Genomic DNA, 144,179 nt, shown 5'->3' with positions numbered 1-144,179 from the left:
ATTTGAAAGCGTATTTTTTTTATCATCCAGATGCATATTGTAACAGCTATAAAAAGAAAATGTTGATTGTCCTTTATAGTTACGTTTCTTATTCTCTGAACCAAAGACTACTCCATAAGAAGTTACAGGTAGTCTACCTCTTTCAATATCAATACTAAACAATTGATTGGCTTGCATGATGATCAGCTTGCACTATGCAAGTGTAAAATTTGTGGGATCCTTTTGAAAATCTGTTAATTAATTTTTTTTCATTAAACATGAAATTAAAAAAATATAAAATTTACAGTTTTTAATTAAATTAAGAGTATCTACTTCTAACTTGATATCAAGTTGGCAGGAGCACTTTAAATAAAGTTAGAAAACAGTTATTAGTGAAACGTAACTTCTGCAAGAATATCCAATAGAGGCTTTTCTTCAAAAACAGTTGCAGAGGTAAAACAAATTACAAGTTTCATTTACAGTAAAAAAATTGCTAATTCTGATAAAAATCTGATTTCAATATTGAAAAAGTTCATCTAGTTGTATTAAGCATCTGCTTACTTTTTCTTTTTCCTGTTTAGCCTCTGGGAATTACCGTTCAGGTATTACTTCAGAGGATGGTATGTATGAGTGTAAATGAAGTGTAGTCTTTTACATTCTCAGTTCGACCATTCCTGAGATGTGTGGTTAATTGAAACCCAACCACCAAAGAACACCTATATATATAGGTATATTGATATCTGTTTATTAGTTTATAATATGTTATACATACATGCAATGCCACTGTCTACTGATATGTAAAGATAGTTCTTTAATAAGTTTATGTTAAGAGCTATTTTGAGTACAACTGCTGTATTATTGAATTAAAAAGTTTCAGTCGATGCACAACATGTATATACACTAGTATGTATTATACACAGTTGTATATACATTTATCACTTATTTTGTACATTTCCAGTCATTTTTATAGAAAAGATAGTAAATATTGGTACTGAATAAAAAATAATCCTGGATAAATAAACTTGCACAGAAAAAAGAAATTCATCAAGTGTTCCCTTTTTTGAAATTGGTTAAAAATACTTATTGCTACAGATAACACGTATTGGAAAAGAAATACACAAAAAAATTACTAAAATGATTTTTATGTTATACAAAATAAGGTGACAGATTTTAAAGCACTGTTTTTCAGTTTTATTTGCTCTGGAAGCTTTTCACAGAGAAATGAGTTTTTATGATACACCTGAATTCATTGGTTTTTACTCAAAAAACCACTGACAACACATAAAAAAGAATCTATACAAAATTAATAGACTACAAACCTACCTTTATTTACATTTCATTTACTTTATTTCTAAGTAACAAAGAAAAAACTGATCAAAAATTTCTCATTGTGTTTCACATAGCAGGTGAAATTTATTTTTAGAAAGTAATTATTTTATTATCATGCTTACATAATCTAGGAAATCGAGCTCTGTCTTTGGAAATGTTAAAATTAGAACTGAATCATTGAAAGGATAAGTATATGTAAATTTATTTTTAAGGACAATAATTAATCGTAATTTAAGATATGTACAGCAATCTACACATTTTGATGTAAACTACAGAAGCATCTGGCTCATAAATATAGAATAACTGGCCATAATTAAAGATTGTCTGCAAAAGCTTGATCACAAAATATTTATGGTGACTAATAATGAATACTATACATTAAAAGTTTGAAAAAACTCACTTTCACAACAGAATTGATAGTGCTTCCAGAAACTTTTTTTTCAAGCTTAAATAACTTCATCAGTAGAGTTGCAGGTGTTACTGATCCAGTACCAACACAGTGTAGTGATGGCTGTATTAAAATAGGAGGCTCCTTAGTACATGATTAGATAGTATATGTATTCAGTTTTTTTATTTGTTAACTCAGTTTTTATCACATGTAATGTATTTCTAAATATCATATTGTTAAAGAATGTTGAAATTATGACTTGTAACATGTACAGAATTAGCATGTTGTGATTAATTTCTTTGTATGTATATTATGTTTTACTTTCCTGGCATCATAGCTCTAGAACTATAGATCAATAAGGTAATTACTCAAAAAATAGATATGGGTTTTTTTGCAATGTTTCATGACCTAGGGACCCAAAAAACAAAAAAAAGTGGGGGTAATGTTGGTACATGTGACCAGATAACTAGATAAACTGATTTTTATGAAATCTTGTAGACTTATATACAGGGCAACTTATTGGTGAAATCTTGGGGTCAATATATCTTGGAGGGTGAGGTTTTTTTTTGGAGGGGTCAATTTTTGCAAACATAACTCCACTTCATATAAGCTCAGTACATCTCTCTCTTTTTGTCTGTTCAGCCTCCAGAACCACCATAAGGTATTACTTTAGAGGATGATATGTATGAATATAAATGAAGTGTGGTCTTAGGTTGTTGTGTATAGTCTGTGCACTACCTGATTCTGTGTAGTGTACAGTCTCAGGTTGACCATTCCTGAGATGTGTGGTTAATTGAAACCCAACCATCAAAGAACACTGGTATCCACGATCTGGGCTGACACAACACCAATACTGATCTAAGCTCAGTACATCTATGCATGTTTATCTTACCATTTAAAAAAAAAGTTTGCTCTAAAATTCCTCTTCCCCAAAAAGCCATCGTTTACTTATTGCATACGTTTTAACTGATTTTGTTGTGTCTTCTCAGGCATATAGTTGTAAAAGTGATCTGTAATAATTCGATATAATATAAAATTACATACATTATGGTAAATACATAAAAAACGAGTTTAACTGTTTTTAAAATTTCGGTACGGAAAGAATTTGTACGTTTAACGGTAGCTATTGGTTCATTCTTTATGTTAGAATAACGAACACATATAAGAACTTACATATTTCAAATCATTATTATTTTTACAAAAGCTAGAATAGTATAAGAAATTTGCACATAATCATAAATTTAATTTACTATAAATTAGTATACTAGTATTTGTTTACGATGTCAGGTAGAGGTTGTCTGAGGAGATAGGTTATGTTACTGTAAACAACGAATTGGTATTTGTTTTTGGTGTCCGTTACACACGTATTGTTAAAGGAACGTTTCCATCGATTTGTTTAGTTCAATTTTGATACTGTATTAGCTGGAAGGCAACGAATTAAACTGTTTTCTTGTTTTTCTCTGAAACGTTTTAGGAGTGAATACAAAATCTCTTAAAATTGTGAATTATATAACTGAATTGTGAATTATAAAACTGAAATGGTTATTTCTATTGGTTTTGAAGGTAGTGCCAACAAACTCGGAATTGGTATAGTAAATGATGGAAATGTGTTGTCAAATTGTAGAAGAACTTACATAACTCCTCCCGGAGAAGGTTAGTTTACTCAGACTATTCTTAAGTATGATTGAAAGTAATTCACAATATTAATGTATTAATTTTACTGTGCATATATACGATCTGACTAAATGATGATTATGGTTAAGTAACCATTACCTGCTAACCGGTAATAAACTACCTCTACTTAGTATTCATCTACAGCATGTAAGCTTTCCACAACTGTTGATGGATTAGTATTAAACCTCTTTTTAGTCTGATAAATTGTTCATAAATGGAATTATTCAATTGTTTCGTCGTAAACTGCATTCATGCATTTATTTATTTGTTTTTGAACATTTTTATATATAAAAGTTTAATTGAAAAAAGTTTCTTACCTGATCAATTTTTGTGCATTTTTATTTTTTTTTATTTCTATTTTTAGGATTTTTACCGAGAGAAACAGCACAACATCATAGGGATAAGATCTTGGATTTACTTCAGGAAGCCTTAGATAAAGCCAAAGTATCACCAAAACAGATTGATGTTGTTTGTTACACAAAAGGTCCAGGAATGGGTGGCCCTTTAGTATCTGTTGCAGTAGTTGCACGCACTGTTGCTCAACTCTGGAATAAACCTATTGTTGCTGTTAATCATTGCATTGGACGTATCCTTTTAATAAACTGTCAAATAATCTTGTTTTACAGTTAATATAATTCATTTAAAATAATAATAACATTGTACAAATGAGTATTTTGATCCATTCAGTTGTGTTGCATTGTTTTTGTTTTGTAGATATTTGTTATATGTCGGCCAGTATGTGGCTTCATAAAATAGCATTGCCAAAGCTTTATAAATGCATTTTTAAATTATTAAAAATAAATTTACACTTTTATGTAACATTTTTGGTTATTGATGGGGACTAATTAAAATCTATTTTTACTGTAACAAACAAACTTATAACTTATGTTACGTTTCTTTTGTATAATTCTGTTATTAACAGATATGTAAAAATTAAAATACAAGACTCGGTGATTAATTTTGTGATAGTTTTGTTTTGCTTCCAGTTTCATCTTCTTTACATATGATTTTTAACTACTAAAAAATATATCATAATTATTTTTGTATAAATTTTATATACAAAAAAATTTATTAAAATATTTGTATTTATAAAAATAAAAATATTTATTAAAATTCGTTATATAAATTTTTATACTTGTACATAACAAAATCTGGATTGTGCTACTGGTTATAATAAGAATTGTGATACTATTAATTAGGTGTCTCATTCATATAAATATATGACATTGTAAACAGTCATGAATCTTACAGACCTTCTTACCATTGAAAAGATCAGTTATCACTACATTAATGGTTGAACCTATAAAATTTTACTTAACTTTTGAAATTAGTTTCTAGTTAGAGATTGCTGGTACTAATTAAACAATTTCTCATGTGTACTCTAGAAGTTGCGTAGGTGTACATATTTTAAGATTTTCATGTACATAATAATTTGGCCCACAAAAATGATTCAAGTCAGTAACTACTATTATAAGTTATCAAAACTGGGTAGTTTAACTTATTTATTTTATGTATTCATTAATGAGACCTTGCCGTTGGTGAGGGGGCTTGAGTGCTCAGGGATACAGAGTAGCTGGACCGAAGGTGCAACCATATCGGAGAGGTATCTGTTTGAGAGCCAGACTAAGGAATGATTCCTGAAAGAGGGCAGCAGCTCTTTCAGTAGTTGTTAGGGGCGTGAATCACAATGACTTAAACGGCCATATCAACATCACTCAGTCCTCTGAGTACTGCGCAGCTGAAAGCAATGGAAAACTACAGCTGTTTTTTTTCCAAGAAAATGTGGCTCTCTGCATTTTCAAAAGCAATAATGGAGGCGCCTTCCTTGGTAAAATATTCCGGAGGTAAAATAGTCCCCCATTCGGATCTCCGGGTGGGGACTACTAAGGAAGGAGTCACCAGAAAAGTAAAAAATAACATTCTACGAGTCGGAGCGTGGAATGTTAGAAGCTTAAAAAGGGTTGGTAGGATAGAAAATTTAAAAAGGGAAATGGATAGGGTAAACGTGGATATAGTAGGAATTAGTGAGGTTCGGTGGGAAGAGGAAGGCGACTTTTGGACAGGTGACTTTAGAGTAATTAACTCAGCGTCAAATAATGGGCAGGCAGGAGTAGGTTTCATGATGAACAAGAAGATAGGTAGGAGTGGAGTATTTCAAGACGCATAGCGATAGAGTCATTGTAATAAGGATAAAATCAAAACCTAAACCGACAACGATTGTTAACGTCTATATGCCTACAAGCGCCCATGATGATGATGAGGTAGAATGTGTATACGAAGAGATTGATGAAGCAATTAAACACGTAAAAGGAGATAAAAATTTAATAATAGTTGGAGATTGGAATGCAAGCATTAGAAAAGGCAAGGAAGGAAATATAGTGGGTGAATACAGGCTGGGCAAAAGGAATGAAAGAGGGGACCGACTTATAGAGTTTTGCACGAAGTATAATTTAGTAATTGCCAACACCTAATTTAAAAATCATAATGGAAGAATATACACTTGGAAAAAGCCAGGCGATACTGCAAGGTATCAGATAGATTATATCATGGTTAAGCAAAGATTTAGAAATCAACTCGTTGACTGCAAAACTTACCTTAGAGCAGACATTGATAGCGACCATAATTTGGTGATAATGAAATGTAGATTGGGGTTTAAAAACCTGAAGTAAAGGTGTCAGATGAATCTGTGGAATTTAGAGAACTGGTAGAAAACCTTGGGTTTCAGACGCTATATTGCATCTGATGGATGAACGTAGAAAATATAAGAATGATAGTGATGAAGAAAGTAAAAGGAACTATCGACAATTAAGAAATGCTATAAACAGGAAGTGCAAACTAGCGAAAGAAGAGTGGATTAATGAAAAGTGTTCAGAAGTGGAAAGAGAAAAGAACATTGGTAAAATAGACTGAGCATACAGGAAAGTTAAGGAAAATTTTGGGGTACATAAATTAAAATCTAATAATGTGTTAAACAAAGATGGTACACCAATATATAATACGAAAGGTAAAGTCGATAGATGGGTGGAATATATTGAAGAGTTATATGGAGGAAATGAATTAGAAAATGGTGTTATAGAGTAAGAAGAGGAGGATGAAATGGGAGAAACAATATTGAGATCTGAATTTAAGAGAGCATTAAAAGATTTGAATGGCAGAAAGGCTTCTGGAATAGACAGAATACCTGTAGAATTACTGCGCAGTGCAGGTGAGGAAGCGATTGATAGATTATACAAACTGGTGTGTAATATTTATGAAAAAGGGGAATTTCCGTCAGACTTAAAAAAAAGTGTTATAGTAATGATACCAAAGAAAGCAGGGGCAGATAAATGTGAAGAATACAGAACAATTAGTTTAACTAGTCATGCATAAAAAATCTTAACTAGAATTCTATACAGAAGAATTGAGAGGAGAGTGGAGGAAGTGTTAGGAGAAGACCAATTTGGTTTCAGGAAAAGTATAGGGACAAGGGAAGCAATTTTAGGCCTCAGATTAATAGTAGAAGGAAGATTAAAGAAAAACAAACCAACATACTTGGCGTTTATAGACCTAGAAAAGGCATTCGATAATGTAGACTGGAATAAAATGTTCAGCATTTAAAAAGAATTAGGGTTCAAATACAGAGATAGAAGAACAATTGCTAACATGTACAGGAACCAAACAGCAACAATAACAATTGAAGAACATAAGAAAGAAGCCCTAATAAGAAAGGGAGTCCGACAAGGATGTTCCCTATCTCCGTTACTTTTTAATCTTTACATGGAACTAGCAGTTAATGATTTTAAAGAACAATTTAGATTCGGAGTAACAGTACAAGGTGAAAAGATAAAGATGCTACGATTTGCTGATGATATAATAATTCTAGCCGAGAGTAAAAAGGATTTAGAAGAAACAATGAACGGCATAGATGAAGTCCTACGCAAGAACTATCGCATGGAAATAAACAAGAACAAAACAAAAGTAATGAAATGTAGTAGAAATAACAAAGATGGACCACTGAATGTGAAAATAGGAGGAGAAAAGATTATGGAGGTAGAAGAATTTTGTTATTTGGGAAGTAAAATTACTAAAGATGGACGAAGCAGGAGCGATATAAAATGCCGAATAGCACAAGCTAAACGAGCCTTCAGTAAGAAATATAATTTGTTTACATCAAAAATTAATTTAAATGTCAGGAAAAGATTTTTGAAAGTGTATGTTTGGAGTGTCGCTTTATATGGAAGTGAAACTTGGACAATCGGAGTATCTGAAAAGAAAAGATTAGAAGCTTTTGAAATGTGGTGCTATAGGAGATTGTTAAAAATCAGATGGGTGGATAAAGTGACAAATGAAGAGGTATTGCGGCAAATAGATGAAGAAAGAAGCATTTGGAAAAATATAGTTAAAAGAAGAGACAGACTTATAGGCCAGATACTAAGGCATCCTGGAATAGTCGCTTTAATATTGGAAGGACAGGTAGAAGGGAAAAATTGTGTAGGCAGGCCACGTTTGGAATATGTAAAACAAATTGTTAGGGATGTAGGATGTAGATGTTATTCATGTGATGTATAAATAGAATTTACCTTTGCAAATTATCTCATATAAGTAGAAGACATAAAAGTCATTAAACAAACATTTAAACATAACAAGCAAATAACATAAAAATCAAGATTTTAACTTAACTAAACAGCTTTCATAAAAAAAATTCAAACAAACTAGATTTGTCAAAAACAGCATATTAAATGGACAAAAACATCATAGATTGAGTATACTTAAGAAGTTTCCTAACCTTTTTAAGGTAGGTCCCGTTAACAGAAGAGCTAATGGTAATGGGGCCACATTATTAATTTGAAAAAGCAAGCCAGTTATAATTTTAAAATTATGTTGTATTGATTAATAGATGCATTTGGTTATTTTTCTAATCTACTCTTGACAGATATTGAAATGGGAAGAGTTGTTACAAATAGTGACAACCCAACTGTTTTATATGTAAGTGGTTGTAATACCCAAGTTATAGCATATGCAAGAAATCGTTATCGTATATTTGGAGAAACTATTGATATTGCAGTCGGTAATTGCCTTGATAGATTTGCTCGTGTCTTAAAGTTATCCAATGACCCTAGTCCAGGTTATAATATTGAACAAATGGCAAAAGAGTAAGTAGTCATGATAGTTGTGATTTAGATGTAGAAGTATCTACAATTTATTGTTTTATAGTTATTTATTTTATAATTACATAGTAAATTACCATGTATTGAAAACATGTTTAAGTTATTAAACCAAAATAAAACAAGTTGGAAACAGATATTTAAATATATGGAAACATGCCAATAATTTGGCCAGATTATTAAATGTAGAACCATACATCGCACACTCCTAAGAAAACAGTTGTTTAAATCAAAGAATTTTAATTTTAAGAGCAAAAGCAAAATTGTAAAGTTGAATGTAGTCATTTTTAAGCTATTATTCATCTTTATTCTTACATTATTATATGAGTTAATAATGTTTGGTTACTCTTTTAAGTATAAAGGTATAGTAATTGAGTCATTGTAATTTTAAAATATTGGATAAACAAACCCTTTTTTTACACTTACTTTTCTACAGAAAGTTTTATAGATGTTTTTACATGCTATTGTGTATATAAATATACTATTTGGCCCAGCTAGCCAGAACCTGGACTCTAGAGGCTCAGGTCAGCCCAGGTGAATCCCAGAGCCAACTTAGGGGTTCCCTGGAACCCCTAAGATATTCCTAATTTGTCAAGGAAACTGGTGCCTGGACACCCGCACAACTTGGTTCAGTCACCATTCTCATCTATCCAGAGGGCTCACCCCCTGGACCACTGTACATTATGTTATGGTTGTGAGAATAATACTGATAAATAATAATTATAGTATTCATGTTTTATAGAAACCTGAAAAAGACACTAAATTACAAAAGATATAATGTAGTTATGGTACTAAAGTACACATACAATTGACGACAAAAAATTCATAACTTATTTCTTTGCCATGGTGGCAGAAATATAATAATGAAGTAAAAGGATTAATCTTTTTTTCCTTAATGAATAATTCACAACTTCACTCCTAACTATTTTTAATATCTTAACCTTCAAGGGAGCTAGGGCCTTGGTCGATGACTTAAAATGTTCCCTGGGATAACACAAATGTATCCTGAAAATTTGAAAGTAATGGTTCAGTTGGTTCTCATATGATGCTATAACAAACAGACAGACAAACTTTTTATATATATATATATATATACATTTCCAAATAACTGTGATCTTTTAGATCGAGATTGTACCTGATGCATGCAAAAGTTAGCCTTCAATCTATTAACAAATACCGTGTTTGAATTTTGAAAATCAGACAATTGTTTACAGAGATATTATAAGAGCACCCTTTTGCACCTCTCAGAACAACACCCTAGGGGCACCTCGTTTGTTACTAGTTGATGGATTGGTTTAGCCTGCCATGAGGTGCTCGCACACTTCATCACTACCAAGAGGTAGGTAACTGCCTCACAGTTGTCCTCAAGGGAAAGCCCATTATTGTTAACAGAAATTTTTTAAATTTATTTAATATTATTTTATTTAATGTAAACTTAATTCTGTTATTTTTATAATAGAGTAGAACCCCCATTAACTGGGCTTCGATTTCGCAGGGATCCAGTTGTTCAGGGTTCATAACCATAGATATAAAAAAAAAGAAATAATGTGGGATGCTGTATTAGGCCAAAAAATACAGTACTGTGTTATTCTTTGTAAATGTTACCCTAAACGGCACTCTACTACAGTAGGGTACTTCGATTGCATTATATAGTACATACCACTGTACTAACGTACATTAAACCAGTAATACAGTCTAATTCCGTAAATATGAGTAAACACATGTTATGTTGAGTAGACGTTACAGAACATGAAATTTTGAGAATTCTTTTTCACCTTTTCAGAAAAGTTATACCCACTACCAATATAGTCTAATGACTTGGGTAAAACACAATGCACAGGCCTACTGCACATACAATGTACAGTCACTTCGAATGGCTGTCCACTTTGTGTCTGTTTTACCTAGTGCTTCAGTCACGCCATTTTATGTTTGTTTGCTGTCTAGTGTATATAACACTGTAATTTGAATGTGTGTTTTGGTACTGTACTGAACATAGTTTTTTTTGCTATTTTAATGATACAGTAACTGTATTCAACTACTGTACCATATTTACTGTCTCAGAATGGCATTTGAAGTTGTAAATATGGCTTCAAAGAGGAAGCATGGTGTATTTTCCATGGACCAAAAAATGGCAATTATAAATCATGTGGTGGACAAAGGCGAAAGCATAAAGAAACTTTTAATAGAATTTGGAATCCATGAACAAACTGTTCAAGATCTTATTAAAAGGAAAAAGGACATTTTCATTTCAACTGCTGACTCTACATCTGCTCTTTCATTGAGAAAACTATGAAAAAGTTTATGTTATCAGATCTATATGCCGCTGTTTTTGATTGGTTTAAACAAAAACATGCTGAAGGAGTCACTATATCCAGACCGACGGTGAGTGAGAAAGCTTTATTTTTTCATAAAAGTTTAAATATAAATGAACCATTTTCTGCTTCATCTACACAAATTTAAAAAACGTCATGCATCAGACATTTAGATATTCAAGGGGAAAGCCTTTCTGCAGATGTAGCAGCTGCAACTTTATTTAATGAAGAATTTGCTTCCTTAAAAAAAAGTCTTACCCCAGAACAAATATATACTGCAGCAGAGTCAAGTCAATTCTGGAAAGTCTCCCCAAAATCTATTTGGGGTCTGTCTGGGGTTCCCTCTCTCAAGTCTGTTTGGGATTTTTCAGTTTTCAACATTTCAGTACCCTCCCTTAGTCCAAAAACTACAATAACAAAAAAATTTTTTAATTTCTGAAAGATATATATATTATACGTATGTATTTGTGTTGGCCTATACTTTTATTAATATCTCCAAACTGGCTCAACATGTACTCTTGAAAGTGATTCAAAAAATGTTCTATATATGAAGCACTGATGGCATCAAATTTAGAACAAAATTAAAAAATCTGAAGTGGACACTACATGACTTCCTTGTACGCCTATTAAATTATATATACACTTTTTTTTTTTTTTAAATGAAAAGTACATAAAATTTTATTTCTTTAATAACTTCTGATATTTTTTTTTATTGCTGTTATTGAATTATTATTTATCGTAAAAAAAATGTTTACAATCGCAGATTAATAATTATTAAAAAATCATTATATTTAAATTAAAAAAAAGATTACAAAAAAGGAAATGTAGTTGGATTTGAACCAGTGTGCCTTCCCCTTGTAAGATGCAAATATTTCATTAATTAAAATTTTGTTTGTCTATAACTCTGGGATCAATGAAAATAAGTACCACTTATGACATATCATTGAAAAGCTCTCAATGAGGGTTTATTACTGCAGTGAAGAAAAAAGTCCGAAATCAAAATTGTTTTGTATTTTTGGTCCATTAAATTGTAATCAAAAAGGGAGGTGCACTACTAGATGTTACAAGAGTCCTAAATCCAAAATTTCAACATCCTATATAAGTATGTACATTGAGATACATAAGTATATACAGATGTCATGCCGAAACTAGACAAAATGGATTCAGGGATGGTCAAAATGGATATTTCCATTGAAATCTGAAAACCAAAACTTTTTGCAATCACGATACTTCCTTTGCTTTGTGCAACGAAGTAAAAAAGAAAAAAAAGAATAGTTTTGTATTTTTTAATTTTTTGTATATGAATTTAACTTTAGTACAATGAAAGTACTTAAGTTATTGAAAATTCCAAAGTTTTAAGTCAATTGAAATTAGGGGCAGAAAGAAATTCAGCATTAGTTTTAATGAGTCTGTCTCATATCTTGAAAAGTTGACCATGAAAGTTTAAAAAACTGACATTTTAAGCACAGGTCTCTTTCAGTCTCTTTGTTTTTCAGAGCCCTTAAAATTTATGTATTGGAGTATTATTTATTCCAATAAATAAGATGGCCCGATTTGGTATACTATTCAACAAAGCTAAAAAATATTATAGTTTAGTAAAGAAAAAACATGTGAATAAGGCGATGATGCCCTCTTGTTCATTGGAATTGAAAACCAGATCAAAGCTAGGAAGCCAAACCAGGCCAAATATTTGTACTGAATTTCAGCCTGGTTTGACTTCAGTCTTTCAAATATTTGTCAGTCATTGAAAAAAATAAATAAAGTATGCATTTTTTATTTATACAAATGATTTCCTACACCCAGCTACAAAAAGATAGGGGAAAAACAATGCCACCTAAGTAATATAAGGATTGTATATTGCCCTTATATTACTTATAATGCAACCTTACTATTTTTTGGTCCAATAATTAGTTTTAACTTGGGTGAGCCCATTCACTCATTTTCCTGTCTTTTAGATGTAACATGAATTTACTTGTGCTATAATTTTAAAACATTGCACTTAACACTTAAATATAACTGGTAGATTTAAAAAATAATGAGTACTTTGTATTGTAATGGACAAATAAAATAAAATTGTCCTTACTACAAGTTAAATGCATATATTTATAGCAAATGTAATAGAATTTTAAAATTCATTACATAAAGAGCATTTTGGTTATTTACTTGAACCCAAAATGATCTTCAAATGCTGGTTAACTCTATTTTAATTTAATATAAATTAAATTTTTTTTGTTAAATTTTATTAGTAGATTAATGATTAAATTAACACAGTGGATCTTACACTGTTACAAACCTACCAAAATAATAAAAATTTATTTTTGTAATTAAACTTTATTCCATGTTGCTATATGTTTGTTCCATGTTGTTATTATATTATTATTAAATTATATTAATTTTTTTTTTTTAATTTAGTGGTAAAAGATTTCTTCCATTGCCTTATGTAGTTAAAGGTATGGATGTTTCTTTTTCTGGAATTCTGTCATATATTGAGGAGCAAGCAAATAAATTACTTGATTCTAAAGACTACACTCCAGAAGATTTGTGTTTTTCTTTACAAGAGACTGTATTTGCTATGTTAGTTGAAACCACTGGTGAGTTGAATGATTTAGCTGTAGTATGACATTCAAAACAGTCAGATTAGTAAAATTATGAAAATGTCAAATATATTACCAATATAATTTAAAATTTAAAATAATAATTACTGGTTGTTGACTGAGGGTATTTATGGGTTATCTTTTTCATGATATATGAATTACTAAATGCACGTTTTATACATACATACAAAACAGATGTTCATAGATATAATATATAACTATAAATTTTTTATTAACTAAGAGTTATATCATAATTTAGTTTTCTTTACACAGAAATTATTGTGCATACATCCTGACCCCCAAAGGGAAGACACCCTCTGCTACCCCCTCTGTTCCCAGGCCTTATGGGCTTTACCAGAGGTCATTTTTGAAACCTCGGCATTTGATATAATCCAGTCCACCTTGTCTAGGATTTCTACACCCAACTGCAAAAAGATAGCAGAAAAATAATGCCACCTAATGAAGAAAAACACTATTTTTGAAAAATAATCCTTTACTTTTTAAAGGAATCCCTTTTAAAAAAAAAGTAAGCCATTATCAAAATCATATTTAGTTCAATGTCTGTAGATTCATGAATATATTTTTCTAAATAAAGCTTGTTCTTGTTATAAGAATTTTATAATTCATCTGTAAGATTGATTACAGTTTACTAAAAATAGAATCTACCATACATTATAGTACTACAACTCTTCTTGTGTATTAGTATGTTTGTTTATACATTCCATGTGATTAAATGCTGTAACGAATGAGGTTGTAAGATATTTGATACAAATCACCCTTAAAACTGGGCATAGATATTCTCATGACAGCAAAATCTTTCTAAGAAAAATGAGTAAAATGAATTCCTTTCTTTTTCCTGTTTAGCCTCCGGTAACTACCGTTTAGATAATACTTCAGAGGATGATATGTATGAGTGTGAATGAAGTGTAGTCTTGTACATTCTCAGTTCGACCATTCCTGAGATGTGTGGTTAATTGAAATCCAACCATCAAAGAACACCGGTATCCACGATCTAGTATTCAAATCCGTGTAAAAATAACTGGCTGGAACTCTCGACTTCCAAATCAGCTGATTTGGGAAGATGTGTTCACCACTAGACCAATCCGGTGGTCCAAAATGAATTCCTGCCATCTTCTTTAGTAAGCCAAATGTACTATTAAACATTTGTATGCCAAGAACAGTAAGATGCAGGAGATATTCATCTGCACTAGCGATATGTTCATTCTGTTCACCAAAAGCACTGGCTGTATAGTGAATATTTACTCTCAGAGAAAGTAAACTCTGACTTGTGGCTCTCTTAATTTTACATATGCTTGTGCTTGATATATTTCACAGCAGTAAGAAAAACTGGGAATATACTTTAAAGTAACAAATTAATTTTTATCCTCTGTCAGGTGACAATGCATTATAACTATTGTTTATAATTAATGGGTGAAAAAGTTAGAATAAACTTGCATTATCTAGAAAATCAGTTTTTTCTTCAAAAAATCACTTTTACTACTACAAGGAATTAGCTTTCATGAAGTATATAAGAGCTGTTCGGAAGGTACCCTTTTTCCAAAAAGTTTTTGAATATAAAGTAATAAAATTATAATGTGTATGAATGTTTTCTTATATCATCATAGAACGCTTCAGTTGTTATTGGAGAAGCAGGGTTTTTTACCTGTGGTATTAATGGACATTGTGGGCATACAAAAATTAAATTTGCACCAAGTTGCTTTTGATTGAACAATAAGAAATTCGTTTTGACTTTGCATATGATGTGCTGGAGTGCACCAATGGTTATCCCAACTTAAACTTTAAGGGTGGTAACTGGTGAGGAATCATGGATGTATGGATACAACCCAGAAACTAGAGCTCATTTATCACAATGGAAGTCATCATCCAAAAAGCCAAAGAAAGGAAGTAAGAAGCAAGTGAAAGTAAGCTGACAATTTTTTTTTCTACTGCCAAGGAGTTAGAATTTATGAACGAACATGCACTATAAGGCCAAATTATCAACAAACAGTATTATATGAAGGAGGCTCTGCATTGCCTTCATGATGCAATTTGGTGCAAGAGACCAGTTTTGTGGAGATACATGCATGTGCCAGTTGATTAAATAATAAATGTGGATTAATAATGTGGAATGGGTGGATTAATAAATCCACCCATTCATCACATCTGATCCAGTATATATATATATATATATATATATATATATACTCACATCTGATCATGTATATATATATATATACACATGATTCTGAACTTTATGATTTTATGTTATGATGTAATTTTTAAACAGTTCAGGTTGCAAAGATGTTAAATAAAAGAAGTATACAGATGTTTCAAATAAAATATGTTAAATGTTCAGAATACAGTTGAAGGGGTTGGGTAACTTTTTTACTGTTTTGAATAAGTTTTTTATCCACCATAATCTTCATTTCTGTATATTGATCAAATTTTACAGAAAGAGCAATGGCACATTGTGGCTCACAAGAAGTTCTTCTAGTTGGTGGTGTAGCTTGTAACGAGCGTTTACAGGAAATGATGGGTGAAATGTGCGCTGAACGTGATGCTAAGTTATATGCAACTGATGAAAGGTATTGTATTGATAATGGAGCAATGATTGCACATGCAGGAGCTCTACTTTATTTGTCTGCGAATGCTACTCAATGGGAAGATACTACATGTACACAGAGGTAACTGAAATGTGCAATTACACTGTTTTAGTTTTTAATTAACTGATCTTAATTAGATCAGTATAAAGCAGACCTTAATTTTTTGATTTTAACCCCACTCTTTGGGTTCTCCTATCAATATTTTCAGACTTATAACTTTGAAAAACAGGACTCATTGTTTTAGGTATACTGCATTAACATTAAAATTATTTTCTTGTAAAACTATTCTCTTGTAAAGGTTTTATGATCATTCAAAAATTAATCACTGCCCTGAAAGACGAGGCATAATTAATTACACTTTCAATTCATAAATATAACAATAAGCAATATAAAAAAATTATTTGTACTTTTGGTAAACCACAATCCACTTTTTTTTTATGAGATGAGTGTTCCAGTGTATGAAAAATGTCAAGACCAGGGATCAAATCTAGAACTTTCCACATGAGAAGTAGGGATGCTACCAATCTGTCTGAGAGTTCTATTTATTAATTAACACAACATAAATAAAAATAATTACACAACATAAACATAAAGTGTGCAATTAAATGCAGTTGCAAACTGCATTTAACTTTTTTAAAGTGTTTATTAGCTGTAAACAAATGCAATACTAACATTTAATGAAGTCACATGGTTAAGAGTTTTGACTAATTTAGGATTTTATTCACTAAATACATGATTTATAAAATATTCAACTGGAAGAAGAAACAAAATAAATTGCTAGATATTCATAAGATGATAATATTTTAACTGGACCAAGGTAATGATGGATTTCTTCCAATTAAGAAAAACAAAGAGAATTAATAATGAAAAGAAGAAACTAAAACAGATCTTTTTCTTAACGAAACAATTCCGTTTAACAATTTTTTCTTTGTAATACAGACAATGTCACCTCCAAAGGTGTTGTTTGACCAGACGGGTTACTGGTCCGGAATAAGAATTTATAGAAAAACATAAAGACAAAGGCAGTGAAAATCAATACACTTCAACAATTAAAGGGATGAGGGAGGTACTGGTTCTGCAGCCCAGGAGATATAAATACTGACACTGACCAGCAGAAACGGTCAGTAGTTCGGCGCAGTCGTAATAACAAACGATAACTGTCAGAAGTTTAGTGAGGCCTTGTTTGGCACAGTCGTAACAACAAGCTATAACAATGTGTAGTTTCACAAGTCCGAGTTTGACATCATCGTGATGGCAGCGATATCAGTAAGCATTTGGTATGAGTGAATAGTAGTAAGTCACCAATATTCCTTTGTGGACAGTGGGTGAATATGAGAAATTGTTCAGTGAGTTATTGGTAAACAGTATTGGAAGTGACACTATTATATTCAGTTATAAAGTATAGGTTAGTTCTTTTATAAACCTTAAAGTAATAATATTTACAAAAATTGAATTGTATGAACTTTAAACCTTATTTTGTTATTAATGTAATATTAGTGTCTAATGGTTATTGTAATATTTTTAGTATCTGTCTACCAAGTTTGAAGAAAATTAGGAGGTTCAGAGGTATAAGACCAAATGCAGGTCACAATACATATGCACAAACCTCCATTTGATAAAAATAGATTTTTTGGAGTTGGGATCATTGTAATAAAAAGTTTTTTCATATTTACAATTTATTTAATAAATTTTTTTTAACTCTTAAGAAACTTAAAAATATTTTTCAGAACTTAAAAAGACAATTTAAAACAATTTTTTTGACAGAGCTGTATACTTTCTCGTTATTGCTATTGCAGCATATATCACTATAGCTGGGAATGTAAAAATCTAGTAAGGTAACTCATTTACACCAACTCTGTGATATAACATTTTTAATTGTGTAATAAATTTTGATGATGTATTTTCAATACCTTCTGTGTTCATAGATAACACAAGATAATATGAACAACTATTAAGAGACATAAACAAAATATTCTATCAGTTAAACTTACAACTGAATATGAACCCAAAAAATGAATAAGAAATTTACTGCCTTAGAGGTTCCTATGTCGAAATATTCACTAATCCCTAAAAAAAGTAGTGTTTTTAAATGATATCAAATTTATAGCTTTCTTAGAATGAATTGCAAACAAGTCTAATGATGTCAGTGTACTAATGTTGTAAAACTGAAGATGTTAGGTTATACATTGTCAATTCATCTTTGGTTTGTTTTGAAGGGAATCTATTGAAGTCCATATTTTATGTTTCAGATATCGAACTGATGATGTTGAAGTTACTTGGAGATAATATGAATGTTAACTTCTAAAACATTAATCTGACAACTGTCAGTGAATAAGCATGTAATTGATTATTAGTGGACAAAAATAGAATGGAGGTTTAATAATAATAATAATATTATTGTAATGACCTCATTATTTTGATTTCAAAGAAAAGAAAGCCTATTAATTTTAATTTGTGATTTTGATTGATAATATTGTTTATGTACTTATTTTTTTAAAATTAAATTTTAAATAACATGAGTGGAATAAATTTGACTGACAAATTATTTAGTTTTATTTTGCTTTGATTCTTTTATCATGTTAATTGGTTTATATCAGCTCAGAAAACATTTCTAATGAAAATCTGTTTTCAATCCTTCAGTTCAGCTCTGTAAAATATCATTAATCTTTACAGTTTATTTCCTCATTTAGGCTCTTTGACTTCTGTTTGCCTTCTTGTCATGAGGGGGGTTAAAAAATACCCAGAAATTAATGGCTCTAATTTATTTACTGTCTCAAAGAAGTGACATACCCACTATAGTCTCCTTATACTTGCAGCTGTTGATCTCCTGCTACTAATAAAGTTACTTAATTCCAAAAGAGAAAAAGTTTTGGTTGCATTTACACCTATTCTTGCAAAGTATTATTGAACAAATTATTCCTAAATATTTTTCAGATTGGTTAAACTGATAGTCTGATGGTGCTAAATATGGTCTGTATGTCAGATGGGATACAAGAACAATGGGATGTCAGAACAAGAAAAGTGACCTGAAGGGAAGAAACTAGACATTGGTTGACCCCTCTTCGACATTATCATTCTTAAATTGTAGTGTAGTGATTATTCTTGTTTTGTCAGAAAGTAAAGTTAGAATTCCCTTTGCGTTCCAGGAGAAGTTTACCATTATTTTCTCAGTTAAGGTCATGGGGACATGGTTTTTGTTGTAATAGTTGAGTATGAATATAACCACTGAACCTCCTCCCTTCTTTTTGGGTAAAATAGTGCAACTGTGGTTTCAACACAGGTTATTACAGAGTCTAAAAATTTGTCTTCGTTTTTCATATTCCTGCAGTTATTTGTGGTAACAATCAAGTTTCTTTGTGTTCAAGATGCATAAAGCAGCAATACCTATTTTTCTACAATTGAGATATGGGGGTTGGGTGTAAAGTTCTGTGACTGGATAAGAAAACAACATTTTTCTGCGTACATTTTGATTTATTTTTCAACATAGTCACAATGAAGGTCTAAACATTTAGCCCAGCATTCCACAAGAGCACTTATGCCAGTTCAGTAAATTGATTTATTCAACTCCTTAAAATAACTTCATTACTGGTTGAAGATCTCTTCCCTCGAAGCCATTTTTTTTAGGTTAGGAAACAAGTGAGTCATTGGGAGCCAGATCAGTCTCATTAACAATCACAAATCAATGTAAAAGTTCCTCTGGATTGCACCAAAAGAGCTCAAAACAATTATTTGAAATGTTTTTTCGCCACTGTTTTTGGTTGGGCATGAGCAAATGCAGCACCCACCTAGCGCACAGCTTGTGCTGTGCCGACTGTGTTGCTGTCGAGAAATTAAGTATTCTAACACTATCTCTGTGCGAGGCTTGGAATTTTTAAATAGAAAATTTTTCTTACTATTTTCTAGGCTCTCAGCATAGACCCACGTTGGTCTAGTGGTGAATGCGTCTTCGCAAAGCAGATGATTTTGAACTTCAAAGTTCAAACATTCAAACCATAGTAAAGTGTAAATACAAGTTTTGTGCTTGTATAACTGTGTTAGAATTCATAACACCAAATAATGTCTTTATTTAAACCATAAATAGTGCAATCACCAAAAACAGTATTGAATTCTGTGATTATATTTTGAGCTGTTAAGCCTTCCTAAGGATATATTATGATTGTAAGTGAAGTGAGTAGTCTTGTACAGTCTCAGGTCGACCAATTCTGAAATGTGTGGTTAACTGAAACCCAACCCCCAAAGAACATCTGTATCTATGATCTAGTATTCAAATCCGTATAAAAGTAACCTTTACTAGGACTTGAATGCTGGAACTTTCGACTTCTAAATCAGCTGATTTGTAAAGACGCATTCACCACTAGACCAGCCCAGCGGGTTTAAAGTGGTTGTTAAGCCTAGCTGTTTCAAAAATTATTATTTCAGTTTCTATTCAATAATTTTTGTTTTTAAAAAAAAAAATAATAAAAATTTTGTTACTTCAAATAGCCATAACAAACAAAGTAATTGATAGAATCCTACAATATTTTGACAGGAATTATTTAAAGGTTGGTACTTGTCAGATAAAGTATTACTGATTAAAGCTACAGTCTGTTGTATTTAACATCTCTCTTAAGTCTTTTATAAATTTAATATGGAATGATTTCTTCATTTGTAAAAAATGTAATAATAATTAATTCATTGCGTAACATAGTTATAAAGGTGAACCTGAAGTACTGTATGTGGTCACACAGTGACCTGGTAAAAGATGGTCACACAGTGAAATGGTAAAAGATACCTTTGGTATCTTTTATATTTACCAAATTAAATGGTAATTTATATTTACCAACACAATTTAATTTTTGATAAACACTTGCTACACTTACAATTAAATTTTATTATATACAAAGCAAAAGCAATGAAAATTACCAACACAGGTACTCAGATTTATACAATTTATACAGTTTTGAAGTCTACCTTTCATGTTTTGACAAAAACTTTGAACAGATATCTTTGTGTATTAATTATCTCTTGAAATGCATCTTTGATATAATTTTTCATATCACTGACACTGCATTTTTTGACTATAAGCTGTGTCCTTATTACTCCCCAAAAGAAAAAAATTGGGGCCGATCAATAGGCCCTCTTGAGTCAATCCTTTTCTCAGAAATGTTTCATTGAAGTACTCCCGGACTACTCTTGAATAATGTGGAGGGGAAATAATAATCTTTTTGGAAATATAGGTCTTGTGAATTAAGCTGATGTAACTCTAGAACAACTTGATTCATTAGTATTTTGAGATACTTATCACCTGTGATTGTGCCATAAAAAAAGTTGGTCCTAAAACACCAGAACTTGAAATACTACCCCAAACCTGGCATCAGGCTGGTTTAGTTGTTGCTCTATTAAATGCATCGTCTCACTATTATCAATACATACCATAATGTGTATTAATATGAATGGATAATTTGAAAGAAGCTTCATTGGTTCAAACAATGTTATGTAACGTTATTGGATCTTCTGTAATTTTGTTCAGTATGATCTCACTAAATTGCATCTGCCTATCTGGGTCATCCTTCAATATGCCATAAATTAGCCATGAATTTTTTTTCTCTGTTTATCCTCTGGAACCTAAGATGAATGAGGAAAGGAAGAATGAGGATGATATGTGTGAATGTAAATGAAGTTTAGTCTTGCACAGTCTCAAATAGACTGTTCCTGAGATGTGTGGTTAATTGAAACCCAACCACCAAAGAATGCCAGTATCCATGATCTAGTATTCAAATCCACACAAAAGTACCTGCTTTTAGTAGGATTTGAGCCTCACAACTCTCAACTTTGAAATCAACTGATTTACAATGATGAGTTCACCACTATACCAACCCGGTGGGTTACATTTTGGAACTGAACAAAAGCTTTGGCAACAAATTGCTTATGATCCTCTGTGCAAACTGTTTTTTTCAACCAGTTTTTTGGGCATTAAAAACTGAGCCAGTGTTATCAAATTTGTCACGAATGTGGTAAATGGTTTGTATGGTTTTTAACACCCATTTTCTTTCAGCAATATGTAAATTATTTGCCAGTATGGGTTCTCTCAACTATCTGAAAAGAAAAAAAGATTAAATTTAATATAACACCATAGTTGTAATGAACACCATCATTTTAGTGTAATTTAACACAAACCCTATTCCACCTACTCTTGGTTCACCCACTAATGCTCAGATATGTTGAATGCAGCTCAATGGGAGAAAAGAAAAAATATCATTTAGACAAGGATTTTTTCCACTTATCTACTCTGAATGTCAGTAAGTTTACTACCACACAAACTATACTTCAGATAACCACTATTTTGGAATTACATTTAGTGAATAAAAACTTGTGGAATGAATGCTTTTAATTCAAATGTTTTTTTAAAAATATTTCTTTCAAAAGTAGTTTTGTTTATATTTTTAATGATATATTTAAATTTATTTTTACAGATTACTATAAATAATTACGGTTATTTGACTGTGGCTGTAGACTATAGTTATTTTCACTTGGTAATATTTTTTATGTTTACCCATAGTTTTTTATTTCAATAACCATTTTGCATAGATAGATTTTTTTGATGGTATCATTGTAGTAAAATATTTATTATTTATCTAGATAAATGTAGTATTGGTTAGCATGCTGGCTTAGTCAGTTGCTCAGGTTTAATTTCTGGCAAGGAAATAGTTTTTTTAACCTATCACATCTTAAAATACCTTGATCATTATTAAATGTATGTTATAAAAATACACAACAATTTAAATCACACACACTTTTACCACATTAATTTAAAAACACAATCAGCTGTTGCAAGTGTGAAAATGCAACACCAATCACAGAGGAAGGCCATAAAAATGAATGAAAATATTTTGAAGTTTTAAAAAATATACAATTTGTTCATTGTATAATTTTACAAAATCTAAAATTTAAATTAGCAAGCATATGTTTTTATTACATCTTTATTGTCCTAAAATATCTTATGACTAGTCTGGTTTTCCTACTCTTTCTTGGTTTACTTAAACCTCTTCTTTTAGGTTATATTTATGCAACAGCTGAGGTGTTCTTTTACTCATTCTTTCCATATGATTTCACTGTAACTCTTAATTCTATCATAAGTTAATTTCTGTATTTTTCTTTTCTTCTTATAACCTGCAACATGTAGTAAACTGCACTTCTTCTCGCTGAATCTTTTTTTGGTTTGCTTAGTTAAACTATCCATAGTAAAAAGTTGATCTTGTTTTATAAAACTGAATTTTTGTTTCTTTTTTTACTTTATATCTTGGAAGTTTTTTTGATGGTATCATTGTAGTAAAAATTTTCAGTTTTCCCTGTTCATGATTCAACGCAGACTGAAATTTCACAGTTTAGATAATGTCCTCACTTTATTTTCAGTTACAATTTCTGATATGTAAAATTCTTTCCACAAATGTGTTGTTTCTGGGATTTGTAAAAATGAAACGTAGATAAAACAAAATTCCTAGTGTCAATGTTAAATGTGTAGTAGAGTAGGGCATTTTCTTGATTAATCTCTAGAAATTGTCTATATATAAATTAAATAATATTTGTGACATACTGAAGTTTATGATAATCCTATTATTTAAATGTGTTTATCAAACTTGTTGCTTTTGTTATGTGCTTCAATACAAATATATTGTCTGCCCAATTTCTAACCATTCTGGAAACTAATTTGCTCCTCCTTCAGATAATTTTTAATATATTCTTCAGCATTTGCATTATTATAATTCATGAAAATATTCTATATCCAGTACAGTGAAAAACAAGCTGATTCTTCTTGTAATTCTCACATTTACTTTTCTTTTTTTGTAGAAGGCCTCAATTATTAGAAGAGTAATAATTATAAAAAAAAATATTATTGTATCTACAAAGTTCCATTAATTTATGTTTGATATTCAGTGATTGATCTTATTTAAGTTTAATGGTGTGGGTATGTTATAGTAAGCAGAAAAGCTAAATAGTTTTAAAAAAAAGCTGTCAACTAATAAGTTTTTAAGGAAATTTTATCAAAATCTGCTGTGAAATACTGATTATACATCAAACAAGACATTATCTTATTTCCCAGTCATCTCATTGTTTTCATTCTCAACATTAAACATTAAAATATGTATATATGTACATGCATGCTTGAGACTGTAGTAAATAAAAGATTCTAGTTGCCATATATTTTTAAAATTTGTATTCCTCTTTATTCTTTGATGTAGAATAAGAATGAAATAAAACTATTATTTATAGTTTTATTTCTCCTCTATGAATCATGAGACCTTGACGTTGATGAGGGGGCTTGAGTGCTCAGTGATACAGAGTAGCTGGACCGAAGGTGCAACCGTATCGGAGAGGAATCTGTTGAGAGCCAGATTAAGGAATGATTCCTGAAAGAGGGCAGCAGCTCTTTCAGTAGTTGTTAGGGGCGTGAGTCAGGACAACTTAAATGGCCATATCAACATCACTCAGTCCTCTGAGTACTGCGCAGCTGAAAGCAATGGAAAACTACAGCTGCTTTTTTTTCCCAATAAAATGTGGCTCTCTGCATTTTCATATAGCAATGATGGAGGCACCTTCCTTGGTAAAATATTACAGAGGTAAACTAGTCCCCTGTTCGGATCTCCTGGTGGGGACTACTAACGAAGGGGTCACCAGAAAATTAAAAAATAACATTCTACGAGTCGGAGTGTGGAATGTTAGAAGTTTAAAAAAGGTTGTTAGGCTAAAAAATGTAAAAAAGGAAATGGATAGGATAAATGTGGATGTAGTAGGGTTTAGTGAGGTTCGGTGGGAAGAAGGCGACTTTTGGTCAGGTGATTTTAGAATAATTAACTCAGCTTCAAATAATGGGCAGGCAGGAGTAGGTTTCATAATGAACAAGTAGATAGGGAAGAGAGTAGAGTATTTCAAAACGCATAGCGATAGAATCATTGTAGTAAGGATAAAATCAAAACCTAAACCGACAAGGATTGTTAGCATCTATATGCCTACAAGCGCCCATGATGATGATGAGGTAGAGTGTGTATACGAAGAGATTGATGAAGCAATTAAACACGTAAAAGAAAATGAAAATTTAATAATAGTCGGAGATTGGAATGCAAGCATTGGAAAAGGCAAGCAAGGAAATATAGTGGGTGAATACGGGCTGGGCAAAAGGAATGAAAGAGGGGACAGACTTATAGAGTTTTGCATGAAGTATAATTTAGTAATTGCCAACACCCAATTTAAAAATCATAATAGAAGAAGATACACTTGGAAAAAGCCAGGCGATACTGGAAGGTATCAGATAGATTACATCATGGTTAAGCAAAGATTTAGAAATCAACTCGTTGACTGCAAAACTTACCCTGGAGCAGACATTGATAGCGACCATAATTTGGTGATAATGAAATGTAGATTGGGGTTTAAAAACCTGAAGAAAAGGTGTCAGATGAATCAGTGGAATTTAGAGAAGCTTGAGGAAGATGAGGTAAAGAAGATTTTTGAGGAGGACATCGGAAGAGGTCTGAGTAAAAAAGATAAAGTAGACAATGTAGAAGAAGAATGGGAGAATGTTAAAAAGGAAATTCTTAAATCAGCAGAAGCAAACTTAGGCAGAATAAAGAGAACTGATAGAAAACCTTGGGTTTCAGACGATATATTGCAGCTGATGGATGAACATAGAAAATATAAGAATGATAGTGATGAAGAAAGTAAAAGGAACTATCGACAATTAAGAAATGCTATAAACAGGAAGTGCAAACTAGCGAAAGAAGAGTGGATTAAAGAAAAGTGTTCAGAAGTGGAAAGAGAAATGAACATTGGTAAAATAGACTGAGCATACAGGAAAGTTAAGGAAAATTTTGGGGTACATAAATTAAAATGTAATAATGTGTTAAACAAAGATGGTACACCAATATATAATACGAAAGGTAAAGTCGATAGATGGGTGGAATATATTGAAGAGTTATACGGAGGAAATGAATTAGAAAATGGTGTTATAGAGGAAGAAGAGGAAGTTGAGGAGGATGAAATGGGAGAAACAATATTGAGATCTGAATTTAAGAGAGCATTAAAAGATTTGAATGGCAGAAAGGCTCCTGGAATAAATGGAATACCTGTAGAATTACTGCGCAGTGCAGGTGAGGAAGCGATTGATAGATTATACAAACTGGTGTGTAATATTTATGAAAAAGGGGAAGTTCCATCAGACTTCAAAAAAAGTGTTATAGTCATGATACCAAAGAAAGCAGGAGCAGATAAATGTGAAGAATACAGAACAATTAGTTGAACTAGTCATGCATAAAAAATCTTAACTAGAATTCTATACAGAAGAATTGAGAGGAGAGTGGAAGAAGTGTTAGGAGAAGACCAATTTGGTTTCAGGAAAAGTATAGGGACAAGGGAAGCAATTTTAGGCCTCAGATTAATAGTAGAAGGAAGATTAAAGAAAAACAAACAAACATACTTGGCGTTTATAGACCTAGAAAAGGCATTCTATAACTTAGACTGGAATAAAATGTTCAGCATTTAAAAAAAATTAGGGTTCAAATACAGAGATAGAAGAACAATTGCTAACATGTACAGGAACCAAACAGCAACAGCAATAATTGAAGAACATAAGAAAGAAGCCGTAATAAGAAAGGGAGTCCAACAAGGATGTTCCCTATCCCTGTTACTTTTTAATCTTTACATGGAACTAGCAGTTAATGATGTTAGAGAACAATTTAGATTCGGAGTAACAGCACAAGGTGAAAAGATAAAGATGCTACGATTTGCTGACGATATAGTAATTCTAGCCAAGAGTAAAAAGGATTTAGAAGAAACAACGAATGGCATAGATAAAGTCCTATGCAAGAACTATAGCATGAAAATAAACAAGACAAAACAAAAGTATGAAATGTATTAGAAATAACAAAGATGGACCACTGAATGTGAAAATAGGAGGAGAAAAGATTATGGAGGTAGAAGAATTTTGTTATTTGGGAAGTAGAATTACTAAAGATGGATGAAGCAGGAGCGATATAAAATGCCAAATAGCACAAGTGAAACGAGCCTTCAGTCAGAAATATAATTTGTTTACATCAAAAATTAATTTTAATGTCAGGAAAAATTTTTTGAAAGTGTATGTTTGGAGTGTCGCTTTATATGGAAGTGAAGCTTGGACGATCGGAGTATCTGAGAAGAAATGATTAGAAGCTTTTGAAATCCGGTGCTATAGGAGAATGTTAAAAATCAGATGGGTGCATAAAGTGACAAATGAAGAGGTATTATGGCAAATAGATGAAGAAAGAAGCATTTGGAAAAATATAGTTAAATGAAGAGACAGACTTATAGGCCACATACTAAGGCATCCTGGAATAGTCGCTTTAATATTGGAAGGACAGGTAGAAGGAAACAATTGTGTAGGCAGGCCACGTTTGGAATATGTAAAACAAGTTGTTAGGGATGTAAGATGTAGAGGGTATACTGAAATGAAACGGCTAGCACTACATAGGGAATCTTGGAGAGCTGCATCAAACCAGTCAAATGACTGAAGAAAAAAATACAAAAAACTATTATTGATTCACTTAATCTAATGAATGCCATAAAAAACTTGTTTGTTTAGTCACATTTGAAATAACTGCCCTTTATGTCAGGCCACAGACCATCTTTCATTGTTACCCCAATTTTGTTATTGCATTACAAATGTGTGATGAATCCTTTATAAATATTCAGGCCACCATTTAGACTATGCTATCATGTCAGGCAGTTTCATTACTGATAAAATACTTGGAAAGACGATATCAACGGACGTTATCTCTCGTCTATGCAATTCATTAAAAACTTTCAGTATGAAATACAAACCACAATAATATAAAAACGTAATTGATAAATATTGTTTTCTACAGTAAAATCGTACTTGAACGTCATCACTAAATGTTGTTACACGTGTAGAATCAGTCACTGAAGAAGACTACCATTCTCTAGTCGTTTTTAATATAATTCAATAAACATCTATTAATAACGAATACATGATTTATATTATGAATAATATAACAATTTAAATTAAAATGAGTTGAGATTATGTACTTAAAACAATATTTTTTGGAACGGTACGTTATCCGTTAGTGTAAACTAACAATTTTTTCTAACTTCGCAACTTTTATCACATGTATGTTTTACGATAGAAGCAGTATGCCATTCATCATTGGATTTTAAGTACATCTGATTAATTGAATAAGTTTCAGTGTTTAATTACTAATAAAAATATATATTGAATTTTTATTTGCTAATAAATATCTTCTGCGGCATAAACAATATAGAAAACGTCAAGAAGTATTTTTCAGTTCAGTTACTTGGAGTAGAGACTTTCCAAAGGATTAATTTATTTATTTTGAAATATTGGTAAGTTCACCACGTTTTTTTTTTAAATTGCAGTTACTAATCTGATTATTAATCATATATATATATATATGTGACTAATAAATGAATGTTTTATCACGAAGGCATGTTACAGCTGTGCATTCACAGACTGTTTATTTTTAAGTAGTGGATCATGGCGTCAATGTCTCCGTCAGAGGTAATCATTTTGCTTTATTTTTTGTTGTAATCCGTTGTATTGCATTATCAAATGTATAAATTTTTCTATATGTTGATAGCAGGATGTTGACTTGGGGTATCGGGTACATTATGTTCAGGGATTTCTAGATTTCAAGAATATTTTTAGTAGCGAGAACGGCCGACTGTCATTCAAGTATTGTGTAATAAAAAAATTCACCCCATTTATGTTACTTTTTTATTTGACTGTTGGTATTTTGGTTGATTTTTAGCAGAGATTATTGTAACATTGTGACCTTTGGATAAGAAAGTTTTTTGACGTTTCATTGCAGATGAAATTATTTATTACGTTTGAAGTTCTCAGGTAATACGTTTTTGAGGGGATATTAAAGTTTATAAAATTTTTGATGAAAACCTGAAATTCGTGGCTGGAAATTTAGAAGTGTTTTTTGTTCATTTTTCAAATCTTAACTATTTATGAATTTTTAAAATTAAATTTTTTATACAAGTTTTTCGTTTAGACACACAATTATCTCAATGATCTTTCCATTATAATTTATATATAGGCAGATATTTAAGTGGTTTATTTATTAATAATTGACCACCTTTTTTTTTCTTCAAATAATTGTTATTTCAGGCTGAGATAATCTGTTAAGATTATGAGCGAAATAAAAAGTTGCTTTCATTCATGCAAAGTTCTGTTTAATAATTGTTAAATTTGGGTATTATAATTTATCAAGTCGTAACTGATTATGTAATCTGGCCTGAAGAATTATGTATATTGAAAATAAATGAATTAACTTAACTGAATTTTATATGGTAGATGGCTGTGTCAGTTGTATTTGTTTCTTCTTTTATACTGCAATCATTACATTACACTTAGGTTAAGTTGGAAAGTTAATAGTTTATTAGAATTGAATTATTTTACTATGAGTTTCTTTATGACAGTTACATTCCCTAAAATATGAAAATGAAATTTTTGATGAGTTGATTTTTTATCAACTCAAGAAAGGTTTTATGATTTTTTTTTTGAAGTGTAATACTTTATAAGCTGATAATAAAATATTATTGTTAATTACTGTATGATAAAAATGTTTAATTGAAGATTAAGAAATTAATGAATATAACCTTTTACTAAAAAATTTGTTTTAAAAGGCAGTTCAATTTAAAGTAAATATTTGTTTTATAGCTAATTATTTTACCATATAAAGCTTGAAGTTTGTGTATGGAAATTTCTTGGAATATGAAAAATATGTACTGTAATCAGATTTGAACATTTTCTTTAAATTTCTTTTTGTGATTCAGTTAATGACCGTCTTGTAAACTTGTTTCTTAAGCTTATTTGATGATACTTCTCAATTATTTGGAAAATTCTGCTTATGCATTGTTTAATATCAACATTTTTTCCCTTAAATGAAATAATTTTTTTTGTGATAATTTTCTGTGTTTTTAATTATGATTGTATCTATAATCCATATTTTTAATTAATAATTTTCATACATGGTGTAATATTATTTATACTCATCTGCTAAGTATAATACAAGTCTTATTAACAGACTTTCAGTTGAAGTTTCAATGTTATTTTTCATTAACCCTGTTTAGATAAAATGTTATGTGTAAAAATTCAGAAGTAATTTAAAGTGTAATGCTGTTTAGTGGTGATTGAAAAAAAAAATGCTGCGTGTAAACAAAATGTGATAAGTAAATTATAATTGATATTTCATGGTTTAAACTATTTAATCTATATTCTACTTCAACAAAGTTATTCAATAGATTGATTGAATTTCAAGATTGTCCACTAGAGTAGGTTTATAAAATTTGCAGCTATGAGCCATGTATATCCCCAATTCTGTGTTCTCATTCATAGAATTTGTGACTGGTTAGTACGGATCTGATATATAGTGTGTATGTAATATGTTTCAAGAATTTACTGGTTTATTCATAATATTGAAAATAATTATTGATGATAACATAGAAAATTTTTTAAGGTTCATTTATTTATTACAACTTTTTTAATGTTGACAAACCATATTTTGAAAATATTTGAAAACTTTAACAGCAGTTAATGTGACAGATTTATGTTTGAAATTTCTAACCTAATTTCTTTTAAGCAATGAAAATGTGTGGTTTTCCTAGGATTTGTTTTAGTACAATTTGATCGAGCATTGTATGTAATATATCTAAGCAATTTGTATAACCGGCTGATATTTAATTTTAATTTGGCTTTGTTATGTATTTTTCTCATTTTTATAAAATGATTTTTTTATATATTGGTTTTTTGTATGGGTACTGGTTGGTTAGAGCTAAAATTGCATAAGATAACTTGGATATGTTAGTGACATACCAAAGTCACATATTTTTATTACATAAAAGAGATGGATGTATTTTATTAATGTTAAGTCAGAAGTTTCAAATTAAATTTGTCAAATTGCCATTAATTAGGTGACAGCAATAAAGAGAGAGCTACTACATTTGAATACATACATACAATGTAAATTGTATATTAAGAATATGAAAAGGAGCTTTAAGAAAACAGATACAAAAACAGACTTTAAACTAAAATAATTAAAATTATTCCAGTAATTATATAGTATTCCAGTAAAATCAATGGTTTTAACATTTTGAAGATTGTCAACAATTGTGTATAACCAAATTTAGTAGACATCATTGTACCATCAGTGTTAACAGAATTTTAAAGATATGGTTTTCTTCACATTAAAAAGTTTAATTTTCTTCATTAATAAACACTGTTTATTAATATCAATAATTACTGTTTTAATGATTTTTGTAATTTAATAATTAATTAATAGTGTTAATTTAGTAATTTTAATAATTACTGTTTTAATGATTTTTGTGGTGAGGGAGGGATATTTTGTCATTATATAAGGGAACTTGATTTGTTGATTAATGTGCTTATACTTAAGCAAAAAAGTTTTCTTTTGCTTCATGCTTGGTATCAGATATTTACCTGAACTATGTCAGATAAACTTCAAACAATATTAAGTTACATTGGTACAGTATTTTAATAAACATTTTGTGATTTTTATTTAGTTTCCTAAAAATGAGTTTACAGTTGCTAATATTGTAGATAGCTCTTTTTTTTAAAGGATAAATATATGTGTTACATTGCTACAATAAATAACAATTCTTATGGCATGTTAATTATATTAATAGTAATAATAATCGTAAAATTAATATCATAACTTCCTGAATAGAAAACAAAAAAATAGTGTACTTACAGATCATAAAGGAAAACTTTACTCACAAAGTTTTATTTTTTTAAATATGTCCCTTCAGTCATTCTAAGAAGTGATAAGTAACTTGTGAAAGTTGTTTACTAGTGCATCACTTTGATTCTGCAAAGTCTATATCTGAAAGTTCACAGAGAAAGTTTTTCTCGGAAATGATGTTGAATTTAGTTACTGTTAATTAACATCAAACTTTTTGTGACATTGGTGACAGCTAATGCTAAATAAAAATATATTGGGCTGTTATTGAATAAAAGGTTAAAATGAGAATGTAAATCTTTTATAACAGTTATAGCTTTCCTATCTTTTTTATCTTGTAAATCAAGTGATGACCATTCTTAGATTAACTTTTAACACAACTTTTGTATGGGGACAATCTATTTGAAGTTTTACAAAAAAAACATAAGCAGGTTGCAAACATGTAAGAAACAAGTGGGTAAGTTTCAATTTTTTTTGAATTGGTCATACAACCAGCTTATGTTTTTTGGGACACTTCAAATGGGTTGATGCTATGGCAGGCATGTAATTTTGTATCTAATGAATTGCTATTCTTTATTTCAAGAAATGAAGGAGGTTCTCACTTCAACCCCTTACACCTTTTTTTTTTTAACCTCTGGGATCACCGTTAGGTATTGCTTCAAAGGATGAGATAAATGACAAGTAGTGTGTGAAAATAGCATGCCTGAACAGGATTCAAACCAGGACCTCTGGATGAAAGGCCAAGACACTACCACTCACGCCACAGAGGTTGGCTTTCAATTCAACCCATCCTTTTTTTTACCTTCACCTGTTGGGTAGATTTCGATCATCTGTTTTTATTTTTATTTTGTTGCGGAAATTCCTTTGTTGGTCCTGGTAATAATTCTTTTCTTCCAATAAATTAAAAATTGCATTACTTAAACTGTTTTAAACAAAAATGTAGTTTTATTTTCTTTGTCATTTCTTACATTGGATTATAGCATATAATGAAATCATGGATATGGCATATGTGTGGTATTGTCATAATATTCAGAATATTTTGATATGAAAATTTAGCACAATTAGTTGAAAAAACTTTGGTTAATTTATGTTCATTGATAAATTTAATAAAACATTACTGCATTCCACAGGCTCATGCTTGGTATTCATGTGTTATTTTTATCACGCTTTTCTTATTGTTATCAAGATAAGATGGAGGATTTTACCTTTGTGTTTCTTGATAACATCATTCTTTTCATTTATACATATTTTAAAATACCGTCCTACATTGTAAAATACCATGTACATATAAAAAAATACCATCCTTAAATTTTGATCTTTGAAGTTGGCATAAACTAATGTAATATTTGTGAATATTACATAAAATATGTCAGTTTTATTTATATTTTGAAAATTCACATATTTTAATAAGTGCATTTTTATTTTATTTAATTATTAATTTATTGTAAATTATTTCAGTTTTATGTGCATGATTAAAAAAAAATGCACACTACATTAAATATCTAATTTTTAGAAAAATAACTAAAATTTCTGTGGTATGTTACTCGAATTGGTTTATGTAAGTGGTTAAAAGGTTAACTATGTATGTAGGTAGTCTATACATAATGTCATAGACATTACTTCTAGACAAAAATGCAAATTATATTGCAAGACATATCCAACTTTTTGTATGAAAATGTATTTAAATAAGTTGGACCAGGAGTAGGTGTAAAAGTTAACAAAATATGAACGTACAGTTATTAAATATGAATGTTTATTTTACTTTCAACCACATTAAGATTCTATTTTACAATAATAAAACTATAAAAAGATTTTAACTTAACTGTTTAAGAAAAAAAAAATTAAATCAGTACAATTAAATTAATTTTGATATTTTTCAATAATCTATCGTTTTTAAGAGATCAATTTTGGTTTTTAAATACTTGAATTTCAGACAATTCATGTTAAATTAGATTTTGTAATTGAAAGTGATTTCGATCTTCAGTTGTATTTTTTCAGTTGTCCAAGTATTTTTTAATACATAAAAAACCTTAATGAGGTATGTTAGACACTGGTAAGCACGTGAACTCAACTATTTTCAGAATATGCAATGAGGAAATCTTTTTGTTATCAATATTTGTAAATTTTTGTACCAATTTTCATTTGGCTGTATGGTTATTGTCCACCCATATTTTATTAGTATATACATAACTTTTAATGCAAGAAAATTCATCAAGCAACTCTGCATCAGCTAGTTTAAGGCAACTCTCTTTTCCAAAACAAAATTAATACTAGCTTTTACCTTTGCCATGAAGGAACTTCACAAAGAAGTTCCCATTCCTACCTCAATTTCATTGAATGCAGTGTTCCACTAGTTTATGTAACCAATACACGCTTTGTAAAAATTAGCTAAGACAGATTTAAATTTGCTGATATTAATTTACTTAGATTTATCCATTTCGCTTATCATTTTTTCCTCTGTTTTCATATTTAATTTAAATTTTAGATTCTTGATAATCAGAGATCCTTCTGGCATGGATATTTTGTGGGCAATATCACTGTGAAAAATAGAAGTCTAACTTTGTGAGAATAAAAGCCAGACTTTTGAACATGGATCATTAAAAAATTGTTTTAATATTGTGAGCCATTCATTTATGAAATATGCCTTTAAAGGTTTAAATAGCTTTTAAAATTCTTTCTATGGCTGGCATAAGAGTTAACCATGGTCTTATTGTGTCCCAGTAATATTCATAATATTACAGTGTCATCATTATTTCCTTGAAATTTTCAATTCACATGTATAAAAAGAGAATAAATCTTTACAGCTATATTTTCATCAATAGAAAGGCATTCTACTGCTATTTGAATGTAACTATTTAAAATATGTGTGGCATAATTTACACCAGTATATTTTCATTAGATGCCTGAATCTTACTAAAAACATTGTTTTTACAATGTCTAGCTGCACCACCAATGTTGCAATTGGTGTTAATCAGGACAAAGGACAAGTAATTTATCTTTAATATTGTATACATCCATGGTTTCTTGAATATATTTTGAAATTATATCAGAAGTTTACACTAGCAGATGCTTATTTTCTAACATTTTTACATGAACTCTTCTTCATTATCTCGCTAATATTAGTCATAATTTAATGTTTCCTCAAACAACCAGAATGCAAACCTTAATTTCATTAATTGAATTTAGTACCAACACACTGCATACTGTTGCCTCTCATTTCATAAGTGCACAAGAATATTTTTCAAATAAACATTTTTTTTTTTTAATTTTGAGGTGCAGTCATTGGAACAAAATGAGTGGTTATGTTGAATTGTGTGGTAATCCCATGCATCTTCAGTATCTGCCTTTTTGTATTTTGCTGTAAGTAAATGTTGTTGATTAACAGTTCTTCCAAGATTTGCAATAGAAAATATTCCCATGCATTTTTCACTTATCATGTCACTGTTGTTTTTAATTTTTTTATAAATTTAAATTCTTTTTGTAATGCATCATTAAAGTGTGCATTTTCACCTTTTAGCCATGACTGCGACTAATACAAAATAAGATAATATTTATCCAAATACCAAAATTAATTATTTTCCAAATACTTACTTTTTAAAAATACTTACGATGTGTTACATAAAAGAAACAAAATTTAATCAAACAGAATGAAAACTTTTGAGACAACAAATAATGAAACAAGTATCAAGTATTTACTGTATTGAGGTATATGACAGCACTGTCTAATGGAAAAATAGATTGTATTTATTTGTACTAAGTAAAGTTTACAATTTCATTTACTTTCCCAACTTTTGGGATTTATATTAAGTCCAATTTTCATTTCATTTAAAATACACTAAAAAAACAAAGTACAGTACATTTAAAAAAAAATTAATTATACAGTACAATCCCGTAAAATGCATTATGAATGGTTACCGTATTAATATATTAACAAAAAAGACTACTTCTTATAACTTGTGTGAGCATTATGAAACTAGGTATACAAAAAATTGTGTTCTTATTATACATTTGAAACCATACTATACTATCTATTGTCCGTTGAATGTTATATTTAATATAAAATAATAAATAATAATAATATAAAATATAATTATATCAAATGTAAATATAATTTTTGACCATATTTTAAAAATGCCAATTTGCGTCTTCATCTATATCTTCATGCAATTGAAAGCAGAAACAGCACTAGTGTTGCTGCAGATAATTTCAATAACAGTTAAAAATTTTGATGTAAATAAAAAAATAAAATGAAAAAAAAAATGTTAACTGTAAATTTGGTTGGGTCATTATAAAAAAAAAAAAACTAATTGTATATAAATGAAACTTTGTTGAGCTAAGATTTAAGATACCTTATTTACAAAATTTGTTTATGATTGTATGCACCCATTAGGAACAAATTATATTAAAAGTAAAAGTTGAAAAATAAATTGATTATCTTTTTTAAAGTTTATTTTGTAGGATCAGTTGTTAAATATCTTAGATTAAATGGTTTGTTTTCATTTAATCAAGAGAACATTTCTTCATGTTTCTATATGTTGTTTTTATCTAAGAATTTTCTTTGACAATTGCTTACTTATGTAATTTTAAATAAATAATTAATTTAATTTTATTTATATCTAGACCTTTATTGTAACTGACATAATTAATATTATATTTTTCACATTCAGTGTGCTTAAATGATTTACTTTTAATTAATATAAATGAATTAAATAGATCTAATCATTTAAGTATTCTGTACTGTTGGTATATTTGTTACATTTATATTTTTGTTAGATTATTTTGGGTGCTCTTTATTGATTACATTTTGTGAAGTGTTTATTGACATAAAGTCATTTACACACTACACACTTATTTGTCTCTTGTGTTGTAGTTTAACGAGGCATTAATAGTGAGTGATAATAAAAATTAATACTTGTTTTTTTGAGCACCACTCCAACATTTATTCGTTATTTCTACTTGAAAATAATGAATTATGTGCATTTATAAATAATATTTAAAATGAACAATATTATTTTGATGTCCTATTTGTTTTCTATCAGAAATAAACTGTTGTATTTTTCTCATCTCAGAAGGATTTTTTTTTAAATTTGTATTATTTCATGTACATGAGTAAAATTTTCATAAGTAAAATCTGCTCATATCTGATTTGTACAGAAAACTAATAAAATAGACACCCTCATAAAATACAAGATACCATACCAAATTTCATGATAGTTGGTTAAACCATTCATGAGGTTTAAAGCAAAAATATATGTCAACATAGATACAGAATTTTGTAACCTAGTAGTTTGGGACTCAGTAGATCTCAGAATGTTGAAAAATTAAAATAGTGCAGAAAGGTAATTTTTCATCTCAGTGAAACATCATTTCTGTTTAACTCTGTCTTATAACAGTTAAAAAAAGAACAAATTCTACTTGTTAAATCGTATGTCCATTAATTAAAAATAACAGAAAAGAGGCTTGAAACAAAGCTTGTGTTGACTAGGATTGTAATTAATATTATTAAGATGATCTTTTGCCTTAGTGCTTATGGCTCTAGGCCATAAAAAAAAAAAAAAAAAAAAAAAATAATTGATTATTTTTTAAAAATGTGTAGCTTGTGAGTTTTCCCACCCAAATGTAGTTAACTGTTATATGGCACTAACATTCTGAAAAGTTTAACCAAAGGTATTTGAACTGTTCTGAAGAAAACAGTTTTTCAATTTTCTTGGTTTAGATTGAATATATCTTACAAGTATGTAATCTTTGGAAGTTCATGTAAAATCAATTTTACAGTTTAGTATTTTAATAAGTGATAAAAAAACTATTGACAAAATGAACAATCGTAACAGTTTATTCAAATAGGCACATGAACCAATTTCAAAATCATTTTTTTTGTACTAAATTACATCTTTTTTATCGATAAAGTATCATCAAAATGTGGAAAAAATAGATCTGAAGCCTATCTTCTCAATAACCAGCCTTGTTTTTGATTTTTAGTGAAGGTACCAGGTGGTTTGAAAGTCACACAATCCAAACTTTACTAAATAAATCAAGAAAACGTTTATTTAACAAATTTAATTTAATTTTAGAACATATTTAACAAATTTTGGAGTAGAATTTTATAAATGTTGAAAATCTCTACCACTAATTTTTAGACAAGCCTTCGCTCTTCCCTCTCTTAATCACATTTGTGAGTAGCTTTTGCCCTAAAGTATCTGTAATTTATTTTTAATTTCATTTTTTTTATATCGATTTTCAGTCCTTCAATGGTATAGGATGATTATTATTATTATATACCCTATTTATTAAATTTATATATATATATTTTTTATTAAATGTGTCCTGAAGAAAGATCTTTTTAAGATAAGGAAATGTGGAAGGCCACGACCCTTTGAAAGTAGGTGTTTGTAAAAAACATGGTTTAGCTGCTGTTGTGGTAAATATGTTTTTATGTCTATCATTGTTTACAAAAAAAAGTGCCATTTGCTGCTAATGGACACCAAATACCATTTTTTTCATTATGTAAAGGTGTTTCATGAAACGTACATGGATTTATGTTTTGTACAATAATATATTTGCTCATAAATGGAACCACATTTCATCACTGATAAAAATTTTCACATATTGCATGCATGTATTTTATTTAAATGGCTGAAACTTAGCAATAATTAATTATTATGCTTAATAGGGTTCTTTAAATATTAAGCGTTCTTTAAGTATTTTGTAAGTCTATTATTTTAAATCCTGTGTTTTTAAAATTGTTACTAGGATTTCTTTCCTAAAATGTTAGCTTACACAATTATTTTCCTGTATATTACATGTGTCACTTTTTATTGTTATCAACAAATTCAACCATTAACAAAAAGGATGACCAGAGAAACTTTTTTTATTTTTTATTTAATGAGATGTGTGGGCATCGACTGCTATGCTCATTTAGCTTGAATGGAAATTTGTAGTGTATGAAAAATGTCATGCCTGTTGTCTATTATCCTATCATTTTTACAAAAGCAATGGAATAAGTATTTTGTATTCAATTTATTAGGAATAGTGCCAGGAAATATCCTTAAAGAGTTCTGTTCTGCGTATAAGAATCCATTTATAGATAATGATATAAAATATAAACTTCTATAAGGAAAAATTCATTCTGTGTGTCTCTAAATGACAGATATATTACAGAAAATTATGACTGACTGTAAATTAAATGATCACATTCGTTAAAAAAAAAAGATTCTGTTTTACTTTCAGCATATCAATTACTTCCCCATGGGATTCTTCTGCCAAGAGGCACATTTTCAAATTCTTAGTTTGTAATTCAGGCATCTGTTACAATTTAGGGTTGTCTGACTTCTGATTGCAGTAATATATATCTTAAAAGTTGTTTTAAATTTTTATTTAATTTTAAATGAATATTAATTTTAATATAGCCATTTAACTATATTATATGCATGTATTTGTTGTAATGGATAATGGTTTTTTCTATGAATATTACAGTAAATTAAGTGTAAGGTGGTAATACAACATTATTTGTTATTACTATATTATTCTTTTTCCTTGCAAAATTATTGTGTAGAACATCTAAACAGTTTTGATGTGATCTGTAAAGTATATTATTATATACAGATCAGAATGAAGTATTTATTATTTTGTATTTTGTTATTGTTGGTCCTTTTCTTGTTCTATCCTAAATTTTATGTAATTAGAAGTTACTTTGGATAAGCTAATCTCACTACTAAATTATCATTATTTTTTTATTTTTTATTTTAGCCCTTTTTTTAATGTTTAAATTATAGGTTGTGCTTTTCAGCCGATATTATCAACTTATTATTGTCTATATATCTGTTGGTTCTGGCTGGAATAGTTCATTGTTCAATTAGATACTTTCACACAACATAAAATTATGAGAATGGACAGTTGTTTTCTTTGAGAAAGCGTGAGCGTTCAGAGCTTTCATTTTTTTATGTATGTTGGAAAAACAATGTTTTGGAGTGGGTATTTGAGCTAGTCGATAAAAAATTGTTGAATGTATTGTTCATATCCTGTGTAAAGATTCTTTGATTTCCCTAGAAATTGTAGGTGAAATGGATATTCACTGATGATATTACAAATCTCATCCCTGATGTATTGGCTTTTGAACTCTGAGAAATGCTGTTGAACTGTGAGGTTATGCTGACCTGTTTGAGTTACTATGTCTTTTGTATTTTATGGTTTGGTGGATGTAACTCTTATGAACAACTTACCTAATGAGTCTTGTTTCCTGTCTGGTAGTTTTACAAAAAAGTGTAAGGGGCTTAAAATTTAAGTCGGAATTCATAATTTTCCATGTTTTAAAAATACAGATGTATACATACTGTAATTTTATTTTTAGGAACTTGTATTATTAATCAATAACATATTATCAAAAATAGAAAAGTACATCAACATAAAACAAAAATTAAAATAGACATCAACAATTCTTTCCCATTACATTACATTATGAACATATGTGCCAAAAATGAGGAAGTTTGTTAAAATTATATTTTTGAATTAAATGTGTAAGGTCTTCTAAAAGTTTTTGTTGTCTGTGTTAGTTAAGATAACACCCATTATAGTCTGTAGAAATGGTTGTACCTACCTATCCTTGTGTAATTACAGGAAAAAATCAATTTATTTGTTTTTTTGGTGGGTTTATATGTTGAGAATATTCTGTTCATTGATTATTTAATAAGAACTCAAGGGTTTGACAGTTTACTTCATTAGATTCATTGATTAAGCTGATTTTGCTCTTTATTAATCAGAAAAAGGTGAAGCATTCAGGGCTTAGTATACCTGTAAAAATTCAATAAAATATTCAGCATAAACATAAATTCTGCTTAAGACGATGAAAAAAATCATAGTAATACTAATAACAGTAAGTAGGTCATTAATAGTAAGTAGTTTAAAGTAAGCTTTAACACAAATAAAAAACAAATAGAATGAGTCATGCCTACATTAAGAACTAGTCACCTTGAGCAACTTAAAACTGAAAAAACAATCCTGAAAGAAAATCAGAATTTGTTTATGAAGTCTAAAGATGATCAGTAATATTAAATTTTATTCAAATTGATTTTAAATGACAACTAAAGTTTATTTATCTTTTGAGAAAATGTAAAGGAAGAATAAATGTTTAATTATATAAAAGAGAACAGGTAGATATAAATAATTTGTCTATATCAAAGTGAAGTAGAGCTTGTGAATTAATATTCAATTTAACAGTACGTTATTTTCACAGAATTAATTTGTTCTGCTTCTGTTTCTTTCAAAAATATCAAAATTAAAAAAAGTAATAAATACATCAACAAGAAAATAAGAATACTTCAATTTTATAATTTAATTGAACTTCACCACTTAAAAGTTGATTTCTTAAAAATACCAATAAATTTCTTAAGATGTTAAATCTTTAAAAATATAATTAGTAAAATATATTTACATAAAGAGTGAATAACAAGGAAGTACATTATTAATGATTACAAAATAAAATAAAAATGTTTAATTTTAATAAGGAAAGGGAAATGTAATATGTTAGTATTAAACACAATTATACTTAACAAAACAAAAAATAAATTCCTTCTTTATTTATATACATCAATAAAAAAAAACAACACAATAATAGATTGATTTGAGTGAGAAAAATATTTTTATTTTTCTGCCATTATTAACTGTCCGTATTAATAATTTTTTATTCGGTTAAATAATAAGTGTTTATAATACCTTGCTTAGCTAGTAATAAAACCATTTACACGTTACAAATGCACATAATGATCTCATACCTGAATTTTTACTCTATTTGGGTAACACAATATTTTTAATCTCAACTTTTGAAATATCGAAGAGATAACTGTTTGTATACAAGAGAATGCAGTATTTAAATCAAATAAAAATAACAATGTATGATTGATTAATCATGTGTTGGTTCATTCATACACTATGCTTATATATTTATAAAAATTAGTTTATAATTCAATTTTATTTTGTACAATATATGTTATAAATAGATAGTGTTTCTATTTTTTGTTTTGAAAAGCAATTAAAACATTTGTTTTCCAAGAAAGTGATGCTTCATTAAAAGTTGTTTTAGATATATTGGATGTAGTCAATATTAAATTTCATAAAAATATTTTTTTTTAAGTAGCCCAAATATTCTCATATATGTTGTTTTTAAATTCTTCTTCACTTCAAGAATTAGGTAGTTTTGCCTGTTCTGGAAACCATTTTGTTATCGTGCTGCCAATGCTTCTATGATCTTCTGGCTGATATTCTAAACCCAGGGGCATAATTCTAAAAGCAGGGGGGATAATCAGTCTGCCTGCATACAATCCAGATCTCCACACCAATTCATCCTGTATTTTTTCATCTTTTCCTTCAGATTAAAAGTGTACAAATCCTGTTTAATATCTTAATTTTGTATTTTCTCCAATAGTTTGCAACTTTACTCTGCTTTAAGGAATCTCATTTTTGCAACTTTGAATTTATATTTTTTTTATAGTGTCCATGTTTTACTTCCATTACTAAACCGGTACTGCCCTACAGAACTTCAGGACCTTATAGAACATCAGTCTAGTTTCTCTTTTGGTATTATGCTTTAGGGTTCTGTGAACCATTCCATAAATTAGAGTACACTTATTAGTTTTTGACACACCTGATCAAGTATAAAAAATACTGCACACCCCAAATAGTAGAAGATGGATACCCACTCTGATATCATTCCATTTATTTCTTTCTTTAATCTCTGAAGTTATTTACTCCTGAAAGCCATTGTCTTTATCTTCTGAGCAGATATGTTTAAGCCATACTCGCTACTTATATTTTGTAATGAATATACCCCTTGCTATAACCTGACCACAATTTTTGATATGACATCATCTGCATGTGCAGTTATGCTAAGTTGTGCTACAGGATTTAGCTGTATCTTGGAGTCAAAAATCTGCCTCCATGTATGTATAATATCATCCAGATAAATATTAAAAAGTGTTAGAGAGATACAGTAGCCCTTCTGAATTCTTTTATTGGTTTAAATATTTGTTGTCAATCTTTTTCCCAATTTGATAGCAACTGAGGTATCATAAAACAAACTTCTGATTATTTTGATTAAATGAGGCAAAGCCTCTTTTAATTATATGTTCCTTCAGTTTATTCTATCTACGTTGTCAAAACCTTTCAGAAAATTGATAAATGGAATATGTTTCCAGTTATATGCCTTTCTCTTTTCAGTTATAAAAATGGCATTGTTGTCAAATGGCCTCTTCTAAAACCCATTTGTTCTTCCACTGTTACAAATGTTAATATTACATTCTTTTGTTTTTAACTAAATTGTTTCGTGAGATTACTTTTACAGAATACTTTAGCGTGGGATTCATAATATACCTAAGAAGTTCTTACAACATAAAACCACACAGACAATAAAATTCTGGGCATCCACAATTTGCATATGAATAAATATAATTTGTTATATGAATCCTTGTTTAAAACCATAGTAAAATGTATTTATTCATGCGCAAATTGTAATTGCCTTAAATAAGTTGACAGACTGTATTTAAAAAAATATGGTTTGATTTATACCTAAACCTATAAGACAGAGATAGAAGCAAGCCACAGTACCATATAATCTTTGATTATCTGGATAAGTTTAGCAAAATGTACTTTTTACCTGTTTACAAATCCTTTTTTTTCCTTTTTTTTTATAAGAGAATGTGGGTGGTGATCATAAGGATATATAATAATAATAATTTCATATTTATTATAGTGAATTGGTTGTCTTAAACACTACATAAATAAGCAGAAAGTTCAGCACCATTGTACCTTACTTTATAAACATTATAATTATGTTATTCTCTTAATTTAATTGAAAAAATAAATTTTTTAAAATTTCGATTTATTAAAATTTTTAGTTATATATTTTAAGGTAATATTTATAATATATTTTATGACGTATTTAATGTTATTGATTTTATATTTTTCCATCCATTGTTGTAAGTATAATTGACAGAAACCTTATAAATTGCTAGTTTATTGGATTCGTGCACTATTTTTATACCGTAGTCTTGTGTTTTGATGTTTCTTTTTATTTTTTTATGTAATTTTTAGTATTTTTCCCAGTCAATATAATTATTTTTCAATTTAGTGAATTTTTCAATTTAGTGAAATAGTGTCATTTGTTAATTTTTAATATTGAAATAATTATATTATTTGTTGTAGTATAATGTATAAAATTGATTTTGTTAATATTTTTTATGAAATTATATTATTACTACAGTCATTTATTCATAATGTAGTCAGTCAATTACTTATGAATAAACTGTACATTTCTGATATTATATCTTACAAATAATGCACAATATTTTACTGAAAAATTTTAAAGGTATATCAACAACATATTCAGACAACTTTTACATTAAATCTATTTATCTCAATTGATTATATTTATCTGCTACTATAAAAATGTTAGTTACACTTGTTTTGTAATGAAGATAAATATTAAGTAACCTTGGCTGTTTCATACAGGGATGGCTACTGCCTTATATTACCATTGTGGAGGAATATTATTGAGTGGTTTCAAGTTCACTTGGTTATTTCCATTTTCCAAACAATACATGTTTGGCAGAAGAGTTTTCCTCAAGGAAGTGTAAAGTCATATCCTGATTTTTTCAGGAAATATAAGTGAGTTTCAAGACCAACTATTGAGGGGGTCTTGAAATATAACTTTGAATGACTTTTTGTGTGGTTTAAATTTCCTTCTATAGGTAAATTGTTCCTTAATTACTGTCCACCTGCTTCTCCTACCTTCATCCCTTTTACAGGGAGTGGTGTACTAATGTTTTTGGATAAACACCCTGGGTTGGGATTTTTTTTTTACTTTATAATTTATGAATTTTATGAAACTTAAGTTTATGTCTATTGTAGTTTCCTTTCAGAATTGTTCACATCCTGTGATAAATAGCTGGTGATAGTCAATCATCCAGCAATTGCAAGTCTGTTTACATGAAAATTTAGCAAAATTGAAGATCTCCTTTTCACTAAATTTTTAATCAGATCTAAGTTATTTTATTTCCTGGTTTAATTATTGGTATGTAGTCTTTATATGCAACTTTACCGACTCATTACATTTCATCAAATAGATTTAGATTTATTACAATTAATAATAAGTTTATAATTAATAAATTTTATTTGTATTAGAAATTTATGATTAATATCAATTAAGTTTTTTAATTATAAGTTCCATTTTTCACTCAAACTTTACTTAAACGAAGAATATTTTTAAAAGAAAATAGGCGTAGAGTATTATCACTATGCAACTCTTGTTTTTTTTGGCTTGTGCTTGTCTTTAAAGACATTCATCTATTTGATAGGTCTGCAGTCTGTATCTATTAATAAGTGAATATGAAAAATTTAAATATATATGTATGAAAAAAATTGTAAAATTAAATACATTTACTACATGGATTTCATATTACTGTACCCTTTTGAAATATAAAAAAAGGGACAAAACAAAGAAACTGGATTCTAAAAATTATGGTATTTAAAATACCCATTTGCCAAATTTGTCTAGTTAATCCAGGATTATACAGTACTGTGGCTTGCTTCTATATCTGTCGTACAGTTTTAGTTATATATGAACCTTAGTTTTTCAAATACATTTTGCCAACATATTTAGGTATGTACAATTTATGCATGAATAAATATATTTCATTATGGGTTTTAATAAGGATTTGTATAAGTTTTATTTATTCATGTGCAAATTGTGGATGCCCAGAATTCTGTTGCTGATGGATATATATATATATATATATATATATATATATAATGTGTGTGTGTGTGTGTCAAGACGTATGTATGTATATATGGGTCAATCCATTTCAAGTGACCGAAGGATGGTTGCTTGACCAATTCAAAAAAATTGAAATTTACCCATTTGTTTCCTACATGTTTCAGGACCTTAAAAGTATTTTTTTTTTTATCTTTTATTTAAGAAGTTTACCTGCAGCAGCCATTTTTGTTACAGTGTGCACATCTGTTTTTGTGATTGTAAGGCTTTTTGGAAAACATCATAACTAAAAAACTATTGGTTCTGGAAGGATGAAACAAATCACAATTTAATCATATTTTCTCAAGGTAAAACATTGGTCCAGTGGTTTATTTACCTATCTCTCTTCTTTTGGTGAGAATATTACCAATAAAGTTGAACATGAAAAACGGCAAAATTACACTGTTGGTAATTTTTTCCAAAAGGCAGGGATGGCATACACAGTTTGAATTATTTTTTTATATGTTGGTGTATGGTAGTAGTTTTACCATAAATAATATTAATAGTGATATACTTACCCCTAAATTTTTATGAATTTTTGAAAACTAATTTATTTAAAAAAATCACATTTTGGGTTCAAATAACTCTGATAAGGCTGGTGATGAAAATCTCAAATTTGCACAACTTGTGCAAATTTTTGTATATATTTATGGAAAATAAAAAAGTTTCATGTGTATTGTACTAATAAAAAAGTTATAACCTCCCAAAATCATGAAAAACCTGTTAAAAGCAATACCATTTTTACTCACTTATTTGAAGCCAAATTTTTTTAAAATAAACTAATTTTCAAAAATTCATAAAAATTTGGGGATAAGTTTATCATCATTAATATTATTTATGGTAAAACTACTAACATACACCTACGTGTAAAAAAAAATAATTGTAACTGTGTATGCCATCCCTGTCTTTGGAAAAAATTACCAACAGTGCAATTTTGCTGTTTTTCATGTTCAATTTTATTGGTAATTTTCTCACCGAAAGAAGAGAGATAGGTAAATAAACCACTGGACCAATGTTTTACCTTGAGAAAATATGATTAAATTTTGTTTTGTTTCATCCTTCCAGAACCAATCATTTTTTAGTTATGATTTATTCCGTAAACCCTTACAACCACAAAAATAAGTGTGCACACTGTAACAGAAATGGCTGCTGCAGGTAAACTTCTTAAATAAAAGATTTAAAAAAAATACTTTTAAGGTCTTGAAAACATGTAGGAAACAAGTGGGTAAGTTTCAAATTTTTTGAATTGGTCTAGCAACCAACCAGCTTATGTTTTTTTTGAACACATCAAATGGATTGACCCATGTGTGGTTGTAGGTTATAATGAACTTCTTAATGTATGTGATAAAAGCTTCTTTATTGTCAGCTGGTGTAAACTATTCCAGATTGTTTTGTTTACAATGAAGCATGTATTAGTTATTTCTATGTTCATGTTGTTTTTTTTTAAAAGAAAAGTTTCTTAATTTCATCAAATGTATCTTCATGTTTTAAGTAGAAGTTTTTTTTATAAAATCACACCAATTATTTTTTAATGTAAAATTAATTTGTTTCCATCGATGCATAAATTTTCAGCTTAGCTAGCTAATAAACAGGTTAATAACAATTTATCACTCATATGTTGTATAATTTATTTGTTTCTACTGTAAGTATTGATTTTACTTTACCTTTGTCGGCAGTGTATATAATTAGTTTCAGTATTAATAATAAACTCCCTAAGTAGTTGTAAAATAATCATTCCCCCAATCTAGAAACATCTTTTTTGGCCTTTTTACAGTCTTCATTTTTGATCCTTAATTGTGAACTTGTATCTTTAATATTATTTTGATAAAGCATTTAAAAAAATACAACTTGTTTTGTTTCTAATCAAAGTTAATTAAAAATCAAGACTGATGATGGTGTAAGGATTGAAAGGTTTGTGTGTTTGATTATATTATTAAAAACGCAAATACCAGGGATGTTTCAGGCCCTGAAGGAGCTGAAGAGACCAGATCATGAGTCTCAAGCTAATAATGGATTAACAACAGAAAAAGAAAGAGAGACGTGGTGATAACGTTGTAGACTTAAAGAAAGCGTACAATTGCATCCACAGAGAATCCCTACTAAAAATAATACTAAGACATCTTGTATTACACTCTAAATTAAGAAACATGATAAAACTGACCCTCACAAACACTAAGTCAAAAGTGAAATCCAGAGGTGAACTCTTGAAACCATTTCAGATCAAAACTGGAGGTGTCAAGACAATGGACTCTCACTGCTACTATTCAACTGCACTCTGGAGATTGTAAAGAGGGAATGTCTTAAAAAATTCCCCAAAAATAAAAATAGGCCAAAAAAAACAAAACAAACTGCCTTTGCTTTGCTAACAACTGGGCACTAATAGAAGATGACATTAAAAAAGCTAAAACACAGATAGAACTTCTAAATATTGCAAATAAAATTGGCTTCAAAACTTCATTCAAAAAGACAGAAATTGTGCCCCAAAGACCAATACAGTTAGAAGTAAACATAAATAGTGATAAAGTTAAAACTGTAATTCAGTTTAAATACCTCAGAGAAATAATAACAAACAACCTAAACTTCAATCCAAACTAGAATAAAAAATGGATAAAGCACAAAAATTAACCTGGTACACCTACATTAAAAAATATTTATCCATAAATGCATTAGTAAGACAATACAACACAGTTATAAAACTGGAAGCCACTTATACAGCAGAAACACTTTTCCACTTGAATGAACAATAAAAAATCAAGGTCCAGAAAATCGAAAGAAGAATTGGAAGAACCTGCATCAACGAAAAGTACCAAAAAGATGGGCAGTGGTGGATCGTGCTCAAAAAAGTCATGTACAAAGCCTCACTGATACCACGTGTAAGAGCAGACTAGGATCTTTGGACACATCATGAGGATGAAAGATTCAAAACTTCTGAAACAGCTGGTATAATACCATCTCGACTCAAAAAACACCTGGACAGGATGCAAATGGATCGGAGAGATAAGAAAATAGCTTAAGGAAATTGGCATTACACCAGAAAACACCACAGACAAGATAAAATTAATGAAAAAATCAAGTACAAAACAGTCACTTTGCGCTCACAAGAAAGTAACTCACAACAAAAACATTTTCAACACCAGAAAGGGCACAGAGATCAGAACGTATGAGAAAGTAGGAGGACTGCTTGGCCCAAACAGTTCCTTTGAAGAGACTTGGATAATGGACTGACTAAAGTGATCCTATGTAATTATAAAAGTGAAATAAACAATTTATTCTGACTGGTACGCAAAAATACATTAATAGATAATGTCATTATAAGACAAATTATAAATTTAAGAACAAATAAGATAAAAATTTGATGTGTTAGCCCGTATTGTAAAATATATAAATGTATGAAATAATATTAAGGTAATTACATAAGTATAATAAATTGCTACAAATTTAACAATTCAGGAGTTAGGAGAAAATTATTTTTCACACATATTTTAGAACTTTAATATTTATGTACATATTGAACAGGATATAGAATAAATCATTAAAACAAATTATTATTTAAAATTCATTGAGAGAATAATATACTTTGTATAAAAGAAAATCTTTTTATTGTATTTTAAATAGATTGGTGGGAGGATTTTTACAATGGTTCAGTAATCTATTAAAAATGATAACGGAAGAACATAAGGGCCTTTCTTGTAAGTCGAGTAGTGTGTTGAGTTATATGAAAACAGTTCCTTTGTCTGGTTTGAAAGAGATGAATATTGTTATTTTTTAAGAATAAGTGACTATATTCATTTTAACAAAGATTGCACATTTATAAATATATTTGGATATGGATAAGTTAACATATCTAATTTTCTAAATATCTGTCTATACGATTCATGCTTACTGGTACCAAGTAATTATCTGACAGCCTATTTTTGTATCTACTTTAAGTTATTCATTTATTATTATTTATTGTTTGTCAATAAAATAAGAGTAATGCTTATTTATTCACCCACACTACAACCAAAAAGTATATCGGAGTATTAATTTTTTCAAAATATTATAAAATGTAAAAAAAAGTAAAATATTAAAATATATATATCATGTAAATTTTTTAACATTACTACTTGATTTAAATTACATAACTTTCATATTTTTATTTACTTTCTACCAACTACAATCTGGGAGTTAAAATTCTCAAGTATTTTATAATGAATAACAGGTTTCTTAGTTAAGTACTGGTTATACATTTAATTGATGCATTTATATGAAATAATTTTGATATATTATTTATCATACAGATTTTCAGTTAATGTAACTTGAATTATTTTGCTATACAGTTAGTTGTTAGAGATGTTGTTAATATTTTATTCTCATGAATAAACAGCATATTTTTGTATAAATTATTAATGACATATATAAGGTATGCAAATCATTTTGCTGCTGGTGAATTAACTAATAATTAATGTATTAATTTATTCAATTTAGTTTGTGTGTGTGTGTGCTATTTTTTTTGTTTCTTTGGATGTGTTTATTAAATGAAAGCGTACCAATACCTACTATTTTTGTTGCTTTATACTGAAAAATGTATTACTATAGCTATGGAAAGTTAAAAAAAATTTTTTTGTTTGGTTGAAAAAGTTGTTGAGATAGAGCAATGAATTTACTCAGTGTTTTTGTTACATGTTTTGGGAGATGTCCAATTCCATTAAATAGAAACAAAGAGATACTTTTGATCAGTGTGCTTTTTTCAGTTTCTCTCAAGGTAACAAACTTGTAGGTAGTTTTATTTTTATTCAGAGTTTATATTTCCATGAATCTTTTTAATGAAAGTTTTAAAAATATATTTAAAGAAAGAGAGCAGGAAAAAATAGTAATTTTTTTAATGATTTCTATGTATCACCTGATCGTTTTTTGTGAAGATAATAACCTGATAGCAATATTTATCGCCGTCAGGTTACCCTGACGAATGATCAAACATCAGAAATGTTTTCTATATTATCATTATTTAGCTTATACAAACATTTTAACATTTCTTTATTTCAAGGAAAACTTTTTGAGCAATAATCAAGAAGGAATGACCCGTAATCAGGAACTTAGTTTATTTATTGCAACTTTCTTCATGTTTTTGTAATAATGACTGCAGCTTACAAGAAGCTGCAGTCATTAGTTGTCTTTCTCAGTTTCTGGTGTTGATTTATGATTCACTCCTATTAATTGAACCCATATTCAAAGAAAAATAGAAATAACAGTGTCATTGCTAACAAAGTGAAACATAGCTTCAGTTAAAATTGTTCACAGTTTTTTTACATAAAAAACAAACATAGTAATTAATTTGTTTTTTCTGGCCTGTTTCCAAATATAAAAATGGTATATTTGTGATACCAGATATTTACCCAAGAATTATGATGTATTTACTTCTAATAATATCATCAAGACCCAATGCAACCAAATTGGATAGGTAGAATTTGAAGTATTAAGAGAGTCATAATTACTTCCGGGGGGGGGGGGGGCTGCACCGCAGGTGGCAGTCAACACCTACCTATCTGTGCATCAGAATAACAAATTTGCAACCCATGTAGGCTCAGATCTGAAGTTGGAGGTACCCTCTCGTAGCACATATTGATAAGTCAGCATGCACCTGGCATATCAAAGTCCTGACCATAGAAGCAAAGCTGCCTATGACAATACATTGCAATTATGTGTGTAATTGGCACACTCCCATCGAAGAGTGACGATCAATCCATATAAGGCCCGCTGCTGGTCAATGGTCAGCTGGGGATGAGAAAAGGCTCCTCCATCCTTAAAGTCATGCACCCGTATGAACGGAAACAGACGTACTGACACTAAAATGGTACCACCACCACTAAGAGTCTGACCCATATTAGGGCACTGACTAGCTGCACCAGTAGGCTTCCCCTCCCCCTACCCCTTCCCCTCAATACTCATGTTAGCCAGGTTTCCCAGGCAGGATTTGATGAGTGACCGCTGGGGGTGCACCTTTCCATAAAGATCTGCAACATCTGCACTGCATATCATATCTTCCGGCCGTGGCTGTTACCCAGACTAGCTGGAATTGAGTAGTTAAACCAATAGTTCCATACGAAGTACACCATGCGGTGCAACATACACTAGGGTCAAAGCAGGTACTAAGCTAAGTGTGGTTGCTTATACTTCTGTTTATCATGTTAGTGAGGTATCTTTCACAATGTATGATGAGTAATCGCCTGGCTAATAATGTGGAACTCTACCACACACCAATACTGTTGAGCGCAAATACTACCTAAGACGGGTTTCCACACAGGAGGAGATGTACCTGCCAGATGCTACTCCAATTGGGATAAACAATTAAATGTTCCATCTGGGGTAGGGCAGCGGAATCAGCAATTTTAGGAATACATAGCATGTGGTCAACCACCTTTCCAATTGATTCTGCACTACCAAATGCAAAAGCGATTTTTGGTTTTAATGTAGTTATGAAATTTAATTTAGGATGTTTGATCACATATTTATTAGCATAGTTGCATAGTGTGCCATGAGGTATTTATTACAAATTGAAAATGAAAATAAAATATGATTTTTATTTTCATACTATTTATTTAAAAAATTACAGCTGTTTCAATACACATACTTTCCCTTATAAATGTTTTTTACAGAATACATGTATGCTCCTGATGTGTTAAATACTAGGTATTACTGTACTTTGTCTTAATGCAGTAATCAAGCAATCATCTGCTTGGTCAGTTATTATTGTGGCTTTTTATTGATGTCCCTGCTAGAAAGTTGGCAGTTTTTGTTTGTGCAGGCTATGAAGAAAAAAGGGTCTGTAACCATGCATAGATTGTGCGCATTTGTGTGTGTGTGTGCATGCATGCACATGTATTTGTGTGAGTGAATGAAATATTTCCTTTAACAGATATTAGTTGTGATACATTTTAATGCTACAAGAAGCAATTAAGAAAAAAGCTGAAAATAAGGCTTACATGTACATTTCAAACAAGATAAACTGTTGCTTGAAATCCAATAAACCTGTTTCGCTAATCTGCTTCAAGCTGAAATGACAGATCTTGAAAAAGTTCATAACTTAATCAGTGAAGATCATTGTAGGACCAGTGATTAAATTTTTGAAGTGACTGGTTTGTTTTGGAGTTTCATGTCATTGGTTGTTTATAGAAAATTTGAAAATGATGTAAATATGCAAAATTTGTTTCTGATTTATTGACCAGGAATAAAAGAATAATAAAATGTTCGTTTATCTTAATGATTTAAGGAAACAAGTTTGAATGGAAATTGTAGTATTGGATGTGTTGCTTATAATCCAGAAACAAAACAAGAATCAGACCAGTGGAAGACACTGATTGCAACTTAAGGGACGAAGGCCTGATAGCCATAATCCAATTTTAAGACCATACTATTTTTATCTGATTTTATGGAATTTTATACCAAAAATTTGTTCCTTATTTGATACATTATGAATTTTAAATTTTATTTGAAGGTGTTAAAATGATTTGTTGATATAAAAAAGAGTACGGTTCTTTCATCATGCCAAACGCTCCTGACCACTATCATTGATTTTACAATATTTTTTGGGGAAAAACCTAATATTATGATTGTTTGCTCTCATCCATCCTATTCATTTAACTATGACATTCATGCGACTTTTTACTGTTCTCTCTTACAAAAATAAAAAGGAATGTTTTGCTATTACCAGCAAAGTAAAGAAAGTGCTGGAGGCTTTTAAATAACAACATTGAAGACTTAAGATAAATATTACATTTTATAAAATAAATTATTTTTATTTTATAAAATTTTATTAAAAAAAAATGTTAGAGTGAGAAAGTTCGATTACAGGGATTATGTATTCTTAGTTTACATCAGTTTCTCCTTGTGAACTTTAAAAGCTAGAAACAAATATATGTCACTAGAAGACATTTAAAATTTTCCAGTTCATAAGAAATTATTTTTTGAAGTTCTTTCATATAATACAAACTATGTAACAAACTCCCATCATCTATAAAAAAAACCTGTCACAGCATTTAAAACTAAGTCTACACTGTTACAGTGAAGAAAGATATTTTTATTCAGTACATGAATATCACCTGGATTCTTTGTGAAAAATTTAACTGTCTGAGATGGTTCATATTGATGATTTTATTATATTTAAATTGTTTACATTTTTGAGACATGGCATTTTTTTGATAACATTTTTAGTATGTTTGAATGTTGTATATGTTATCAAGGTTAAATGTAAATTAAATTATAAATTTTATGAATAGTCTTACACTTGTTTTGTTGTAGGCTTTTGTGATGTAAAATGAATGGCTAACAGAATATTTTGTCTGTGAATTTTATATGTATTTTTTATTATTATTTGTTTTAGGTGTAAAATTTTTGATAGTATCTTAAAATTGTTACATTACATATATGTTTTCTCGGATTCAGTCTATAATTAAGAGATCTAGAATTTGGAGTCTTAATCCCTTGAATGAAATAAGCAGTAACTAGTACAGCACTCATTTATTCCAGTTATCAGCCATTTTCAGGAGCTATATTTATACTTTTTTTTATAAACCTAGCCGAATAATGTTTGTTAATCAAAACATTCGTTTGCTATTCAATCGTAAGTATGGATATATTTTTGTCTTTACTGACACTGATAATTGTAGGTTGAGGAAACCTATATAATATTGCCTAGTTTAAAAATGTAAACATTATGTTTAATTGCATGATTAAAAAATTTGATCCAAGAATGTAAAAAAATAGATGTTCAAGTTAAGATTTTAGTTTGATACATATTAAGGGTTGTAGATTTTAAGTCGGATGTTAGTGTCATTTTCAGTCTTTTCATTATAATCACCACAGTATACTTACTTTTACATTTCTCTCCAATAAAAAAGGGTGATGCATTGGTTTATGTGTTGGTATGTGCTCATGTTTTTATTCTGAATGAAGCACTACCATCTAGCAGAAAAAATTGAACTAACAACTGTATAATAAATTGTATTGTGTACTATAAACAGTATGTTGTTATACTTTTTTTATCTTATTATTTTTTGTTAAAAAACATATTGTACACAAGATTTTAAAATTTTATAAAAATAAGTAAGTGTAGGAGCACATTATTTCTAGATACAAATGATGTATGTGAATGTAATGTGTAAATGTATGTATATATGTATGTATGTGTGAAAGGTTTACCTTTCACTTCATTATATTTCTGTCACCATGGCAACAGAAATATAATTATGTAAAATTACTAATCTTTTTTTCTTTATTGAATATCTGTAAAATTCTTAATATTCTCACAAACATGACGGTACAAACACGTCCAGGGAGCAGAGCATCCTAGCTAGGCGGTTAGGCAAGCAAAGTGAGCCCTGACCGGCTAGTAAAACATAAAAATAAATAGGAAAGTGCAGACATTGACTATTGTGTGATTTGATGATGCAGTTACATTTCAGTTGTTTGTTTCATAACTGAATGTCAAAGTTTTATTTGGCGATAGAACATTGTACATTTATTACCTCATGTTAATTTGTTATATGATGATTTATTGTATTAAAATCATCACACTGTATTCATGAATTACAGTTAAAATTAACCTGTTGTTATTATAGTTACTTGTTTTCATATTTGTAATTATAATTTTACCATACTGTTAAGGTGATTGTTGACGAATCTATATTAATGATTTTATTGTTCTTTATGTTTTTTATTTTTAGTTTTTTAGTCTTGCAAAATTTTTGTCATATGGTTATTAAATTATGAAATAACGTGCTAATGTTTTAAATGTCTTCAATTTAAGCTTATATATTCACTACATTATTAAAAAATTTTGTTCCTTTTTGTTTATTATATAACCAGATGTTTCAAATCGATTTACAAGTAGTATTTAATCATATGGCCATGAGTTTATGTCGACTGATATTTTACAACTTTATTCATTTGTGTGCCAAGCTTTATCAGTTTTACGGTTTTATTTATTTATTTATTTTTTGAGAAGAAATTTTGATAAATTATGCCGATACAGATGTTTTTAATCAATAGTGATTTAATCGATGAGTTTTTATAGATTGTTATTATTAGTCAACAGAAATTATTAAGAATTTTTTTTAAAACTAATAATTCATTATATTAATTATATTTATATCATAACAGAAGTCAGATAAAATTCGTTTATAATTATGGTTATGGTGAATTTAGTTATAAAATTTATTGTATCAGAAGGCATGAGTGAGGTTACATGACTATTTCTTAGAAATAAACTTTTATTTGGGGTTTTGAATTACTGCTACCTGTAATTATTTGGATTTTATCATATTTAAAATAACTTACTGTATTAATTTAATTCATTTAAGTGAACTTATTTAATGCATCGTTTATTTATTTAAAACTAAAATATTATGTTATGAGTATGTAAAAGATGTAGTGTAGTATATAAAATTTTATTGACCAAATAAAAACCATTGTCCTATTTAGAGAAAATGATGAAGATCGTCTCCATCGGAAGATGGAGACAACAATGGAAGAAGAAGCCCAGCAGTTGCCCGATGGAAGAGCGAAGAAACCTCCTTTTTTCCTTGTGTTGCCCTTTTCAGGACTCACTGGTCTGTTGAAGGTTACAGTCTGTAATTATTTAGAACCGGATATACAGAAAGGCAGACCGGAGAGGAAGAAAGATGAAGGAACTATGGTGTCTCACGATATTGAACCATGTCCAGCCCTGATGCAAGACGAAGAAGGTGGCAAAATTGAAGAAGAATATACAGAAACCATTCTTTCCTCCAACTCCAACTTGCACTTCCTTCTCCAAAGGGAGTCCATTGCATCCTCAAGTAACTAGGGTCCCATCAGCTGCATTCCTGCTAGACCAAAAGGCACTGGCAGCAGCAGGCCTTTAGTGGATGGACTGAAAGGGAACTGCACCAGGCGAAAGATGAAAATACATTGCTAGTCTCCCAAGGATAGCCCAAGTAATGAGATTTCAAATTGATCTGTAAGTATCAGAATGCAGTTCATAATTCCATCCATAAAAAAACAAATACGAGTATATAACCAACACACAAATACTTATCTGATAATAAGAAAGACCCAGCAGCAAGAGACAATTGTCTAGGTTCTGCGATTAGTAGGGGGATATGTATCCCTGTTATCCTCCATTCCATTGGCCACATAAATATTACAAGATTTTAGTAAAGTAATAAGATAACAAGCAGCTAGTCTTCACTGATTATTATTACAGTACTGCTTATTATTACAGTAGTATTAGATAATAATAGGAAAGTAATTATTTAAAAGTAATTTAATACTGGCAACTGAATACATAGTGGAACATTAATTTGAATATTGATAATTTCCTTGTTAGTGCCCCAAATTTCTATAAATTGTTGTTAAAATTATTTCCAGTAATTTAATATGAAATTTTTATCAAGATTATAAGAACAGCCTGCAAAATTTATTTAAGAGAAGTACTTTACTGTAGGGATTTCTAGCCCACACATTGTAGGCTATTATAAATTTTATAGAAAATTTTCATTATGTAGTGCACCTGCTTAACCTTCTCATCTGCTATTTTGGGAAATTCCTCTACATAATTTAATGAAGGTGTTTAATCTAATACTGGAATTTATTTTATCAAATTTATTATTATTATTTGGCTGATTGAAAAAAAAAAAATATATATATATATATATATATATCATTTTTTTCTAATCGGTTACAAAAAGACCTTACCTTTGAGAAATCATTGATAATTTTTCAGTACATTTTCAGTCATATTGTATGATATTAATTATAACATAAAAAATTTAAATTAAACATTTCACAAACAGCATTACAAAGTCGATGAAGAATTTGTTAATTGTAATCAATAATAATTAATTATTTGATCTACAGTGTATTATGAAGTACAACTACACAGTTGTGAAAAAGAGACATCATTTCAACCGTGGTTTAATTTATTATGTTGATCACTTTCCACTGAAGTTTGGCCACTTCAAAAATTATTTATAGTATCTTTTTTATTGTACTTCCCTGAGTGTCCCTAATTGGTTGTTGAATCTTAAATATAATTTCAGTTCGGGTATCATTAAGCTTTTGGCAAAACTTGTTGCAGTAGTTCAATGTAAAAAGTAGTTCTCTGAAAAAGGGCCATCAATAAACTCTGTTGTAAGCCTGTCTTAGAAAATTTTTTTCTTGACCTCTTTCTATGGATAATGTGTGTCTTGTTGAATAGTGTAATATTTAACTTTGGTCCTTAAAAGAATGGAATGTGAATGGGGAGGAAAGCGCTTTCTTACAGCTGTACCGGTAACATGAGACAACCTCTTTACAAAGGCGGTTTTCAAAGATGATTCAGTTTTGCCTATTCATACACGATCGTTTGTTATATGATAAATTTTGACATGTGAATTTTTATTTATTCATTACACATATCATTGAGGAATTTAATAAGTAGGCAAAGGAGTTATTGTTGAGTATAAAAAAAATAAATATTTATTTTGGTGAAAGTATTCAAAATGTTGCAGACATAAAATAAAGAATATCTATCATCCATCGGTGTGTGATTATGTTTACATTTGTAAAAACGTTCTTAACTGTAAGTTGAGTTATACTAATGTGTTAATGAGAGGGATTATCAATATTTAAAAAAAATTTAAACTGAATTTTGCAAAAATATTTTTTATTTATTTATTATATATTTTTTTTTTGTAAAAATTTTCATATTGTTTACTTTATATTGCAAAAACATACAGTTATATTCCAATTTTTTTAGAGGTTGTGTATATAAAAATCAGTCTGAATGAATTGCTTTACAAGTGGATACAAACTTCCAGATACATAAATTTTCTTTAAAATACACAATAGAGATTTCATATCACCCAAAATTAATGTTTTTTTTGTTTTCTTTTTTTTTACCTAATCATTTTCCAGAAATTACCATTTCTGCTTATAGCAGATTTATGAGGCATTCTTCTTACCTGTATCTATTGATGTTCCAAAAATTAGCAACAAAACTAAAAAAAAAAAAGAATTTAAAAAATGAATACATATACAGAGATATATTTTTCAGGGTTGTATAATCCTTAAGTTTTGGCTTCACTGAGCTGTGTTGTTTTGTGGTTACTTATTGTTAATGATGAAGGTATCTTCACTGGTACCTTTTTGTTTAAAGGATCACATTGTAATTGTGTGAAAAACTCATTTAATTTTCATTTGAGAATTAACATGGAAACATACTGCAATTACACTGCTAAATATCAGCGGTTATACTGCTGATTGTGTTTTTTAAGGCAATTTTTTGTGATTGAAATTTACTCTTGTTTTATTATTACAATCTCAATTTTGTATTCTTTATCAGTCATCATTCAAAATTTATAAATAAGAACAAAACAAAAGTAATGAAATGCAGTAGAAATAATGAAGATGGACTGCTGAATGTAACAATAGGAAGAGAAAAAAGATTATGGAGGTAGAAGCATTTTGTTATTTAGGAAGTAGAATTACTAAAGGTGGACGAAGCAGGAGCGATATAAAATACCGAATAGCACAGGTGAAACAAGCGTTCAGTCAGAAATATAACTTGTTTATATCAAAAATGAATTTAAACGTCAGGAAAACATTTTTGAAAGTATATATTTGGAACGTAGCTTTAAATGGAAGTGAAACTTGGATGATCAGAGTACCTGAGAAGAAAAGATTAGAAGCTTTTGAAATGAGGTGCTGTAGGAGAATGTTAAAAATCATATGGGTGGATAAAGTGACAAATAAATAGTTGTTATGGCAAATTGATGAAAAAAGAATCATTTAGAAAAATATACTTTAAAGAAGAGACAGACTTATAAGCCACATATTAAGACATCCTGGAATAGTCGCTTTAATATTGGAGGTACAGATAAAAGGGAAAAATTGTTCAGGCAGGCAATGTTTGGAATATATAAAACAAGTTGTTAGGGATATAAAATGTAGGGGGTATACCGAAATGAAACGATTAGCACTAGATAGGGAATCTTGGAAAGTTGCATCAAACCAGTCAAATGACTGATGACAAAAAAACAAGAAAAAGACAAATTTGTTCTGTGTTTTTACAAGTCGATTGATTTGTGGTACAGAAGTATTTTTTATTAAGAAATATTTACTTACGGGTTACCAAAATTGTTAAATCTATAACATATATTATATGTTAGTATGTAAAAGATTTGTTGATGTTATTCCAAAAAGGATTAAAAGGGAGATCATGGTAAAGTTGAAGTTTACAATATTAAAAATAGAATTGAGGGAGCAAATTATCCAGTTTGATGTTTATTCAGTCTGGATGTGATGTGGTATGTGTGCATGCATTGTGTACATATATATATTTTAAGTAGTTTACTAATATTCCCTGTTTTTTTTTTGTTGTTCATTGGCACATTTGTTAAGTTTCAATTTTTTTGCCCATATAAATTTGGTAGTAGTTACTTGTGTATGAATCTTTTTGCAATTTTCTTAATCGTTATTCTCTTCTGAGGTTCTACTTTTTTCCTGGGCCACTCATTAGAAAAAAGTCATTTGAGAAAAATATTACTTTCTACTTTTTGCAAGTCCTTCTGTCTACAACACAGTCACGGGGATAAGAAAAAGGTTCGGTTTTATGTAACAGACACCCCCAACTATTTTTTAGTTCTAGTACATTTAATTTTAGATCCTAACCTACCTAATAAGGTATTAATTAAGTACCTCATTAAAATACCGATCTTGTCATTATTCTATGTAAATGTTTGATTTTACTTTGTGTTAATTTGGTTCTTTTAAATTAAAATTAAGTACTTTTTTCATGATTTAATTTTTCATGACTGCCGTTCCGGTTTCATGTATACTTTTATGTGTTGTCTTGGAAATCCCCTACATTTCATTGGTTTTATGGTTTGATATTGTATAAATATTTTTTATTCAGGGATATTTTGTATTACTCTTTTGTATCTCACTTAATTTAAGAGACAGGAAACACTTTAAGAGATTTCTGTACCTAAGCTCAAATAATGCATTATTAACAAATTGTTGAGCAAAATTAACGGTTTTTGATTTTTTAAATTTAAAAATTCAAAAATATTTTGTCGCAGATTTATACTTCACTATTTTCGGAGAAAGTTCTTGTGAAAACCAAAAAATTGGAGTCTGAAGGCGTGCTTTAGTTTGGGTTTGCCCTAAAAATTTATTTAATAAAAATTAAAGATAATAAAAACCGGATAAAATTTAAAAAAATTCATTTAAATTCAAACCTTTAAACAGCTAATGCATTATTACTACTATAAGTTAATTAAAAGGTATATTAAATTATTTAAACAATAACTTGGTTTCGTTATAAAATTATTTTGAGAGAAGTAAGCCTAACTTTTAACTTAACATTTTTAGTGCAAAATTTTCAGAATTCTTTTGTTGTATTTGGCTTTCAATAAAAAGGGATTTAAAAAATTGCATTCATTTTTGTTTATTTTACGAGTATTTCATGAATTTTTTCAGAATTAAGTTCTGTATGATTTTTGACTTCAAATTTTCTGTGATTCTCGGAATTTAACCTAGTAAATTTACTCCAAAACTAACAAAGTTTTTGTTTTACTAAAATGTTCGCCGGAAATATTGGAGATAACAGTTGTGACCATTTTTTTTATTTTCAGTATTAGATTTTATATAAAACCTCTACTTTTGTTCAATAATTTGTGTTCTTGGAACTTTAATGCAGTATAGTACATTTGACCTTCAGAGGAAAATCTGGCCGAAATTTTTCGCTTGTCTAGAAAATGAATCGTTTCTAGACTCATATTTGTATGAAATTTTTCATTATTATTATGAGAAGAATTCGTCTAAAAAGCACGGCTGAAACTTCTTGAAATAGTGGGTGTTTGTGCGCGCACGTGCGCGTGTCTGTATAAATATTCACTTTTTTCCACCCACCTTTTTTTTTTATTAAAAAATATTTGGTTCAAGGATAACATTTTTTCTATAAATAAACTCTTCCAAAAAACTTTTCCCAAAAACTAATTTTGTTTACAATTGCAGTACAGTGCCTAGTCTGCTTTGTAACCAGGAACGTTCACGTAGCTTTGTTTCTTTCTATTGTGTTAAGAGATCAGTTTTGTTTATTGTTTTCAGTTATAAGATAAATCTTTTTTTTTTTGTAGTTTAATGAAAAATATATGTTGGGAATTTTATTTAATTAATTTTTTTTTACCTCGACTTAGAAAAGTTACTTTTTGATTCTGTCTCGTAAAAGCTTACGTTATACAAGAATGTTATGCGGTTAGTCGTACATCCGATCGATCGCGGTGGCTTCATATTAACGAATTCGAGTTCCACACATCTAATTGATGTACTCGCCCTGGGGACCCTTGAACCGGATTGAAACTAGAAATCTTTGTATTCATTACACTCCTATTACTTTGATTCCTTGGGTTGCCGTATAATTTTTTCACAAAAAAAAGATTAATTTTACATATTGTGCTAAAAAATTTGATCGGTGAACATGCAGCGTTTCCGCTTGAGATAATTAAATCTGTTGTCTTAAGAAAATTCAATTTATGCAGTAGCTTGCATGAAATTTATGTTAAGATGTCAAGGTCTTTTTACTAGTTGTGTTTGTATTTTTAGGGGCACTACGTAAAAAAAAAATTGGCGTGTTAATAATAAGTTCGTTTTGCCCTTAAACTATTGTAAAAATAATAATTTTTAGACTCTACATTTCATCATCCTCTCTCTTTCTACCCTCATTTGATTCTATTACAACCCTTTCCACTCGATATATCCCTACCTCCTTTCGCCGCCCGCTTACAGCGATGTTTGACGCATGCACCCTGCGTCGCTTGATTCAAATCAAATGCTCTACAGCTTTTGTACTTCAGTTATTAACGTATTCTTGTTGTGTGCATTACTTTCAACCGTACGTTTTACTTTTTCTGGTTCTATCGTGTTTGAATTGTTTGTGTTCAGCGATAAAGATTATTTATTTATAAATGCTCCTTGTTATTGTGCTTTGTGAATTGTCTGTATTATTTTTTTTCTTTAGTTAAAATTTTAATGTTTTTAATTTAAAATAGGGTATAACAAAAAGTTCTGAATTATTGGTTTAGCAACTTGTGCTATATTCGAACTTAATCGATATAACTGTGAATCGATGCTAAAAAAATTCTAATACTTCAAAACAATCACAGAAGTATGGTTGTTAGCGTTCATTTTTATTCTCTGTTCATAAAAGATACAAACTGAGAAGTATGTATTCAATAAAGATCATTTGTCTTTTGTTTTTGTCGATTTCAGTACGGTTCCTGGTTTTGTTTGCGATTCGTACATCTGTTTTTTAGATTGTCATTCAACATTTTTTATCGATATGATTCCGTTCCAAAGTAGTATTTCATATAAACATTTTAATCAATTATGATAGAATATGTAATAATAATTATGCGTTTAATTTTTTTACTAAGAATTTATAAAATTATTATTCGTTAAATGAATTCAGTTATTTTCATGTGTTAAATAAACAGTATAATATTACGACTAAAATATATTACAAAGCGTTGTTTTATTGTATGTTTTTATATATTATTTACAATTTTTTTTTTTTTTTTATAAAAGTAAAATCAAAATTGACGAAATTTGTTTATTGAAATTATTTCATTTAACCGGGTGATATGTTGTATCAGTAATTAAAAGGGTTAATTCAAATACTTTTAAGATGTATATAATAAATCTTACTTTATTTGAATAAAAATGGTTTATAAAATGTTTGGATAAATTAGTGTAAAATTCACGGTTAATTAAATATGAAAACGACATATATACGGTATGATGTCGAACTATATCTTATCCGATGAGTTTGAAACTTTTATTAATCGCTTTGTAGTTATTCAGATTGATTTTATGATAGAAATTTTTCATTAAAAAAAGAAATTGAAAGTGAAAATGAAAAAGTTACCTTTTTCGACTGATTTTAACAAAAAATATTAACAATTAAATGCGACATAACTAATGTTTTTTATTGTGCTGGCTTAATTTTGGCGTTTTTAGGACCAACGGTAGTTCAGTTATCGACCGTTTTCCAAGTAACAGCTACCTCAAAAAATCTGATTCGGACACCACATGACTTCCTTGTAGCCTATTAAATTACATACACAATTTTTTTTAAAATGAAAAGTACATAAAATTTTATTTCATTAATAACTTATGTTATTTTTTCCATTGTTATTGAAATATTATTTATCGTAACATTTTTTTACCATCAGAGGTTAATTAATAAATCAATATATTTAAATTGAAGAAAAAAGTTAAAAAAATAAAGGAGATGAAATCGGATTCGAACCGATATGCCTTCCCCTTGTAAGATCCAAATATTTTATTAACTAAAATTTTATTTGGCTATAACTCTGGAACCGATGAAAATAAGTACCACTTATGATATATCGCTGAAAAGTTCTGAATTGAGAGCTTATTACTGCAGTCAAGAAAAAGTCCATTTTGGGCTTTTTTTGGACACTTTTAGTCCAGTCGATTGTAATCAAAAGGGGAGATGCACAACTAGGTGTTACAACAGTTCTAAATCCAAAATTTCAACATCCTACGGCTAATCGTTTTTGAGTTATGCGAGATGCCTACGTACGTATATACAAACATCACGCCTAAACTAGTCAAAATGGATATTTCTGTTGAAATCTGAAAACCGAAATTTTTCGCGACCACAATTCTTCCTTTACTTCATGCAAGGAAGTAAAAAGGAACGGTTGTTTTTTAAAATTAAAAGATCGACTGATACGTTCGTTTCGATAATCTGAGTAAGAGAATGTCGTGGATGAGTTGTCGGTTAATAAAAGTGGAATAAATTAATTCGCGCCAGTGCAGTTCAGTGTTCGATGCAATGTAACTATTGAAAGAGAATTATCAGTTATCAAGAATATTATTATTAGCAGCTATCAAGAATGGCAGCTCTGTTCTTTTCTTTTCTTTTAGTTCCTGTTCTTTTCCGCAGCAATTACGTTGTTACTATTTTGTAAATAATAACCTTTGTTGTAAAGTAATTCCCCCCTCCACGTATACAGCCTAATTTCTGTCGAAATAATAGTTTCTTTAAAGTGCTTCAAGCACTTTTTTATTCATCTTATTCCAGAAACGATTTTTGAAAAAAAAAAACAAAAAAAAGAGATATGTTAATTGCAAATAGTCGACGACTTAAAACCGTCCAATAGTGCATATATTGGACAAGCAGTCCGATACTGGTATGAAGTATTTAACTAGCAAACCGTAAAATTAGTTTGCTAGACGTTTTTAGAACTATTTTTATTCCCGTCAGGTGTAAGATAAAAATTAATTAAGGAGTTATTTATCCAGTTTTTTTTTTTTTTTAGTTTTAGATACAATGGAATCGTATAGGTTAACTAAACCGATCGTGGAATAAGATTACTCTCGATTTTTTTACGTTTATGATGAAGCGATATTTGTTATTATTAAACTCCGTAAATTCTCGGCAAGACCACAAAGCTACCGTACGTAGGCGGTTGTTAAATCAATTAAAATTAAAAAAAAATATGGGTAGGAGTAAACATTTGGAATATCTTTTTTTATGTGGCCTTAAATAACCGTTATGCCGGTTTAATAATGGTTAAATACGCTTTTATTTTAATTTGTCTTATAAGATAGACTTATTGTTTTTAGGTCGTGAGATTTTATAAACGTTTTAATTCGTGCTATCAGTATCTTCATAATCCGATCGGCGTTTTATTTAAGCTTTCATCGTTTTATAATTTTGTGATTAGCGTTTTAAAAAAAAGTTCAATTTTTTCCCCGGACTATTAGACTTCTAGTTCCTTCGTTTAAAAAGAGGATGATTAATTCAGGACAGAAGCTTAAGATTTATTTTAAGGAATAACCTTTGCGTGTGAAAAAATGCTAATTCTGACCGGGATTCGAAGATGTAGTCGAAGGTATCATCGTTCCGTGAGACAGTTGTTTTAATGCGATAGTCTCCGTCGCTGTAAGATGACTTAAACTTTTTTGTGATCGTCATTACTTTCTTTTTACTAATATTTAAGCACTGGCGGTAATTTTAGGAAAATCCATTTTTAAAGTTTCGTGTTTAACCGTTGACGTATGTAAATCTAAGTTATACGATCTACTGTTCTTGCTGTAACGTATAATAAAATAAAAAAATATGAGACATTTAAAAATTAAACTAACGCGTAGCGTTATCATTATTTAATTAAAATTTACGACCGTTTAAATGAATAACATTTTACTGTATTTTATGTTCAACTGCGTTTTAAAGGGATAATTTTTATCACGGCGGCCGATTGAAAGTAAAAGTTAATATTAATTAAAAAAAAATCAATAAAAGTAATCTGTTTTTAAATTTTAAGTTATAATACGACTGAAATTGAAACCTATTTTAGCGTGTGCCTAAAATATTCGGTTTTCGGATTTTCTTTTTGTCAGTAGCGCATAAATTAATGTTATTCTCTTGGAAAATTTTGATTATTCAACTTTCGTTAGAATTTATATTGATATTTTAAAACAAGAAATTTCAGAGTACGATTCCATCTTTTCTTCTCGCTTGTATTAAGGTTATTATCGTGCGGTGTTCTGCCTGGCGGCAGGTCCCTTACGCCACCGCTGTTTATATCCACCCCTTTACCGAACCTTTTCGTTCGGGATGAAGAACTACTTAGATGAAACTACAAAGGGGATTTTCTATTTTCTAATCTTCACCTCGTCTATTTTCTTCATCCTTCTTCCTTGTTTCTTTTTTCCTTCTACGACCTTCAGATGCGGTTGTCAAAATTTTACTTCCCCTAACCTAACATTCTACCGGTTTCCTACTTTTTATACTTCCCGCATAAGTACTCTTTTTTTTCCGTTAATTATGTTCATTACTTCCCGATTATTCGCTTAATCCTTCCATTAGATGCAGTAATCTAAGTTGTTTTGTATAAACAATATATTTCCACTTATCAAAAAAATTTTTATGTATTATTCAAGCGCTTTCAGAGTTATTTCTTCGTCGTCAGGGATTATTTAAAAATATGAATTTGTATCCGTGCATATAGTGTTATATGTATGATTACAATCAAAATTAAAATGAACTTGAAATTATTTATTATTTTCATAACAGTCGGTTGTCGATAATTAAAATAAGTTATACGTAAAGTATAATAAAACCGTTATATCAATAGGATGTTTACGACTGTTATCTACATAACATTAGGATATCAGTAGATAATAGTCGTAAACACGTAAACATCCTATTGATATAACGGTTTTATTTTACTTTAAGTATAACTTATTTTAATTATTGACAACCGACTGTTATGAAAATAACAATTTTAAGTTCTTTTTAATTTTGATTGTAATCATACGTATAACACTATATGCACGGATACAAATTCATACTTTTAAGTAATCCCTGATTATGGAGAAATATCTCTGAAAGCGCTTGGATAATTCATTAAACAAATTGTTGATTAGTGGAAATATGTTGTTTATACAAATTATATCGATACCAACGGTGCCAAATCTTAAAAAAATTAAATCTAAGTTGCTTTCTCTGAGGGTAGTGTTGATCGGTATACAGCCGGTTAGATTAATAGAATGAGGTTGTTGTATATACGCTTGAATATTAAGTGAACGTTTGTTTTAGTATACTGATTTCGAAAAGAACATGCAATCGAGTGAAGAATTCACCTGATAAAAACCGGTTTACTCCTTATCACTTAACGTAGTAAGTTTGGAACGGGAGTATCTTCAGAACTTGTTCTTAGAATAGCTTAGCCGTTTTCGTGAATGATTTCTGTCTCGTGTCAGTCACCTACAACTGATTACGGTTATCGCATTCGGCATACAAAATGATGATGTTAAAAATTTTGGCAATATTTGTACGTAAAAAATATTAATGGCATGTACCTTTTTGTTTATTAAAAGATTGATTTTTAAAAATTATAAAACTAATCCTAATAACGGATTTCGCTTAAACGGAATACTGCATATAAAATTATTATTACACAGCTTTATAGAATTTCTTATTTTATTAGGTAATTGTGAATGTAATTTGACTTAATTCTCGTGCAGTTATAGTCTGCATTGATTGAGGGTTATAAATTCTGTACGTGACAACAGTTGATTTATATCTAAGCTACATTTTAACGAAATTTCGTTAAACGAGTATCTTAATTGAATGTTAAATCGAAATTAATGAATCGATCGTAGTAATAGATATAAAATAATAATTGCGTAAGATATAATAAATAATAATTACGTAATTTTAATTATGTCGGCGTATTAGATTTATTATAATTTTAATTATTAATCATTTGTACGATGGTATCTGATCATATTACACTGCATTGTTTTTATTAATTATTTATTTTTGCTCGTAAAAGTGGCTTATCTCCGATTAAAAAATTAGAAGTGACCTTGAGCATACATTTGTAAAGAAAATTTCGTGAATTCGTTATGAAAACAAAGAAAAATCTAGAAATTGTTACAAGTAATGTAGGTAGAAAATGTAGATGGATGGATATTGCAAGTACTGATACCTACTACAGTTTTTGTTTGAAAAAATCGCTTTTAGTATTAAGTATTTAGTGATATTCTAGACAGTTTACGCTCCGTTCTTTTTTTTTATAATAATGTTTTTGTGGTTTATATCAGTGGCGGCTCGTAGCTAAAATTAGTGGGGGTGCTGCTCCAGAAAATTTTTTCTGGAGCCAAAATTTAATTTAAATTAAATTTTTTTTTACTTTATTTTATTTTTTCTGGAACCAAATTTTTTTAACCATGGCCTTGAAAAGGCCATGGTTATAAAAATTTTCTGTCAATAATAAAAGAACCGAAAAAAATAGAATTCCTGGAAGCAGGATAATAATCTAATTCTACACTTTTATTACGTTCAAGTTTATATTACACTTTTATTTTGAACAAAATGACGTTTTATTTTTTTAAATCGGTTAACCAATAGTGGAGTTATGGTAGAAAATTGATGTAATTTTGTGTCGTGACTATTAGGTCTATTATTGTGAGAAAATTATTACTTAATTTGATACTAATTTACAATACTAGAATTTACAATAAATAAAGCTATTAATATTTCATGGAATTGAACGTAAAGTGGAGGACATAAAAACAAGACACATAATTATAACATCAATTTTTCCCCGTAACTCGGCTATTTGTTAACCGATTTAAAAAAATAAAATGTCATTTTGTTCAAAATAAAAGGTTTAATATTTTAGCAAGTAACATACATTTTGATAAAAGTAACATTTATGGAGATATAACGGATTGAAAAATAAACATGGTCGCCATTTTGTAATTTGTGAAGGTATTTAAGACCTGATTTTTTGCTAATTTTAAAACTTTATTACCAAGACGCCTACCAAATATTAATGTGATTCGTCTCTCCGAACTTGATATAAATTTTTATATAAAAATAACAAAATGGCGGACAGTGGGAGAACGAAGGAGAAATTGCCATTTTCCTAAGGATATTTATTGTTTAGTTTTATAAGTAGAATCCGAAAAAGTATACCCAGTTCATCATTTTAGAAACACACACACTCTCTCTCCTTCTCTCTCTCTCTCTCTCTCTCTCTCTCTGTGTGTGTGTGCGCGCGCGCGGCGCGCGTGCACACACAGACACACCCAACCGACCCGAACGCGTACGCTATTTGTATCTCGGACTATCAGCAGGTGCTTTTCCTTGACAAGATTAGCATCCCAAGAGTATTGTAACGAATGTGTAATTTAAACGGACATCAATGTCTCTTATTGGTGTAAAATTATTTATGCCGCATATTAAGAAAGTAATTAATGTAGTGTTGTCTGTCTATAGAGTTAGTTGATTACTAACACTAAGGTCTACGTTTATCTGATATGATAATTGTTTTTTAGATAATAGAAATCTGAAAAAATGGCTTAACCAATTTTTGCGATAGATTTATTATTTTAAAGTTTATGGCACGATACTGGAAAAGAATGTTGAGATATTGAAAAAATTTATTATGAGCGTAATTTTAGGAAAAGTTTAAAAAAGTTATTTTATTAGTGGCAATAGTTGATTCTGGAGTAATCTAGTCTTTCTTTTTTTGAAGGAGAAGGCTATGAATTCGACTCGTATTTTTTTTCTTTCAAGTCTTATTACCAGATTCATTGATTTAGATGATTCTTTTTTTTTGCAGCAAAGTTCCTCGAGTGATGTAGTAGAGAAAAGTTTCATTAAACGTCCGTGGTAAATTTTTTTAATGAAAAATTATGTTATAACTCAATACCGTTGTTTAGTATTGCATTTTAATGATAGAATGTTCTGCCTGATGTTCGAGCGTATATTCAAAACAGATAAAACTTTGGGTTTAAAAAAAAAATATTTTTAAGAGGTTGAGTTCACTTTCGGTTTACAGAGTTCCTTACGTTCCTCTGCATTCCATTTCGTATATTTATAAAATCTTTGATTTGTCGTCTTTCAGTAATTTTTACTAACGGCTGATCCATTACGTACAGATCATTTTTTATGGGTCTATCCATATTTTAAATTAATTTAAAAAAATACAAGTCCTAAAATTAAAGCAGACTTAAAAAAAACAAAATTAATTTTTCTTCAATCGTTTTTTAATTTCAATTTATTGTTGTTGGAATCAGATTATGGATTGATTAGTAAGCCTTTACGAATAGTTTTTAATTTGGTCTTACCTTTTAAAAATCTAATTCAACAAATGAAAAAAAAAGTTGTAATTTTCTTATTATATTAATTATTGTATAAGTTTAGCGTGTTATAATCACACCTGGAATTTTAATTAACCGGGTTGATCCACTGAATTTTATAAAATGTAAAACAAATTTATATACTTTATTGATTTTATAATCCTAACCTAAATTTCATGTTACGACTGAGGAGACCTTAAAAATATCAGTTTTGTTGGCCTCGAAAACGATTTTTAGTGTATCAATGTATGCACTGAATTGATTAATTCATACTATATCTTTACATATCAAATAAAATTAAAACAAATTAGACTTTATCTGTATTTGAACGTATGTTCGTTTATCATGCAGGAATAAGCGTAGAAAAGAAGGTTGATAACCCCGTTTGAAACCTTGGGTGTTTAACAGAATAAAAAAATAAATAAAACTAGCTCTGCTCTTTTGATAGAAAATATTTTCGTTTTGCCATTTTTGCGCACGGAATTGAAAAAAAAAACCGTAGAATTTACGGTGGCTAAAAATGTGTATTTTATAAAATCGTTTTTCTGTTTTGAACTGAGGATACCGAGTGATACTTGCTGAGGAGATACATCCAAAACATTTCAAAGGTTAAATATGAAAGATAATAAGATTTGAAATCATTTTTATTGAAATTACAATTAATGCTCCAGCCGCTGAAACAGGATGTTCGTTGAAACAATTCAATTAACAAAATAAATTATATTAAATTAAAACTTGAAAAAAAAAAAAGTTAATTTTTTCCGTATTCAATTCGGCAGTCCATTCCTCTTCATAAAAATTGTTTTTTGTTCGTTTTTTCCGTATGATTTACTCAAGGAATGTTTTTCAAGGTAAATATTTCAAACATTTTTCAGAATGTGACCGAGAGTTGTTTTTCGATTATTAAATAAAAGTCGTCTAAATTCAGTACAGATTAAACACTTACATAAATAATACTTTCTTATAATTATATATCGTGGAATGTATCTGAAAACGTCAGTTCATGTCATGAAAAAAGAATTTTGTGAGCGTTGTTTTACAAAATATATTTGAATTAATAAAACAAAAATAAATATTGAAAGGTAAACTAGGCCGACAATTAAATCACGCAACTAAATAGTTCCATTTTAGAAAAGAATAGGTTTGTTTTATTTCTGAATAGGTTTTTTGTATATGTTATCAACCTCAGACGGGTAATAATTTATACGAATAATATTAGTTAAAAATGTTATCGCTTTAAAATGTATACATTAATAAATAGTAACCTAATAAATGACCCTCTTCCGCGTAAAAAATGGACCCGTATTATGAGAACACAAGAATTAACTATGCAAACACAAATGATTATCGTACGTAACAATTTTAATATTGACCTGTCAATCTAGAACTTAAAATTACTGTTTTTATATCATAAAACAATATAAGATTATAGTTTAATACGTTTTGTGTGTGTGCGCGCGCGCGATTTTATATATGTGTGTATATACACACAACACACACACACACACATACATATATATATATATATATATATATATATATATATATATATATATATATATATGATAAATGAGACAACTTTATTAAGACTGATATGAATGTAAAAGCATTTGTGAGCTTGAAATTAGTGAGTGCAATATTGCCAGCGTAAAACCTTTGTGGTGGAAGGAAATTAAAAAAAGAAAAAGGGCTTTAATTATTTATTCCGGTAGATATGAATTCTTTCTTTCGTTCTGTTAGATGATCCTATTCGTTTATTCGAACTGCACAGCATGAATTGAATGTGTCCCTGGCTGTATTTAGTTTTAAAAAAAATCATCAATCTAAACAAATTACCTAGAATAAAAATAGCATTGTGTCAATAATAAGAGTTTTATATTTCAATTTTTTATTTATTTCTATGACTTTTAAATTGTAAAGGTTTGTTTTAAAGAGGTATTTGTCAAATTATTTTTAGGAGAATTAAAAGTATAATTTTAAAATGTTTTGAAGAAGGATTCGGAGCCGATTAATTCAGATGAAATTTTTGTTGTTGCAGTTTATATATGATTTTTTTTTTAATCATAAGACAATTTATACTTTGGCGAGAAGATATTGTTTCCAGTTTTAAATGTTTTAAATGCAAACATTTAAAACTGGATCGCAAGGTATTATATTGAGGACGTAAGGTATTATATTGTGTAGAAAATTGATTTAAACAAAATTGTAAGACAAGTATCATCATTCCAACGGAGGTATTTCTAGTTAATTCTTTCTTTTTTTTTGAAGAAGAAGAAGATGAAACTGATATTACGTTTGTCAGTTTATGCTATTAACTTTTGAGTACCGGTACAGAGAGAAAGGAACACACATTCCTGATATAGAATGCCCTATTTAGGAACAGATGTGTATGAAAAGTTGTAAATGCTTAAATTTATACGCTAAAATGCGTAATATAAATATAGAGAAATGGAAATCGGGGAGTTGAATAAATTATGCCGAATTGATGGATTTCATACCTGTAACTATATTAAAATAACACGGTTAATAATTTGCAAAAGTTTTCCTTATTAGGTAAATTAGATAAAATGCAAGAAAATGTTTGCAAGCGTATCTTAGAGAATTAGTTTGCTTCGCGAGATGAGTGCTTATGGATATGCCACAAAGGAGATAAATGTTTGATAAATGTGAGTGCTATGATTTTCTTTTGGAAAAGAAAAGGCATTTTGGGAAAAACGAGTGCTATGTACCGATTAAATTTTAATACTTTGATAGTAGTAGTACTTTGATTTGATAGTAGGTTTATTATATTTTGTAGCAGTATAGCTATTTGCACTGATTAAACTTTACTTACCGTTGTATTATATAGGGGGAAAACCGTGTGTGTCGTATCACTTTTATCGTCAATAACGGGTTTTGATTAGAGATTGTTACCTACGAATTGTTGTTTAGGTACTGTTCATTAATAAGTATTCTCTCATCTTCAAAAGAATATAGAATATTAATTTTGATGTTTTAGCACAAGTTAACATCTATCTTATTTAGAAAGAGATCGGTTGTTCTCATTATGCAAGATACCGTAATAACGTTCATAAAGATGGAGATCTAAACGCTATGTGTAGATGATCTTGCATAAAGTTTCGGTTTGTTTGTTGAAGGTGGTTGATTACCACCTTCTCTTTATCTTCGCAGTTTTCTGTGCAGATATATTGTAAGTACATTTGACCCAACAGTAAGTTTCTGCTTTACATTATTACCTTAATCGTTTATAATTGCAAACTTAAAGAAATAGAAGTGACAGGTTCATAACAGCGAGTTTAATCGGTGATTTTAATTTCATTATTTTTATAAATATAAATTTGTATTTAAAGTCATTTCTACAAAATAATTTTCTTAAAAAAGTGCAGATTAAAAAATTTAGGCAACATTTTGCAAACCCACCGGGTTGGTCTAGTGGTTAACGCGTCTTCCCAAATCAGCTGATTTGGAAGTCGAGAGTTACAGCGTTTAAGTCTTAGTAAAGCCAGCTATTTTTACACGGACTTGAATATTAGATCGTGGATGCCGGTGTTCTTTGGTGGTTGGGTTTCAATTAACCACACATCTCAGGAATGGTCGAACTGAGAATGTACAAGACTACACTTCATTTACACTCATACATATCATCCTCATTCATCCTCTGAAGTATTATGTAAACGGTAGTTACCGGAGGCTAAACAGGAAAAAGAGAGAGAGGGGCAACATTTTGCAAATTTTTCTGTTACATAGTTTTCTCATTTTATTTTAAAAATTACTCTTTAAAATATCCAAAGAAAATATGATGATGATTAAAGAGATATTTAAAAATAAAATTCAATTTTTCTTAACCTAAAATTACTGTCCTTTAAAATGCTGAACGTAAGCCATACTTGTATCTATAACACTTGATTTCTAAAACAATGAGTTTGTCACAAAGTTACTAAATCAATTAGTAAAACTCTCATACCGAAATCGACCCTACTTATTTCCCAAATCACATTGTGCGTAACCATCTGCCGGCAGTGTCGACTTTTCAATGACGAGAAATTTAATAGACAACCGTATTTATACTATAGCCGAAAAGAGGTAAACAAATTAATATCTTAAAACTTACTCCATTTAAATTTGTGGAAAAAACGATTGTAGCAGGGACAAAATATATATTACTAGCAAAATTATTCCACAACTATAGGAAATCTTTTAAAATTATTTCGAATAATACGTCGCGCTAGATTTCTTAACCAGAAATAAAAATTCCTAGAAAAATGATAGCAAAACAGGTAAACGTTTTAAAAATAAAATCACTTATTGACGAAATATAATTCTAAACTTGTAAAAATTAAAAATTCTATTAACGTAACATAAATTTATTGAAAATATTAAGTATTTCCTGTTTTCCCCTAGTTTTCACTTTAAAAGCCCATCTCGTAATCGAAAATATCTTTGGAAGTTAATAGAAGAAATGTTTATTATGTCCTTGAAATTTTTTATCTAAACTTTTTTCCAGTAAAAAAAGATTTCTTTAGGATTTTCGTATCTGAACAATTTTCCGTGTAAAGATTATTTTTTTAAATTTCTTTTTCCGTACAACCGCAAATTTTATTCATAGTTTTCTCTTGTCTACGAAAGGAAAACTGTTTATTTCCGAATACTATTCATACTACAACCCTCAGGTAATGTTCCTCTCGATAAAAAAAATGCCCATTTTATTAAAAATAATTAAATCTAAAGGATTAAGATTCCTTTAAATTTTCCAATTAAAAAGAACTAAGCGCACGACACAATCTAATTTTCTATTTTTATTGAGCATTGTTTTCGTTAACGGTAGTGTGTATTCTGTTACTTTTTTCGAAATTGAAGTTTTTTTTTAGTTTCAGACTCGAACCAATAATTAGAATAAAATACAAGTTTTATCTCTTCGTGATTTTGAAAGTATATCTTTTTTTCTCGTCTGTATTCTATTTCTTTTATGTCGTTAATCGAGTAAGAAGTGTTTACGTCTAAAGAATCAAACTTTGCGCGGCCGACCGGTTTTGCCTTCTCTTCTTAAACTTTTAATTTTTTTTAGTTATTCTTGTCAAGTTCTAATGAAGTTTTAAATTTTTAGAACTAAAATCTATTTTTATTAACTTAAAATAAAATCCTTCTTCTATTTTAATATAATAAGGCCGTCAACGTGAAATTTCTTAGCTAATTATTTCTAATAATTACCGTAAATTTTCTTTTACTGCAATATTTAAGATTTGTATCCGGTTTTACAACTAACCGTTAATCCGTTTCTTTTTAAAGTCGATTTTACTCTATTTTCCAAATTCATTTTAGAAATGTTCTTTAGAATTCCCCGTTTCATCGTGATAAATCTATGATAGATTTACTTTATAGATACTCTGTAAATTTAATTTTCATTTGTCCTTTGATTTTACAAAATAAATTTTTTCGTTTCCTAGACACGCGATCACTTACGGATATTTACAGTAACAATTTACAGCTAAAATTAATATCCTGTAATTCTCACACTTTAATTTTTTATGAATGTATCCGAAGTTTTTATCGCATTTATCAAACTAGATTCATAATTATTCTTTTCTTTTAAAAAAATCAACTTTTTTTTATATTTTGATATCCCGCTTTTCTCGTAGAAAAGTTTCCATTCTAAAAGTCTGTATTTCTTTCGTAAGGTGATCTAAACGAACAACGTTCACAGCTTTATCATTCACAATAGGAACCTTTCTGCGAAAACATCTAATTTAGAATTGCAGTCGATTTTCTTGCCAAAAATTGCAGGACATACATTTTTAGTTTTTGGAAGACCAATTTTTTTCTAAATTCAACTTGGCATCTTTACGTTTTCCGTATCTTCCTTTCGTAATACAACTAGGGTGTCATCTTTTAAAACATCTTAAAGTATGATCTGATATATCTGTGTCTTCAAGATTAGAATTGATATCTACGACATACTGGTAAACTATTAAAAGATTTCCGCAGAAAGCTATTATAGTCTCTCCATGATAAGCGGTTATGCAACTGTTTTTCTAGTCGAAAATTTTAGATAAGTCTTGTGGAATTTCAACAGAATAGATAAATGCCCGTCAATTTTCTGAATAAACGAAGATTAATTTTTTAAATTGTTATCGAAATCTTTATCGATCGTAGTGTAAATAGTTGTTCCCATTCTGGTTATTTCAGTATTTTATCGAACTGTTGAACCAGGATTTCGGAAAGTTTTTAACAGTCGTCGTTTCTTCTTGACATTCCAGAAAATGTAATGAATTCCAAGACTGCTTGTTAATGAACAAGTAAATCTACAAATGATTATTATAAATTTTTGTTCTTGTATTTCTGTAATACAAAGTTATGTAATATTCTTTTACTTTTTCGTTATTATCGCGGATGAAAGACATGTTCACGAAAACCTCTTGTCGTTTAAACTTTTACTACCTCGAAAACCATGTCATTCTAAAAACGGTTCCATTTCTCTTTTAGAAAAAATTCCAGAAAAATTTTGTGAATCCGTAATCATATGAAAGATTTAATCATGATAAAGAAAACTGATCTTTTCTTTTACAAATCGATCGCGTTTTTAAATATACAACTCACAAGACTTATTTTAAAAGGAACTAATGCTAGTTTACTTGTTTTTTATCCGAAAAAACAATAGTTTTTTCGGATAAATAATACGATTTTGTCAGGGTGCAAATCCAAAAAGATTAGATTAATCCTTTTATTCGTATAAGTTAATAGATCGATTAAAAGAGGAAAGATATTCTTTCTTCAAAGTTATCTTGTAATTTTTTCGTCCTTAATCTCGTAATATTCCATAAAAAACTTAACAGAATATTATCGAAAAAATCTCTGAAACTGAATTGTTAAACGGTTTAATCATCTTCTCTTCCGTATAGTTCTAGTTTCTAGGTTATTAAATAATCGTTAAGGAGATAAGCTTTTAACGGAACTTCTTTTCTTTACCTTCCGGATTTTTGCAGATCGTTTAAAAATAGTAGAAATTTGTAAAGACAAACCATTTTTCGGAATGTTTAGCGATATCTTCTTCTACCTGAATAACATTACATTCTTCGATAAATTTCCTGCTTTTTCTTTTTAGTTATAAAAATGTTTCCATTACTCATCCTTTTTCTTCTTTTGTTATTTTACGGGATGAAATTTTTAAGCAGTTTTTTACATTACATTAAATTTTAATTACCTTTTACACATTTCTAAATTACTCTCTAAAAATAACCTAGTTTTTTATAAAGTAGTTGGAATTTTAGTTTCTGGTGAAATTTTTAAATTTTAACTGTCGCATTTGGTAATCGAAACCAAATTGTCACTATATAAGCTTATTTTTAAATTCCTCTTACAAATTTCAGCTTGTAGTTTTTCATTAAAATTAGGTTTTGATGTTTGGAAAAATATTTTAAGTTAATTTTCTCCAGAATATCGATTTATTTAAAGATTTTGAGTTAATCTTCTTCTTAATGTCTATTATGATAAAAAGGCAGTAGTCAGATTTCGATGCTTCGCCAAAATATGTAAAACATATCTACTTTATATACTGGGTGTCCCACGAAGAAACGGAGAAACTTTCAGAACATGTTCTACTGAAGAAAATAATGAAAAAAGTTCGTATAAAAACAAATCCGGAAATGCTTTGTTTTCGAGTTACAGCTAGCAAAATATTTCTTTCAGATTTCAGCCTTTCTAATAAAAAGAAGTCTTACTGCAATTTTTGGAACCCAAACTATGGAATAAAATTGGTGGTTATGAAAAATAGACAAAGGGTTATTTGAAACGATCAAAGATCGTTTGATTATGAAAAAAATAAATCTTCGCGAGTTCATATATCATCTGGTTGATAATTTCTTTCAATATCACAGAATTATTAGCTGTCAGAAAGTTCCTTCAACCAAGAGAAGAAAATTTTGAAAATTCAATTCCAAATATGACAATGACAATATTTTTTTTATTTATTCATCAACACGCTTTTTTGTTGGTGATAAGAGGTTCATCCAGAGCCCTTTTTTTCATGCACCATGTTAATTCTGTCGTTCTAAAACAATACACATCATTTTGTACATCCTTTCATTTAGCAGAATAACACCTTATACAGCTTGTATTATAAGCATCTGTATTATACTTGCGAGTATTTTGTAATAATAAAAACTATATTACTGCCTGACCTTTGCAATCTGGCTGCAGAAATCTGATTGTCTTATTCGTTTTAAAACTACGACTCGTAAGAAATAAAGACCTAGTGATAAATAGCAGGTGGTTAATTACAGAAAACAAACAAGTTGATTTTGTGTCCTGCAGGAGTCTCAATTCTGCAAGAGAATTACTGAACTGTTTTTACTTTCAGATTAATTAAACACTTTAAAGGACTATATGCAAAATTTTTAAAACTTGAATTAAACATTTTTATGGAATGTTTGAATTTTTCTTTAGATGACTTTTTTCTTTGAATTTTGTTTTTTACATTTTTGTTACAGTAGATGTGAAAAAACTTATTTTTTTTTAAGGAAGGAAATATGAATTCTTCAGTTTCTGCAAACTTCTTTGAAAATTTAAGCTTTAATTCTAACCTTCTCTGACCTTTTAGCAAATTACTTTTTTCTTTTTGTCCTCAATCGTGTAACAATTATTCAACTAAAAGTGAAATAAAATTTACGTGGAACAAAATTGCTCTTAAAAAACAAAAATTTAATTTTGATAAGGAATCAATATCCTAAAACCTGGTTATGAAAAAAGAAATTATATTTAAATTTTTGGTATAACAGAAAAAAATTGTCACAATTTTTTTAAAATTAATGTTAAAAATTGTTTTTATTAAGATAATAATTATTATTATATTTTCTGCTAAGAAGACTATGATTTCTATGTTGTACTGATACTTTTAAATTTCTGTTAGTCTTTATATAACGTTTAGTCAATACCCCCTCCCTTTATTTGATGTTATGCCTTATTTGGCTTTCTTCTGGTTTATTTTTTATTAATGGTTATACTTATCTTTTAATTTTATTTAACCATTTTCAGAAAAATTGAGGTTCTTGAAAAGGACATTCGCTTCATTATTGATCTGTACATTTATGATCGTTTTATTGTTACTTTTTAATTTGAAGATTTCTAAATTCTAAATTTTTTTAAATGTTCATTCTTCTTCCAGTAATGATATATACAAAATAAAATGTAAGTGTAGTGCAACTGCACTTATTGGAGAAACGGGAAGAAAATTAAATTTAAGATAGTGAACACATGATATGTTTTAAAAATCAAAAATAAGATTCCAATCATGCAATGCATTTAATAAAAGAAGGACATACCCCAATGAAAATGGAAGAATCAATGATAATTAATTCACAATTTTATTAAAGACAGAACAGTGAGTATTTAGAAAATTTAGAAATCTTCAAATTAAAAAGTAACAATAAAACGATTATAAATGAAAAGATCAACAATCAAGCAGATGCCCTTTTCAAGAATCTCAATTTACTGAAAACGGTAAATAGGTAAATAAAATTAAAAGCTAAGTAGAAGGCTTGATAAGGCATGACATCAAATAAAGGGAGGGGTGTTGACCAAATGTTATATAAAAACTCTCAACAGAAATTCAAATGCTCCATTATAATAAGTTTTGACAATAGAGTGGTTCTGAAACGCGTCAGCATATAATAAAAGAATGAAGCCAAGGAAGGTAAACAGTACTCAACAAAGAAATAATGGTAAAAATTTTAGGTTTTAAATGAAAGAAGTCTTTAGACTACAAAGTGATATTTTTTTTTTATGTAGCAATTTATGGTGAAAATTTGCAAATTTTGTCTTCTAGTTTAGACATGCTTATGGACGGCTGAATTGATTTAGCAGTGTGTCAGAGTAGTATCATCTTGGTTTTTCATCTGAAAGCTTTCTAGGTTCTAATCTAAAAACTTCCAAGTGGCGGTCACATGTGGCATTTTATCACCTTATTAAACAATTTCTATTTCATTCCCATGTACAGGTTTTAAGTTTTTTTAATGAATTAATCATTTTAAAAAATATTTGAAAATAAATTATCTTTTTTTTTGAAAATAGCTTTAGATATTCTAAATTGAGTTTTTAAAAGACCTGGTATTTATTTCAACATGTGTACAAAATAAAGTTGAGAAAGGAAATATTTGTTAATAAAATGTAATATTTATAAATATTAAATATTGCTATAAATAATATTTATTACTATTTATAGGCAGTGTTAACGTTACAGTAATAATATTACTGAATTTGTAATAGTATTTACATTGTAGTTTGCTAATTAATTTATGAATATTTATTTTCTATTAGAATGGATTGTTATGAGATTAATATTAATAAAGAGATCAGTGTAATTTTTTTTATTAGCATGTAAATTTCTATCTGCATTTTTTTAAAGTGTTGTTACTATTGAATTATGTTATTTTTGCTAATTTCTGATATTGCTTCAGTTTTTGGAATTAAACAATTTTATTTATGAGTGAGTTGATATGATTCCATAATATTCATTTATGCAGAAGATTATTTTCTCAAATTTTATTGATAAATTTGGCAATGATGGGGAATTAGGGTCTGTGAGAAATATTGGTATCAGTTGTAGGTAATGTGTAATTTAATCAGTAATTTTCATATGTTTGTATTCTTTCTGGATTTTAAGTAGTGTGTCAATTTATTCATAATTGGTTTTGTAAGGGAATGATTTATGCTTACATTATAAACAGAATCTACGGAAGTCATTCTAAAATTTCTCTGATGTGTATGGAAATATCATTTTATATTTTTCTTGGTTTAAGTGTCTAGAAATAATTTTTCAGACCAAAATATAAATGATAAAAAGCTATTGTATCATTTGAAAAAATAAAATATTGGTATTACAAGTTAAAGTATGGTGTGTAAATTTAATCCTGACATTTTATTACTTTGTAAGATTTTGGTGCAGTCATTTGTTCTGTGTGTTCTGTTTTGTGTGGTTGAATGAACTTCTGAAACTTGGCAACTACTTGGGTCATAATAAAGTCTGATGTTGTTCCACCAAAATGAGAATTTACTGCAACTTTTGTTTTCTATAAATGGCTTTTACTAAATTATTTTTAGTGCATTAGGAGAATGACATTTTTATTGTCAAGCTGTAAATTCATTGGGATAAATTGATTTTTTTTTTTTTCATAATGCATTACAGAATTTTGTTTTTATTAATATAAAGTATTTCATGCATATTTAAAAAAAAGAAGTTTTTAATACTTTCAAAGTTGTTGTAGTTTCAAACTGAAAAAAAGTGTTTCTGTCACTAAAACAACACACTCTTGTTCTCCCTCTCTCTCTCTCTCTCTCTCTCTCTCTCTCTCTGTGTGTGTGTGTGTGTGTGTGTGTGTGTGCGCACACACACACACACACACACATGTTGTTGTTTTTTTTTATTGCCTTTGTGTGTTTTTATATTTGTATTTTATGAGTCCATTATTTTATTTATTTTTAAATTATATGATAGGCGAGGTTACTACATTTTAAAAAGGGTTGTACTCAAAATTTTTCTCTTGCATGATTTTTAATTTATCAAAGAATAATATGAGAAATACAATTAAAAGTAATAGATTTGTAAAATTTAGAAAAGCAACTTAGAAAAAGTTTAAAAAATTTTCAAATCTTTTGACTGTTTTAATCTATGAAATTAAAGAATTTTTTTTAGTATAATTTCCCAGATATGGAAGTTATGTGTATTAATGTTCACTTAGATGAAATGTCGACTCATCGCTAAACACAATATAATAGGAAAGTCGTCAAGTTCATGTCACAACATTTTTGCATACAAGTCAAGTCTGACAGTCTGCATATGCGGCATATTCAGTATATGCTTCAAACTGCTGTAAACAATATGGACACATTTATAAGCGTTTCCTAGTTCACAGCCGACCTGTTTAGGATTTTTTAGGACTACGCAGGAAAGACTCCGTGACACATTCAAGATTTTCTTCAGACCCCCGAAATCGCCCTGTATTCTTTTCTTTACACAGACATCTAGTCATTTCAAACCGATTGATCTTGCCATCAACGAATGTTATTGTCACTCAGAGAATCATAATTAAACTTTCTATGTGAGGCACGATGAATTGTAAATACAAATTCACATTTAGCGTATTGCAAAACAGAGGAGGCTTTCTGTTCAGGAATTACAGTCACTGCTTGTGACACTGTTAAGCAGTCTCAAATAAATCTATGGTTATGCATGCAACTAATACAGTTTTTTTGCTGTTTGATTCTAGTCTTAAATCAACACCGTACACCTTAACTAAAAGATGTTATAACAAATTAAAACGCTGATGTATATATTTTTTTATATATATGGTATATATAATATATTAACTGTTATGGATTTTAGCCAATAAAAAGTTCATATCATTTGTACAATTTACTAAATTGTGTAAGTATATACAACTTTTTTGAGGTCTAATATTCTGATCATTTTGGTGGTAATTTTGTGGTTCAGCAAGTTTATTCTGAACATGTTTAATTTATACAAATGATATGGAATTTTAAATGTTCTTTTGTGATGTATAATTCAATTTTGTAAATAAATTACTAAATTCCTTGAAATATTGAGCTAAAAGCCACTCATATGACAACAGTTTTTTTTTTAGAATGAACAGGTAAATTTGAGAGATAATGAAATATGAATTTTGATATTTGGAGGCACTTTAACAAAGTTATAAATAAACGGGTCCGGGTAGTATTGTAGAGCCATTACCTTATCTCTTGTGGGGCTCTCTGTTTTAATTTCCCCTCCATCCCATTTTTTCAAAGTTTGGTAGTTTGGAAATTAGGTCAGCAATATTAACACCATTGATGAGTTTGAGTAGGTGGTAGCTGGTGTACCTGCTCGTTTGTAGATAAAAGAGCAGGTACAACCAATAATTTTTATTCCTTTAAGTATATTATACAATTGTTTTCATAATTTTTATGTGTACCTGAATTGTGTTTTGATGTTTACTTATGTTATTGGTTGTTGATGGTGGCCAAAAAGCTTATAATCGTGTGAAAAATTATCTCTGAAAGGATTGTCCATAATCTGCAGTTCATTTGAACTCCACTAAATACAAATCCAAATGTTGCCTTACTGAATATCAGCCTGTTCCATCATTTTTCTCTATCCCTTCAATGTTTTCTATGGTTATTACTCTATTTGTTCACAAATTAAATCGGTTGTTGACATTAAAATGTTGGTTCTCAGCTGTTATTTATAGTGTGGTCATGAATATGAAATCTATGACAGATTTCCCTTTAATGTGGTTTTGATGGTATCTTGTTTTGATCCATTCTTATTGTGGTTTTGATGGTATCTGTTTTGATCCATTCTTATTGTGGTTTTGATGGCTAGAGATCTGTTAAGAATAATTTGCATGAAGGACTATTGTTTGTAAATTCCATAGAATATCTGCTGTTGTCAAAGCATGCATTTGCTGTTATTTTTATGCTTTATAAACAGACATTGCTTTTTGTTTATTCATACTATAAAAAAAATTGTTTGATGTATTCCTACAGGAGTAGGCTTTGCTTTCTACTAATTATTACTGCAGGAGTAGAAACTGACTTCTATGTGAATGGTAAATTTAAAATTCTCATTAAAAAAAAGAGTTCACTCAAAAACACCTAATCAGTACTGCTACAAAGTTAAATACTGATAGCTTGTAAAAGATTGAACTAAAATTGTAGAATTTTATTGTAAATAAAATCATCAATTATTAATTATGAGAATAGCACATTAGACAATTTAAAAAAAACAAAAAACAAATTTATTTCTGAAAAATTATATTTACTATATTATTTTTTTACTTAGAACATCATGCTTTGGAATATGGATTTATTCAAAGATGAAGTCTTTTCGGGGTCATAATTTGGTGAAAAAACCATTTTTTTAAAAATAAACTGTTGGAAATTACAAAAGTTCAACATTACAGAAAATGACTGTCTAGATTGAAAAGAATACAAAAAGAAAATTTTTATATTAAAGGTTTCTGTAGGTGAAAAGAAAAAACTCAACAGAGGAGAATGGACTGCAGAAAGAAGAATTAAACACTTTGAAAGAATGAAGAACTTCTGGAAGAAAAATAAACTGCATGAAATGGTGTTTGCTTGGTCCTAAAAGGCTTATCTGCGAAGTGAAAACAAATTGTTGGAATTTAAGGTTGAATAATTATATTACCTATTCTTTTCATTTAACTTATTTGCAGGTTTTTCTAAACAGATTTAGGAACATAAGTTCTTTAACATGTTCCTTTGAATGAATAATTTTTTGTTTTGAATTTTGATGTTTATGATCTGGATTTGGCTGTTCAGTAGTTGTAGTTTTTGTGAAAACACTAATTAGTAATTTTCATGAGTTGTTAATTTAAAAATAAACACATTCCATTGTAGATAACATCAGATTGGGATGAGGAAAATTTTTAAATGATAAAAGAAAATTGACAATTGGAGGGTGGTAGAAAATAAGTGATTATTACAGACACATACATTATTTAATCGACATGAAATCATCAAAACATAAAGATAATACTCTCTTGGAAGCTGGTCGGTGGGAGGTTAGTATTATTTATTTTACCTATGATACAAGCATTAGTTTGTAGGTACAAACTGTATTGTATTTTAAATAATTTTTTGTTCAGTTTGAATTTGATTTTTTTTTTTTTAATTTTATAGCATCAGTATTTTAATTGTTATATTATCTAGGTTGCGAATGAAATTTTTAGTTGCATTTCTTTTATGCTTTGATAATATTGTTGTTTTTTTTTAAATCAGTGGTTTTTAACTCTTTGAATTGTGATAGTTTCTTAAAAATTGTTGTTGCTTTGTCTATATGTAGATTAGGTATTATTAAAGAAAGAAAGTTTGTTTTATATGCTTTTTGTTAAATAAAAAATTATTTTAAAACATTAAACACATTTGGAAATCATTGATGTAATTACGAATCAAGAATTTGTCAAACACCACTCAGATTCAGTTTATTATAAACCAAGTAATTTGTTAAAAGTCTTTTAGAATTAAAGTAGAAATGCTGTTGCTACGTTAAGCTAGTGTTATTTGTGATTATATAAGAATTTATGTCAATATATTGTTTTTTATGTAGTGTTTTAATGTAAGCTTTCAGTTTTAAAAAGGGCTGTATATTTCATATAATGTCATTTCAGTTAACTCATCATATATATTCTTATAGGAGAATTTTGTGTTTCATAAGTAGCTACAGATTTTGAGGTATTCAATTTTTTAATTATTTAAAAAAAAAAAATGTTTTATTTCACCTTTCAGTTGTACTATTATACATTCATTCCTTTGAATTTTTTGAACTAACATCGTAACTTTTTAACTAACATAATATTGATCAATGAAACTTTAATATAGTAAAATCTTAGTTCTTTTGAAGTTATCTCTCTGAAATATATCGGTTATTAAGGACTGTGAAATTGTAATGAATTGCACTATGATGTATTTCTCTGTCTTTTACCAGTTATTAGTGTTGTGTATTGTGTGTATAAGTGCTGCCTAAAAATATGGATTTTTAAAAAATACATCTGTATGCATACATATAAATTTATTAAATTAATTTCCTAGATAATATTACCCTTCCTTTCTAAACACATCTGTTCCCAGAATTTTTTCTGTTAATGTAAAGCATTCTGGTGTGCCCTAAAATAGCCTATAGTTCCTATGTTTAATTTCTTTTTCTCTACTAGATTTCATACGATGAGCAGCAGGGTTAAATAGTCAAGCAGGGTGTGGAATTATGGTTTCTCCATTCATCATCAAAAAAAACTTTTCATATAAAAAATAATATATGTTTAGATTTATTAATATATTTTTTTTCTGTGTTTTAGGTCTGTTTTTTCTTATTCTCTTGAATGTTATTTACCTATATTAAATAAGAATCCTTATCAACTTTTTTGATTTTGTGGAATAAACATTATAAAAGGATGCTTTTCCAATTAGAAATACAATCGGCTCTCTTGGTCATTTTGTTAAAATTTTTTTTTAGTCGTAGCCATGATTTCCTTCACATTTTGTTGGACTTGTATAGGCTTTCCTTAATTTCTGTGACAGGGCCATTTGAAAAGTGCTCGGTTTGACACAGGTATGGCACAATTATGACCAAATGACTATTATATTTGTCAAGTATGATCCTTCAGATGGTGTGTTGCAAAATTTCAGACACATGTTTTTAGTTGCTTGTTTCTGGCGATCAAGTAGAGCAAAGAAGTTTTGAGATTTTGAGAAAAGTGGATAAAATTGAAGTTTCACCTGTTTTAAATGTAAAGTACTCTGTTTTAAATGGTTTAACTCTGCCAGAGATACGAAAAGAGTTAGATTACAATTTAAGGGATTCTTCCCCTTCATTTTCAACAGTAAAAAAGTGGGCTGTTGAATCTAAATGTGATCTTACATCCATTCAAGATGAATGCTTGGACTGCCCAAAACCTGTACAGCTGATAAAATTGTCACAAAATTTCAGAATGCTACATTAAACAATTTCTGAAGGAACTCAAGCTTGTTGGCATCGCAGATATGATAGAGTGTGTCCACTACATTTTATATGATGTTTTGAGAATAAAAATGCTTTTCGGTCAGTGGGTGTTGCATTTGTTAACAGTCAACTAAAAATGCATTCAACTGAACACTTCTCAAGGGTGTTTAGGATTTATTTACCAAATAGTGGATCGAAGCAGATGAAAGTGTGCTAAGAAAGAAAAAAACAGTTCCATATCTGTACGAAAAGTCATGGCTGTGGTTTTTTAGAATTCTTGTGGTGTGGTGCTATAGACTACCTGGAAAAAGGCAGAACCATTAGAGTGTTACGCTTCATTACTAGATTAATTTAAGGCTGCTATTCAGGCTAAATGTCCACATCTTTCCCTATGATAATGCATCTGCACACTTGTGTTGGAATGTTTTGTTTTTTTTTACCTCTGGGACCACCATTAGGAGTTGCTTTAGAGGATGAGATGAATGAAAATTTTTGTAGCTTGTGAAATTGCCATGCCTGATCGGGATTTGAACCCGGACCTTCAAATGAAAGGCCAAGAAGCTACCACTCTTGCCATGGAGGCCGGCTATGTTGGGATGTTGGTGTAAAAACTCCATGATCTGTGCTTCAAAGTGTTTTCACATGTGATGCTGTATTTACTGAATTTGGTTTCCAGCAATTACTTTTTCTTCCCAAACCTGAAGAAATGGCTTGCTGGGTGAAGATTTACTTCAAATAATGAAGCTGAGACAGCTGCTTGTTTTGCAATTGGGTAAATCGCATTATATTGTGGGTGTTAAAAAATTGGAAAGATGTTGGGCTAAATGTACCAAATTATAAGATGACTATATTAACAAATAAAAAAAAAATTGTGAATAATCTTGCGTTATCTTTGTCAGGTCGAGAACTTCCTAAACTATCCTCAAATAAGCTTATGGTATTATTTTAAGTTTTATATCTAATCATCTCAAATTTAAAACAATATCATATAAAAATGCTGATTCTGAAAGATATTTATTTTGGAAAAAAAAAATGCTTCTGAATATTGGTTCATTTAAATAACTTTACTTACATTATACACTATGCTACACAGAGATATAAATTTTATATTAATAGTATACATTCCTGGTAGTAGTACTGCCAGTTGAATAGCCCTCGTAAATTACATTACTGTAGTATTTTGAATGTTTGGTTTCTTTTTCAACTGACCTCTTGCTTACTCAATTAGAAATAAACATTATACTGTATTGCTTCTCTGTTCAGTTCAATAAATATTTGGCATTATCATTTAGTTTTTAATGTAAAATCTTCTAGTTATGTTATACCTACATTTTACAGAGCCAAATTTATTAATGGCAGGTTAAGTAGACCGGAATAATTTATTTCATCATATTTGCAAGCATTTAATATTTAATCATTATGATTTTCTTATGTATTTTTCCTGAAGTAAATTTAAGGGGTAATATTGAAGTCTGTGAATAAATGCTTGTTTGTTTCACTTACTGGGCTTCTTTTTTACATTACATATTTGTTTGGGTCATGTGCAAATAATATAGCATGGAATTTAATATTTTTTTAATCATTTGTTATACGAATACAAAGCAACATCTGCAAGTGTTATTTCTGTATCATCTTTAATGACAGCTTATTTCTGACCACACTACAGGTTTTATTTTGGAATAGAAATATTTATATATACATAAAATACGTTTGTTTACTGTAAATTTTTCTTGCTGTATGACCGTAAATCATCCTAGACTCTTTTCAGGATTACATCTATGATCTTTTTCTTTAAATCTTCAGTCTTTTTGATATAGAAACTTGATTATTGATATATATATCATTTAATCGATAAAATTTTCCTTCCATTGGAGTTCAATTAGCATGTTAGCCATTTACAAATCGATCATGTTTTCAGCTCTCTACATTAGAAAGCTGGAAAGTATCTAATTGAAAGTACCTCTTACTCATCATCTCTGTATGATGTAACCTTATCACACAAATTTAACTTTAATTTAACTTTTTCACACCAAATTTGAGCAGTATTTATTTACAGATCATAAGAAGATATAGCAATAACTGTCATTACCATAGGTTGTTAAATAAAGAATTAAATGTAAGATAAACACTACAAAAACATAGATCATTGAGTAAAGATTAAATAATTTGCAATTGTAAATTATAAACAAAAAAAGATATTTTACCTAGCTTTTAACAGAATTGTAATATACAGATTTATTTCCTGAAGTTAATGTGATGTTAAAAGTCATAATCCTGTTATAGTATAAAAAGTCTTGGTAATTGCATTTTTTAATAATTATGTAATAAGATAAATAAGCTTTTCTTTTTTTTTTGGATGTACTAATTATAACTATTTTGATTTATTAAAAGTATTTAGCAGATGATACATTTATGTTATCCAGAATATATAATTCAGTTTCATGAAAGAAGTTAGTACTACTTGTTATTTTACACTATATGCTCTAGTCTTTGGAAACATGATTACGATATGTATAATTTGTGTGAGATACAAAACTTTGATTCTCTGAGATTAATGGTGTTACACTGTACAGCCATTCTCTATAACGAACTGAGTGAAGGTATAGGGACTGAATGTTAACTGTATTTTAGTGAGCTTGGCATGTAGATATGACAATTATTCAGTTTGGTGAAGAAGTCTACAGGAAATCATTTATTTAATCCTTATTTTTCCTAATGTGCCTAGAATATGAAGGTTTGTTATTTTTTTAAATGTCTATGCAATTTTTAGAAGGGACTTCTGTTTTTGCATCCTATAAGATGAAAGGCTTGTCTACATCATTGTGGTTATGGGATGTAATCAGCACAACATAACATAGCAGACCACAAAATACACACTGATATAAAGATGAAAATTGTGTATTGTAAATTTATTCCCGTTGTTATATCGTTACCTGAAATCTGCACCATGTAGATCATTTTCATCTGGGTCATAAGAATATTCAAAACCAAACAGAAGCAAACATTTAAAGTTTGTTAAATCTAATACGTTTTTTTAATGAGTTTCCAATATATTTGCAATTATGTTTTAATTAATTAATGTTTCATGAAAACCACTTGCATTTCTATCTCAGTTACTTTCAGTTTGTATTTGTATATACCAATACATTACGTTTATTGCTGGTTTGTTTTAATTACTTTCTTGTTGTCTTTCTTACATCTGTTTTATTACTTTTTTTTTTGCTAGATTATTTTTCTGAATGGTGAATTTCTACACCTATCATGGTTGATATTGTCAATTTTTTTTAGGGTTCTTTTATGATTCCATTTTTTCCTTTGTACTTTTTCTTATGGACTTTAATGGTTTTTTTGTGCTTATCTGCAAAATTATGCTACTGTTATTTACATTTACTACGGTTTGGGATTTTATTGTGTTTTGTTTTCAGGTAATAATAACCTCGCTTGCTATTTGATCATTTTTACTAATTTTAGAGGAAAAAAAGGATATAGATGAGATAAATATTTAGCAGTTATTTTATGCAGGTTGAATCAAAGAGGGCATCCAATAATTGAGTAGTGTTTTCCTGCAATTAAAAAAATAACGTTTCTGTCAACTACAGTCCAGAAATGCAGTTTATATCCATCTGTTTGTCATTTTGTGTTTTTTTTTAATAGTAAAACATCTTCATTTAATGTTTCTATTTTTCTTTTTAGGTAACTAGTAAATTTTAATTTTTAGCAATATAATTGATGTTTATCAATTTAAATAGAAGAAAAAATACAGCATTTGGATTTGTTATGAGATTTTAGAAAAGTCTTCTTTTTATCTTACTTTTGTGTTTCAGTTCTCTTGTTTAGTTGATTATTATTTTTGGATGTATTATGTATAATTTAGTAACGTCAGAAATGTGCTACAGATCTTACTTATTTCATTATTTTTTGTTAACATATATTAAGCTTTCTAAATCTACTTCATAGTAAGCATTACTGTAATAATATATTGTTTTATACATTTTAAATTATTTAACTTGGCTTGCTTATATTAATTCAGAATTTGTAAACTTATCCATAATTTATCCTTTATCGTAAGATATTGTCATAACAAATGCCTAGTACTGTTTCATTGTAAATATATATTACTAAGATAAATAAGCAATTGTTAAAATTTGTATCTATTTTTTTCCTGGAATTAGATTTTTATGTTGTTACATTCTATGAATTACTTAAAAATTCCATTAAAATTTCCTATAATTTTGTGTTAATTCTGGAAGAGATTAAATTTATAAAAAAAATACTAAAAGTTGGTAACAAAAGAACAAACAACTTTATTATTTTCTATTTTATTATCTGTTATATCTACATTAATTGAAAATATTTAATCTCAGAAACTTTGAAATTTGATGATTTTCTTTTGTGCGATTAAAAAATATTTTTTTTACTGCCATAAGTAATTTATTCAAAATTATGCTGTTTTAATTTAAATAAATAAAGATTCATTTCAATAAGGGTAGTTTGACTGATCGTCCATTTAAGTACATCAGCACATCACTTAAGTCTGGGGAATGTTCACATGTCTTCATAACATGATTGGTCTTCCATTATCTGGAGGAAAAGCAGTTTATTTTATATGTTGAGCTACTTGACACAAAATTGTTGGTCTATAACATCCTGATGGATATTTACACCTCAAAGAGGTTTTCAGACATTTCTTTTGGAATTGTTTGGTATTCTTTTTATTTCTCATGTAGGTATTTTGTTTTGTACTCATTATTCACCTTTACCCTTGAGCCCTTCTCCCTATTGATGTATCGGTTTTGGTTGGGTGCACGCTGGATTTATTCTAAGAAGTTTGAACTGTATCCACCCTGAGGGTCATGTATCCTAACTGGTGGCAGTACAAAAAGATTGACTTGGGATTAAAGTGCTTAATCATGTTACGCCAGGCTATTACAATTATACTAATACAAATAACAATGAAAAACAAATAACAGTGAGTGATTGAACAAATGTACTTTGTGTTTTATGTTGATATAAAGTATATGTTACTTATTAATTTACTTATTATTTACATTTATTTTATGGTAGTTTTAAATTTTAAAATGGACATTGGAACATGTTCATGGGATTATGAATTATCATTATTTTTCCTGTCAGGAATTTAAGTTTTTTTATATATTTATTGTATACAGTAATAATACATATTACTGAAATGATTAATACAAATTACATATAAGAACTGGAATTATAAATAAAATTTTTCAAATGTTTGTAAGTTTTTTTTTTAGAAATAATGTTTGTTAACATTCCATGTAATTACAGTTTAAGAAAATATAAAATAACAGTCTTTATGTAGGATATGAGTATTTCATCCTATGTAGATCATTGAACAAAATATAGTATACAAGTTCATGAATTTCATTTAATGCTAAACTAAGCGCATTAATTATGCTGTACTATACACTTGATTCCCAGCAATCCAGAAAACCCCGTTAATCGAAACAGCTGAATATTCATTGTTTCACATTACTGGGATTGTGGTATAATCATATGCATATTGTTGTAGTGATTCTTTACATAGCGGGCTATCTTCCTTTAGTTCAGGTTAAATAAAATATTTTTCACAGTTATTTTTAACTGTTCTGTCTAATTTTTTTTAATTTTTATCTATGGATATACTAATTTATTTCATTTTATGCAAATGGAATGTAATTTATTAGCACAAATTTGTTTGAAATATAAATTAAATTAAATCACAAAGAAATTGTTATTACCAGTACTTTTATTTACAAATTAAAATATTGTCTAACAGTGAATTGTTTTGTCATACATAAATTTTTTCTGCATGTTGTACTATTAGCTACAATTATATATAAATAAACAAACAACATATTATAGTACTACATTTCTTGAATTTTCTATTAAAGGCATTATTAGTACAGTAATTTATTCTTTGTAACCTATTTATACACATTATACTTTGTTATAATTAGTTATTTATCTTTTGAAATGTTATCATGCATTAGCTTTTAATTATTATATACTTTATTCATAGTACTCGTAGTTATCAGAAGTGTGCTGAAGTTATTTATTATAAATCATACTAGTTTAATTTAGTTGTTTATACCTGTCATAATAGATAGCAACATTTTTATTTTTATTCATCAGCAACAGCTGTTAAATTATTAACTGTGTAAGATAAGTGCATCAGAGAATTGAAATCAGTTCAAATTAAATATATTTATACACTATTAACCCACATTCATACTACCTGGTACTCACCCAATAAGTGCAGGATATATATATATATATATATATATATATATATATATATATATATATATATATATAATCCAGATTACTTGGACATCCAAAATTGTGACTTTGTTATATCTTAAATAAAAGCAACCCAATTTGTATAACTTGTAGTAGAAATTTCATTTAATTTAGTAAAACAAAAAGTAAAATGGAAAAAAGATACAAAACTAAATATAGGGAAAAGTTATGATTCAATTTTAAAAACAAATGTTAAATCAATTAAAAAAAAACTTTCCCAGGTTTATCCTTCTTTGATTTATTTCAAACACAACTAAGGGTTTTTAATTATTAATGACTTAATTGTGCTGCATTTAGTGTACATGGCAAAAAATATCAAAATGTTAATTTAAAAAGATTGGCTCTGATTTGACTCCTTTGGTGAAATTACATTTTTTCCTTAAAAATGATGCAGCATTAAAAGTATGATTGAGAAAAAATAAAGATTCTTTGTAAAAAAAAAAAAATTGGGTCTTATTTGTTGACCCTCTTACTTGACAACATATGATATTTTTTATAACTACAATTTGAAAAACAAATAAAATTTTAGAAACTAAAAAATTCAAAAAACTTTTAAATTCTTTGTTGGGTAACATGGGTACCTCTTTATTTAAAAGTTCACGTGTCGTCTATTTTAATACTATGTACAGTTAAACTTTAAAAAGTTGATATGTTTGTAAGATTCTCATTCAGCTCCTTGTTTTTTGGAGCTTAAAATTTATTGTATTTAACTTGAGTCGAAAATAAAACCGAACTACATATACCATTTACAATCATACATACAATTTTTTTTCTTGTTAACAGGTTTTGAAGTTATGAGGCAAAAACTGTTTAGAAATACTGTTGAATATTCCTCCACCCCTAAAGCTGAAAAACTTTAAACTTTCAAATTTTAAATAGCTTAATAAGCACTTTCATCATACTGAAGCTCAATTTTCTGTTGTCACCATTGTATAAACTAAAAAAATTAAAAATTATCTGTTTTTAATTATATCTTAAATTTTATGCCATAATGTTCCACATATAGAATCATATAGCATCAGATTTGAGCCATTTTTAAAGAATTTATGTTGAGCCATTTCAGAGATATTAATCAAAATACTTGCCAACGCAAGTATACAAATATATACAACTTCCAGAAACTAATACAACTTTTTTGTCGTTTTTTTTTTTTAAATAAGATCTTGAAATATTGACATTTATAAAAAAAAATTCAATACCAGAATTTTGGTTGACTGTTATGACGTATGATGTCTGCTGCTGAAGCAGCTAAAGAGCTATAATTGAAGAAGACAAAAATCGAAAGTTAATTATGGAAAAGGAACCACTTTTGATTTTTCTACTATTTCAAAAAAATGTGATAAACTCCCTTTAAAATCTTTTCATTAAGTTTTTCTTTCAGATCATGCTTCCTTTTTCTACGGGTTTATCTACAACCCAAATGTATCATTTTCAGTGTCATGATTTGAGAGTGTTAGTAGGGTGAGTATCAGTCATCCTTTCATGAGGTTTCTCCAGGATATTTAAATCCTTGCTGCTTGAAGTAAACTTGTCCCTACCCATCAAAGGCCAGAAAAACTAGTAATAGGTGTGGGTCCCAAAGAACCTGTTGATGAAAAATTTTTGTTGATTCATTGATCAGATTTTCCTCCTGTGCTGCAGTTTTAACAATCTTCAAAGAAAGGCCTGATTTAAGTGTTATTTGTGTTTTCATTTTTTTTCTACTTCATCATTTAAAATTTGTATATCTATTTATAGTTAATAAATTTTATTATTAGATTTATATTTATTTTTTTAATTTTATTTTTAACATGATGTTTAAAAAACTGTTATTTAATTTTTTTCAGTGTAATGTGTTACAAATTTTTGTTGTTGATAACACTATGGATATCAGTTTTGTAACCCATATATTTCTTCATCATCATAATATGGTGTTCTGCCTGTTGGCAGGTCCCTGGCACCACCACTCTCTCCATCCCTTTCTGTCCCATGCTTTTCTTTTCATCTCATGATATTTTTCACTATTCTTTATGTCATTTATTAACTTCAGCCTCTTCTGTCTTCTTCTTTTGTCACTTTCAATGGAGCCTTCAAGAATTGTATTTATTATTCCATTTCCCATAATTATATGCCTGATCCAGTTTCCTTTCCTCCTGATAGTCGTCACTATTGTTCTATCTTCATTTATTTTTCTTAATGCTTCTGTATCACTTACTCTGTCCACTCATTTTATCTTCTCCATCCTCCTCCAGACTCTCCTCATCTGAAAATCTTATCTTTCTCTGTTTTTACCACTGTCCGTGTTTCACTACCATACAAAAATATACTCCAAACATAGCCTTTTTCCAGTCTCTTCCTCACGTTCATATCCATGCTGCAGAGTAGCTTGTTTCTAAAAACGACTTCCATTGCCATCACAATTCTCTTCTTTACTTCTCCAGTCCTTCAGTTAGTACTGTCCTGAAATATATATATCTTTTTACTTCTTTAATTTTTCTTTCTGCTGTTAGCACATCAACATGAACAAAAGCCAACATCTTCCCTCTCATTCACCTTAATAACTTTTGTTTTCCTCATATTTATTTTCATCCCTACTTCCAGTGCTTTTGTCCTTTTATCATTCTTTGTAATATCTGAGTATCTTTAGCTACAGTCACCAGATCATCAGTAAATCTGACACAAATTGTATTTCTTCCACCTATGCTTACTATTTTTTTGCCTACCAATATTTCTTTCAACATAAAAACATCAAATATTTCTTTTGACATAAAGGTTGAACATTTTTGGTAATTAACAGCAGCCTTGCCTCACTCTTCTCCTAACTCTAACCAATTTGTGAGATTCTAATTTATTTTCACAGCTAATTTTTGCTTAATACACAGTTCTCTGATCAGTTTTCTATTCTTCCAATCAACTGTCTTTTCTTTCAGAATTTCAAATAACTTTTCCCACTGTACTTTGTCAAATCCCTCTTTGAAAAATGTAATCTTATGCGCAAAACAATTTTTTAATTAGCATTCTTGTTTATTTATTGGAGTGCATCTAAGTCCCACAGTAACTACTCTAAAAATATTCAGACTTCAGAAGTGGTCTGATCGAGATCAGCTGATCCTGATTGGTCAAGAATGACTCATCCAATATTCATCAAATTTTAACATTTGTATCTAAGTCTAAAACTGATGTAGTAGTTTGGAGATTTTTGAGCCTCAATATTTTATAAATGGGCGCATATATATATATATATATATATATATAATATATTTATATATAAAATTATTTTTATTTATAAAATTTATAAAACGCATCCTGTCAAGTATTCTCTATGATTTATTTTTATATTTATATTGAACATTGTTCATGCATACAACCACGCTTTTTCAAAACAGAGATTTGTCTGAATTTATTTTCAAAATCAGTGATCATTCTTTTTTTCAAAAAAAGGTTATTTATGAGCAAGTATTACCTTATGGTTGCACTACTTTGTGGATTAAACTTTCATTTGATAATTTGCTTACTACATAAAGTTTCTTTCTCATTTCAGTATAAGACATTTTTATTAATTCTACATGAGACTCTATGACAATTCCATCTTTAGCTGTATACAAAAAATCAAAACACATCCTGTCAAATTTTTCATGATTTATGTAATATTTACATTGAACACTGTTCGTGCATACAGCCATGCTTTTTCAAAACAGAATGTGTCTCCAAATCTATTTTCAAAATTAGTGATCATTTTTTTTTTTTTTACAAAGAAGATTATTTAAAAGCAAGTATGACTTTATCTGCATGGAACTCTATGGACAATTCCGTTTTCAATGCTATGCAAAAAATGAAATTAAAATACATTCTGTCAAGCTTAAACTTTCATTCGATCATTTTCCTATTACGTGAAGTCTCTTTTATATTTAAATAAAGACATTTTTTTCTACATTCAACTCTATGCCTGAATATATTTATGTTGAGGTAATGTCTTTTTGCAAACCATTTATATACTAGATCTCAATGAAGAGAAGTGATGAACAAAATGCATCACAACATATGATTAAATATTATCCTTAATAGTGTTTTGTGCCTTACTGAATTCATCCTGTAGAATTCACTGTAGGATAAAAACAATATGTGTCATATTAAAATGGGATCCCTACAGAAAAAATTTGATGTGGACACCAATGACTTCCTTGATGCCTATTAAATTACATATACACTTATTTTGCTGCACTTCATTTAAACTTATTTCATTTGAAAATGAGATACGATCCTGTAATTCTTTAATAAAGTGGACAGTTACACAATTGCTAATATATTAGTCATTAACATCAAATATTTATATAATTATTAATTCAACAATTTTACCTGAAATATTAGGTTAGAGTAAAAGTCCCTTGATTACTTTTTAAATAAATGTAAGTTGTATATGTATCTAATGCAATGTTTTTTAAAATTATTATGATGTAACTATCAACAAAATGAAAAAAAAAGTGAAACAGGAAAAGGTTTCTAAATTTTAAAATCATATTTATTATCAAGTAGAATGAAAAAAATGGATAAATAAAAAAAAAATTATGTGTTTACACAGGAGAAATGGAGAACCAAGTAAGTGTTACCTATTCACACATATCATACATATTTCATCATCATTATATGAGATACAAGAAAATATCTAAATTGACCTTTTTTATAAATAGTTAAATTAGTATAAGGCACCTAAGATCCATATTACTGTAGCTAAAGGGAAGGCACGGGCTTCGGACACTGATTTGAACCATATTGTATGTGTAAATAGTACACTATTTACATGTCTTCATCACAAAATACTAACACACAATATTCAATTATTCTCAGTGGCCCAAAAATTTACTTAGCATTTTATATTAGTTTATATATTAATTTTCTTTTCACGTTGCTCAAGCAGATATGTGGTGTAAGTGAGAGTGTGTCGAATCCGACTTCATAGACATTTTTTTTTAAATTTAAATATATTGATTTATTAATCAATATATTTTATTAACCTTTTTATCAATATTTTTTATTAACCTCTGATTGGAAAAAATGTTGAATTAAAATGAAAAGTACATAAAATTTTATTTCACTAATGACTTCTGAGTTTTTTCATATATTTTTGCATTGCCATTATTGAATTATTATTTATTGTTAAATTTTTTTAGAATCAGAGGTTAAAAATTATTAATAAATCTATATATTTAAATTAAAAAAAAAAAAAAAAACGTTAAAAAAAATGTATACATGAAGTCGGATTCAAACCGATTTGCCTCCCTTGTGAGATATAAATATTTAATTAATTAAAATTTTATTTGGCTATAACTCTAGAACCAATGAAAATAAGTACCACTAGTGTGAGATAAATATATATCGTTGAAAAGCTCTCAACGAGGTCTTATTACTGCAGTTAAGAAAACTTCCAAAATCCAAATGTTTAAAAATTGAAATCCTGCTTTATTTAGAGGTCTGACTGTATACACATATGTGGCCCAGTCGATTGCAATGAAAAGAAGAGGTGCACAACTAGATGTTACAACAGTCCTAAATATAAAATTTCAACAATCTACAGCTAATTGTTTTTGAGTTATGCGAGATACATACGTGTATGTACGTACAGACGTCACACCGATTTTAGTCAAAATGGATATTTCTTTTAAAATCTGAAAACCAAAATGTTTGGCGATTATAATAGTTCCTTTACTTTGTACAAGGAAGAAAAAATGTAATCGCCCAAGTAGCACATCGTTACTCTATTTATTTTGAATTATTTTCATTTTATTAATTATTATCTCAAAGTTTTTCACCTTACCTGATGACAATAATGTCCTCACATTCCACGTTCCTGTTCTCACTGCTTTGTCTTTTCTATGACACTCCTTGTGCTGCTTCCCCTGGAGATCCGAATGGGAATTCATTTTACCTCTGGAATATTTAACAAAAGAAGACATCACCTTCATGTCTGACTAGGAAAAAGTAATACAGTAATATTGAATTGCCTTTTCTATCCTAATGCTATTAACTTCCTATAGAAGTTTCTTCCGCCTTTGGGGGCGATTTCTTATCCCATTGGGCAATAGAGTGCCCCAAACCCCCTTACCGTTCATCTGGCTTCTGGAAAGGCCGGTGGCACTTGTAGGTGCGAAGCTCTTAATCTTGGGAGCTCTTCAGTCCCTTCATTCGTTAGCTGATTGTATATACCAACCAGTTTTATATATGTAATCGTTGCCCCTTCCTTTCTCCAACAAAGTGATGAATTTCAGAATTTCCCTTCATGAAATCTAAGACCTAATCGGGATCTCTTAGATTCTCATACTTTTTATGTATTCGTAATACCTGTTGTATATTTTTCATTTTTTATAACATACCATACCTTTTTTTATAAAAAAAGGGTATGTTTCCTATGTATTTTTCCCTATATTATTGTGTTATGAATTTATAAATGTCAGTATTGATTGTTAGTTTTTGTAGAATTCTATAATTTTTCAGTTTTTCTTTTGTTTGTTTTCCCCCTTTTTTAATAGTACAAGTTATGGGGTTTTTTAAGTTGATTGTCTTATTGTGAAATTTTAATTAAAAAAAAAAAAATTACCAAAACCATGATGTGAGGTAACCCATGAATATGAATTAAGATTCACATTTGATTTCTTATTATTTCATTTTTAGATGATTATTTTGATTTTATTACAGATAATTTAATCCTAGTTTTGTTAAAATTATATTTGTGTTTTTATTGCTTATCTAGAATCGAATTTAATTTTTTTGAACTCTATTACATTCTGTTTGTTTTTTTTTTTAATTTTACAACAGTTCTATTAGTATTTATCATTTTGTGTAACTGAATGTTTTTACTTATGTTTCTCATATCAGTGAATTTGCATTTATGAATTTTAAATGAAAAATGTGCATTTATTCCAATTTTACATTGTTTCTTGATTTTTATTATCTTATCAACTCTTGTATGTTATTTTAACATTATGCTTTATATTATTTAAACATAACACAAAAACATACATATAAAGGTTTACAGTACTGTGTAGAAGGAGCATACACATACATTATACAGTATAAAATTTCCATATTATTTGATTAGTTTCAATATATTAAAATGAGTGAAATAAAAAGTAATATTAATTTTAAATTATTTAATAAAAGCTTATGAGTTAAGAACATAAAGTACATCATAGCAAATGTAAAACAATGCTTTAAATGTCCTTCAACCTCTGTTTTCAGGTGAAATAATAATTAATATAAAATAAAAACATATATGTATGTTTGTAACATGTCAATCAATATAAATGCTGATGTACAAAAACATATCATTTTATATTTACGCAATCATTGTTTTTACCTGAAGCTGATTTGGAGACTGAAATTGTGTTTTTATTATTATTTATTTTTTAATTTGTTTTTGTTTAAAAAAAAAATTTTATATATTTTTTTAAATTGTTATATTTTAGCTGAGTATTTTAAATATGTTTTTTATTTATTTAATAATAATTATTAATGCCCAGAATAATGTTAAATAACCTCTGAAGTAATACCTGAACGGTAATTCCCGAAGGTTAAACAGGAAAAAAGAAAGAATAATGTTAAATGAAAAATCTAAAATGAAGTTTTAATTATTTTATAACACAAAATATGTTTTTATTTAATCTGTTATTATTAATATTTTTTTAGTTTTTTTTATTAATCTATGATTACAGAACTTTAATTGATGATTTTCCAGTTATTACTTGTTTGCTTGTTTTTGTGATTTCTAGCAACATCCTTATCTATCGTCGATAAAAATTGTCAAGATGTAGAAATTTTTGTTTAGTACCTGAAATACATAAATTTTTATTATATTTATTAATATTTTTAAAATAAAATACATATCCGGTAATTCAAATTTATTTTTATGTGTGGTTTATGCTCAGGTTTGTTGTAAGTAAAAATCAAGTTTAAGATTTTCTCATAAATAATTTTTTTTCTGTTACAGCGTCGGCTTCAAAAGGAGCTGATGGCTCTGATGAAAGAACCACCTCCAGGGGTTGAAGTTGATGGAGGACAGGCAGAACAAAATCTCAGCTTGTAAGTATTACGTAAATAAGATTTAATTTATTAATATTCTTTTTAATATTTTTTTACGTGATATTCCATTTTTATGGTGGTTATAACATAACCCATTAGTTTAGATGATTTTGAACCGAAAGATGTTTATTAAATATTTTTTACATCTCTGCTTACTTTTATATTTTATGTTGTATGATTATATAATTATTGTACAGAATATCAAAAGTTCTGCACCATAGGCAAAATCACAGTATTTTTTCAATATGTCCTCTGTCAAATTCCAGACTCATCTGTAGGATGGAGTACTTTTCACTGTCCAAATATCTTTCAAAAAAATACAGACCAATCAATGATATCCAGATGCCACACTACTACACAATCATGCTGCATGGAAGGTTTGTATCAATTGGTATTAATTCTCCTGTGACCAGTAGCACAGATTTTGTTTGTTGATTTCACCTTTCACATAAAAATTAGCCTCACTGGAAAACTCTATAGAGAACAGGAAGTCCACAATCTCCTCCGTCCTGTCCAAAACCCACTCGCACATCTTCATCCTATAATCAGGGTCATTTTCTGATAAGTGTTACAGGGGTTGGAGCTTAAATGAGTGAAATTTTTTCTTCCTCTGGATATCATGGACAGTGGATTAAATATCCAGTTTCAGGCTGGCTGTCACCGGAGTGGCTTCTTTGGACTGCCATAATCCTTGGCAATTACAGCTTCTTGTACTGCATCATCAGCCCATGGCCTTCTCAATTGGGGAAAATCAGCAACATTACCCATCCCCTTAAACTTGTCAAGTAATCTTCCCACAGTGCTATGTGATACTGGTTGGTATCCAGGATGATGTCAGTTAAACTTGTTACTAATATCGCAATGTGAATAATCTTCACAGTTACACAACATAATTTCCTCACATTCCTCCTGCATCAGCATCATTACCTGCAACCAGACAAAATGAAATAGAAATATCTGAGTTTTGCCTATAGTACAGGAATTTTGGATGCCTGTAGAAAAAATGTTATTGTATGTTCTTCAAAATCACTTGTTTCCGATTTCTTGCCAAATAGAACACTTTTCTGGAATCCTGGAAAATATTTGATAGATACATAGCTTTTTATCTAAGCAGATATAGCCTGTAGTGTAATTGAAAAAATATATTGTAATTTGGACATGGGACAACTGAAAATAGGACTTAAAAATTCTCTAACATTAAGAGGTGTTCAAAAGGATAAAAAATTTGCTTGTAGATAGATATATTTTTAACTCTCAAGATTTAATAACCATATCAGAAAAATTAAATACATGGTAAATAAGCTGATTTGATTATGTTGTTTAGTTTACTACTATATTATCAGTCAGAGAAAACATTTGTTATTTGTAAAATACTGGTAGCTACACACCCAGTTTCAGTTTCATTCAAATTCCCTAAGAGGCGGTGGGAATTGAATTGGTTTTTTAAGATTTTTCTGAGGAATCTTAGCTCTTCCAGTAGCTTCCATAATAACAGGATGTGTTGTTAATTTGTGAAATATTTGCATAGAGGGACAGCAAGACATATTAACTGACAATTCACCAGTTAGACAATAAATTGTCATTCTTACATTTAGCAAAGAAGATTTTTGTTAAGAGTTGCTTCAGTGGCTTGCTACAGGTATGTCCTGAATGGTTTGTAAGTATGTATTTTTATGTGGCTGCAAAAGTACTCTAATATATTTATTATTCGTGTTGTATATATATGCATTTCAATTCCAGAAAATTGTTGCTCAATTTTAATGAAATAGGTATCATATGATCATCGGCTGTATAAGTAGTATTGTGTATCTGGTAAGATGAGTAAAACAAAATGGCAGTTTATTCCAAACTAGAACAATCAAAATTGTCTTTTAAATTCATTACTCGGGGTTTGGTGAATAGGCAAGGGAGTCTAAAATGCCTGAACTAGCTCACACTTTGTCAACAGCAGCCTAGTTCACCAGTTGAACATTAATTGGTTCTCACCATTTTTATTTGGCAAAATTTGTTATTAAATCATATCTGGAAATTTTATTTAGTTATTCTGAAATTTATTACAAGTACTTGTATATTAATTTTTCCTAATTACTGTTTTTTCCTCCCTAGTAGATTTAAATATATTCAGATATGCTTTTAACCCTCATTTATGCAATTTTGATCACAATATTGCAAAAGAGTAAAGTGAAATAAATTCAGATTAAGCAAAAAGATTAAATTAAACAAACATTAGTCTATCCTTCAAACACATATTAGTATTTATATTATAGTTATGAATCTATACAGAGATTAAAAATCATGTAATAATTAAATTTATTGTTAATAAGCTAAACAAACTAGTTTTACAATGATTTAATTTTTTGAAATTATTTTAGCATCTCATAGGAAATACTAATTTTTTATAGTAATATTTCCTGGAAAAAAATTAATAATCAAACAAAATTAAAAATCCAACCAATCTCGTATAAAATTAAGAAATAAACTTTAGCATTGTTCGATTTAATGTTCCGTATATTACGAGTAGCTAAACTAATTAATTACATCAGTATTTTCAGAACTCCAAAATTCTTCAAAAATTTGTTTTTTTCATATTGATTCGTATATTTAAAAGAAACTAATTTTTAAATCATAAAACGCATGCTAATTGCAGTTTTCAGATGAAAAATGTAGGAGATAAAAAGCTGAAATGAAAGAAGTTGTCATTTCTAACAAATTATGAAACGGATTAGTCTTGGCATACATCTGTATTTTATTAAAGTGTTTAACTTGTTTTAAATTTCTGCATCTTATACATTTGAAAAACTTATTTTATGTAGGTGTTTTATTTGTAATTCTAAGACAGAAAAACAGAGGAAATTAGAAATAAATGGATACCATTTTAGGGATGAATTTCTTCTGGGATTAATGAAAACTATACCGTAGATTGTGGTTGCTGGCTTCCAAAGAGTTAAATAAAAGTAACTGAAAACAGTATTTAAAACATTTGTTTATTATTGGGTTCAGACGCGCATCCAGAAATTTGTCTTGTGGTGGCCACCGCTATATATACGAAAATTAAGTAATAATAAATATAAATAAATAAATTAATAACTTTTAAAATTTCTTTATTTTACGTAAAAATACCTCACTACACAATCAAAAAAATACTAAAATAAAGAACAACAAAATATAAAACATATATATAAAAGAATAATTATGTATTAATATTTATTTTTTATTTTTCTTTTGCAAGTTCATCTAGAATTTTGTTAATATTGAACTCCATTTCACAATGAATATTCAGAAAGGCCATACCATTTAATCTGTCTTTGCTCATAGTAGATCTTAAATAAGTTTTAAGACTGCAAAGTATTGAAATTGATCTCTCATTAACACAAGTTGTGACAGGCGAAGGTGCAAATATTTTCAATAATTGATGGATATTTGGGTATAAGTTATTATCACATTCTTGTATTGATTGAATTACATTGTTGAATTTATCTTTCTCTGTCTCTTGATTAAGTTTGGCCATCTACACTTGAATCTCAGATGTCAAAATTGATTGATTACATTCCAGATCATAAAATTTGCACAGTTCTATAAATTGTCCAGGTAAACTTTCAAAAGTATCTAAGTGTTTCTGTGGAAATAAAACCCTAAATGTTGTAAGACGATCTTTGTGTTTGGTAAATTTTTGGTTCATTTGCGTTATTATTTTATTCAGAATGGAATAAATATTCTTCTATAATACTCCTCCACAGTTTCCGCCAGGATATTCACTCTCTGTGCCTAAATTTGTGTTATTCTGGGTTTTTAATATCTATTTGAAAATTGACAGCTTTCTGAATAACAGCGTCAAACAAATTGTTGAAATATTTGTTGCATCTTTCCTTATCACTTCCAATTCTTTAATAACTTGCTCAACAAAGTTAAAAGCTCTATAAGCTCAAAGGTAAAAAGATCTATATCACTTTTTTGTAGAATTTTGCATGGTGGAAGGGGTAAGATAAAGCTTATCCAACAAGAGAAGTAAAGGAAGGTTGCGTAAGACAGTTTAATAGAACTTGAGCATTTTAGATGTTTCTTTGTCATCCTGGTTGCTAATTTCTTTCAAGCTATAATAGACAGGATCAAAAATTTCAGCATTACCACTACTACTTTGTAGCGTTCAATCCATCTTGTTTGACATAATTAGTTAGAACGTTCTGTCTCTTTGGTGTATTAAAATAAGCATATAATTTTCCAATTACTCCCAATGAATTTCTTATTTCCTTAAGTTGGAGTCCACTTCCTATTGCTAAATTCAAGCTACAACTGGAACAATGTACAAATAGTGCTTTGGGATATAATAGTGGTATATAATAATGCTTGGGAAGTTTCCAAAATAACTTTGGCAAAAATTTTTCCTGTTGTGTTAATTACTGGGACAAATTGTAAAAATTGTTCATGTATATTTAGATTACTACAGTTAACATAGCAGACACGTAAAGAAAATTGTTCAGTATTAAGACAAATCGCAAGTTTCATTGGCCATTTCACTGAAATATTGTGACTCATTGATCTTTTGCACAATACCTTGTGCAATTATTTTCTTGCAAATACTAATTGCCTGGTTTTGGAAGTTCCAGTTTATATATTTTGCATTCTTAGCACATTGTTGAAAATGTTTGATCAAATTTTGATCATCAGACTATTTTTGTTCATAAAATAGCACTAAAATTTCCTTCGTTAAACCCGGATGGATTAGTTAAAGAGAATTCTCCAAATCTTTGTTTCTTCTTAAGGGGATTCATTGTCGGTCACAAAGAATAATTGTTTTTATAATTGGTTAAACTTTTTTCTATTTTTGGCAGCCTGCTGAGCATTACTTACTTATGTCAATTTGATACAGACTTCGTTTTTTTATTTTTGATGTCTTGAAGATTTTCAAATGTTAAAATAGAATTTTTATGATACTAAGTTATTTGATGAGTTCCTAAATATTCAAGAGCATGCCTATAATTTGAATATCCATATTCCATTAAACCCCCAGCAGATTATAGCTTTGTTTTTCCCAATCCAGTAGACGAAAATAAAAACCAATATTTACAGTAAACGCTGTTATCTATTGTCAAATATGTTGCCAATTAATTTTGAAAACCTGGAATATTGAAAATTTCTTTTGATGTTTGGATTTGCCAGACATTGAAACTGAGGGCTTGGTTGCCATAACTTATTAAATAAATCCAATTTTTCTTATGAAGTCAAATATTTTGTTTTTTATGATTCAGTATAGTAGAAATGTTTTGGTATTTTGGTGTCATTAGTTAATGATGTTGCAGGAGGTGAAAGAACAGTTACAGTTGGGTCATCATCATTATCTCGTTCTTTTACAGAAACTAAAAATTGAAATTTATTTTCTTTTATCTGCCATTATTAGGGCTACCTAAAAAATATTAGAAATTAGAATAGTATATTGTTGATCACTTTCTGTGGCAAGTCAATAAACGCAACACAAGAACTCCGAATAAAACTAAAAGATGTATGTTTTTGTTTGTAACACTGTAAACTGATGAATTGTTAAATGTACATACTATATTGTAAGTAACTACACATCTAAAAGTACTAAGGAAAATTAACTTATGAGTAAAATTATAAATCGTTTGTCTCTTGATAACTTAAACCAAACTGAAGTCTACAGTTTGTATTTTATAGCGTCGTCAGATCTGGTCCAAGGACTATCGTACAAAACATTAAAAATCATCATATATTGTTACAAAACTATAGTATGCCAAGGTGATGGATTGATTTTGAGAAATCTTGTAATGTTTATATTTCAGATTTCAATTATATTTAAATATTTTTTATTAATTAGTCTTGGGGGGGGGGCTCAAACCTAGAAGCCCCCCTTGGGTGCGCGCCTGATTGGGTTCCATAAAAACAGTGCACGTAGAGAAGTTTTAAACTGTACTTAAATGTAGTTGAAGAATGTTCTTATGTTCTAGACAGTACAATCATAAAAATATTAATAAAAATTATATAATTGAAATATATTATGAAGATAATTTAATTAATTAATGTGGAGATGTAATATGTTACATCTCCAATTTGAATAGATAATTCAAATTTAAAATAAATTTGAATTATCTATTAATTTATTCATCATATTAGTTAAACAACATACAGAGTATAGAGTAGAGTTGACACATCATTGACAGATGACATGTTTACAGATTAATAATGAAAAATTACTAACACTGGGTAATATTATACAAATAGAACTTAAATACTAGTGTATATTGTTTTTTGTCAGTTTTAACATTCAAAAAAGATTTTTTCTGCATAACAGTTTTACTTACTTTCATCTAAACCGGGTAGCCCACATCTTCTCATTAGCTCACTTATTCATCAGCAGATAATAACAGTTTCCAAATAAATAATATTAATAAGAAATAGTTTAAATACTTGCTGCACAGATCAATCTGTATAATATAGATTTACTTGTATTTTCCACGATAATCTTGATTTTAAAAACTATACAGTGTGTGGCATGTGCAATATATGTCTGTTCTACAAACGTATTTTAACATATAGATCTTAATGTTTTTGGTATATTTGCCTTTTAGATGTGTATTTTCATCGTTAATGTTAGATTTGCTTATAAACCAGTGTATTCTATGTGATAAATTCATTTGCTTTTTCTTCGTTTGAGTATGTTGCAGTTAATTTCATGATATCTTATGATTTGTAAATTGTTTTCTTTTAAGAGAATTTGTTGATAACATATATTCTTTTGGAATAATAATATTTTTATTTAATAATATGTAATAATATTTATAATAAAGCTCAGCTGGATAACATGCTTAATAAGATTAATACTTAAGATGCATATTCAGTAATACAGTGAGTAAATTATTATCAGTGGGATAATAAATATTACTTATTATCAACGAATTAATAATATTGAATGGATTGTCAATATTATTGATCATTTAAGATTCTTGTAAAATGCAATTCTATGAAATTACAAATCACATAAGAAAAACAAAAACAAACAGCATTCATATTCTCCATCCATAGATGTATTAATAGACTGGTTATTATACGATACAGATTTGATGTTAAGTAACCCCACATCATGTATTATTAATAAATGGGTATTATTGATAAATACTATTATTAATTAATTAGTATTATTAATTAATTAGTATTATTAATAAATGAGTAGTTGACCATTTATCTAGAAGAGCAAATGGCTCTAGAAACTTGGAAAAATCTTACTTAAGCCCAAAAATATTCAGAAAAAATTGACTATTAAGAAAATGATTGTTTTATTTCTTATGAAGTAAATATTACGTGACATAATTTCAATCTTTAATATAAAAACAGAATTAAAAGTTTTATGGTTAAACATTTTAAAAATAAATTGAAGTAAAAGTATATTTAACTAAAGTAATAAAAATTGAATAAAATACTAAACAAATGATTTTGTAATGAATATATTTAATTTATTGCTTTAGTTAGTTATTGGCAGAACATAGTGTACTTAAAACTTCTGTCATTAAACAAAATCTGAAGTTTTACTTATTGGTATTCAATTGTTTGCCAGTTATTTATGTTGTACATTAAAACTCTGATTTACGATTTACTGTTTGTGGAAGTAATATCTTTCACATCCATATCACATTGTCTAAATTTAGAATTGCAAGAAAAATTTATTCAAAAATAAAAATTGATTTAATATTTTATAATGGTGATTAATTATTTTTTATTATTGTCATTGTATATTGTTAACTAATAATAAACTACTACTACTAGAATAATATTTATAATAGAATAATATATGTACTCCAATGAAAGTTTATTTAATTCTCAAACATAACAAGAAGAAAAAATATCCATTACATCTATTTATTACTTTTTGTATTTGTAAAAGATAAAAATATCAAAACTGTAATTTCTTTACTGGTTATTTGTTTTGTTGAGCAAAGTTAAAGGACTCCTTGTGAATAAAGTATAGAGCAGCGCAAGATTAATTAAAAGGTTTTATTATATTTTGACAATAGCACTTTTTCTGCATTCTGTGATTTAAGCAGTCTGGACCATTTTGAATGGAGATAAATATTTTTACAATTAATATTCTAACTTTATCCAACTGGGTAATATATACATTTTTTGCTTTACACACTCTGCCTTCACTTTATTATGATTTTACCCGTCTCTTGTTATACAAGAAATTGATAAATTGATTCATGATGATATTCTAGAAATCCCCAAATATCTGTTGCAGCTTTCTTTATTCAGAGTCCATATTCAAGTATGCCTCTTGTCTATGCTTGTTAACATCCATGAATCACCAGGCCAGGATGTCTTGTTTATTAGATCCTGACAGTTGCTGAGTATAGTATCTAGGAGATTTTGCATTGTTCAAATGTAACTGGCTCGACCAGGTCTTTACTATCAATCTTTTGCATGAGAAAATCATTGCTAACCACCTGCACGGTTCCAACACGTACAAGAGTTGCTCTCTCTAAAATTCATGATATTCATTCACTATATGGCTATTCCCTGTAGGGTATAAGTGTTTCTTGTAGGGCTGATTATTTCCTGAACTCAAATGTCTTGGTTTACTGTTGTGTAAGATTATGCTCAGCTTAGTCAAGAAAGCATCAGAAACCACTTTTTTCTTAATTACTTAGTGGAATTGGCACTGTGTGCTTGTTATTTTTGATAATAGTTATGCCATTTTCAAGAATGACTAGCGGCTCGCTTCAGAGCACCTACAATCATTGCTGTTACAGGACCTAACAGTCATCCCAACATTTCACCGACCTTTGTGCAAGAATGGTAGCATCTTTACCTTTAATCTAGACGGTTCTGGGTTAAAATTATGGTAAAACTTAGCATTTTTCATATGTTATCAAATATTACATATTATATTCCCATGCAAAAATGTAAATTTTGTCATATAAATTAATTATCTAAGAAAAAACAACAGGATAAATCTAAAAGTCAGATATATTCTGTCAAATGAAATAAAAATATATGAATTCTATTGCTATTTAATCATATAAAAGAATTATTGAATTTTACGTAAATTATATCAATATTTTTATTTTATAAAGAATTTTAAATAAATATATAAGTTTTAATATTACATAAGAAAAATTGATTAGTGGAAGTTAAATAATTATCAGGGTGAAAAAACTGCTTAGAATAGGATGAAGGTTGAAATTTAGTGTCATACAGCTTTTACATGTCGATGTTGTTTATATTTGTTATTCTGTTACTTTTTTGGTACCTCTCATACCATTTGGATTTGTTTAAACAGTCTAGCTTTTTTATCGTATCTAATATTTACTTTTTGATAAAATTTAGATGAAGGGTTGTTTGAATAAACAAGGGTCGCCTTGGGTATTTATGCATTTACTGAATTATTTATACTTCAGAGCATGTGAGTTCAGAACAGATAACATTCATAAATTAAATAATGATTACTTCTTTTTTTTTTTTCTTAAAATAACGAGTTTCATAATTCTTGTAATATGATCAAATAAAACATTTTTTTTTATTGTGATTATTTGTGTTTTACAGTCATTTATTATGATTTTTTAATTTCCTTATTTTGAAATGAATTGAACTTAACTGGCAGTTTTAACAAAATTTAGATCTGAAGTAAGATTGTACTCATAATCAACAACACAAAATTAAAAAATAAAATGTATTAGTTATATGACATTTTGTCCAAATTTTGGTTTGTTAAGAAATTTTGGTTTTTTCGTCCTTGTACGAAGTAAAGGAAGTATTGTGGTTGTGAAAAATTTAGGTTTTCAGATTTCAATGAAAGTATCCATTTTGACCATCTCTGAATCCATTTTGACTAGTTTCAGTATGATGTCTGCACATATGTGTATACATAGCTCACATAACTCAAAAACGATTAGTCGTAGGATGTTGAAATTCTGGATTTAGGACTGTTGTAACATCTAGTTGTGCACCTTCTCTTCTAATTTCAATCAACTGAACCAAAAGTGTCCAAAAAAGCCCAAAATCCCAAAACATTTGGATTTTGAACTTGTACTTAACTGTAGTAATAAGCCCTGATTGAAAGCTTTTCAACGATATATCATAAGTGGTAGTTATTTTCATTGGTTCCAGAGTTAAGCCAAATAAAATTTTATTTAATGAAAAATATTTGGATCTTACAAGGCAAGGCACATCGGTTCGAATCAGACTTCATCTTCCTTTTTTTTAACTTTATTTTTTAATTTAGTATATTGATTTATTAATAATTATTAACCCGTGATTGTAAAAAAATGTTTACAATAAATAATAATTCAATAATAACAGTAAAAAAAGAAAATATGAAAAAGTCAAAGTTAGTGAAATAAAATTTTATGGACTTTTAAAAATGTGTATATGTAATTTAATAGGCATTAATACATATGTGTATATGTAATAGATGTGGTGAAACATCTGATAATTGAAAATTATAATTTAGAATCGTATTATTTTTGGATTTTCTAGTTTAATTTCTGTTTAATTGTTCTCTCTCTCAGGAACTCTCACAAGAACAACATATTCACTGAGGCATACATGCCCGATCTTTAATAATTCCAAAAAATCCTTATCTTTCAGTTCATTACTCTTCTGATATTGTCAGACAATATTCTTCCTAAGTCGGAGTTTTGGAAGAAACATTTTGTTTATTTTTTTTTGTTGCGAGTCATTTAATTGGTCTTTGGTTTCATATAATTCTTCTGATCTTAATTTGTGTACACGTTCTCTAGTTTTCAAATTTTCTCTTTCTTTATATTCATCATCCTCTCTTAATCTTTTTATTCTTTCCTTAGTCTTAATGTTTTCTTCCTCTTTATATTTATCATCTTCTCTTAATCTTTTTATTCTTTCTTTGGTTTTGGCATTTTCCTCCTCTTTACGTTTTATCATTTTCTCTTAATATTTTACTCTTCCCTTGTTCTTAACAGTTTGTTCCTCTTTCTTGTTGTTTTTTTGAGATATATTTCTTCATGTTTCTTTCTCTTTCCTGTATGATTTTTTTTTTTCATTTTTGATTATTCACCAAATAATCCAATAATAAAAATTAAATATTTTACACCATAAGGTTGAAATTAACATTTGTAACCACCATACAGGAGTTCACTAAATGGAATAGTTTAATTATTATTAACTTTTGTTAATCAGTAACTCATGAATATACGAATAATACTGATCTAGTAAAAAAGGGACTAGTAAAGGGACTTTTATTCTATCCTAATATTTCATTTAAGTTTGTTGAATTAATAATTGTATAAATATATGAAAAAAGTTTAAATGAAGTGCAGCAAAAATTGTGTATATGTAATTTAATAGGCGTAGAAGTCATGTGGTGTCCACATTAGATTTTTTTTTAATGTAGCAATATTTTTCAATCCATCTTTAATTGATTAATGGTTAGAATAATTAAAAATGATTAGATATCATCCTAACATAATACATTCTTAGGAAGGAACGTTTCAGATTATTTCATAATGAAAATATTTTACAGGATTAAATCAATGTTTTATGTTATAATAATGAAATAGGGATAATTTTTTCTAGTTTTTTTTTTTTACTTTTTTAAACTATCAGACTTTTCCTTTGATATTTTATTTTTCTGCACAAATGCTTTGTGGACTCAATTTTTAATTTTGGAGTAGTTCGGGTAACCGATTGTTGTGAGTTAAGAGAAAATTTTTTGATTGAGTTGCTTATCTAAGATTTAAACCCAGAACTGTCTAGATGAAAATTAATGAGTAAAATATTTTTTCCTCAATTAAATTACTGTTTAGTGATCATTTTTCTGTGTAATATATTTTTGAAATTCTTAAAAAATTTCATCTTGAGAAACTCAAGAACGTTTTTATTTTACATTTATTTCTTGTGATTTTTTGCTGCCAACTATTGTTGTTCTAATTTAAGAACCACGATAGTTGGCCATGCAACCAGCAAGTTTTTAATTTTAGAATCATGATAATTTATTTTAGAACCATGAACTGCTTGCTGGGTGCAGTTTCTTTGAATTACATCCGGCACTCTTGACGATAGTGATCTGTGAAAACATGGCTTTGGTTAGTGGAATTTTAATTTTTAATTCACATGTTATTTTGTTTTGAAGGATATTATTTTCTAAGATGTTCTGGATGTCATGCAACTATTAGGTTTTAAGGGAGTATTCTGGTTTTCTAACTTCTACCATAATGTTTACCTTTTTGTTTTCCCATTTTTGTCGTACTTCATTACTTTTTATTTTTTCATATTCAGTTTTTAGTATTGACAAAAAAAAAACATTATCAGTAAACCTTAAGTATAAATGTATCTAATTCATTAAATTAAAATTTAGTGATTGAGCTTGAGTTTCTGTTAAGTATATCTTTACTAAATTCTTACACATTCCCTTTAGTTTCTTTATTGATTCTTCTATTTACAAGGTGAGAGCAATGGAGAGAGTTATTCCTTTCTGAATTAATTGAAGATTGCCTTCTATAGATCTGCTGTGGAAGCTGAACGTGTTAGCGAAACTAAACAGTAAAATCTATAAGAAGATATTTCTTAAATCCCTTTTATAAACCAAGATGTAACCTCAGTCTCTTAATTTCTATGTTTCTGATTTATATTGAACAAATACGGCTGAATTCAACAGCCAAAAATAGATAAATCTACATGAAAGTGCCCCTTAGTTTCAGAAAAATCCTTTTGAGAGAACAGTATGTTTTGAGTTGTGCATTACTTAATATTTTTATCTAGAATATTAAATGTTATTTATCACTGATTTGTTATTTTCAGCATTTTAGTTACTGATAGTTAGGCTGGAATATAATCCTGTCTATTGAAGTTTTGATGATTCTTGTTATAACTAAAGTGGAATTTCACAGACATAAATAAATTGCTGCAGATGTAAAGGTTAATTAAATTATAGAGTTGCAGCACATGTTTCTATTTTTAATTTTTAATGGTCTCCAAGTTGGTTTAAATAGATTTATTAATTTATTAGTAATTAAATTTTAAATCGTTCGTGATATTTACAGACGTGTTTCAAAAACAATTTACCATTGGGTGTAAATGTATTCATTGTACAGTAGAATAGACATTTATTATTATCAACACAACATAACTACTTATTTTAATTAACTTTTATCTACTTATATATGTATATGTCAAAAAAACCGTCGATAAATAATAGCTTTATCAAACATTAAAGGCCAAGACCAATATATGAGTGCAACAGAGAAATTTGAAATATGCAAAGCCTTGAATGAAAATTCAGAAAGAAGAAATGTTTAACTATGAAAATTAACTGTGTTCTTCAGTTCCAATTATTTTAATAACACAATAGTTTATAGATAACAAAAAACACAGGAAAAGAAAGAATATTAATAGAAGCATTTGATGATTCAGTTGAGTGCAACCACTGAAGAGTTCATGCCTGTAATAACTTGTTTTTGACATAAACTTGCTTTTGAATTATGCTTTATGAAATGCTTATTTGTATTATAATAAATTGAATTAAGATATGTAACATTTTAATTTAACGAATTAGATATATATACTTATGCTAAAAAATCATTTCTGAAATTTGTAAACACAAAAATGAAGTAGTAAGGTAGAGTTAAAAATTAGATATTTAAAAATTTTATAAATATTTCTTATCATTACAATTTAACAGAATTACTTAAGAAAGGGAAACAACCACTCAGACATGGTATCAACTCCAACACATTATTTACTAAGTTATAAAATTTGTATAATATGACATAAAACTAGCATAATGGTTGCTACATTAGTGGTTGATAGGATCCGTGGAATTGTTCTAGGCAAATAAAAGTAAAAAGTCATGCTCACATACTAAGTCAGTTCTGTACTAGTTAATTTATATTTTTCATTGTATGTACATTTTTTTTTTAAATAATGTATATCAGCAGTGTTGTAATTATATCAGAATCCAGTTAGTAATTAATGGCAGCTTCTTTTGGTATAAAATACTAGCAATAGTTCTTATTTCTAATTTAATAACATAATTGATTTTCATTAAACAATGACAGTATTAGCATTGTTCATGATTTTGTGCATGCATCTACAGGTGTATACATTCACATGGAGTGCTTTTTTATATAACAAGTCATTTATATATATAAGGCTACTTTAATAATGAAAGAAACTTCTAAAACCGATCATTTAAAATTATTTTCATTGGTGTATTTTTCTTTGACAACTTATTTGTGAAGTTTTATTAATTTCTATTTTTTTTTAATGAATATTTCAGATGGACGATCCATATGAAAGGTGCTGATGGTACGCTTTATGAGGGTGAAAACTTTCAATTACAGTTTAAATTTAGCCCAAAATATCCTTTCGATTCACCAGAGGTATGTTTTATTTTAAAATGTTTTTATAAAAAATAGTGCCAGTTAATTTTAAGAAAATAAACTATTGAGCTTAATGTGTAGAAATATGTTAATTGCACCTTATAAGATTTGTAAATTTTAAGGTATTTACTGGTAACTAAGTACATTGGAAAAAATTGTTATAAGAAACAAATAATTTACAAGATGTGACTTTTGAACAGTAAATAATATACAATGTATTTTAATTATTCTCTTTATGTACCTGCTTATTTGAAAATCTTTTTTTTTAGCGTCTGTATCTGCCTTCCAATGTAGCAGCAGTCTAGAATGATAAATTAGTTATTACATGTATCTGGAGTCTATTTAAGATAATGGTTTTTTTTTTGGTTTTTTTTTGTGATTAGTATTGGTTTACGGCAGTTTTTTATTTTTGCAGTATATATGAACATACTAAAAATGAACTTGTGTAAGAGACGTTCTATATAGAAAGGAGAAGTACCTGTTTAAACCATAACGTAGATGGTTTTATAAGGTGTGATCAAAAAATGACAAGAATTTTTTAATTCGGTACACTCTGCCCTTTTGACAGCTCATCTTTTTCCCACGCAATGGTATACTGTCTATAATGTTTATCAATGATTCAGCCGTATTAGATGCATAGTTCAGATTTAGTAGCTGAGTAATTAAACATTTTATTGAGTGGTGATGTTATTTTGATTAAAAATGATGGAATAAAGGATTTACATTAAATTTTGCGCTATAAATGGTATAAAATGCAGTGAAGTGGTAAAGGTGTTGTTAGATTAGGCACTTTGCAAGACTGATATTGACAGGATCTTTTTTTTTTTTTTTCTTACAATGGGTCAACATTATGAATTCTTATTATTAGTTTTTACAGTCAACAAACATATTATTTAGCAATTTCACATTGTTTACATAAGGCAATCTGAAGAAAAATATCACAAAGGTGGGAAAACAATTCTTGGATATTGCCCCTTGATATGATCTAGCATATCCCTATTAATACTTCCCTATTAATTCATGATTATTTAGCCAAAAATAACACCATACTGATGCTACAGCCTCTATTCTCTTCAGACATGGCATCCTTAGATTTCTTTTTATTCCCAGTAATTAGGAGAACATTAAAAGAACAAAGATTTGTGATGATAGTTGAAGTAAAGAAAAATCGTTAATGATGTTATGATTGTACCAAAAGATGCTTTCCGCAAATGTCATGAGGATTGGAAGAAATGCCAGCATAATTTTATCAAAATCTCTGGGCGATTACTTTAAAGGGAACAATATCAAAATACATACGGGTAAATAAATTCTTTTGATAAAAATTAAAATTCTCGTTTTTTATCACTTTTCATGTACGAGTTTATAACTTGGGTCATGTCTTTATGATCATATTTTAATTAGGAAAGTGAAAATCAATGAAGATCTACATGGAAAAAATTCCAGACTTTTATTGATAATTAAACTCTAGAAGTCCTTATACCAATTTGGAAATTGAAGGGGAGTTTGCAAAAAAGCTCAGAATCAACTTTCTCTACCAATGCAGTTATCAAGAGTTGATTGTTTCTGTTACATCTCCTTTATTGCCACTGAACATCACTGTAAACAGTGAACATCACTGTTTTTTATTTGTGTTGTAAAACAAAAGGAAAGATTTACCACACAAAAGAAATGGAAGTATAATTTCATTTTTAGAAAAGAAGAGAAATCAGAATAAACAGCCAACGTTTAAACAAATTAAAAAAGTAAAATAGTTCCAATTAATGCTCTTTTATCTTGCAACATTACTACTCTGTTTATTTGTTAATGAAACTTTAAGCAGATATGGTTCAGAAGCAGTTACTTGATAAGGCAAGCAGTACTGAATGAGATTTGGGTATGCAGTAGAAAGGGGAAAATGGGAAAACATGTAGGCACTATTTAGAAAATTAAAAATGTAATATTGTGTTTATCTTTATGAATGTGCAATCTTTGCTAAAATGAATAATCACTTATTCTTAAAAACAGTGATATCAATAAACAATCATCTCTGCCAAACCAGACAACAGAACTGTTGAAAAACAAACCAACATGCTTGGCATTTATAGACCTAGAAAAGGCATTTGATAACGTAGACTGGAATAAAATGTTCAGCATTTTAAAAAAATTAGGGTTCAAATACAGAGATAGAAGAACAATTGCTAACATGTACAGGAACCAAACAGCAACAGTAATAATTGAAGAACATAAGAAAGAAGCTGTAATACGAAAGGGAGTCCGACAAGGATGTTCCCTATCCCCGTTACTTTTTAATCTTTACATAGAACTAGCAGTTAATGATGTTACCGAACAATTTAGATTCAGAGTAACAGTACAAGGTGAAAAGATAAAGGTGCTATGATTTGCTGTTGATATAGTAATTCTAGCCGAGAGTAAAAAGAATTTAGAAGAAACAATGAATGGCATGATGAAGTCCTGTGTAAGAACTATTGCATGAAAATAAACAAGAACAAAACGAAAGTAATGAAATATAGTAGAAATAACAAAGATGGACCACTGAATGAATGTGGTAATCGGAGGAGAAAAGATTATGGAGGTAGAAGAATTTTGTTATTTGTGAAGTAGAATTACTAAAGATGGACGAAGCAGGAGCGATATAAAATGCCGAATAGTACAGGTGAAATGAACCTTCAGTCGAAACATAATTTGTTTACATCAAAGATTAATTTAAATGTCAAGAAAAGATTTTGGAAAGTATATGTTTGGAGTGTTGCTTTACATGGAAGTGAAACTTGGATGATCGGAGTATCTGAGAAGAAAAGATTAGAAGCTTTTGAAATGTGGTGCTATAGGAGAATGTTAAAAATCAGATGGGTGGATAAAGTGACAAATGAACAGGTATTGCGGCAAATAGATGAAGAAAGAAGCGTTTGGAAAAATATAGCTAAAAGAAGAGACAGACTTATAGGCCACATATTAAGGCATTCTGGAATAGTCGCTTTAATATTGGACGGACAGGTAGAAGGTAAAAATTGTGTAGACAGGCAACGTTTGGAATATGTAAAACAAATTGTTAGGGATGTAGGATGTAGGGGGTATATCGAAATGAAACGACTAGCACTAGATAGGGAATCTTGGAGAGCTGCATCAAACCAATCAAATGACTGAAGACAAAAAAAAACAATTAAAAGATTTTCTTCTACAGAAACAATATTATGTGGCAATGAATTTTTAAATAAAATTAACAGAAATTCTAAAAAATCAGAAAAAAGTGATTTTTCTGCACTCTGTTTAATGAATTCATAAATATATGGTCATTTAATTTTCATTAAGTCTGTTAGGACATACGACAGCTACTCACAAGTTCTTGATGTCAGGGGAGGATGTTCCATTATGTGTACAATGCAACAGCTGCTTGACTATGTACCACATCCTTGTGTATTGTATGTATTGTGTGGCCTTATGTATTAAATATAAATTGCCCAGAAGCATTTGACAAATCTTGAGCAACAATAAGGAAACTTTAGACTGTATGTTGTTATTTTTAGGGTTGTCCCTTTATACTCAAATATTTAATTTATTGTAGTGTATATTAGCTCTTCATGCTAATTGCTATACAGCAGTTGGAAATTTTATTATTCTAATTAAGATGTAATATGTGATATCTGTTTGTGTATTACAAAAAATATTTTATGTCCAGGTGATAACATCAAAGTGTTTTTTGCCCAGAAAAAACCCCCAAAAAAAATTTTCATTACACCGCCTTCTGAATTGTAATTTATTTTGTAGTTAGTTATATTTGTATTTAGCATCTTCATGTATTCATCTTAACATTGTTTCAAATGTTTAATTTTTAAATAATCAGCTTGGACTGTAATTACATCTATTTTGTTAATTAACTATGTATTTTGTGATTCTCTCTATCAAGGTTTTACCATGGTTTCCCTTGATCCATTCTGGAAAATACCTTTGGGACAGTTCCTTTTTTTATCCAAGAAGTAGCGTATTTATCCATTCCTGACGCAAACTGTATAATGTATTATTATGTAGGTAGAAGATTTATTTTATTTTAAAATGGTTTAGAAGAGGGACTTGATAGTAGACCCAAGTAATTTTTCAATGAAAATTGGAACTTGATCTAGTTTCAAGATCAGAAAATGACATCAACCATCAAGGTCTTCTCTAGAATTGTTAAGTAGTATTTTATCAGCTCTTGTTAAAAAAATTCTCAGGATTAGTCTCAGAAAAGTTTCTAATCCTAACTTGTTCATTCTCTTACTTTTTTAAATTTAACATATACAATGAAAGAAAATATTTCAGGTATCCCAGATATTACATGTTAGCTGTTGCATGTGATGTAAAGTTACCAAATATGAATTTGGTAACTTTCCAAGAAAATCTGTTTACTTTCAGTATCAATTCAATTTACCTGTACATGGTTTACAACTGACCCTGAACAGCAGTTTATTTCTATAAATAACAAAATTAGATTAGAATTGTAAAAAGAGTAATCTTTTTAACCTAATTCTACCTAAGATTTTACAATTCTATGTTAATAGTATGTTTTGACTATTTATTTTTTTTTTTGCTTGTTTTCCATGGGTGTTCCTAAGTCAGTACTCCAAAGGCGTTCAAAAAAGAAATAGTGAGAAGGAAATTTTAAAGAATACTGGATTTTGAAGCCATAAGAGTGTTGTGTATTCCTTTAATGATTAAATTTTATGAAAATATATGTATTTGTTTAAAACTATTACCTTTTTGAAAAAAGACATTTATTAATTATATATTTTTTTTAATTGGATGTTTTGAGTTGCTTATGCAACCACCTTCAATAGCTAGTGTCTGTGTTTCCACCTGGGCATCAGCTGATGTTATTGTTGCAGTTTTACTGAAGTAGGTTGGCTTACTTTTAAAATGTATTTGAAAAGTGTTTTGTGTTTAAATTGATTCTATGCATTTCATTTATTCAAGGATGATATGATAAGATGGTACTTTCATTATGTATCTGTATTTTGTTTTTGTTAGTGTTTGTGATTTGTGATATAATTACTAAAATATGCTTATTTTCTTTTGCAAGCCTACTTTCTGAATTAAGGATCCTTGTAATTTTTTAAGCACACTCTTCCTTCTTTCTTTTCACAGGTTACATTTGTCGGTTCAAACATTCCAGTTCACCCACATGTGTACAGCAATGGCCACATCTGTCTTTCGATCCTAACAGAAGATTGGTCACCAGCATTATCCGTCCAATCTGTCTGTCTCAGTATTGTTTCGATGTTGAGTAGTTGTAAAGAGAAGGTAAGTTGTTTTTAATTTCTGTGTACCATTTCAACTCTCGGTTTTGATCTATAATTTCATAAATGATATTTTTACTTTTTATATCTTTATGTATTTAATATTTTTATTTGCATTAAAAAAACTGCATTATTATTATTATTATTACCTGTTATATGTAATTTTGGGTAGTTTGTTATTCAACTTTTCTGATTACCAAATTGTTCAGATATAAGTGTAATATTCTCATCTAACTCTAGTAAGATCATAGCAAATTTAGAAAAACGTTCTGGATTAAGATATTAGATTTTGTGTATTATTTGGTAGGTAGTAAAGATATGATCTGTTGTAAATACTTCAAAATTTTCCTAAAGTCTCAACAACATTTAATAAAACTGTTTAAATCTTTGTAATACAAAATTGATTATCCAAGTAAGAGTGAGTTCAGATGTTAGGAAATTTGATTTTTTGATAATTGATCTGTGACTGATAATTATGCTGTGGATAAATTTAATGGTATAATAAGTCAATAAATTTAACGGTATAATAAGTTATAAAAAATGTTGGTGTGATTTATAGTATTGGCTAATAATAAAACACTAAACACTACAAACAGAGATTTTATTTTTTAAAAATCACATCCTTGTATTGTAACAATCATATCTTTATTTTACTGTATAATGCATATTTAAAATCACTACGAAAAAAAATATTATGAATATCTTTTTAAATTCAGAAAAACGTTTTCTTGCTGCCAAATCTTGCACTTTATTACTGGGAACTAGCATGACTGACTACTGTGCATCATCTCCATTTCACAGAAACAATTAAAAAATTTGTGTGCTAATATCCTGCAGAGCTTCAATGAGTGATATTCAGATTATTGATATTTTATTTCATTTTAGAAGTGAATTTATTTATCTTGTTCAAAACTGAAAAGTGATGACATTATATTTTTTTAAGTTTCTGTTAGACAAATTCCTTTTTTTCTTCTAATTTTTCTATAAATATCTTTGTTTGCCTGCAGATAATTATTTCTTGTTTCCTTATTTTTGTTCCCCAAAAAAATCTATATAGCTTCTTTCTGTGTGCTGATGCCTTCATTGAAACTGCATAGTTGAACTGATATAATTACAGGAATGGAGGTTTTCTATTAATAAGTTAAAATTATTTGATACAATTATTATTTAAATATTATCTAATCTATAGCTTTTACAGTTAAGAAAACCTTGAATATATTTTTGCTAAATCTAACCCTAATAATACTTTCTTCAATAGACAATAATACTGAATGAGTCGCTAAACAAGCAGTATTTAGCTAAAATGTTTTGATATACTTATTTGATTAAAAGAACAAGGCACAATCTGGATTTATATGATCTGCTATTTTGTCTTGTGGATGTGACCTAGGAATTTTGGATATAAAGTCAGGCATACCCACCTAATGGTTAAAAATGCTTCTTAAAAATGGTTAAAATGCTGCTATAGACCTGTTAAAAGTTGTGTCAGGAAATAAAATGTACGAGGTCTGTAAATAAAGTAATGAGACTGGTTCAATAAAATTTTTTATCTACAATCCAGTTATATATGGACTCTTACCTCCTTCGAAATTGCTCTGTTGGGAAGCCACGCAACACTTCAAATGATTTTCCCACTCTTCGTAGCAGTGTTGGAACTTATAAAAAAAAATGTAACTGACTGAAGGTTATTCCAGTTTCTTTTTTCTACTGTTCCAAAATGGTGTCCTTTAAGGTGTTTTTTAAAGAACAGGAAAAAGTTGCAGGACTCAAGTCAGGTGAATAAGGTGAGTGAGGAACTACAGGGATTTTTTTCTTTGCCAAAAACTCATTAATTGAGAGTGCAGTGTGACAAGATGCATTGTCATGATGCAGGATCCAATTGTCTTTGATCACTGGTCTCATGTGGACAACTCTTTTCCACAGTCTTTCAAGAATTTCTCAATAAAAATATTGATTTACTGATATTAGCTTTTTGGGGATGTGGTGAGTTTGAAGTGTGCCACTCCTTGCTCTGGTATTTTGTTTCTGGATCATACTCAAATATCGAAGATTCATCACCACACAGATTCATCACATTTAATCAGGATCCGTTTCAATTTGCTCTAGAAGGTTGTGGCAGACTTCCACTCTGTTGTGTTTCTATTCTACAGTGATGTTTTTTGGGACCAATTTTGCAAAAACTTTTTTCTTGTCCAATTTGTTAGTCAAAATTTGATAGTCTGTGGTATGGTTCAAATTCAATTGTTCTGCAATCATTCTGACAGTTAATTGCCGATCGTCCCATATGAAGTCTCTGATTTGCTAACATTGTCATCACTTTTTGACGTTAATGGTCTTCCAGAGCATGTATCATCTGCAACTGATTCCCGGTTATCTGAAAATGCTTTAACCATCTAAAAATTTGGTCCTCATTACAGAGTGTCATATCCATATGCCCTTTTCAATTTTAAAAAGGTTTCAGTAGCACTCTTACCCAGTTTAACACAAAACCTGATTGCACAAAGTTGTTCATAATTAATATCACTCATTTTTGTAACACAACAAAAACTTGTTTCACAAAAAGTTTGTTTATATCTCACGTGGCAACAATAGACTTAAAATATTAATACCTAATATAAATCAACTGTTCATATAACCATATTTTTACTAGTAACTTTATAGTGTTGCCATTTTGGCTGAAAAAAAGCTAATCTTATTACTTTATTTACAGACTACGTATTGTAAAACCAGATTTTCTCTTTTTAATTTTTGATTTCAATTGTGTAAAAGTTTATTTTCTTTAGATTACTTTTTTATGACAACATTGCATGGTTTAAACAGCAGTGATAAAGATTATTTTATTTTACTTTTATAAACTGATCAAAAACTTGCTTTTTTGTACATGTGACATAAAATGTAAAAACTTCAGAGTTTGAAAATATTATTTGTTAAGAGTTTTTTCAGCAATCAGTCAGACCTATATGTAAAATGTATTTTAAAAGAATAGAACTATAACAACCTTTCAATAGCAAGTTTAATGTTTGACAGTTTCTTAATCAATGAAATTTGGTTGTGAGCATACATAGTCATGAAAAGATAATGTGATAAAGGTCACAATTTTCTGATAAAAATTGTGTTGCAATATTTTAATAAGAATGTCTCAGTGTTCTATTAATGTCTTAAAAAGATACTTCGTCAAAATACTTGAAATATTTATTAAAAACAGTTTTATTATTATAAGAATGGACACATTTTGAACTGCTTTTTAATACCTCCACCAATATTAAGACATGACATGACACCAATATTAATCATGTAATGACAGGCATCTGTCATTACATGAAACCATTTCTGAATACCTTCTTAATAAATTGTAGTTGGCTATGATAGCCAGTTTTGTACAGTTTTTTACTTCCTTGTATGAAGTAACCGAAGTATTGTAATCGTGAAAAATTTCGGTTTTCAGATTTTAACGGAAATATCCATCTTGATCATCCCTGAATCCATTTATATTAGTTTTAGTGTGACCTCTGTATGTACGTAGATACGTATGTATCTCACAAAACTCAAAAATGATTAGCTGTAGGATGTTGAAATTTTGGATTTAGGACTGTTTTAACATCTAGTTGTGTACCTCCCTTTTGATGCAATCAAGTAGACCAAAAGTGTCCAAAAAAGCCCAAAACCCAAAGAATTTGGATTTTGGACCTTTTCTTAACTGCAGTAATAAGATGTCATTGAGAGCTTTTCAATTATATGTCATAAGTGGTACTTATTTTCATTGGTTCCAGAGTTATAGCCAAATAAAATTTTAATTAATGAAATGTTTGGATCTTACAAGGGGAAGGCACATCGGTTTGAATTGACTTCATATATATACATTTTTTGAATTTTTTTATTTATTTATTAATAATTATTAACCTCTGATTGTAAAAAAATTACAATAAATAATAATAATAACAATAAAAAATAAAATAATAAAATCAGAAGTTATTAGTGAAATAAAATTTAATGTATTTTTCATTTTAATTCAAAAATTTTTACAGAGGTTAATAATTATTAATAAATCAATAAATTTAAATTAAAAAAAAGGTTAAAAAAAATATATGTATATGAAGTCAGATTCGAACCGATGTGTGCATGATTGTGGATCTAACATGTTCTCACACCACATAACTACTTGAGCAACATGAAACAAAATTAATATATAAATAAACCAATATAAAATGCTGATATGGACACCACAAAAAATGTGATGCAATGTGGTGTTCACCACAATGCAATTGTGTAACTGTCCAGTTTATTATAGAATTGAAGGATCGTATCTCACTTTCAAATCAAATAAGTTAAAATCAAGCAAAAAATGTGTATATGTAAGGAATCATGTGATGTCCACATCAGATTTTTTTATTATAGTTGTCATGATGCTAAAACTTGAAGAATAGAGTAGAAACAATCAAGAATTCCAAAGTTTAGCCAGAAATTAACCAAAGTGTAAATGGATATGATGTAAGAGACCTCCTTCAGAGCAGATAATCTTATAGCTGTCATAGATTGAGAAGAAACAACTTTTAAATGCAGGAATTAAGTGAAAGTCACTTAGTATTGAGGTTTTTGATCATGTTGTATGGCTGTACAAAGAATGATCTGTGTTTTCTCAGCCAAATGCTGTAATGAATGCTTGGGTTCATTTATCATTTTAATCTTTTTTTAATATTATGAATAATGTTAAAATTTGTGGAAGTTTCAGAAAGTTGACAAAATCTTAAACTTTGAAAAATTGTTAAAATCTATTTTTAATTTCTGAGTTTCACCAAATCTTTTTTAATGATGGATGGCCACCCATTCCATGCCTTGTAATCCAAGTTTTTCTTATCTTTATTAAATTATCTAACCCAATTTCTTATTCCATCACTTATTGAATTTTCAATATAATCTTCATTTATCATTTGATGAAATATTGTCTCACATTAAAATAATTATGTACACATACTTCACAGTTGATACATCTTCATTTGCCTTATACATTAAAACCTACAAAACAAGCCATAAATAAAAAGCTGCTTCTTCCATAGTGGTGTCTGTAACAAGTTAATACGAGGGTTATTTTTTTTTCAAGGTCTGATCGGTTATGAAATTAAAACCACAGTGAAAATAAAAAATTTTTTATTTGTAACAAGTACCTACATATTACGCTATTTCTGTACATAGTCGCCACTCCGATTTAGACATTTGTCGTAGTGTGGTACCAACTTTCCAATACCCTTGTCATAGAACGGAACCACCTGGGTTTTCAGTCATGTTTCTACGCTGGTCTGCAGCTCGATGTCTGTGCCAAAATGTTGTCCTCCTAGCCAGCGTTTCATGTGAGCAAAGAGGTGAAAATTGGATGGAGCCAAGTCCGAGCTGTATGGTGGGTGATCAAACACTTCCCAACGAAAACCCTGCAGGAACTTCTTTGTTACAGCTGCAGTGTGCGGCCGAGCATTGTCATGGAGAAAGACAATGCCTGATGACAACATTCCTCTCCACTTATTCTGAATTGCCCTTCGAGACGTTGAAGAGTCACACAGTATGCAGCTGCAGTGATGGTCATGCCACGTTCCATGAATTCCACCAAACTCCATTCCGGTCCCAGAACACAGTAGCCATACAGAGGTTCGCTTGAACTTCTTTGGTTTACTGGGAGAATGACAATGCATCCACTGTTTGGATTGTTCTTTTGTTTCTTCAGTTTCGAAGTGGACCCATGTCTCGTCCCCTATGACAATTTTCTTCAAAATATTTTCTCCTTCATTGTGGTAGCGCTGGAGAAATGTTAGGGAGGCGTCCATTCTCATTGGTTTGTGATGATCGGACAGCATCTTGGGAACCCATCTCGCACACAGTTTGCGGTACTGAAGTCTCTCACTCACAATGGTGTAGAGAGCTGACCTTGAAATTTCAGGAAACGAATCACTCAATACAGAAATTGTGAACCGACGATTTTCTCGAATTGCCTCATCCACTTGCTCAACGATATCATCAGTTGACACTCGCTTCCTTCCCTGACCGCCTGCATCATGAACATCTGCACGTCCTGTTTTAAAATTCCTGCACAATTGTCGCACTTTGCTGTCACTCATTGAAGTTTTACCATACATATTACTTATTTGTCGATGAATTTCAGCTGCATTACACCTCTCAGCCTGAAGAAATCGAATTACTGCACGCACTTCACACTTGGCAGGCGATGCTGTAGTTGTAGACATGTTTACGTGCTAGCTGCGTGTTCAGAACTAAACAAAGTGACATGGCGTGATTGAAGGCCATACTAGAGATGCTGTGCAACACATATGCGCAAAGGTTCATTCGATTTTTGTGGGGGTTTTTATTTCGCGACCAATCGGACCTTGAAAAAAAACCTTCGATTTATGAGAACTGAGTTTGTATGTGTGCAGAGAAAACTGAAGCAGTCTAGTGGCCACATCTGGAAATTGCCCTTATTTATCGATTGTAACCATATCAATTAAATAAAAGGTTGATCAGTATACAAATGAAATTGATTTATTGGGAAATGAATATTGCAGTGATCACTAGTAACCACAAAAAAAAATTTTATCTGTGTACCATTGATGCTATTTTTCTCTTAGATTGTTATACAAGAATTTTGTTTGATGACATCTAGAATGAAGAATTTAGTATTGTATCAGTTTGTTTTAGCATGAGGATTAAGATTAAAGTAATACATTTTCAAAACACTATAGTAGTGGACTTTGATGTTTTCTGTTTTATCAAAATTAAACAAAAATCTTTTATTGGAATGCACACCATTGTATATATGTGATTCTTAGAATTTGATGTTGCTCCGAATTTATTTTGTTTATTATAGATAAATCTTATAGATATGCAGTTAAAAATGACTGAATTGTAATAAAGACATTGTTTTTCATTTTGTTTGTTTGTTATGTATTTAATGTAATGTCTCCATATTTACAGAAAAGGCCACCTGATAATTCATTTTATGTTAAAACATGTAATAAAAATCCAAAGAAAACGAAGTGGTGGTATCATGGTAAGTCTAAATACGCTTTATTTTTTAAATAATTAAACATCTATTAGGAAGTATGTTTTATATTGTTATGATATATTTTCTCTGCAGAGTTAATGCATGTTTCATGACATAAAGGGTCATAGAGAACATAAAGGGTCCTAGTTTTTACAACAGTTGTAAAAAGCCTTTGTACAATCTCATAAATAAACATCAGCCTGTAAGTGTAATGAAGTTCATTCTAAGGCTAGTCTCTTTGATGAAGAGAGTGAAAAAAGGGCTAGAATATCATCTCCATATTGGAAAGTTTGGCATTCTGAAGTTCAGACATATTTTTGACAAAATAAAACCTCTTTTTACTCCTCACTTCCTCTAGGAAGCCTAAACTGTTATGGGACATTGAGAATTTTTGAAAATAATAATAAAATTTTCAGAAGTGACTAGTGTCTCGTGTTAGCTTGTATGTAATCAATTGGTTATCACATCTAATAGCATGGTACTTGTAGTTTAACCCTTCGCAGGTGAAAACCGATGTATGGGCTACCTGTACTTATACTGGAAGGCGGAAATCCATATATGAGTCTTTGAATGTGACCAGCTATTTGTCTTCACGTAGTTACTTATAAATTCCAAGAGATGGCAGGAGATGTTCTTTCAATCATTTTGAGATGGGAATTCCTGATACAATGTGATTGGGAACCATTTTATTTCAGTTATTAGATGAGTTCAATGACTGTGTGTGTGTGTGTGTGTGTGTGTGTGTGTGTGTGTGTGTGTGTGTGTGTGTGTGTGTGTGTGTGTGTGTGTGTGTGTGTGTGTGTGTGTGTGTGTGTGTGTGTGTGTGTGTGTGTGTGTGTGTGTGTGTGTGTGTGTGTGTGTGTGTGTGTGTGTGTGTGTGTGTGTGTGTGTGTGTGTGTGTGTGTGTGTGTGTGTGTGTGTGTGTGTGTGTGTGTGTGTGTGTGTGTGTGTGTGTGTGTGTGTGTGTTAAGACATATGCATTATTTTTTTCATGTTTTTCGTTCATTTTTAAGTAATTCGTTTATAAACTGTTCCTTCCAAAACTTAATTTTTGGCTTGATTTGTTTGAATTTAAAAAACATTTTTGAGATAAAAATTCAGAAGGAAATGAATAAAAATATTTATATTATTATAATAAAACCATATTATACTAATCCCTGCCTAGGTGCACTACTTCAAAATTTCTGTTTTTATATTGCCATTAGCGTTACTATTATTACTCAGTGTCTTTTACATGAAAAGAAGTCAGTGTAAAACATAATCAAAATCATCACCTATAGTTTGCAAATTCTAGTGCGCTTAGTGAGATTTGTGCTGTTTTCGCATAAGCTTTTTCTCAAAAGATAATTAAACAGTGTTCCTTAACCAGATTGGTGACAGAATTCAGCAAAAACACAATGTATATCTTGTTTTTATGCATGAATGCATGTTTTAAGTTACTTTAAATAGTTTTTGGATGAATGTTTTTTTTTTTGAAAATGTCTTCCACCTAGTCATAAAACATTGCTGCTCACGAAGGGTTAAAAACTACTTATTCTGATTAAGAGATGATTAATTTGAGAACTTAATTAATGAATAAATTTAGCGAAACGTAGTCAGTGTGCATAATTTTATACTAATGAGGATCATTTGTTTAAAAGAAAATGATGAAATCTTTTAAAGTTACTTAATTCTTTATAATTTTGTCTGAAATTCATAACTTTAAAGTAATATTTTTTAAGTTAAGATTTTACACATTCTGTGATGTCAGCAAATTATTTTAATTGTAGCATAAAGTGACTTATTGTGGAAACTAGTAAACAAAAGTTTCAATTAAAATTTTTGTAACTAATCTTTACAGTACGACATCCCTTAGATATTTTATACAATATTCCTTTTTTTCCTACCACATAAAAACCCTCTTTGGTTTATATTTAACTCCTGTTCCAATGTACCAGTTCCAAAATTGTCAGACATTTTATCTATTTTTATTTTTGAGATTGTACTACCAAAATCGATAGACATATAATAAATCAGGTAATGATTTATTGCTGGTAGTAGTCGTTTGACAAGCTCCTGGTAAGTAAAAGTAAAGTACGGTTTGAAAACAGTTTTATCAGAATAATTGTATAAATAGAAAACTGAATTTCATAGTTTGCAGAGCATGTAGTTTTTTTTCTCTTAAAATGCTACTCAAACCTGAGATATATTATATGTTTTGATTAAAATAATTCTGATTCATTTGTATCGTAACTGTGGGAAAAATTCAAATTTTTGTGTTCTCTTCATATTATGATCTGTGGTAACCGGTTCATATATTGCATCATAAATTTACAGTTAATTTTTTATAAATTTAATAACCGAGATGATATAACTCACTGATACAGTTGCAAATGAAAACTGTTTTTGTTTGCCACTGTATTCTCTAGTCATATTTAATTTCTCGTAAATACTGATAAGTATTTATTTTAGTGGAATTATTATCAAATTATGGATGTGTATAACAGTATAAAAATCAGATTGATTATATCTGAATTTTTTTCAGAAAAACATTATTACATTCATAACTTTTAATACTCTACTAATGTATGGTAACTAACAGTACAGGCTTGACGTAGCCTGAAGTTTCTTCTAGACAAGTTAATTTAGACCTTACAAAGTTATATTAATCTTTTGTATAACGACAACCTAAATTAGAAAAATGTTTAGAAATGTTGAATGTTGAAATGTTGAATAATATGTCTCTTCTAGAAACTGTTGAAATTTATAAATTAGGATTATACAAAATACTAGATGGTGAGCAGGAAAGGTATTTTTATATTATAAAGAAAGCCATTACTTATCATTGGAATAAGTAAATGTGAAACAAGAAGGCAGTCTTATAGATCTTAATTTAATTACAAATACTTCATTATCTACTTTTGAAGCAATAATTATCTGAAAGCAGATATATTAAAAAAAAATGTCAGATATTCATAATTATAACAAGAAATAGAACAGGTAAGTTTAAGGAAATCAATAGAATGACGTTATTTGAATGTAATCATCTTATGTTGGACCAAATTTCATAGAGAAATTTCTGTGACATTACTATATGTGAAGATAGAAACACTTTAAAAAAAAATCCTCTTATTCTGTTGAAGAATTCCTTTCTTTTCCCAACCAAAAGTAAGTTAGGCAGCTCTAAGCTTAAGAAATTACAGGGTTAAATTTAACTCTATAATCAGTTCTGATTCACCGAGGGATCATGTTAAACAATAATAATAAAATATGAATAAAAAAAGATGCCAAGATTAAAAGTGAAGATAACAAATCTTCCAATGTGCAGTTTTATAAAGGTCACTATTGTTTTATTATAAACACCTAGTACACTCCCAACTAATGCCTCATTGTAACTAAACAGTATTGACTGGGGAATAATATTAATAAAAATATCTTCATAACAATCCTGCCAATACAAAGTACGGTTTTGCAGCTTTACTGTTCCACCTGAACAGCTTTACTTACTCACCTAGTAAACAAGAGAATGCATTTATATATCTTTCCCTGTTTAATATTGTGATGTAAAATATCAATTTTTTAACTGAAGTTGATTTTCATAATAATTTAACAAGAAATGTATTAAAAATAATAACAGATTAATTTAAGTACAATTTATATTTAACATAAATATTTTTTTATATTTATATAAAAAAAAGCTCTAATAGCTTGCTAAATAATATAATAATAAAAACAATTATAAAAATTAAAAATACATGACTGCCAAAAAGTTAAAAAAATAAATAAACTAAAAAAAAGAAAAGAAGGTATGGAAATAAAGGCCCTAAACATCGTTTTTCAGTATTTAATTAATAAAATAATGGGTGACCGATCAACTTTCAGGCAGTTTTAATTTGTTTAAATATATTTTTCATTTTGTAGAAATAGCTGGCATTTAAGGTTGTCTAATGATTAAGAGTTCTCACCAGGTCTTACATCATTGATAAGAAAATGTTGTCCTTCAATGAAAATTTTTAAATGCAGTCGGGGGGGTTCTGAATAGTAATTATTCTGTATTAAAGAATGCCTATTATTTCTACAAAATGAAAAATATATTTAACAATTATTTCAACGTTATTATTCTATTTAATTAAATACTGCAAAACAATGTTTAGTTCTGTATTTCCATACCTTGTTTTCTTTTTTTTTATTTCAATTTATTTATTTATTTTTTTTTAAATTTTTATAATTGTTTTTATTTAATACTTTTCTGTGATCATTGAGAAAAATTCACGATTCGAAAACCTAAGGCTATAATGTATTTAATGTACTGAGGCAATTGAGAGATCTGTAAACATTTCAGTTTATTTATTTAATTGCATGTACCACTCTAAACTTACAGAATTCTTAAGCGATTGAGTTCCTTGAGAGACTCTTTGTTGTGCGAATCATACAGCAATTTTCTGTGTTCCAAACAACTAATGGCTAAACAAATGTCTCATGCATGTGGCTTAAATGTCTCATGCAACTCAGTGTTATGTAGGCCCTGGCCCTTGGAATAGATGTGTGTTCAGCTCTATGACAGCTCTATCCTCGGGTATTCCCTTGTAGTTACTGCACCATCACAGCCCAGCACAATATTAATGGCAGCATTTGCCATTCTACCTTCCCCTGACCCCCTCATCAAATTTGACAGTAGCGGGCTCAATCCGGTAGGGATCTTCAATCCGGTACTGACAGCATCACCTCTAATCGTATTGTCAACAGACTATATGTACTGTTGTTTGTGTAGGTGCTCGCCAGGCTCAAGCTGGTCTCAGTGTAGTGCAGGCCACTCAATTTTTCTTAGTATATCAGTTAATTTTTGTTCTGGTTTGTTTTCATCATGATATTGTATTATATTAGCAAATACCCCATTTGAATTTTGAAAACTGGAAGATCGGTTGCAAAGATAAAACAACATTTCCGAATAACTGAGATCTGTTTAATCAAGAGTGTACCTGATGCATGCAAAAGTTAGACTTCAACCTCCTAACAAATACCCCATTGCACTTCCCAAAAAAGCACCCCAGGGACACTCCATTTGGTTTCCAGTTGATGGTGATGATTGATCTAGTCTTGCATGAGGTGCTCACATTACCTCACCACTCTAGCCTCATGGGAAGCCCGTTATTATTTAAACAGAAATTTTTTTCATTTATTTAAATTATTTTATTTAATGTTAATTTAATTATATTGCTTTATTCATGTGATTGATCTGAACCATTTTATTTAAACCCAGCTAACACAGTGATAGAGGCTCACAGTTCATTAATTCATTTTATTAAAGTTTGTGCTTCTACCAGCAAATCTCCACTATTACATATTTATATGAGATTGAAAATAAAGTAATGAGACTAGTTTTTTTTGGCAGCCAAAGTGGGAACACTATAAAGTTACTAATAAAGATATGGTTATATGAACAGTTGATTTATATTAGGTATTAATATTTTTAGTGTATTGTTGCCACGTGAGACGTAAACAAACTTTTTGTGAAACAAGTTTTTGTTGTTACAAAAATGAGTGATCTTAATTATGAGCAACATTGTGCAATCAAGTTTTGTTTTTTAAACTCTGTGAGAATGCTACTGAAACCTTTTTAAAATTGAAAAGGGCATATGGAGATGACACTCTGTCACTAGCCCAAGTTTTTAGATGGTTAAAGCATTTTCAGATGGCCGGGAATCAGTTGTGGATGACCCATGCTCTGGAATGGGTCATTCGCGGATCATTAACGTCAAAAAGTGATGACAATGTTGAGCGAATCAGAGACTTAATACCATTCAACCGGTGATTAATTATCAGAATGATTGCAGAACAATTGATGAACCATACCACAGACTATCAAATTTTGACAAACAAATTGCACATGAAAAAAGTTTGTGCAAAATTGGTCCCACCATTTTGGAACAGTAGAAAACGTAAAAAAATGTAACCGACCATCTGAAGGATATTCCGGTTTCTGAGTTCCAACACTTCTATGAAGAGTGGGAAAACCATTTGAAGCGGAGGGAACGGTTCCCAAGCGAACTACTTCAGAGGTGATAAAGAGTCTATGTATAACTGGATTGTAAATAAAAAGTTTGCTGAACCAGTCTCCATTACTTTGTTTATAGACCTCGTGTAGTCTATGACACTCTGGTAATGTATGGACTCTGGGTCATATATCTAAATCGGTTCAGCTGTTGAGCTGCTGCTGTGGAACAAACATAAATACACCCTAATACTTTACACTCCTTTTTGGTTTGTTGTGTAAAAAGATACAATGTTAGAGTTTTAAACATCAGTAAACTAATATGTTAAAATATGCTAAAATTGTTAACTGAACAATTTTAGTGACCTAGGAAAATTAAGTACGTAACTTTAAAGTAAATTTAGATTTTGTAAATTTATATTTGGGTCATATATCTAAATCGGTTCAGCTGTTGAGCTGCTGCTGTGGAACAAACATAAATACACCCTAATACTTTACACTCCTTTTTGGTTTGTTGTGTAAAAAGATACAATGTTAGAGTTTTAAACATCAGTAAACTAATATGTTAAAATATGCTAAAATTGTTAACTGAACAATTTTAGTGACCTAGGAAAATTAAGTACGTAACTTTAAAGTAAATTTAGATTTTGTAATAGTTAAAATAAAATTGTTATTATTATTTGATCTTGTATGTTACTGTGTTCAACAAATTTTTGTCATATAGGTAAATTCAAATTTTTGAAGGTTTGTCATTATATCTTCTTTTTTGTGTTTTATTTATTAATCTTTGTTATTATTTTTTTTATTCAGATATGTATTTGAGATTGATAATCCTATTTTAATAAATAAATGAAATTACTTTTTACCAGCTATAGGGACTGTAAAGTTGTTTTAGTGTTTATGATATTACTATGTATAAATCGACATAATGTGTGAGTTTGTAACAATTACGAACAGATTTCACACAGTTTCTAATAACTTATATCTTTTTGTTTTTAACAGATGATTCTGTATGAATGAAAACTAATTCCATACAAGTGCCTGTGTGTAAACTCGCTCAAGAAGTGATCGGATTTTCTGAAGAAAGAATAAAATAATGTAAATGCAAAGAAGAAAATAACATTCAAGTGTTTGTGGAATTTCTAATTAGTTTCATATACTAAAAAACATTGCTACCGCTTAAATAAATATGAATTTGACTGAAATGAAAAAGATAATTTATCATTTTTATTATTTTGAAATTTTTATAAAGTGAAGTGGTGAAGAATATAGTATTATGGATTTGTTGTTTGGTTTATTTCTGTTTATGGCTTACTATAATCTGCTGTAATGTCTAAAATAAATAATTAAAATTTTTTAAATGTATTATTAAATTTTTTATGCTGTAATTAATTGATCGATTTTAATTATAAAAGTATTACAAATTTAGTTTTAAAATTTCAATCGCGCTTCAAATAACATTTTAAAAATGTAGTAAATTGAAAAATTGAGTTACCCTTTAAAATTTGCGATTATTTTAAAAAATATATTAATTTTTCAATATTATAAAATTAAAATGAAGTGTTCCCTAAAAGAAAATTTTTATTTCCTGATTTTTTATGAGATTTTTGACAGGATTTTCAGTGTTAAGCAAAAATGAATGTATATATATAGTTTTAAAATCATATGTATAGTTTTGTAAGTTGCACATTATTTTATTAAAATATGAGTAGTGAATGAATTGTATATTTTTGAATGCTTTATTCTTACATTTTTCAAGAATGACGAATCTGCAAAAGTTTGTTTTTACATAGAATTGATTTAAATTATTAATATAAATAATTACTAATTGTACCTTGGTTTATTTTAATGCTGTTAATGTATGAAATTTCAGTACTATATTATAATAACAATGTTATCTGTTAAGTAAATGAAAAATCTTGCATGAAAAAAAGTTTTTTATTGAATAATTACTATCATTTATTTTAAAAGTATTTTCCTCTTCCAGAAATCTAAGACTTGTAAATTTTTATATAAAGAGATTATTTATAGACTAAAATATAATTTTTTTTCTTATGTTTTCATAAATATTGCTTTTCAGATTTTTTTTATAATTTAGGAAATGTGTATGAATAGAATTTGCCTTAATAGATTACAGTACAACATATTTTACCTACATCTGATCAGAAAGAAGTGACCAAATAATTTATATTTTATTATCAGTTAATCAGAAAATTTCTATTCAAAAGTATTAATTGTAATTTATCTGATACACTTAAATCATGCTGATCAGTCAATAATCATCAAAAAGAAGTCAAACCTTAAATTAAATACATTATTTATTGTTATTTACTTTATCATTGTTAATAAATTAAGAAGTTTAAATTTGTTAAACTTTAATTATAACATTTATAATAATAAGTTCATGAACTATAATAATTGGTGATAAATGCAATAAAATATTTTACTGCCTTTGAGTCTATTTATTTTTGAATTTATTTTATTTATTAAATGAAGTATATTTGTAAGCCACATGGTTGTACAAATAATTTATTAATTTATCAACTAGTTGTTGCTTGTAATTTTAAAAAGAAAATTTTTCTATTTTATTAATGACCAAAGAAAGATTTTCTATTATTCATATCAACTTTCTTCTATACTATTAGTGTTTTATCGGACATGCTCTTTTCAAGGATTAATGTAATGTGATCTTATCTTATGGGTGAATCATATTACCAATTGAAATGTTTATATACTGCTAATTTTTGTAGTTTGATCAAAATTTGTTGATACCATTTTAATGAGTATTGCTTTTAAGTTAAAAAAACTAATTAAAGATAGAGAAGAAAGTTATCTTTGCTCTTTTTCCATAAATATGTTAATAGTATTAAAATGGTTTTGTTGAAACTATTTTAATGGGTGTTGGAGTTTTTTTTAAGTAGTGTTTATCAAAGGCAGTATCCATCAATTTATATATTGTGATTTTTATCAAAACATAGTTATTTTCCCAAAGATTAAATTGTTAAAATTAATTATTAGAATTACCTTCTATAAGTGAAATTCTTCAGCTTGTGTTTGTGCAGGTTCGTACACAGATGTTTACTGTATAGCATAATATATTATATTTAAGTAGGACAAAAGTCAAAACAGATTTGAATTGTTGTTTTTCTTAAGGAGTAAAATTTCTAATGAATTTTATTTTATTTTTTCTTCCAATTTATAAAAATGTTTTATTTTGTACAACCTTACATTGACTTGCCTACAATTGAACAATGAATTTATATCTCCAAGGCTAAAACATTGATTCTGAGAAGACATTGAATCTTAAGTATAATATTACATTTGCAATGATGAAGTTCTGCTATAACAACGCATATTCAGTATAAACATAATTTTAAATGTACAATAAATTTTTTATGAATAAACATTAATCCAGAATTAATGATGAAGGAGAAGTAAAATTAGATTGTGAATTTCAAAAACCAAAACATGAACTTCTTTTTTGTAATTCATAGCAAACTATGAATTTCTTTACTACAAAACCAGTTCACATCACATTGCGTCAGTTTAATTGGTTATATATGGAAAAAGTTTAATGAGAAAAAAATTATGAGGTCTCTGCAAACTACTGATGTTTTTTTCAAAATTAGGTCATGTTTTTGGATTAAAATTATATCCTGCATAAACGTAATTATTTTTGAGATGAATTTTAGTAATAAGAGGCTTTTATTTATGTGAAAAAATTGTGAGCTTACATCAGCGATTTAATTCTATCACCGTATTTGTAAACATTTAGAAAATGATGAAAAAGTGCATTATATTTTAACAATTTTGCCCATTTACTAATCGGTATAATATGAAACATTTTTTTTGTACTGTTCAAGTGTAATTTATTGCCAGTTTCTCACTTATTTTGCATTACGTAAAAAAATATTAAAAAAATTAAAGCTTATGCATTTTTTAACAATCTCTAATTAAGATGTGTTTTTAAATGTTAGACAGGGTTCTGTACATTTTTTTTTAAAAATTGGCAGTTATGTTTGTTGGAATCATAACATACAGTAACATCCCAATATATTGTTAAAAACTACCTGTGAATATTCAGAAATGTTTTGATTTAAAACATTAAATATTTTGAAAATTTGATTGGTTCAGCTTAAAAATAATCATGGATTTACCTATTTTTTTAATATTCTAAAATTTGCATTGCATAGGTAAAGATAGTTAGTATTGACCTTTGTGCAGAATGTTAATAGTTCATGGCCAACCCAAACAGTTTCACTGTCCTCAATTCCTCAATAATGTTTGTGCCCATCAATTTTGAAAAGTGATAGTCATATAGATAAATAAATACTGCATAAACTTAATATATATATATATATATATATATATATATATATATAAAATAATTAAAATTATGATTTGTAATTTATGCCATAATTCTTACCTTAAATAATTTGAATAAAAATGGATACCTGTAAATGTATCAATCTTTCAAACTTAATTTGCCTTGGAAATTCTTGCAGTATGACAACTTTGGTTAGCTCACTAAGCAATAGGTAAGAAAGGCGTGATTTAATTTTACATGTTTGCTTGAAATTTTATGAAAATAGTTTAGATATAATATTTTTATATAATAAGATTTGTTATTAATGCAGTGACTAATGTCGTTAGTTGTCATTCTTAGAATAATGCAATGCTGTGTAAAAAAAAATATCTGTATAAAGAAGAATTAAAAATAATCAGGATAATGTGTTTATCTGGTTGAACCAGATCTTAATAATTGACGTTTTAATGTGTCAGTTGATTGTAAATAGTTAGTTTAGCGTGGAATCTTGTATTGTTCATGTCATACATTGTTTAATTATTACAGTTAACCTTGTAACTGCCAATAAAAAATAAGGATAATAATCCAAAAAAATTTGATAAAAAATTTATTGTTATTTCGAAGTAAAAGAAAAAGGGACTTCACCTTGTATTGTTAATATGGTATTCCTTTCTTTTTTCCTGTACGTGAAACAGAAAGAAGCATTAAACAATTTTTCTGTTTCATTGTGGACATGGAATAGTAATACATATTACATGCTTAAATCATGGGGAAAATCTCCTTTATTAGTCTGAAAACTTTTATACGACTGTCATAGAAAGGTATTCTTGTTAACATTCTGGTACTGCAGAGGCCAATGATCCTGTCTGATTCAAGGTCATTGAGTCTCAGTAACTTTGGTTTTTAATACTCTGTGTGAGTTCGATCAGTTTAAAGGCTCTTTTGTTTCTATACTTTTTAAAAACTAAAAACAAACTGAAAATTTGAAACATGTTAAGTGAGATCTTTTACTTAAAGTGATTTAACACCCATGTGGCATTTATTTACAGATTATGGGGATTTATTATGATGTTATGTTTGAATTAACAATGTGATGGTGTTAAAGATTGGAATTTCATTCATGTTACTGATGTATAATGAAACTGAAGACATTATATTGGACTGGTGTTGGCTACCAGAAAATGTACAACCAATTCTGTCTTCTCTATCAAGGCAATAGCCCTTTAACTGTGTGTATGCAGAGCTGAAGTAGAATTTATGCTTACGTTGCCAAATCTAAATTGCATATACTGCACTAACAATTTTAAAATGTAATTGCTTCAGTATTAATTAAGAACATAGTATGTTCTGATTTTAAATTCAGGAAATTCTGCTTACTAATACAATAAACATGCCGTGACAAAATGTTTTTGTATTACTTATGAGAGTTAAATATAAAAAAGCTTGACTTAAATTTAATTTCTCGCTTAAGAATTTTATTGTAGTAGGTAAGTTTATTAAAAAGCTTTTAAGTTTTTTCTTTTTAACAATTTAATATATTACAGTTTTTCATTTGTTTATCATGGTCTTCCATACCATTAGTAAACCTGTTTTTCAATAGCATTGCAGCTATGGATATTGCCTACGTAGGATATAAATAAATCTATCAACATTTTTATTTTAGCAGAATTAAAAACAAAAAATAAAATAATGAAATGTATGGCTAAAAGGTGTGGAATACTTTACTTAATAGAAATGTACTCTGACAATCTAGCGAATAATTACAGTGATTAGAATACTCAGATGTGATAGTTTAGCATGAAGTGGTTCATCCGCTCACAAGAATGATTGATTAAAAAGATCTGAGAATGCAGATTGTTAAAAGGTTCTGAAAAATCATTTAAAACATTCTGAAGAAACTTGAAAAATTATTTATGATTATTATTTTTTTTTAAATCATTGGAAATTTAAATGACATTTTCATTCTAGTTGTAGGATGTCTTAGTTACTTATGTAAAAAAAGTCTTAATATCAAAATTATCACTGCTATGTGATTTTTGTACATATTAGATACATTGGTGTACAAGTGAGAAATGAAAAATATTGAGTCTATGAAGATTTGAAATGGCATTCTCAAAAATTTATTGGTAATAGGACAGAAAATTTTTGACAAGTCATTCATAAAACTTTTTTCTTAAAAAAAATAATAATAAGCATGAACAAAAGTAACCAAAAAAATGACTATGTTATCCACTACACTTGCAAAGTGATTTTCAGGCTGTGTACTAACTGTAATTAAGCTGGCATTATCACTGGATAATTTATTATGTGTAAAGGAAACTTACATTTACATGTGTGTATTTTGAAAACAACTTAACAATACATATATTGGAAAATCCTCATACCAATTCTTTGTAGTTGAAACTAATTTCACTCTGTCTCCGCCATTCTAAATCATATTATATTTAACAATTTGTTACGAAAATTTTTATAAACAAATATATGTTTATGTATTTGTTTAATATTTCATCATATTTAATTTTTTTTTTTTTTTTTTTTTTGTATGCTATACATAATAAATATGTTTTGTGTATATTAATTAATAGAAACCATTTCTAAACTGAGACAAAAAAATATTAGCTAAACTACAATCAAGGCACATGTACGTAAAGCAGAAGATAAGATTTAATGAGCTACAACGATTATTAACATTTTTTAATGAAATAATGACTCTTAATTAAAAACTTCAATTTGCTATTGAAAGATAGAGAAAATATAAGGAAAACTATTCTTACAGACTTAACGGTACCTACTGTCATGTAAATAGAAATATTATTAATGAAATGTTTCTGTGTAAAGAAATAAAAAGTTTAAAGTAAAGAAAAATTTGTTGTAGTTTTATTAAAATAAAATAATCACTGCCACTGCTAAATTATTTGGTGTAAATGTTTAGTTCCCTACCTCTACTGTACTGTTCGTGATAGTGTTACTGTTCAAATTATTTCAATTTCTGATTCTGTATACAAGTTTAAAGTAGATGTTGACATATTTCTAACACTTTGTATATTCAAGTGTATTAACAATAATAATAATAATAATGTGCTACTTATACATTGGACTTCTAACTAGCAAACAAATTGTTTGTTAAACAAGTAATTTTATTTGATTTTACCAAATTTATATTTTATTTGTGTGTAATTTATCTTATCCTTTTTAAATCTGAAATGATATTAATGTATTTGTACATTTAAATTTATTAATTAGCTTCAGATTTCATTAATTAATTAGCCAGGCTATCCTTGCCTGCTTATATTTTATCATGTGATTTTTTTTAGAATATTGTAATGGTAATAAAATTGATTGATTTTAGAAGAGATCAGATTATTGCTGATAATTAATATTTTAAAATCAATAATTTTAGTTTAAAAAATTAATGTATTATTAGTAACAGTACTTGTCTCCATGTAGATGGTAGTCATTGTTATCAGCATTACTCATAGCAGCAGTAAATATTATTTTCATAAAGAGAAATGAATTAAAATCAAATATGTATGATTAAGATTTTTTAATATGCACAGATTTAAAAAAAAATTGTTTAAATTGTAAAAATGTTTGAATTAAACTTTTTTAAATTAAAAGAAAACACTTCATGCAAAAGTTGTTTAAAAAATTGCCATTAATTTGTCTTAACATTAATCATTTAATTTGCTAAAATGAATGCTGAACAAATGCTAACAAATGATAAACAATTTTTTCACTAAACAAGGTCTTGGTAAAAGTTTCAGAAAGTTTTTCAAACTGCCTAATGCTCATGGAATTAATGGTTTTATAATAATAAAACCTTTTATTTTTTTTTAAATTAATTATTTTTTATACTAACGTTGGATTATGTGTTAATGGGTTGACTTCAATTTACTGATGAGCTGCTTTGAAAGAGTTTGTGATAAATAAGCATGAAAACCTGTATTTTGTTTTTGAAATATTCATAATACTATGTTTTTCTAAGCATTAAAATAAAATTAGTAAAATCTTATAGCCGATGTAATTTTCAACAAAAACAATTTTTGGTGTAGAAGTTTGAGATTAGTATATATATATATATATCTTTTCTGTAATGATGAAGTTGAAGACTAGAGGATGAGTTGGCAAAATATAAACATCAGTATTTAAATTTTGTTGTATGTAAATCTGTAAGTTGACTTACAGTAATTGTTAGTTGATAATGAAGGAATTGCAGCTGCTTAAATTCACACTATTAAAAACTGTTTCAACAATTACTGCATTTCAATAATATTTAACTAAGCTTACTTATTTACTATGTACATCCTCTAATTAATCATGTATATAGGCATTTAATCTTTAAGATAACTGATAAAATTATCACTTTTATCTCAGATTTTCATATTGACAAATAATGCCTGTGTACTATAATTTCATGAAAGGTAGAGTCTACATGCTGATCTGACTAATATCATAAAGACTCACGTGTATCTAACCTTTCTTTCTTTTTCCTGTTTAGCCTCCGGTAACTACCGTTTAGATAATACTTCAGAGGATGAATGAGGATGATATGTATGAGTGTGAATGAAGTGTAGTCTTGTACATTCTCAGTTCGACCATACCTGAGATGTGTGGTTAATTGAAACCCAACCACCAAAGAACACCGGTATCCACGATCTAGTATTCAAGTCCGTGTAAAAATAGCTGGCTTTACTAGGACTTGAACGCTGGAACTCTCGACTTCCAAATCAGCTGATTTGGGAAGACGCGTTCACCACTAGACCAACCCGGTGGGTTCACATGTATCTAACCTGGCTTTATTTATTAAATAGCCCTAATTTCATCCAGACCAGTAATCCAACTGCTATATTTTGATTTGCTATTTTAAACACAAATGTTATTCTGTTTTTACTTGACTACCAATATTTGAGTTTAAAGCTAGTATTTATAAAATTATCTAAATAATACATTTCATACAATTGAAGGTCTAAATTGGTACTTAAGTTTTCAAAACCTTCATTTTTCAAAAAATCTTTTCTACGTTCAACATAATTTTTTTATAATTATAGTAATCTCTAACAAAACAAACATTGACAAAATTGAACTTTTACTGTCCTTGAAAGTAAAACAAGTATTTAAAAAGATTTTTTTTGGATATTTAAGTTGATTTTCAATGAAATTTACCTATAAAGTATTTTTACAGAGTTATTTAAGTGCATATTGTTAAAAAGATTTTTATGGTATCAGAAAAGAATTCATCTAGAATATAATTTTTTTTATTACTAAATTATGTCTTCAATAATAATCAAATTATTTTTTGCTATATACACTTTCTTTTTGTTATTTGCAGTTTTTTCTTCAGTCAGTAGTTATTATCCAATAACATAATTCATTTCAAAATTACAAAAAGATTAGTCAAACAATAAAAAGTAGATTTAATTTAATTTAAAAAATTGAATTAGTGCATATGTTATATATGTACATCAATTCCATAAAAAATCACCAGATTCCAACCAGAAACCAAAAAAAAATTAATTTAATTAAATTAAAAAATTAAATTAAATTTAATTATGTTATTAGGTCCAGGTTTAGGCAGTAAATTACATCTTTTTAAACTATGCTTCTGTGTACCTAGAATGTCTCAAGGAGTAACACTCTGGAAATGTTGTGAGGTAAAATTTCAGCAACCAAAGTCTCATTTAATAAACTGGTTTTATAGATCACAGAAATTAAACGTTGTTGGATGCAGTTTTACTACATGATATAGGCATTTATTGACTAATTATCACAGTAGTTGACAACACTTACAATAACAATAAAATAATGGTAATGAAACTTGCAAAGAAATTAAATATTACATAAAACTAAATTCATTTGTTACATGTAGATGAATACATATATATATTAGAGTACTAACATTATTTTTCAGACGTTAATACTAATGATGCATAAAACTGACTCACAAGTACTGAAATATCTTCTAATATCTAAATGGGGGACAGGTTTTTCAATAAGATATAGTTTTAAAATACATTTTATGCATATTTAATTCAGCCAGTTATAATAATAGTAATATTAAAGTATTAATATTTGAAAATTGAGTTTTAAAAATTAAAAACGTAATAATTATTGTTGAGTTTT

At 28.7% G+C, this 144,179-nt stretch overlaps 2 protein-coding genes across 3 annotated transcripts; both read left to right on the top strand.

The window, feature by feature from the left end:
* Window positions 1-2,784: 2,784 nt before the first annotated feature.
* Window positions 2,785-18,562, top strand: Tcs3 (Probable tRNA N6-adenosine threonylcarbamoyltransferase Tcs3). Its single transcript, XM_075369912.1, has 6 exons — window positions 2,785-3,349; window positions 3,735-3,956; window positions 8,283-8,502; window positions 13,239-13,417; window positions 15,873-16,104; window positions 18,273-18,562. The coding sequence occupies exons 1-6, from the start codon at window positions 3,235-3,237 to the stop codon at window positions 18,307-18,309; spliced, it is 1,005 nt and encodes a 334-aa protein (XP_075226027.1). The 5' UTR covers window positions 2,785-3,234; the 3' UTR covers window positions 18,310-18,562.
* Window positions 18,563-28,490: 9,928 nt separating this feature from the next.
* On the top strand, window positions 28,491-136,958 carry LOC142327078 (ubiquitin-conjugating enzyme E2 W). 2 transcript variants are annotated; one of them, XM_075369911.1, is made up of 6 exons: window positions 28,491-28,564; window positions 101,031-101,122; window positions 115,380-115,482; window positions 120,604-120,759; window positions 127,713-127,788; window positions 134,756-136,958. In XM_075369911.1, the coding sequence occupies exons 1-6, from the start codon at window positions 28,541-28,543 to the stop codon at window positions 134,767-134,769; spliced, it is 465 nt and encodes a 154-aa protein (XP_075226026.1). In that variant the 5' UTR covers window positions 28,491-28,540; the 3' UTR covers window positions 134,770-136,958. The 2 variants fall into 2 exon arrangements, with proteins under 2 accessions (XP_075226026.1, XP_075226025.1); XM_075369910.1 differs by lacking the exon at window positions 28,491-28,564 and adding an exon at window positions 84,667-84,824.
* The last annotated feature ends 7,221 nt before the right edge of the window (window positions 136,959-144,179 follow it).

Source organism: Lycorma delicatula, chromosome 6, assembly GCF_047948215.1.
Source record: "Lycorma delicatula isolate Av1 chromosome 6, ASM4794821v1, whole genome shotgun sequence".
Classification (NCBI taxonomy): domain Eukaryota; kingdom Metazoa; phylum Arthropoda; class Insecta; order Hemiptera; family Fulgoridae; genus Lycorma; species Lycorma delicatula.
This window is presented reverse-complemented; position numbering and strand designations above follow the sequence as displayed.

Bases quoted from the DNA above. Each gene is read 5' to 3' on its own strand.
- Tcs3 (XM_075369912.1), top strand. From the start codon at position 3,235: ATGGTTATTTCTATTGGTTTTGAAGGTAGTGCCAACAAACTCGGAATT. The intron at 3,350-3,734 runs GTTAGTTTACTC...TTCTATTTTTAG, and splicing joins CATAACTCCTCCCGGAGAAG to GATTTTTACCGAGAGAAACA. The intron at 13,418-15,872 runs GTGAGTTGAATG...CAAATTTTACAG, and splicing joins TATGTTAGTTGAAACCACTG to AAAGAGCAATGGCACATTGT.
- LOC142327078 (XM_075369910.1), top strand. From the start codon at position 84,771: ATGAAATCATCAAAACATAAAGATAATACTCTCTTGGAAGCTGGTCGG. The intron at 101,123-115,379 runs GTAAGTATTACG...TGAATATTTCAG, and splicing joins GCAGAACAAAATCTCAGCTT to ATGGACGATCCATATGAAAG. The intron at 115,483-120,603 runs GTATGTTTTATT...TTCTTTTCACAG, and splicing joins ATCCTTTCGATTCACCAGAG to GTTACATTTGTCGGTTCAAA.